General features: G+C 42.8%; 13 protein-coding genes and 1 non-coding gene across 19 annotated transcripts in view; 6 read left to right on the top strand and 8 right to left on the bottom strand.

The window, feature by feature from the left end:
* Positions 1–9,125, top strand: part of eif2ak1 (eukaryotic translation initiation factor 2-alpha kinase 1) — an 11,841-nt gene extending 2,716 nt beyond the window's left edge. For both annotated transcript variants that reach the window (XM_034569709.1, XM_034569710.1), the window contains exons 3-15: positions 658–794; positions 1,005–1,039; positions 1,146–1,245; positions 1,338–1,418; positions 1,507–1,600; positions 1,873–1,915; positions 2,010–2,352; positions 3,029–3,137; positions 3,691–3,797; positions 7,516–7,630; positions 7,737–7,816; positions 8,282–8,515; positions 8,815–9,125. In XM_034569709.1, the coding sequence (XP_034425600.1) occupies positions 658–794; positions 1,005–1,039; positions 1,146–1,245; positions 1,338–1,418; positions 1,507–1,600; positions 1,873–1,915; positions 2,010–2,352; positions 3,029–3,137; positions 3,691–3,797; positions 7,516–7,630; positions 7,737–7,816; positions 8,282–8,515; positions 8,815–8,940 (1,604 nt within the window). In that variant the 3' untranslated portion in view covers positions 8,941–9,125. The remainder of the gene's footprint in view (positions 1–657; positions 795–1,004; positions 1,040–1,145; positions 1,246–1,337; positions 1,419–1,506; positions 1,601–1,872; positions 1,916–2,009; positions 2,353–3,028; positions 3,138–3,690; positions 3,798–7,515; positions 7,631–7,736; positions 7,817–8,281; positions 8,516–8,814) is intronic.
* On the bottom strand, positions 3,827–7,495 carry LOC117752433 (ankyrin repeat domain-containing protein 61-like). 2 transcript variants are annotated; one of them, XM_034569711.1, is made up of 6 exons: positions 6,641–7,495; positions 6,161–6,246; positions 5,767–5,938; positions 5,123–5,323; positions 3,927–4,546; positions 3,827–3,895 (listed from the first exon to the last, which is right to left on the bottom strand). In XM_034569711.1, the coding sequence occupies exons 1-5, from the start codon at positions 6,740–6,742 to the stop codon at positions 3,947–3,949; spliced, it is 1,161 nt and encodes a 386-aa protein (XP_034425602.1). In that variant the 5' UTR covers positions 6,743–7,495; the 3' UTR covers positions 3,827–3,895; positions 3,927–3,946. The 2 variants fall into 2 exon arrangements, with proteins under 2 accessions (XP_034425602.1, XP_034425603.1); XM_034569712.1 differs by having other exon boundaries at positions 3,827–3,875; positions 3,946–4,546.
* Positions 9,126–9,697: 572 nt separating the features above from the next.
* On the top strand, positions 9,698–21,303 carry usp42 (ubiquitin specific peptidase 42). Its single transcript, XM_034569707.1, has 18 exons — positions 9,698–10,064; positions 11,867–12,116; positions 12,775–12,981; positions 13,144–13,254; positions 13,469–13,568; positions 14,146–14,213; positions 14,318–14,388; positions 14,517–14,599; positions 14,686–14,797; positions 14,911–15,051; positions 15,376–15,476; positions 15,720–15,885; positions 16,000–16,671; positions 16,773–16,855; positions 16,996–18,099; positions 18,421–18,734; positions 18,821–18,886; positions 19,739–21,303. Exons 2-17 carry the CDS (start codon positions 11,876–11,878, stop codon positions 18,856–18,858), a joined length of 3,612 nt encoding a protein of 1,203 aa, XP_034425598.1. The 5' UTR covers positions 9,698–10,064; positions 11,867–11,875; the 3' UTR covers positions 18,859–18,886; positions 19,739–21,303.
* Positions 21,304–21,515: 212 nt separating this feature from the next.
* LOC117752434 (cytohesin-3-like) lies at positions 21,516–53,458 on the bottom strand. The gene is made up of 13 exons (XM_034569713.1): positions 53,173–53,458; positions 40,204–40,286; positions 39,768–39,832; positions 38,705–38,771; positions 38,456–38,574; positions 36,145–36,225; positions 35,937–36,049; positions 33,467–33,615; positions 33,207–33,318; positions 28,826–28,902; positions 26,938–27,009; positions 26,494–26,648; positions 21,516–23,022 (listed from the first exon to the last, which is right to left on the bottom strand). The coding sequence occupies exons 1-13, from the start codon at positions 53,189–53,191 to the stop codon at positions 22,950–22,952; spliced, it is 1,185 nt and encodes a 394-aa protein (XP_034425604.1). The 5' UTR covers positions 53,192–53,458; the 3' UTR covers positions 21,516–22,949.
* A 9,130-nt stretch (positions 53,459–62,588) lies between these two features.
* LOC117752832 (ras-related C3 botulinum toxin substrate 1-like) lies at positions 62,589–69,594 on the top strand. The gene is made up of 6 exons (XM_034570501.1): positions 62,589–62,952; positions 64,760–64,831; positions 65,498–65,615; positions 66,137–66,199; positions 67,363–67,522; positions 68,103–69,594. Exons 1-6 carry the CDS (start codon positions 62,918–62,920, stop codon positions 68,231–68,233), a joined length of 579 nt encoding a protein of 192 aa, XP_034426392.1. The 5' UTR covers positions 62,589–62,917; the 3' UTR covers positions 68,234–69,594.
* A 217-nt stretch (positions 69,595–69,811) lies between these two features.
* On the bottom strand, positions 69,812–73,975 carry crym (crystallin, mu). The gene is made up of 8 exons (XM_034570500.1): positions 73,634–73,975; positions 73,407–73,557; positions 72,898–72,960; positions 72,115–72,216; positions 70,776–70,959; positions 70,512–70,633; positions 70,351–70,435; positions 69,812–70,248 (listed from the first exon to the last, which is right to left on the bottom strand). The coding sequence occupies exons 1-8, from the start codon at positions 73,798–73,800 to the stop codon at positions 70,175–70,177; spliced, it is 948 nt and encodes a 315-aa protein (XP_034426391.1). The 5' UTR covers positions 73,801–73,975; the 3' UTR covers positions 69,812–70,174.
* A 1,297-nt stretch (positions 73,976–75,272) lies between these two features.
* LOC117753115 (NHP2-like protein 1) lies at positions 75,273–77,131 on the bottom strand. The gene is made up of 3 exons (XM_034571004.1): positions 76,921–77,131; positions 76,624–76,744; positions 75,273–75,748 (listed from the first exon to the last, which is right to left on the bottom strand). Exons 1-3 carry the CDS (start codon positions 76,921–76,923, stop codon positions 75,486–75,488), a joined length of 387 nt encoding a protein of 128 aa, XP_034426895.1. The 5' UTR covers positions 76,924–77,131; the 3' UTR covers positions 75,273–75,485.
* Positions 77,132–77,607: 476 nt separating this feature from the next.
* Positions 77,608–83,259, top strand: LOC117752710 (cytochrome b-c1 complex subunit 2, mitochondrial). 2 transcript variants are annotated; one of them, XM_034570295.1, is made up of 14 exons: positions 77,608–77,736; positions 79,153–79,239; positions 79,677–79,826; positions 80,023–80,087; positions 80,175–80,231; positions 80,438–80,562; positions 80,970–81,067; positions 81,150–81,207; positions 81,292–81,387; positions 81,490–81,689; positions 81,963–82,043; positions 82,137–82,213; positions 82,437–82,590; positions 82,916–83,252. In XM_034570295.1, the coding sequence occupies exons 1-14, from the start codon at positions 77,704–77,706 to the stop codon at positions 82,997–82,999; spliced, it is 1,365 nt and encodes a 454-aa protein (XP_034426186.1). In that variant the 5' UTR covers positions 77,608–77,703; the 3' UTR covers positions 83,000–83,252. The 2 variants fall into 2 exon arrangements, with proteins under 2 accessions (XP_034426186.1, XP_034426185.1); XM_034570294.1 differs by lacking the exon at positions 79,153–79,239 and adding an exon at positions 79,275–79,376 and having other exon boundaries at positions 77,624–77,736; positions 82,916–83,259.
* A 797-nt stretch (positions 83,260–84,056) lies between these two features.
* On the top strand, positions 84,057–90,149 carry LOC117752712 (uncharacterized protein C16orf52 homolog B-like). The gene is made up of 3 exons (XM_034570297.1): positions 84,057–84,757; positions 88,850–89,062; positions 89,784–90,149. The coding sequence occupies exons 1-3, from the start codon at positions 84,652–84,654 to the stop codon at positions 89,966–89,968; spliced, it is 504 nt and encodes a 167-aa protein (XP_034426188.1). The 5' UTR covers positions 84,057–84,651; the 3' UTR covers positions 89,969–90,149.
* A 1,741-nt stretch (positions 90,150–91,890) lies between these two features.
* On the bottom strand, positions 91,891–98,956 carry tmem235b (transmembrane protein 235b). Its single transcript, XM_034570296.1, has 4 exons — positions 98,300–98,956; positions 98,125–98,205; positions 97,757–97,894; positions 91,891–92,845 (listed from the first exon to the last, which is right to left on the bottom strand). The coding sequence occupies exons 1-4, from the start codon at positions 98,475–98,477 to the stop codon at positions 92,616–92,618; spliced, it is 627 nt and encodes a 208-aa protein (XP_034426187.1). The 5' UTR covers positions 98,478–98,956; the 3' UTR covers positions 91,891–92,615.
* A 352-nt stretch (positions 98,957–99,308) lies between these two features.
* birc5a (baculoviral IAP repeat containing 5a) lies at positions 99,309–102,355 on the bottom strand. The gene is made up of 4 exons (XM_034570298.1): positions 102,127–102,355; positions 100,900–101,009; positions 99,948–100,065; positions 99,309–99,519 (listed from the first exon to the last, which is right to left on the bottom strand). The coding sequence occupies exons 1-4, from the start codon at positions 102,232–102,234 to the stop codon at positions 99,427–99,429; spliced, it is 429 nt and encodes a 142-aa protein (XP_034426189.1). The 5' UTR covers positions 102,235–102,355; the 3' UTR covers positions 99,309–99,426.
* A 442-nt stretch (positions 102,356–102,797) lies between these two features.
* On the top strand, positions 102,798–108,201 carry faap100 (FA core complex associated protein 100). The gene is made up of 8 exons (XM_034571246.1): positions 102,798–103,262; positions 103,709–103,827; positions 103,921–104,795; positions 105,165–105,321; positions 105,431–106,346; positions 106,448–106,570; positions 107,186–107,272; positions 107,565–108,201. Exons 1-8 carry the CDS (start codon positions 103,107–103,109, stop codon positions 107,694–107,696), a joined length of 2,565 nt encoding a protein of 854 aa, XP_034427137.1. The 5' UTR covers positions 102,798–103,106; the 3' UTR covers positions 107,697–108,201.
* A 1,216-nt stretch (positions 108,202–109,417) lies between these two features.
* trnai-uau lies at positions 109,418–109,511 on the bottom strand. Its single transcript has 2 exons — positions 109,474–109,511; positions 109,418–109,453 (listed from the first exon to the last, which is right to left on the bottom strand). It is a non-coding gene; the product is annotated as a tRNA-Ile (tRNA).
* Positions 109,512–111,024: 1,513 nt separating this feature from the next.
* Positions 111,025–136,825, bottom strand: fscn2b (fascin actin-bundling protein 2b, retinal). 3 transcript variants are annotated; one of them, XM_034571250.1, is made up of 7 exons: positions 136,450–136,822; positions 121,057–121,155; positions 120,250–120,976; positions 112,890–113,046; positions 112,346–112,467; positions 112,031–112,198; positions 111,025–111,925 (listed from the first exon to the last, which is right to left on the bottom strand). In XM_034571250.1, exons 2-7 carry the CDS (start codon positions 121,147–121,149, stop codon positions 111,720–111,722), a joined length of 1,473 nt encoding a protein of 490 aa, XP_034427141.1. In that variant the 5' UTR covers positions 121,150–121,155; positions 136,450–136,822; the 3' UTR covers positions 111,025–111,719. The 3 variants fall into 3 exon arrangements, with proteins under 3 accessions (XP_034427141.1, XP_034427139.1, XP_034427140.1); XM_034571248.1 differs by having other exon boundaries at positions 112,031–112,467; positions 136,450–136,825; XM_034571249.1 differs by lacking the exon at positions 136,450–136,822 and adding an exon at positions 121,467–123,040 and having other exon boundaries at positions 112,031–112,467.
* Between the last annotated feature and the right edge of the window lie 2,360 nt (positions 136,826–139,185).

Here is a 139,185-nt window from a genome sequence, read left to right as displayed (position 1 = left end):
CCATTCATTTTCTGAGTAGAGATTTTGATTATCAGCCATAATATTGTAACCATCCAGTGCAGACTTGCCACAAACTACGAGACTGTCAAATGATGCTCTATGCTCCTGAATAAGCCACAAATCTGTATGATATTAACTATGTGTTTTCAGAAAAATATGTTTTATTCATGATGTTGAGGAGTAGTACGACACTACCTACAATTCTCAAGTGTAGTAGCCATTGTTGGTGCTCGCTGTTACCATGGAAATGTTTACCACAACTGCAAAGACCTTGTTGGTGATCAGATCGTTCAGGGTTAAATTAACAAGGTTAAATTCAAGAAGAAGCACTGAAAGTCATTGGAAAGGGATCATTCGCAATGGTTAATGGAATGCGTTGTTCCTTCACACTAACAATAATTATATACACGGCCTTGTACCTTTACCTGCTTTTCTGTTTTCCAATATATTTTTTGCACCAAATCAAATGTTTTATTGTTATGATCCATCTCTGAATGGCCTCAGCTGGTAGGCCTTATAGGGATTTTCTAAAACGTCAATCTAGAAAATGAATGGGAGTTTTTCGCCCGCAACCAAAGTGTGCTCTTAAAGTGGGCCGTCACTGTTGCGCTCCATTGCAAATTCATTCACAAAAAAATTCTGTCGTCCCTCTGACAGTCATTGGCCAGCATTTAGCAGCCTTGAAACTCCTCTCACCTCTGGCCATAAGTGATGAGTTCAGCACGATCAGACTGCAGCACAACCGGGCCTTCACTGAGCTGCTCAACGCTGCCACCTCCTCAATGTACCCGCAGGTAACCGGACATGTCTCAAACAGCTGCCAGTATGTTTTGATCTAAAGTGAGGGTTTTAAAGCACTGATCAAAGCAGCAAACTCGGCTCACAGTTTAATAAGCTGATAGTCCTTTTCTAATGAAATTAATATATTGCATATTTTACTCTGTCGTGCTCTGCTCTGTGTTTGTTTTCCAATGTGAACATAGTGTGTTTCCTCTTTTTTACAGGGTCTTGGCACAAACACGTATAATCTTCCTGTAAGGTAAGGTGCACTTGGTGTCATTCGAATGTTGAGTTGCCTCCAACAACTGTTTTTAGTTTGTTTTTAGTTAAGTGTTATGTAAGATGTTTTGTTTGCCCTCCCGCAGACTTAAGGAGGGACTTTTTCAAGCACAGACGTCGCGGTATCTCAGTGAGTTCGAACAACTCTTTAGGCTTGGGAAAGGATCATATGGAAACGTTTTTAAGGTATTTACTTTGTTCTAATCCACACGGTTCCTCCGGTCCATCTCCCCTATAAGACATGAGTTCACACTCATGTTATCTTGATGATCTTGCAGGTTATGAACAAACTTGATGGACAATTTTATGCTGTGAAGAAAATTCTCATCAAAAAAGTCTCAAAAGATGACTGTATGAAGGTGGGTGGTCAGTATTTCATCAGCAGCAGCAGAGATGTAACACACCCATTATAACAAATTTAAATGTTTGTTTTCGTCTTGACTGTAGGTCCTCAGGGAGGTCAAAGTTTTGTCCAGCTTGCAGCATGTAAATGTTGTGGGCTATCACACTGCATGGATGGAACATGTTCAGCTTGCACCACGTGAGTATTTAAGTGCTGCCCTGCAACGTGTGTTTGTGGCTGACGTTTAACGACATACTGGTGAATGATAAGACTGTATCATCGATTAGACCAGTGGTTCTTAACCTCGAGTCGCCACCCATCAGTATGATCAGGCTGGTGCACACAACCCCCCAAAATGATCTTGTGACTGCCCCAGAAATTCTCTCATATCATATATATATATATCTCACAACCCCCAGGTTGAGAATCAGTGCACCAGTCAAACTTTGTGTGAACTGTCTTTGTTACAGAGTCTCTCCTGCCTGAACTGGATTCACCTGAACAAGAGGACAAGTAAGATCAGTGTAAACATTATCACCAACAAATCTTATAAATCTTGCTGATGACTTTTTAATTGTGCTCAATAACTTGAAACTCTTTTTTGCAGTTCTGATGAAAGCTTGTCTATAGTTTTTCGAAGCCTCACTCAAGCATCAACAGATGCAGCTGCCTGTGACCGAGTGTCACCGAGTGAGACCCCGTCTGTCAAAGCTCTAGTTCCAGCCCAAGAGAAGGGCCAGGTGGTGTGTCCCCAGACGATGCACCGCATCCCGGAGAACTACGTCCCCTGTGTGTTTCTGGGGCAAAAAGGTCCCATAAAGAGCTCCAAATGTCCAGCCATGGGTTGGGACAGCTCCGAACTGTTAGAGGAGGAGTCTGGTAGGATCGAGCTGAACGACAAGTCCTGCATCGACGAACAGTGGACTAACGGATTCCCAACTTCTACAGAGGTAGGAGCTTGTCACTCAGGCATTAGACCAATTACATGAGAGATAAACATATTTTTTACAACACATATGTTTCTTTAGCCGTTTTCAGACATGAACTCTGGAGAATAGCCACACAATGGGGTCTGGACATTATGTATTAATTCCACTGAGGATAACACATTATTGTTTACAGCACACCGACACCAGCGTTGGCCCGTTTCACCAAAAGCTCTCGCATCTCGTCATCTGTATGGGAACTGTTTTCTCTACAAACTTAAGTTATCGGCCTTATTATGTCATGATTTGGCTCTTAAATTAAACTGAACAGGATATCTTTTATTACAATCGATTCTTCATTTTTGCCATGGACTTTTGTGACGTGTATGGCTTCCATTTGTATTCAATCTGTTGCATGTTAGAAACCTCATCAACGTGCCCGCTCACTCGCTGTGAATCCTCCGGTTACTCTCCTGCTGTGTTCTCACATGGTCTCATTCGGAGTTCTTACTCGAAGTCTGGCAGGAGCAACAGACTTGGACATTTGCGTTTTCATAAACAGCCCCTTCAGAAAATTTAAGGAGATTGTCCAGAGTTCAGTGCATGTCTGAAAGCAGTTTTTAAAATACAGAGCAAGTGATAAAGTGAAATATACACCTAAAAGGGTAAGTTCTCTGTTACAGTTCCTCTTTATCTGCAGGTGCAGTTCCACCTGATGCTCTACATCCAGATGCAGCTTTGTGAGCGCTCATTGAAGGACTGGATCTCTGAGAGAAATGAAAAGCCCAAAGGAGAACAAACCTCCAAATGTAAGTGTATAAGACATTATGCATTACACTGTAATATATTGTTCCAATACAGATTTTATTTATTTAAAAGCACACAATTAAATATTGCTTAGCGAAAAGCAGTAATACGCAGTCGTAAAATGGGGGAACCGGCCCCTATTGGAGCAAATCTCAATAGTTTAACTCAATTGATCACTTCTGATTCAACGGCTCTCCTGTCTATATTCCCAAAGAACACACGTGCAAAAACTATCCATTAACATGTCATCAATATGAAATCAAATAATGATAGTGGTCAAGCAAATGCTTTGACTAGCAGCTGGTAAAATCCGCACTGTAATAAGCTGGTTAAACCTTTTGTAGATTTGTCTTCGAGAAAAGGTTTATAAAATGCACAAGAAAAAATCCTCACGGTATATTAACAAATGGCTCCATTAATGACATTTCTTCCTATGAGAGAAGTAACAGGCAAATATGAATTAGACATGAGTCCTGCTGGAGTAGTGACCTCAGTCGTTCTGTGAAGGTCTCACTTGTTTAATGTCCTTGTTTTGACCCATGGCTTCTATGACAGGTCCGTATGGATGTGTGGATACTGAGCAAACCCTCAGCCTGTTGAGGAACATACTTGAAGGGGTGGAGTATATTCACTCCAGAGGAATCATGCACAGAGACCTGAAGGTGAGATGCTTTCATGGTTTTCATTGACAGGCATCTGTTCATATGTGTTGTTATTAGATTTAAATTGTCTTTCTAGCTTAATGCATCGTTTGCAGTCACCTGTAAGTCGCAGTGACACACAGCTGTCAAGTTTGAGTGATATCAATCTGTTATTTAACGAGTCCGTCATCAGTCACAAAGGAGATGTCCTGTACGTTCTCCCAGGAGTTGAAGACAAAGTCACACAGCCTCTTGGGCAGCATTTTTGTCAGTTCCCCTTTCTTGCCTTGTACATGTTTTAAATAAATATAACTCTTACAAATATCCTGAAGCCTTCTTGGTTGCTGAATGAGTTTCAGTAGCTGTTCTCTCTGCTTGTAGAAACACGGTAATGTCAAGGTTGAGGGAAGGAGACCGTTTTGGTTGTAGACGGTGAGCGGGGATGTCAGGTTGACTAGTTTCCCCAGCAGGGAGCTGTTGTTTACGTTGGTCCTGTGGTTCAGGAACAGAAACAGACAGTTCTCCCCAGCTCGGCTCAGCTTGTGGATGTCTGCTCCGTACCTGAGCAGCAGGTCCACCAGCTCCTCGTTGCCCATGCAGCACGCCTCCTGTAAAGGTGTAAGTCCGGCCTTGTTCTCCGCGTCGGTCTTGGCCCCGTGCTCCAGCAGCTCGGAAATGCAGTTGATGTCGTCATCCAGGGTTTTAGCGCTCTTTATGGCCGTTGCCACAGCAGCTAGGTGTAAAGCTGTGTTTCCTGTGTGCTTCACCCCCTTGAAAACAGTCAAGAATTTACATTACTTTTAATTAAGCTGTAGAATCTTTTAGCATGTGTTTTAGCAAGAGATTTTTATCTTTTTTATCTTGTGTGGAATACATCACTACTTTTTTCATTCTTAAACATTAACATAACAAGATTAACATCTGATTCAGATGTGTTTAACAATTTAATCTTTATTTCTCTGTGGCAAGTTGCAGTCATTGAAACATAAAATAAAGCTCAATAAACACTTAAAAACAAAACAAAATAATCCAGTGTATTTAATAAATTGATGAGTATTCAGATATTAAATTAAGTAAATGTATAAAATATTTTAATAAGTTAAAATATTATTCTTTTTTGTTAGTTGACCTCAGAAGAAAATTGCTTAGTTGAAATCAGCCGACTATTAGACTGTATGTTGCCTGCAACAAGCCCATTACTGAATTTGGTTTATTATCTTTAATCTTTCAATATTTTCCTTTCACAATAAAAGACAAACACTATCATCGTGTTTGTCTTTTGTGTTTTATTGTGAAAATATAAGCAAATGACAACTGCCAAAAACAAACAAAGGAACGACACACACCCTGTTGATATCTGCTCCCTGTCTGACCAAGTTAACAAGGATGTCCTTATGAAGGATCCCTGCGGCCATATGCAAGGGCGTCATCCCGCTGCTGTTCACGGCATCGACCTCAGCACCATAACTGGTGAGAGTTTGGACTGCAGACAGAGCAGCGTAGCGTACTGATAGGTGGAGAGCCGTCTCCTGACTCTCCCTCTCTACCTAAGGAGGAAGCACAAGAAAACCACCCCTTAGCCATCATGTTTCGAGGAACTGCAATCTTTTAGAAGGTTTTTCATAATACATGTTTAAATATATTTACACTTTAACACTTAGTCAGCACTGTAAATTACTTTTTGAACAATTGAATTTAACCCTGTCCATGTTGGGCAAGGAATGTCGCTGACAGGAGATTAAAGCTAGGATTGGTAATCCTGGTAAAGCTAGCAAGAGCAGGTTCCACTTTATGTAGGTTACGGTGTATGTCTCCTTGGCTGAAGACTCCTGTCATGCGCAGTGAGAGCAGTGGCAGGGTGCGTGCAGGCAGACTGGTCAGTTAGTGACTGACGGGTACATCGACCAATCCCAACTTTAATCACAACTTTATTGATTAATGGTTATCAGCACATGAAAAAGATTTCAACAGATAAGAAAAAACTGGTCACCTCTGCATTGACGTTCACACCATGCTCACAGAGGAGCTGTAGACAGGCCTCTGCCTTTCTGTGCGCGCCGATCACAGCATTCTGGAAGTTGGAATCGGGTTTTGTCCAAGGAGTCGAGGTACGCGGCCAACTGGTTATCACCCGGTGAACTGTGGTTCGACCGAGCTGGTCCCTGTGACGGAGGCTGAGACAGTGAAACTGATGCAGAGGAAAATGGTCGATCTACTGTAGTAGATAAAAGCAGCCAGTGACTTATTTCATCAACTCTAGCTGAGTTACTTTATTATCCTACTAAACAATAGGCTTACACAATGAATAAACCACCTGATCCAACACTGAGATATTGATGGGTGTATCCGGGTGTGTGTGTGTGTTTGTGTGTTTGTGTCCACACCTCATGCCAGGGTCTGCTCCTAATGACAGCAGGTTCTGCATGCTCTTTACTCTTCTGTAAGAGGCAGCCAGATGAAGGGGGAGGCCCTGGGGCAAGACAAGTCAAGACAAAGTGAAAAAACTGGAAAACAAAGATATGTTGTAGTGTAACGCCACAAGAGCAACTCCCTTTTATACTGTTTCCTTTTACTGTCAGAATCTGATCCCATTGTAGCATCGACATTTGAGGGTAATTAAATGATAACCCTTATCCCTAACCACACCAAGGCAATTTCCTGTATGTGTAAATATACTTGGCAATAAAAAGAATTTTGATTCTGATATGCATGCTCGTTCGTACAAGATTTCGTGATATTTTGATATATAACTTGCTGCGTTTTGGTCTATGTGAGAAGGTTTTCTGTGAAGGGAAGTTTAAACATATTTCAAAACTTTATCTGAGTCAGTAATTTAAAAACAAAGTCTGCGTTTTTGCATTTACCTTCCAGAAAATGTTCCCAGGTTCACCGACTTGTACCTGGATGGGAAGGTTGGTCCCGTGCTTTTTTGACATATCCTCAATACGTCCCACATCTTCATCCATAATAGCCGTATAGAATTAATTGTTGTGAAACTTAATCATGTTACTGCTCGTGTCTTCATGGTCCCTCTGCTCCTCCAGCAAGACATCGCAGCTTCCCTGCTGTCTGTGCTTAGTCTTTCAGGAGGGGAGTGGTTAACAGAATCGGGTTATTCTAGTTTGTGGTTGCAGGCGTTAATTTCTCGAAAGGAAGGTTGATTCAATTTGCAGTTGCTACTACTTCCCTTTTCTGTGTGTAAATTTTTTCACCAGCTACTTCCGTTTCCTCAGTTCGGTGTTTTTCACTGCGTCTGATTTAATCAACTCTGGTCTGAGAGTTACGTGTCTAACTTAGATGGACGGCCTTCCTGTCAAGGGGGCCAATTACAGGGACTAGTTAAATACTCCAAAGGGTGTCACCTGTGGAGTATTAAACAGTTTTTTCCTTTGTTTGTGGCACTTCAATAGTTTTATTTTAGTAAAGCAGGGGAATTATTACTATGTAAATGCTCACAGTGCATTCTAATCAATCATTTTGCAGTGCAGAATATAAAGTGTGTTTTTCCAGAATCACTTCTCATTTTTTGCTGAGTATCTACATCACAGTGTTGTACCATCTATCTTCCCATTAGAGCCATAGAGGGAGAAATATAAATTTTCTAGATAAGTAATATTGTATTCATATTGTTAATGTCTGCCCCCTCAATATTTGCATGAAACCGTGGGATCACACATGCAAAAACCTTAGACATTGCATCTTAACATCTTTATTTATAATTTTTTTCTCTTTCCCACAGCCGAGGAACATTTTCCTCCATGCTCAGGACTGCCATGTTCGGATTGGGGACTTTGGTTTGGCCTGTGGCAGAATAATAGCAGATGGACACAAAAGCACCGCGTCTCCCCTCAGTGGTAACAATGTTCCTATTACCTTGTTACATTTTCATGGCGTGGTACCTCATACAACCAGTAGATGATGCTGTGTGCTTATAAGTCATCTGAGTGGTGTAATTTGCAGGTTCTTCGCACACTGGTGGTGTTGGTACAGTTGTCTATGCTGCACCAGAACAATTGAATGGATCCCATTATGATTCAAAGGTAAACAGTAATAGTATAATCTGTCTGTGCAATATCAACGATTCATGTGCAATCCATTAACTGTACATATTCTCAAACTGCATATCATTTTCACTGTCTTTACACTGTATATACTAATTTAATTACATTCATATTTTTCTACATTTCTTTTTTTTTTTTTTTATATTCCTCACGCTAAAGTATTGCATGTTACTTATTACTTCCTGATGTCTTTTTGACTCTTGCTGCTGTAATACTGAAAATGTCCCCATTGTGGGACTAATAAAGGAGTTATCCTATCTTCTTATAACAGCTTAACTATGAATAATTCAGACTTTATTTTTCATGTAAAACAGGTTTCATCATTGTTTTATACTCAAAGCATTTTGAACTTTATCATTTAGTCGTTACACCTTCATCATTTTCAGGACTTAATTGAAATTCTTAACAGTCTAAACTTAATTTGTATCGTTGTGGGTCTTCCAGTCAGACATGTACAGTATTGGAGTGCTGGCTCTCGAGCTATTCCAGCCCTTTGGGACGGAGATGGAAAGGGTCCGGACCCTTGGGGACCTGAAAGAGGGGAAAATCCCAGACTCCTTCTGCCAGAGATGGCCCGTCCTGACGAAATACATCATGAAGCTAACGAGTAAAGAGCCTAGTGTTCGTCCCACGGCCAGCCAGCTTCTACAGAGCCAACTCTTCTGCACCAAAGACATGGTACAGAGCCTTTTAGCTTTAAAAATTAACTACCCCTGAATTTTTATGCAGTAAAAAAAATTCTGAATAAATTATTTTGGCATTACTTATATAAAATCTACAAAGATTTAATAGATTTATGGAAACAAGTATAAATAACATTGAATTGTTACTTATCTTTATGTAGCAATTATTTACTGTATCTATTCATGTGTGGTAAAGTGCAGTTTGTTTGATTGTTGGCTCCAGGAAGACTTGATCACACTTGAATCTGCACTGAAAGTTCCTGACCATATCACGAATAATCCTTTATCCTTCAGGTGATCCATGGTTTGCAGAGGAGGGTTGAAGAGCAGGATGAGGAGATCATGAAGCTGAGGAGACAGATCAGTGAGCTTCAGATCTCACAGGTCACAGCCAGTTTGTCAGAGTCGGACAACACCTGAACATTAACAAGAAATATCCAGACTGACAGAACTTGATTCATGTAACCACTGTGCTATGAGTATGTGTGTTGATGTGCGTGTGTGTGTGTCTGTCTGGTACACCTGGATGCAAGGAGGCAATTATTTATCTTCATTCAGCTGTTCAATAAAAAAACTATTTATGCTACGTCTGTTGGGATCTCGAAGAAGCATCATATGATTATTTTATTCATCATGATGTTGCTTGGATATGAGCACATTTATTTCTATGCATGTTTTCTTTTATTTGATGGTGCATTCCCTGTGCCAGTAACCTCTAAATCACCCCTACTTTCATACTTTACAAGAGGAAATGTTATGGGCACCCAGTAATCTTTCTTTTTCTCAGCAGAGATACATGATCTGTGCTTTCAGGACAATCGGGTTGTCTGGTTTTAGCAAGGAAATTATCTGAGGCCACCTGCTATAATATAACGCACATATTGTGGCAAAGACACTGGAAGTAGGGCAGAAAATATCTGACAAAACAATAATAATGATCTGTTATTGTTTAGAATGACATTCAGAGTAGCACAGGAGTAGAACTTGACATTTTCTTGTAAATGTAAATGTTTTTCTTTAATATTTAATTTCAGAATATTCAGTGTATTTTCTCTGTAACATTTCTGATGTAGAATAACGATAGGAGTGAACTAACAGGATTTTAATGGTTGGAATAGTAGGTTAGATATTTCTTTTATTCCCCTAAAGCCAAGGCACTAAGCCTGTTGTTGCGGGAAATGTCCTAAAACTGGTATAAAATGTGGTCGGTTGTTCAAATAATGCAAAGATGAATGATACTGCTGCAGCAATGTGTTCATCGGGATGTTTCTGGACAGACTCTGTATCGTGGCTTCATATACAGAGTAGGATTGTGGGCTGAACATCATGTACAACTGTCGGAGGTGTGTACATGCGACGGATCTTCCCGAAACACGTTCCTCGCCGAGAAATCACCGAAGCAGCCAATCACACGCCTTGTTTCATCCCGTGTGCCCGGATGTACCCGTGGGGCAATAAGCTACGTCATTGTTCACCGCCGGACACCCGCTGGAAATGAGGAATGGATTTACAGGCGCTATTAACGTGTTCGTAACAGATTCCAGGTGAGTGTGTTGTTGCGTTCACGACCTGGGGGCAGTTCCACCGTGCAGCCGGAACATTTGGTCGCGCCTGAGCCGCACAGATTAGCTGTAGTAGCCGTACACCGGTCCCTCTGTCATGTCGGAGAGAGCAGCGCAGTGGGCGCACACAGCCGCCGGTACCGAGCCCCTCCTTTCTTAGCTAAGCTACACGTCCCGTTACCCGGGCCTCCGACGTCCGAACCGCAGCCACTTCGAATGGGAAGGCGGAACTGCGCGCTCGGACGCGTAGAGAAAATGGCTGTGTCGCTCTCCGCCATGTCAGAGAGCGTCCATCGTGTAGCAGCGGCAGCTAGCGGCGTTAGCATCAATAGTACCACACGAGTGCCGCCACCGCACGTAACGTTAGCTTCTGCGTTACGTGTCGCCGTTTCCATGGCGTCGGCGGCTCGCTCGCCCGCAGTCGTTCCGTTCCTGTCTTCGACGAGAGCTACGGGCTTGTGGGCAGAGCTGCGTCTCCCTCACCGGGTTTAATGGAGCTTTAGCGCGTGTTTTATTGAAGTTTCGCGGTGCTGCGTGCTACAGGCCTAGCAGCCGTCTGTTAGCCAATGTGAGCCAGGCTGCAGGTGTCGTGCCAAAAAGTGATCGTCTGCCAGAAACTGATCGCCGTCCACGGGAGCGCGCGCACAGTGTGTTAAAGTTGTATCGCCCCGTTTACATGCGAGTGTAAACGGGGCGATACAACCCCCGTGATACGGGGGTTGATAACGTTTGCTTCTCCAGCTCCCACGTTGACGTTGGTCGTTTTATTTTTAGCCATAGCCGCTAGCTCCTATCAGTTAATTGCTAATAGTTAAACGGCTAAGGTTAAAGATGCAGTGTGTAAAATGTAGTGACATCTAGTGGTGTGTTGCATGTTGCAGCTGAATACCCCCCCACCCTGCCCTCCAAAACATGATAGAGAACCTGTGGTAGACTTCAGTTGTCATACAAACTCAAAAGGTGTTTAGTTTGTCCAGTCTGGGCTACTGTAAAGAACATAGCAGCCTCCAGAAGTAAGTATAAAGTATTTGAATATAAACGGCCCATTCCATGGTAAAGAAAACACACATTTGTATAATTTAGATGATTACACACTAGTGATAACATCTCTAGGATTACTTTATATTCAATTTCTACAATACATCCTTTTCACCTAAATCTTACACATTGGATCTTTAACGTGTGCTGCTGTTAACGTTTATAACAACAGTTTAATACTTCAATGTTGTTGAAACAGGAACTCTACTGACCTCCAAATGCATCATAAAGACCGGGGGTGTTGGTCTCTATGACGCTTCGCCGAGTTTGTTGTGCTACTTGACTTTGTCGCCACCACTTTGTCGCATTGTTTACTTATCTTTGTACCTTGTATGCAAAATGCTTCCAAACAGCACTTTAGCTTTTTTCATTTTTGACTAAAACTGGTCGCGATGGCTGTTCAGCAGCAGCAGTTGCCATGTTAAGTTAGTTTTATGTTGGCGACACTTGCTCAGTGTGGTGACGTCAACCAGAGTTCATGTGTTCAGCTGCTAGTGAGGGGAGGGTTTGTGTGTCTGCCTGTCTGCAGCGGTGCTGTGTGAAGTTTTGAGTCAACTGGAGGAGGACGTTGGTAACGGTACTGTTGCAAATTAGTATCTACTCCGATACTCATTTTTAGTATTGATTAGTATCTGAGTATCGTTTTTTTTTTGACAACCCTAGTTAAATAGATTGTGTTCCCTTAAATACATCCCATTAAGAACAAGATCTTTAAGTTGTACACTTCTGTTTTTCTCTTCATACAGCAATGAACAATGACCATAGTTGACAGATCTTCAGAAAAGTCTGACCACGAGTCAGTCGGGTGTAACCGATCTCCCTTCACCAGTGGAGACGCGGGGATGGACGGCAGCTGTTCCAGCAGCTGGGCGGTGGGTCCCACCATGCCGAGTGACTCTCCTCGGCTGAAGGCTCCAGGAGGCTGCCTGGGCCCGACACCTGGAGCTGCCGTCTACAACAGTACTCTCTCATCTGTGGACCGGCCCAAGGAGCAAGGTAGGAGCAAGCCACAGTTAAGCTTGTACTTGAGACCAATGTCAAGATTTTGCCACTCGTATTAGAAATGATTCTTCACACTTTTGTTAGGTCAGATGCGAAAGGTAAAAAAAAAATGACATCAGAAATGTCTGAAGGTAATTCATTTGTTTTTACACAAAATACCACGTTGCTGATTTCTATTTTCCTTTGCTGAATTGGCTGTGATGTTTTAAGTGACATACTCCTACAGGACGGTTGAGAATTATTATCTGGAAATAATTGCTCTGCTTTGGTCAACTTTCTGTTGGCTCCTGTTTCTGTATGGAGTGTGGCACAACTTGTTTTGTGGGTGTTGTGCTGCTGGTTCCACTCTACCTTCATTTATCCAGTTATGTAACAAAGCCAGTTTGGAATCTGGAGCATGATCAATCATTTGAGCTCGTGACACAATTGTTGTTTTGATATAAAGAGCAGTAATCTGACTTGTTCAGGGGAAATTGCAAACTCTTTATCTTCTATTTTCTCCCTCAGCTTGTTTTACAGTGTTAGACATTCATAAGAATCACATTTTAGAATTTATTAGAATATCAGCAATGACTATAAGGTGTCAGATTGTCCTCGATCTGGTAAATACATTAAATCTGATATAAGAAATGATGTCCCTCTGTTTGTCCAGTGATCAGCAATGGTGACGGCATTGAGTTGCCGCAGAAGGTCCTCTTCCCTCCAGACCGCCTCATCCTGAAGTGGACCCAGGTTCACCGTATCGGTGCCGGCCTGCAGAACATGGGGAACACATGCTTCCTCAACTCAGCGCTGCAGTGTCTCACCTACACGCCTCCATTTGCTAACTACTTGCTGACACGCGAGCACTCTAAAACATGTGAGCTAGTGTTCATTGTTTCATGGTGGGTCTTTGCACCCATTTTTTCGTGTATTTGTACGGTGATACAATACATATAAGTTTAGCACCGTCTATGAGCTGTTTTCTAGTCTGAATAATGTCTTACTTATCAGTGTTTTTGTGAATCTTTCCCTGCACCAGGTCACGAGCCGGGGTTCTGTATGATGTGTACCATGCAAAACCACATCATTCAGGTCTTTGCCAACTCTGGGAATGTCATCAAGCCCATTGGTGTGCTCAATGAGCTCAAAAGTAAGTATTTGTAAAGCTAGAATGCTGAAGTTGTGCCCTTATACAAAACATTTACCTAAAATGAATGACAGGAGGCGCTGTGCTGCTGTTTACCTTTTCATTTTGGAGGGAAACTATCTAGTGGGAGTATAAATTGAGTTATCTTCTGTCAAAATCATTGTTGGTATTTACCAAGCTTACATATCCTCCTCCATTGTGTTTTTTCCCCTCACAGGGATAGCAAAGCACTTCCGCTATGGAAGCCAAGAGGATGCCCATGAATTCCTGCGGTACACAGTGGATGCTATGCAAAAGTCCTGCTTACCTGGAACCAAGTAAGTTTGAGCCGAAGCTGTTTCATATATGAAAGGGATGAGACGCAATCATGTTTACTTTCAAAGGTTGTCCCAATATTTTCATATTTTTCTTATTAGATTTACAGTTCATGATCTTAAGTCAGGCACTTGACATTAGAAGGAAGTTTTTAATCTAGAAATTTAGTCAATCCACTGAACATTTTAGAGTCCATCCAGGATAAATCCTGCATAAAAACTCAATACAGATTATCCAAAGTATTCCTTTTTACTGCTGAAATATAGGAAATCAGTGCTGCGCAATGTTGCCATGTAGGTTTTGTACACATATGAAGCCTCCATGCATTTTTAACTTAAAGTCAAGAGCAGGGTATGTTTAATAGATACACTGCTGGCCATTGTGGTTTTCAGGAGACTCTTAAATAATCATTTTAACCATGGCAAGTATCAAGTCAGTTCTCATTTGGTACTAGCAGCTGGCCGGTTGTCTCTGTTTCAGTATAGTACAAACATTGGTTTGTTTTGTGATTAATAAGACAGACGGAGAATTATGTCTCTACCTTCGTGATATAATATCTAATATTTATTTCTGTGACAGATTGGACAGGCAGACACAGGCAACCTCTTTCATCCATCAAGTATTTGGCGGGTACCTAAGGTCCAGAGGTAAGACATTAGTCTTAATTTTATTTTCTTGATTCATTTCTTCTTATTTCATGTTTTTGTTTCTTCTCTGACTAATTTCCCTGTCTTGTCTTTTTATTTTCCAGTGAAATGTTTAAACTGCAAAGCAGTCTCAGATACATTTGACCCCTTTCTAGATATCACTCTGGAAATTAAGGTAATTCCTCAAAATTCTCAAGTCACTTGTGAGTCTGATTTACAGCAAATGTGTGACAAAATGTAAATTCAGATTTGGTCTATTATAATAGTTCCAGACTCTCAAAATAGATTTGTCTCTCCACGCAGACGGCTTCAAGCGTCTCAAAGGCTCTGGAGCAGTTTGTTAAGCCGGAGCAGCTGGATGGAGAAAACGCCTACAAATGCACCAAGTGAGTTGTCAGATGATAAAAAAGTGTTTTTATTTATTTATTTATGTCAGTTTGTCGCCTAACCACTCAACATTTGTCCCCCTAAGGTGCAAAAAAATGGTCACAGCCTCGAAGAGATTTAGCATCCACCGCAACGCCACCGTGCTCACCCTCTCACTCAAACGCTTTGCAAACTTCAGTGGAGGCAAAATTACAAAGGTACCCGATCACAAATTCAGAGTCACGCTACAGTCATAGTGTGGCTCCACTACGCAGTAAAGGGAAAATCTGATTAGTGGTTTGAAATTAATCGGTTGCTCTGTGTCCAATAGGATGTAAAATATCCAGAGTACCTGGACCTGCGGTCGTTCATGTCTCAGACTCAAGGAGAGTCCCAACTCTACGGCCTGTACGCTGTGCTGGTCCACTCTGGATTCAGCTGTCACGCTGGACACTACTTCTGCTATATTAAGGTACTGGCAATGCTACAGATCAATGTTCTACTCTATCAGGACACTGCTGTTGCCAAGTGTACCTGCACACGTTTATCTCCTCAACACTTCATCAACAACTCACTGTAGCAGAGATAAATGCAGAGTTCCCACAAAATCTTGAACAGACTGAACTGAGAAAAGAGTATGTTCTATTGTAATATGTCTTAAAACACATTTGTATATGGTGATATTTGTACTCAGATTTCTCAACTTTAAAAATCATTTTCAGAGACTGAGTAAACATTTGGATAACAAGGATGAATCTGTTGTCAAATCTGCTGACACTTCTGTTGTGTCTCACAGGCGAGCAATGGTCAGTGGTATCAGATGAACGACTCCTCTGTGTCCGTCAGCGACATCAGGACTGTTCTCAACCAGCAGGCCTATGTCCTTTTCTACATAAAGTGAGTAAACCACAATAGTCTGTAATTTATTTGGTCGTAAATTAACTAACTTAACAAGAAATGTAATCAAAAAAATGTTTAACTGAGGAGTAACTAAAGTAACATTTTGACAATCAAGTTCTCTACTGATTGCCATTCTAGTTATTTATCCATTTTGATGAGAAGATGGTCTGAACAAAATTATGAAAAAAAATGAACCTTGGTCACGTAGATGCTAATGTGCCTTCCTTTTGGTATCATCAGGTCCAGTGATGGGAAAAAAACAGCGGACTACAGTCACATGAACCACAACCCTGGAATCCCTGGTCAGTCGTCACCACGTCCGGTGGTGATACCACGCATCAACACCACCGTCCATCAAAACAACATTGGCTTTATAGGTCCCCAGCTGCCCCCACACATGACCAAGGTACTGCAGACGTGCTAATGTCGAACTACTTGTGATTTATCATGTTTCAGTTTCTAGTTGGTGTTCTACCTTGACAACAAATATTTCCTTGTGTACCTCATGTTTCCTTCTCAGAGCACTCTCTACGTCAATGGGAATGGATCGCTGAGGGACTATCCCACAAGCTCCAAGCCCAGCACCAGCAGTAGTGCTGTAGGAAAACCTAACCACGGACTGGCCTCTTCCTCCTCCTCCATCTCCCACTCAATCAGCCGGCCCACAATGATCCCAGACCATGACAAACGTCAGAAGCTTTCATTTTTCATTGGACAAAGCAAGCAGAACCGCCCATCCTCCTCCTCCTCCTCATCCTCTTGCAGCCAGCCTTCCTCTGCCAGCGGCTCCTCCTCCAGCTCTCTATCCTCCTCACAGTCTACCTCAGACGTCCACTCAGACGTTCGGTTCATTCCACGTCAGCTTCACCACGTTAACGGCATGTCTTGCAGTAACGGCGATCACCACACTGGAGGTAATGGAGCATCATTCCTGGTGCCGTACGGCCAAGAGTCTTCTGAGGAATCAGACCAGGAGAACTGTGGCGCTCTGGAGAATGGCTGCTTAGCTAAGTCTCACCTCAACGGTAACAACAGAACAGGAGGCGTCTTTGAGAAATCTCCTCAAGCCACAAACAGAGAGTCAGAAGTGCACCATAATGGTAACGGATTATTGTATGGCGTCTCTAAATCAGGCCAAAATGGACACCATTATGGACAACACAAAATGAATGGACACTACACCTCTGACAAGGTAAAATGCTTTGTGTTATTTCTATCGCTTTATGACATGTTCATTATTTGTGTTGATCAGTTTTTTTGAATAAAAAAATGATCTATTTTTATGCCCTTCAGATCTGTGGCAGTGATCATGGATCTTTGTCCTCGGGGGCTACCATTGCTGCTAATGGTGTAGATGGTGACCATAGTCCAACAAGGTAATGTAACATTCTAACCATGAGCAAGACAAGTTTTATTTATTTATTTTATTTAGTGAATTATTAAGTTATAATTGTAATTATCTTAAAGGTTTGGTTTATAGCATTTCTAATCTGCTTGTCTGTTTTGTTTTTCCCAGCAAAGAGGCGTATAATTCAGCCTCGTCATCACAGACCTGTTCTTCTCGGAGCATCCATCCTGCTGCCAGTGAAAGCCAGCACCTCTCCCCTCCTCACAAAAGGGCTAAAAGTGTGTCTGAACCCCTGCCTCAGCATACAGCACCCTCCACTGTTAGCATTCCACCTTCAGCTACTGCTACAAAGACCCATTCTGTTGCATCTGGAGAATCTGCTTCCTCCTCAGCACATCATGGCAACCCCGCGGCCTTATCCTCCCCGGCAGACCGCTCCGAGAGCACCACTGGGGCATCTGCTGCTCCACAGAAGGTTAGCGTAAGTGGGGATGAATCCAAGAATCTACCACAGAAAAACGGGCCGTCAGCAGGGATGGAAGGAAGAACAGACGCCAAGGAGCAGCAACAGTCCAAGCCCAGTTCTAGTGGCAGCGATGGACAATATTCCAGAGACAGAGACAGGCTGCACTCTGACTGGAGCAGAGAGAGACACTACAGGGACCGGAGTGAAGAGCGGGAGAGTGACGGTGATCGGCATCGGCACAGACGGGACCACCGAGAACACCGCCACAATCATCGCTTGCACAGTGATCATTTGTCTCCTCATGATCGACATTACAGAGACTGGGACTCTGAGCGTCGCTATGAGCGGACTGTCCACCACCCCAAGGAGCGCAATCGCGACAGGTCCTCTCACCATTACCACCGTCATCGATCCAGAGAGGATTGGGACTGTGAGCGGAGGGGGAACGGTCACTCCCACCGCGAGGAGTCTCGCAGTCGCTCGAGGTGGCAGCAGGAGAGTCGAGAATCCCGGGTAACGAAGGAAAAGAGCAACGGCAGGGAGAGGAACTCTTACCCTTCAAAAGAGGAGACTTCCTTTCCTGCCACAGTGTCAGAAACATCGGCAAAGTACAAAGGCTCGCCGCCTCTGCCTCCTCTCTCCATGTCGAGATCAGCTCCAAACACAGACGATCAAAATCACAAGAGGACTGCTGATAATCTGAGCAAGGAGAGAGACGAAAGCCCTGAGGCCCGTCACTCTAAAAAACACAAAAAGAGCAAGAAGAAAAAGAAGTCAAAGGACAAAGACAGACACAGAGAGAGCGGGTGAGTGATACTATTGATCCATTTTTACAAGGAGAAAAATGCTGACCATTCTGTGTTCAGCTTCTCAAATGTAAAGTTTGCTGCTTTTCTTTATCATATAACTGTGAACTTTACATTTTTGAGTTTTGGCCTTTTTGTCAAGAGAACAAGACATTTGAAGATGTCGCCTCAGACTCTGTTGTTGCAATGGCACTTTTTTCTTGATATTTTGTGTTTCACATGGTTAATCAATAATAAAAGTAACTGAGCCCTCCAGACAAAGCCTTATATCTCAGTTAATTGTGGATTAAGACTAATCATGTGTTTTCCATCTTACCCTAGAAGCTCTGACGTGGATTCAGACAGAATTGCTGAAATAAAAAAGAAGAAGAAGAAAAACAGGCGGCAGCGGGATGGCGAGGCCAAGCAGCAGAGCCCAGGCGCCGCACAGAGACACAAGAACAGAAGCAGCGAGGAACGGGAAAGCTGCAAGCGGAGTTACTATGACACCAAGGACGCTACACACAACTATGGTTTTTTACCAGAAAAACGCCGGCGCATAGACTACGCTGATCCTCGCATTGACCATCTACCCCCCCCTCAGCCCATTTCAGCCACCAATGGTTCAACTCACCGCCATCTCAATGGACACACAGGTATTACAGGTGCTTTCACATACAAACCATACTATAGCTGAATTAAATGCTGTGTGTCAGTTTAAAGCATTCATTCTGTTTTCTAGGAAACGGTTACAGTCGAACCAATGGCAACTCCCACTGATTCTCCAGTGGCCTGAAACACTGACTCTGTGAGTGGGCGTCCTTTTTACTGATCATCACTGTTTGCTGTAGTAGTGTCAATGCTAATAAACTGTATCCCTTCTCGATACCGATACCAATACCTGGACTTTTTGTATTGGCTGATAAAGAGAACCGATCTGATACCATTGCATTTCAAAAAAATATATGTATTTTGATTGATTGATTGCTATCATTGTTGTATGGCCTGGCTCAGGTTAAAAACTGTATATACATATATATAAATACATACTGAGACTGAAAATGACCAACTACATAAAAAGAAGTTCTATGGGGTCATTCTTTAACAGTCGTATCTGAAAAGAACACAAATAAATAAATCTCTAAATACACAACGATGAACTCAACAATTTGTTGCGAGGCTCTTTGTTCGCTTGAATGCTGTTTTAAAAAGTTGAATTCCCTTCGTCTGGGTGAACTCCTCGTGCTCTTACATGTGATGGTTCTTCAAATACCTAATGACACAAGTGCAATCCCTCCAGACTGAGGTCTTGAAGTGGAAGTTTTAGCTGTGGGACTATCCTGTGTGAAATGTTGCCAAATTGCTGACATAGCTAGCTCTGGCTAACGCTACACTACAGGAAATCACTTCTCCGCCGCCCTAAAAACAGTACTTGCCAGTGGCAGTCCAGCCACTGTGTTGGGAAAAGAAAATTGCAGTTTTATCTGGCTGAAACTAAAATACTTAAAAGACATGGTATTGGATCGGTTCATAGATTCAAGTCCCGGCACTCTTTCCAGTATTGGAGGCGTTTCTGATGCTGGTAGCGCAGTATCTCTACATGTTTTTGCTCATAGTTCTGCCTACCAATTTTGACATGGTCTCTTCTTTTTCATTTCAGGCGCATCAACACCATTTTAACAGCAGAGGAATGACATCAACGACCTTTTGACATGGTGCTTCTTCTTCGTTGGGAATAAATTGTATTTTTACCAAAAGTTAAGTGTTTTAAAATATTCCGAAAATCTTTTTTTAAGGCATTAATTATTTGCCGTAATTCTCTTTAACTATGGGTAAAAAAAATAACGCTCACCTTGTTGAACATGTATGATGAAAAATATTAATATATACTCGTATGAACACAAACAAAGCCTGGAGCTTAAAACATCTCAACTGCTGCTCAGTGGAACTCAGGACTCGAAAAACTTGTTAAACATCCCATTACGGATTATCCACCCGCTTCGAATAAGAATGAAACAAAAGGGAAGTGGCCTAAGAGTCAAACTGTCAAGGCATCAGTTTGACTGAAAGTTCAAGATGTCACTATATCTACAGAGCTTCTGAGTTTTTACATCCATCCCACTGGGAGCGGACGAACTGCAGGAGGGAGATTTTCACGAACGAGGCGGCCGAGCGCAGTGGTGGGAACAAGGCTTCGCTGACTGATGCCTCCACTTTAACCCTGGACAGACTTGAGGACATTTCCCTGCTTACGTTTTTCTCCTTTTTTTATTTTCCCGTTTCCATTTTTGCTCTGAAGCCTAAGATTCACTCTGTAATTTTTAAACTTTTTTCACAAGATGAGGAGTTTTGTCTCGCCTACATCACAACTCTCTCACTCGCTCTTTTTTTAAATGTTCAGAAAGAAAGCATCAAACATTTATCATCGCTGTGGACCATTTGTGTTTGCTTTTTAATGAAAACTACAGTTTGTGTCTTCTCGCGTCATAAAAGAATACTGTGAATTTAATTTTGAACTGTACTATCAGTTATTTTATATGTACAAAAAGATCCTGTATCAGGATTAGCAGTAGATGTTTTGTTGTTTTGCTTTTGTTTTTAGAACACTTGTTAATTTTGACCATGTTCTTTGGAGTATGGATTGATTTCTCTTTTTTATTTTTCGTTTTGTTATGTTGTGTTTTTCAACTTTAGACAGACGTTGGAAAAACTGCTGTTATACCTTTTTAGTTTTAGCATGTCAGAATTTATACATTGTATAAGGTAAAAGCCTTAAAATACATTTGTTTATGTCTGTAATTTGTTCTTGGTCTTTGACATTTACAAGCTGCATTGAAATGAATGATAAATCTTTAGTGAGGAGAGTTGCCAGGGTTTTTTTAGAAAGCTCTTGTATCACACAGAAGAGACTGATTGTATTCAGCCTCTTGAAGGGCAAACGGTTGAATCACGATGTATCAGCGAGGACTGAAAGTGATGGCGCTCTTTATTCAGGTGTTGTTAAACACCCACCTTTCTAGCTGTTCGAGGAGCAAAGACCTTGCTCGGGTGTAAAATACCAAAGAGTCGAGCTCTTCTCACTGAATTCACACGGACACTGTTCACTGATCAGCATGTGTTTTTTAATTCAAAGTCTTCACATGAGCGGTTTACCCAAGATCAAAACCGGAAACCTGCACCTAAACAATGTGGGTCGGTTTGATGGACCTTGGGATTCCAGTCAGCATTCACATGATTTAAGTCCACGTTCTGCACGTTTTGTTTTTTTAACTTACCATGTCCTGTGAGTATGTTTTTTTTCTTCTATCTTAATTCAAGAGCGTGATCTTAGAAAGCAGGACTTATTGATTTCATGTTCAGAATTTGTAATGCTCTCTGTCAAAACCATGCGCTCACAATCAAAACGCTCCCTGCTTGGATGTTATGGTGCTACAAGTCTAATTCTAGTCCACTTCCCTAACCAATAGAATGCCAGGTGTAGTTACTATGAGTGAAGTTGTCCCGCCCTTCATTGAGAAGGAGTCCAGCAGATCTCTGGTCAACATAAAGCGGCAAAATCAAGGATGTCAAGTTCTTTTTATGTTTTCAATACAGTTACTAGCAACTATAAAAACAAAAAAGGCGACCCACCACAGCTGGCAATCTGTTAGTTGGGACAGACTAGAAATCCGAACCATTTCTCCTGCGCACAGGAACGAGAGCTAAAGCTGGAAGGCTGGGAATGTTTTGAGTGCGAGTGCAGGGTTTCGAGTGAGCGCATTACAAAATCTGAGAAATAAGCCCCGCTCACAAACTGAAAGAACACTCTTGAACAAAGATAAGGGGGAAAAAAACACCATTAGGTCTCTGTAATGTGAGTTTTTCTCTCATGAATCATCACATTATCTGATCTTCAGTAAAAACACCGTGTGAGGAGACTTCACTGCTCCGCACAAGGTGCCACTTCCACTACTATAAACTGTTGAACTAAAAGGTGAACGGGTACAGGCTATGGCTGTTATGACTGACATGCTACATAAATACAACAAAGAAAGAATAAAAACCAGTATGTACATTATATATTATACATGCATAATGTAATGAGTCTGGGGCTGCCTCTTTTGTTAAAAACAATAAGCAAATAAATACAAAAGAAATGAACACAGAGATGCATCTTCAATATGTAACGGTACAGAACTAATATATATGATGCAACAGTGGCCACTTGAAAGGGTCGTTCCTCTAAGTGTGTGTGTGGTACTATTTCCCCTGAATCGTTTACGTCTTCGTTTTCAAAGAGGGAATAAGGTGGCACACGCTAAATTACAGAAGAATATGAGCCTGGATTTCATTTTCTTGGTTAAATCAGTAAGTTTGCATATACAGATACACAACAATCAGACCAGCTGATTTAAAAACTCGAGGCTTTCCGTAGTTAACGGAAAACATTGGCGTCGGCAACTGCTGATGCACGAGACAATTAAAGAATCAAAAGTTGGCGTCTGGGGGTGACCAACCTCACCAGGTGGAGAGAGACCGGAGGGATTCAGGTTTTACATCCTGCCCGTGCGTTTGTTGTGCAGTAGATGTAATTCCCCACATGTCCAGCAGAGGGCAGCAGTGCCACAGACACATTACGCACAAAATGTCCTATGATTCCAGTCGTGGCTGCTCCGCCTCTAAACTGTGGTCCTCAATGAACATCCAGCTCGGTGAAGATCCTGCAGGTCCTTATTCTCCATCTACACCTTCGCCTCTGATCTGATGTGCAGACGATCCTCCGGCTCCCAGACAAGCTTGACCCGAAAACTCCCACCTGTGTCTCCTGGGGCCGTGCTGGTCACAGAGAGGGCAGTGATGAAGACGAGGAGGATGTGGAGCGCGGGCGGACATCACTTCTTATTCGCTATCCTCTTCTTCCTGGTGGCCAGCATGTCGTAGAAAGGATCCCTGCTGATGCTCGCTCTGTGGGGAGAGGAGAGGAAGGAGCACGTCACTGAACTGTCCACCACATCAGACCTGCACACATTCCTGAGTCTTGCACTGATTTGAAAAATTACCCATCAAAAATGCTGAAATCTATTATAGAGCCTAAAGAAAACCTCAAACACGATCAGTGTGTGATGTTTAGAGCTTGCTGGGACTAATTCTTGATTCGATTTAGTAAATCCTAGGTGTACAACTCTGACCTTAATCCATCTCGTCTCCATCAGTCAATGCACCTTACAACACACCACTTCCTGTGCCTGCACTGTATTCTGTCAGGCTTTATAAAGAAAGAAAAACCCATCTGCCATGTGATCAACACCAAAGGCTGACGTTTGCAGTGATTTCACCCCCGGAAACCTGTTCTTCACTCACTCCTCTCGCTGTGCTATAAATATCAAAACATCTTGCTATTTATGTTATCCACACAAAAAGAAAAGGAAAGAATGCAGCAACGCATCCAAAGCTTGATTGATTATTTCAAACTGTGAGGGTACGATGAGTGTGATGGGTCCCTATTGATTCATTGGATAAGGTTTCTTTTATGTTACTATGACAATTCATGTTAGTTTTCACTGTATATTTTATGGGGACATCAAACACATCCGTGTGCTTGCAACTAAACTTAACGACATAATGTGACAATTGTGAAGCTGAAAATTGCGGAGTCATCTTAGCTGCTGTCAAACAACAAATCAGCAGGTTCAGGTGCATTCTTCCTTTAATGTCGTGATTCATTATACTTTTCCATGTTTGTTTTGGTAAAAAGGAAACAAGAATTCAAGAATAAAATAATAATATTCCGACATTGTTCTCATTATATTATATGCATGCAGTTGCAATATTATAAGAATATAGTCATAGTGTTAAAGTTGTAGAATGAAAAAGATCATAATTTTAGGCTACGATTGATTTACAGAGGATCAGCCTGTCGCCTTCATTAAAATGAGAAATGAGGAGCATCACAAATAACGCTATACGTAATCATTTGGCTCATGAGGACCACATTACCATTAGTGTCAGGACTTTGACAAGATTGTGCAAGAAGCTGAGTTTATAATGAAGAAAGAACCACACACATTAGGAGGTCTTGCCTCTTCTGTGGAGGAGGAATTGTTTTCTAGTGGTTGACTGCAGAGTTATCGTTGTTCTATATTTAAAGAGGTCTCATAGTTTCTCAAGAAACCACGAGAAAGAGTTGAACGACTTTATAATGATAATATTACACCTTTTTCAAGAAATCCCAGATTTTATTTACTTCATTATGTCCCTAATACTCATGATTTATTATATTATATTGCGCAACATTAGCATCCACTTTGTTTTGTGTGTCTGGCCACCAAACAAATATAAGGTTCTGTCCTGAGAAAAGTATCAGTTAGCATACAGGGGGTTTGTCTGAACTTTATGGCTTCATAAAAACACCAAAACAATGAGCTGAAAGACACTAAAACAGTTTTTAGTTTTCTTATACACAGTCAGTTTAAGAAATGATTATTATTATCATGAGGTTGTGACTGTAGCTGCTTTGTGTGTTGTCAGTGCCACACACTAGAGAGCGGAACAGCGCTGAGTAACCCAGAGGTTTCCCGGCAGCAGAACAGTGAACACACTGAGATGACCAGTCCTGTGTGTTGTTACCACAAGAGCAGTTTCCACCCAAGCAGATGAGTCAGGTGTGGATACAATGTGTGTGTGTGTGTGTGTGTGAATCTGCTGACTGCAGGACAGTCTGTCGCCGCAGCAGCTGAGTCAAACGTGTGGTTGAGGCAGCGCTGAGTTAAATCTGTGATCTTTATCATTCCAGCAACAAGAGGAAAAGCCTCAACCTCCCAGTGTTCAACTGGACTGAAACACTAGGGCCCTGCTCCGACCTGGTATCAAAATCCGTCCTGAGCGATCCGATCACAAGTGGACAGCACCAAGTACGTGTGTTCACACCAAAATGTGTCCTGAATGGATTTCACTGCCCTGTTCTATATGCAAATAAACACGTGTCATTTCTGTCCTCGACCACCAAATTATGATGTTTTTACCCAGTTTGAGTTTACAGATGTGTCTGATGTCACCGTGTTTGTGTCTGTGTGTGTGTGTGTCAGGACAAGAGAGAGCGGTAGAGAGAGAGAGAGGAGTAGGGTCCCTGTCACACATACATGACTATCAGTCTTCTCCCTCCCACTTCCAATCTGTCCAAGCGAGGAAGGGAATTAAGCTTTAGCTTCCTGTCCTTTCTGTGGCCGAACAAATCGCTGTGTGGAGTCAGACTTTGGGGTACTTTGACCGTGAAGAAAGATTTGACCAATTCGAGGGAAGTTTCAGTCATTATGTGGTGATCAGTGTTGATATTGTGGCAGTGGTCACCGACAAATCACCGTACGGACACAGAGAAGGGTAAAAACACGCTTGGTTAATTTGTGAAACTGCTGCAGGTCAGAGACGTCAGCTGAGTCCTTCACATCCCAGACCACCTCCGAATGTGGTTTTTGTGTTGGACCAGTTGGCTTCATGCTGACCCCTCGTGATGGGATCACTCAGGACGGGTGTCAGAATCAGGTCTGAACCGGGTCTAAGAGACAGCACTGTGGGCTCACACGTGTGCTTGTACACTAAAAGCACTCGGACGCCCGAGTGTGAAACCCGTCACACACACGATGTGTCACGAGAAGGACAGCCGACTGGAAATCTACCACACGAGAACCGCGAGCACCTCTCTCCTCTTTCGCCAGGCCGCCAAGATTACAGTAACTCTGCTGAAAAACCCATCACTTTCATTTAATGGATACACATCTGTCAATGCTAAGTGGTTTTTTTTCAATATCATTAGAGCAGGGGAGGACTGTGTAATACGATTTTTTCGCTCAGATATTGATCATATTTGCCAGTGGAGCTGCAGCCGAGTGGATGATAACCACTGAGCTGATCAATTACCCACTGGGTCCAATTTACCGCTGCACCTCCACTCTCCTGGTTAATCAGACGGCGTTCGGATCTGACGAATCGGGTGTAGGGTCTGCCAAAACACACTGAGAGCGCAGGGAGGCACAGCAGCGCCTGAGACGGTGTGTGTGTGTGTGTGTGTGTGTGTGTGTGTGTGTGTGTGTGTGTGTGTGTGTGTGCGCATGTGTGTGTTTTTCTTTGCTAAGCGCTAATCAAAGGGAAGTGAGCTTATCCAGCAGAGCAGAACTCACCTCGGAGTGTTATCTGTGTGCAAGTGTGAGAAACAGTCGCGTTTAGTCACCAGTGTGTGTGTGTGTGTGTGTGTGTGTGTGTGTGTGTGTGTGTGTGTGTGTGTGTGTGTGTGTGTGTGTTTAAGCTCACAGCTCTATGTGTTTGCGTGCTGCGTTCACACAGTCAAGGTCAGACATGAGAACGTCCCACATGGGAGCGGCCCAGTGTTGGCTAAGTGCCGTCTCAGTGTAAATGGATCCACACTAACGCGCCGCCTCTTACTTGATGGATTTGATCCACTCCTCCTTCTCCTCCGGCGTGGGGGCCGATATCCTGTACACCACGTGGTTGCCCTCGACGACCCGCCCGTCCGCCTCCGTCTTGCAGGCCTTGATCACCTGACCTTTGTGGTTTGGGTTGTAGAGCTCAAAGCAGTTCTGGGAGGAGATCATGAGAAATATGTGTGATGAAAGAAAAAGAACATCTCAGAGAAGATATAGGTTGTAACAAGGAGGTTTTGTTTTCATCTGTGTTTGTGTTTGTTAGTCTGTTAGTTAGCTGGAAAGTTACCATGAAGTCTAGATTTTTCAGCATTTTCATTGATTTGTGGGTCTTGAATTATAAAACCAAAGACATGTTCAGGAGGCTGATATTCACGATTGTGCACAACTTGGTGCAGAAGAAAAAGAAAATCCTGATCTAGTGAATTTAAAAGTTGCTCCTTACAGGCTTCCTCGGCTCGTCCACCTCTCTGATACTGAGGTTCTCCAGAGGAATAATCCCACGAGGCTCTTTATCCTGGAAACACATACAAAGACAGAATTGAGTCACTCACTCAGAACATAGATGTCTCTTAATCAACCATCTAACATGAAGACCAGGACCGATCGGACCTGAGATCTGATTGCTCGGTCCCGCTCACGTCACGTCCTCCTCTCGTGTCTACTTTCATCAAACCAACTTGAAAGCAGACACTTGCTCTCATCTTCTCTCCATCTCCAATGTCTTGAATGGCGTCCCGAGGCTGAGGACCGAGGAGAGGACTGCTTCTTGTGTTCTCTGGCTAGTGGCTGCTAGCTGCAGTTATTATTTATGTGTGATTATTATTTCTGCCCACGTAGTTGTTATATATGGATTGACGTAATTTCATTTGTGCTTTTGTTCAGTGTGTTCACTGTGCGTCCCTGACTATCGGGGGGTTTTCTTGGGTGCATTCACACCTGCACATTCATGTGGTCAAACTCTATCCGACTGCAATCCGATCACCCAAACCCCATTCTAATGCTGTAAAAGGGTAATTGTGAAAGATCCTCCTACACACACTCTTATCTACATGGGGCTGGTGGAGCACGACTGTTCAAAGCTATTTCATCAGCTACACATTGAAAACAAGAGTTCACAGACAAGCCAAGAGAAACTTTTTAGACGCTATGTGTAGCACCTTTAATTGTTTAAGTGTTTTAACTATTATCTTTACATTATATTGAGCCTGACAGCATCAAAGTTTTAAAAAGTCAAGGTGGCGATTAAAGCACATTCAAGGTTTTTATTCATCCTGGTCACGTAAGGGACAGCACCCGAGGGAGACGTAACCCTACACTCGCCATCCTCCAGCGACTGCTATTGTGCTTGTGGGTCCAGATGTGAAGTGTGTGTGTGTGGGTGTGTGTGTGTGTTTGGGGAGAGACCTTGAGGAACAGCCCTGTGTCCCGCTTGTCATCCTCCTACTAATGAGGGGGCACAGCAGGGGGAGGAAATGCTTGTGGACAACCCCTCACAGCTGGCCGTGTGCGTGCCATTTGAGTGTGTGCACCACCACAGCGTGTATGTGTGCGTGCTGACGGATTGGCGTGTGTGTGTGTGTTGGGGGAGGGTGTGCGTTCTCAGCATTAGGGATGCTGCTGGGTTCCTGGGGTGAAGCGTGGGGGTGATCCTCACAGCGGGTTGGGGGAGGCACTTGGTTTGCAGCGTAGCGGGGGGGCCAGATGTGTGCCGTAGACACTGCAGATGTTTCCCATGATGCCTCATGTTAATTGCTGAAGGGAGTTTTATTTAAGTCAAAGGGGCAACATCTGTTAAAGAGCAGAGCTGAAAGGCAAAGACCTTTGTCTGTCGCTCTCTCTGTGTGTGTGTGTGTGTGTGTGTGTGTGTGTGTGTGTGTGTGTGTGTGTGTGTGTGTGTGTGTGTGTGTGTGAGACAATAATTACAACTGTAGGATTTATTTTTTATGTCTCCTTTACTTATCGTCGTTTTGCACATTATCTATCTATACAAAATGTATTTACACTTTATATGTTTCACACACTCAGCTAAAAACTATCAGTATTGTAAATATTTTAACATTTGAAATTATAATTTTAATATAATATAATAATATAATATAACTTATTTGTACATTTTGGCTTTTATGGTTTCAACAAAAGATAAGATGTTTCTAGCCTTGGTGTTAAACTAAGCTTAATATTTGGCTGCAGCTTCATATTGAGCATAAGTGTTGAGTGTTATCAATCTCCTCATCTAACTCAAGAAGAGAAAACTAAGAAGAAGAATTGAATTATTAAATTATGAACAATCTATGGTTCCGAGACACACAAACACAGATCGGCCTACTCACTGTTGTGTATTCAAAGTAGTAGAGGCAGTTGTCAGTCAGAATGAACCACCTCCTCTTCCACGTCTTCACACGGCCGCCTGCGGACAGAAACACACCGCGCTTGATTTCAAACCGAAGAGGTGTCAGTGTTTGTGCATGTGCAGGCTAACCTGCAGGAGACCACGTGCCACATCTGCTTCTGATCACCATCCGTCTGCTTTAGTAGGCTCAGGCAGAGGTTGGATACTCCCTCCGCTAACCTCTCCCCGTCCCCAGAGCTCGAGCGCAAGGAGGGAGGGTGGGTGTGTTGGGAGGGGGGGGGGCTAGTGAAAACAGTTGAACCCTGTGTTACCTTCCAGGAGGAGGGCCGGACATGTGCACGCCACGTACAGAGTGTGTGAGCACTAAGGCAGGAGTGCATTCAACTGGGGTGGCCAGCGAGAGGGACAGATTTTATGAGCCTGGTTTGAGAAAAGTGTCTACCGATGCTTGTATGTAATGAAGAATAGCTCTTACACAGGGAGTTAAAATCACTCCCTGTCTGAACCGATTATTCTACAGTTAAATATCTGAGAGATTTTCATTACAAGAGACAAAAAAGTCTCCATCTGCCTCACTCATCAGACAAAAGTGGATTATTGGGATTAGTGGATTTTCTCCTTATTACACCATCGGTGATGCAATTAACCTATGTAATCAAAACAGCATAATGCTGCTGATGTACAGTCTGTGTCATGGGCAGCATAATAACACGTTTGCTGACTTTACAGAAGGCGCAGAGAGCAGCCGTTACTGATGTAATCAATATGTAATGTTCACCTGACCCAGATTTTGATTCTATACTTCTACCGAGGGTCAACTCCAGCATTTACAGTATATTATTCATGAGAGATGTTTAACTTAAGGTGCAGCCACAGCATTTCCACCCGCTGAACTAAAGTGAGCAAGTAAAACCTAGTTTCCTCTTGTTTGGTAAGTACGGTATGTACGTCTTATTCTTCTACAGTCAGTCATAAAGTGGCCTGGAGAGCTCTTAATCCCCTTTTGCCAAATTTCAATTTTAATCCTGATATTTATTATGGATTTTTACCAAATGAAGTTCCATGTTTGTTGTTCTAATGCAGATTGATCCTTCATTTGGTTGTTATGTAGGGAGGGAAAATAAATGTGAGAAGGTTCAAAACTATGCACAAGTGTGAGGGAATATTTGTTTATCTTTAACAAGGAGGTTGTGTTTTCACTCCTGTCCATTGGTCCGTTTGTTTTTTTTGTGTCTCAGCAGGATTACGCAAAAACTACAGAACAGATTTGCTTGGAAATTGGTGGACGGACATGGGCCATAAAAGAAGCTGTGAAATTTTTGACGACTTTCCAGGGAATAATTCCTGGATCTTGATGAAAACAAATCTGGCATTTTTAGGGAACTGATATCTTTGAGTGTGTGAAATTTGGTGCAGCTGGAATTTAAGAAGACTGTTGCTCTTGGTTGAGGTGTAATCTCTGCCAAGGCCTGGGAGACATAACAGCCACAATATGTTACACTGACTGGCCATGTTATTAATATAAATGCTGTTTAGATGGTACATTTTGATTTGGTATCTATATCTGTCAAGGCTCTATGTCTTTGTGACCCCCCTCCACAAATGTAGGCTCTCTAAGATACATTCCAAAAGCATCTAAGTGATTGGATTTTATTATCATGCTGGATGATGATGGGTTCAGGCATAGCGGCAGGCTCAATCTCGGTGAAGGTGTTATGTGAGCTTCACAGCCTCAGCAGTGCAGCTGTATGGAGCTAAAATTAACATGGAATTCACTTATGGGGAAAAAAAAAACTGACTCTAGAAGGATCTGGAAAGTGCAGTTAGTGGAACCGAGAGCAAAATAGAAAGAGAGAAGGGCTCAGTGAAGCAGCAGTGGGAGGTATGGAGGCTCGTAAGTCAGGGACAGAGGGACACAAATGGAAAAGGGGCCAAGGTCTCTTTTGTTTCACTGCATGACCGGTAACGCAGCGGCTCGTACGCATTCCCACGGCGCAGATTCAAGCGGACCAAAGCTCGAGCATGACTGCATGTTCTGGCAAATACAGGAGCTGTATGTCGCACAGGGCGGTCTCGAATGGTACGAAGCATGACCTGGCCTGTTCAGCTGACCGATGGGAACTTTCAGAGAATCTACAAGGAGGGTGAAGTCACTTTGGTCAGAGCAATCCTTGTTACTACTACATGTAGAAAACTATTTAATAATTTTAGGGTTGTCATGTAGATGGTAAAAAGAACAGCATATTGGGAAATATGTTTTTTTTGTTGTTTTCTTGTTAGCTGAAAGGGTAGATTCAGTACCGTTCTCAGGTAACATTGTGGCTGAGCTTAGCATAGCAAAATGACTTGATATGAGGGAAGCAGCAAAGTATGAATTTATAAACTTTATAGGCACTAATGGTAGCTTTTGCATTTTCCCTGTGCATAGACTCTATATAAAGATGGACGACATTACTGCTCCCCAAAAGTGTCAGACTATTCCTTTAAAGAAGCCTAAGTTTAAACTTAATATGGAAGTGAACTTGAAAGCACCTGTAAAGTAGATGAAAGATGAACCATGACGGAGCTCTCCATCACGCACTTCAGAATTTGTGCAAATGTTTGTTTCCAAATAAGTGGCCTAATTAAATTAGAACCTAGAATTGTTCCAAAGGGTAAAAAGCAAGTGGCAGAGAGGTTTGATGAGTTGCATCATTATCTTTTATGCCGAGGCTTCTTCTTGTGATAAATTGGCGTTCTGCCTGAATACCGACTGAGACGAGCCCTGAGCGTCACCCAGCCTCCTCCAGAGCCAAAAGAGGAATGCAGCCCGTCCTCATGCAGAATGAGAGAGAACGCTGACCTTCAACTCACCTCGCTTTTCAATAAAATAACCCATCACTTCATATTGCAGTAACTTATTTAACCAGTAACAGCTCTGATACAACTTAGATGAGGCGGCCAGCATGTTCAGGAGCCTGGTGTGCTACAGGGTTAATGGCAGCCAAGGCCAGTTTGAGATGAACCAGGTGGACAGAGGAGGAAGGAGTGTACCTACCTCCTGATACAGAGATTTAAGAAGGAACAGCCGCAACAGAACAGAGCGAAAGAACAAAACACAGAGTTGAAAGGGCGAAAGGTTAGAGAGGGAGTGAGGTGCAAAAGGAAAAAATAACAGAATAAGACAGCGAGCACAAAAAATCACCACGAGAGAGGCGGAGAGAGAGAGATGGTGAAATCATGAAGAGGAGCAAGACAATAGAGAGGCAATATGAGAGGAAAGAAAGAGGAGTCTCATTGCAGTTGGGACACAGATCTGGTGCCATCATGGAGGTGGACGGTTTCCGAGCAAACATGGGTCGACGTGCGTAGAAATCACGAGCTGATACAAGTTCGTGGCACAGTGAATGGAATTATCGCATGATAGGAGCGAGCACAGTTGAATGACTTGTTGGCTCGCTAATCAGCCGGCAGTTGTCTGAGTTTGTAGCACGTTCACACAGGGAAAATGAACACAACGTGCCAGGATGTGTCTCTAGCTGAGTGAAGTGTTTTTAAGAAAAGAAACCTAAAACCCGTTAAACACCAACATTACGAGTTGCCCTTCAATTCTTTTTTTCTCTAGTGTCGCTTTCAATGTAATGAACATGACAGGAAGTGGTTAGTAAACCCTAGAAAGCAGTGTGGGTTTCCTTCAAGCTCTTTAAACTCAATGCCAACTGAGTATGTTGTGATGTTCGAACATCTCTTGAACGGAGATGGATGGACAGATTTAATTGGTTGTAATGAAAAGGAACTCATTGAAATACATTTTTTTTGTTTCTACAGTAATGCTATTATCAGGTGGCTTGGCTCAGCCTTAGAGATAGGGTGAGGAATTCAGACATTCGGAGGGAGGCTTGGAGTTGCTGCTCTTCCACGTTCGAAAAGGGAGAGCTGTCTACCCAGCAGGAGGTAGACCCAGAACCCGTGGGAGGAACTACATATCCCATCTGGCCAGGTAACACCTCGGGGTTGCCCAGGGAGAAGTGGAAAGCGTGGCTCGGGAGAGGGATGTCTGCAGTACCCTACTTGGCTGGCTCTGCTGTAACTAAAGCACATTTAAATGCTAAATATTAAGTTCTTATGGGTGACGTTAGCATCAGCTCATGATTTCTGTCAGCATATATCAATACCTGTTAGTAATAATGTAGGATACTGGGTCAAAGCTATTTCTTGTTGCCCAATCCACCTCCAACATGGCCACCTTCAAGCTCATCATTAACAAGTCACATACACAACAACCCACAGGGAAATGAAGCATGTACCAATCAAAGTGATGTTATCCCGACTCAAATCAACACAATCAAGGTTCCTTTGACAGCTCTGAATTTTTTACGTACCGAGCTTTAGGAGCCAGCCTTCTCTGTCAGGGTTGAAGAATGTGTGCGTCAGATCGTTCCCATCATCCTCTGGGATTTTGAAGGGCTCGTTTTTGATGCTGTCGTAAAGGTTCTGCGGACAGGGGGGGGGCAACATTAATCAAATGGGGGTACAGTGAAGGAAAAGCCTCATTCGTATGGAGTTGGTATAACAGAGCGGTCACAGAGATCAGTCACCACACACACACACACACACACACTCATTACAGGCAAATCCTCACCCTGAGAAGCTCTTCTGGCAGATCTCCTCCTTCATTAATGCCTCTGTTCATGGAGATAAAGCGCTCCACAGGGGGCTTGTCTCTGACGTTGGGGTTATGTAGGCTGGTGTTCAGCATGATGATCGCAAACGACAACACGTAGCAGGTATCTGAGAGCAGCAGGAGGAGAAATAAATGGGTTAAAGTGTATCTCAATATATCTGTAGATGTATATTATACGTGTGTGTCTACCAAAACCGGTGGCCACATTGTTACACACAGGATGCCGAGTACAGGGAATAACAGTAACAATGAAAAAGGCTGAAATAGACACCAATATAAAAATAGGACAGATCACAGTGACATACATAATTACCAAGGAGGTTATGTTTTCGTCTGCGTTCTGTTTGTTTGTTAGCAGGATTAAAAGAGGAACCCATAACATTTTGGTGCCGATCCAGGAATTATTTTCACTTTCTTTAACATCCTTTGATCAGGGCCCTTTTTCAACATTTCCTTTCATTTCTCTGAGTATATTTCTTGAATCGTGATGATAGAAAAACCAGGCATATTTAGGGGACTCGTATTTATGAGTGGGTGCGATTTGGGGCAAATAAAAATCACAAAATTAATCAGTGAAATTAAATGTGGTTTCATGAGGGGGATGCACTCTACTCAAGAGCCATTCGAGTTAGTTACTGTATCCTTTGATAATAATACCATATTCTTACATGATTTTTTTTGCACATGAAAATATAGAGGATAAGATAACTCCAGACTATTTTCTTATCAGGTTTTATTTGAGCATTTACTGTCTATTCGGCGTGAGATTAGAATTTATTTTGCATTTTGAGTCCAGATTGGGCCACAAATTTGTGTCAGCACTGTCCAACAGAAAACTAAACCAGCCCGACTCAGGCAGGCATTCGTTTTTTTGTGCCTGAACCCGACCCAAGGCCAGTGAGGGAAAAATCAAGAAAGCTCAGCTATCGTGACCAAACCTGACCCAAACTCTAATATCATTTCAAAATTGAGTGTGTGTGTGTGTGTGCCCGTGTGTGCGTGTGTGTGAGGGGTGGGGGTGCAGCGCTGCAGTCTCTCTACTGTGTGTTAATGTTCAGACTCACACGGGCCAGTGACTGCCTGTAAATGAATCATTCATTCCACTCTGTCTGTCTCCTCACACTGACACACTTTGGGCCTGACTGTCCTGCGCTGCTTATTGTGTGCCGGCTCACACACACTCTTTATTAAAAAAAAGAAAGAAAGAATGCGTGTACCACGGGCCAAGAGGTGGTGGTATCTGTTAGAGGGATGCCTGTGTATTCCAAAGTTTAATGATCATGATGAAACGCGGAGCGGAAACTGAGCTTTCATGACCTTTGTAATTAAAGATCCTAAAAGGCTTTCAAAGTTGGATGTATTAAATCTAATATTCCTATAATAAGTATAAATAACAGTTATTTCATAGCATCTGAATTTGCTCAACCCCTTACTACTCAGGTGGAGCCTCCACAGAAACACACACACACCCTCCAGAATCCCGTGCACACAATAGCTCGGTCCGAACCTCTTGAATTATTCACTGTCTGTTGTATGCGCAGGCTTTGTTTAACACGAGACGCGGATCACTTAGCCAGGTTGAGTCCTCCTGAATTATGGATGTCCCTTGTTTGTTGGTGCTTGTTTACTCTGGACTCGTGCACTGAACTGGAAATTGTAATCTGGTTAATCCTCATTGAACCTTAGTTACAGTAACTCTTATGGTTTAATGATTGAAACGCATTAAAAAACAGGCCATCACTCAGTGGGTCCTTTTATAGACCCTCAGGCCGTATTTCTGCTGGTATATTAGGCCGGAGTGGTTTTCGGCGCACTGACACACATTGCTCATGTGAATATAGACGACAGCTCGGGCCCAGATCCCAATCAGGAATATGTACCAATAACCAATAATAATTCTCATCAAACGTGGAGCAGTACAAAGTAGCGGACTCACTGTATAGTGGAAAATATAGTTAATAGTAAGTGATTTTGGATTATTGACATTAGTTAAAGGTCATAGGAACATGGTAGAAATAGCTCAAATATATAAATAGCTATAATATCTATAAATAAGGGATAGAAAAGTTTAAATAGTTTGGTAAAATAATGAATTATGCTGATGAATTATGGAAAAATGCACAAATTGGTTAAAAAAGCTTTAAAAAAGTAAAGAGTAAGGGGTTAATGGTTGATATTAGCAGGTTCTGCCAATCTAAGAGATAGAGCTTATGCAAATGTTATCAGCCTGACGTCAACATTGACTTTTCTATTGAAAACAACCTATGGAATTTTATATAAATGATAAAACATCCAGTTCCAACTCAATTCATTTGTTGCACTAGGAGTGGTGCTGATGTAGGAGTTCCTGTCTGACAGGCGTCTGATGATATGTCTGCTATAACAAGGTTTACATGAAGCATTAACAACGGCTTGCTGTGTGTCTGACCTGTTGACTGGAAGACCCCGGGGTTGCACTGACAGTACCGTGAGGCAAACGCCTCCATCATTCGGTCGATCTTCTGGGCTTCGCCTGGCAAACGGAAACTCCATAGAAACTGCCTACAAACAACAAGGAGAAGAGGAGGGGAAGGTGTCAGGGCTTCACATGGTGTCACTGCTGTAAATGTTTTATTTGGGTTAGTCCCTCCACTGACCGTAGAGCTTGGACCAGGTTGAGGTCTGCAAACTCGTGCAGCTCCACAAAGGCCTGCAGCACCTTGAGGTTGAAGTCATCTCTGGTGGAGAAAAAGAAAGAGTGAGGAAATAATATTTACTTTATTGTTTTTCTGTTTAAAGAATTTCCAAGAAAAATGAAACTATTCAGGATCCCCCGAACACAACGTGAACCCAGAAGAAAAACATATTTCCCCCATGAAAGCATTTCTCAACCTGAATTCTTTTTTTTTTGTCCAGCATTCCTGTCATGTTTCTGGCCTTATTCATGCCTTATGCTGAGCGGGTCTGGAAGCAATTTAAACAGCTGGCCAGTGCTGGATGTTTCTCCACACCGACTGTGTGTGTCTGATGGAAAAAACAACTTAAAACAAAACCAGGTTCTTTTTTCCTCCGAGGTTTGTTTAGGTATCAGAGGGGTTTTAGGCGGAAGAATCAACAGCCTCTCTCGGGCTGCGGAAACTGCTTCTCTGATCATGTTTGTGTTACGTCAAGCTCCGTGATCCTGTATCTTCTTTGTATTGTGTATTGTTCAAATTAAAGCAGGACTTCTCAGGCTTAGGGTTTTATGTTTTCTGTGGAAACGCTGAGGAGAGTACAGAGAATGCTGGCTTACAAGGGGACAACAGCAAACTTGCATTGCAATAACATCTCGTGTTATTTGGAGGATGACTTTGGGTTTTTGTTTATGACTGAACCTAATGAAACACATTATTTCCTATGAGGATTATACAAGTTATTAAAATTGGCCTGCCATTTGTAAAGGTGAAATACAATATGCATTTAAATATATATATATATATATATACTGTATATACTGTATATATAGGTGTCTGTGATAACAGTGAGTGTGAGCATGTGACAAACAAGGGTGAATTACACAGGAACAATAAAAAGGGATGCAACCTTCATCAACACACCCATCTATCTGTCCATCTATCCATCTATCCATCTATCTGTTCATCTATCCATCCATCCATCCATCCATCCATCATCTATCTATTTATCTATCTATCGATCGATGGATCTATCCATCTAACCATCCACCCACCCATCCCACTCTCTCTCTCTCTCTCTCTCTCTCTCTCTCTCTCTCTCTCTCTCTCTCTCTCTCTATCCATCTATCCATCTATCCATCTTCCTTGAAGTCACTTCCACTGTCTGAGCCTCCCTCCCATGAGTAGCTGCCTTGTACCCCGCACCTCCACGATCTCCACCACCCGCTCCCCCTCTCTGTGTAACAATAGGTTCCTGCTCCTTGTAGAATCTTAATTAGTGATAATTACTGAGTGTAAATTACCGAGCCTGTGTTTAGTGTGATTTCCACTGGATTGGTTCCCTCTTAATGATCTTCAATGAATAAAGCCCATTGCCAACAAGAGGACTCCCCAGAGTCGTCCCCTCCCCAACCTTCATTTAATCTTCATTCAGCGTACATGTGTGCCTCATTGTTTCAGCCCCTGGAACTAAGTTAATACAGACTGGAGCAGATGGTATTTCCAGCGTGGACTAAAAGGCCAAAGAAAGACAGAGTGGACTTTCTATTCTTTTAAAATGATGTACAGCCGCTTTAAAAAGATCAACACCGTGAAGTCGACATCAATCAAGATTATTTTTATTAGACCATACTGGATATGAATAAAGACGTAATGTGAGATTTATTCTATTTTATTTTTTAGATTTACATTTTATTTTATTTTATATTATACATTTATTCAATTTTATTATTTTAGGGATGAAACGGAAAACAGTTTCATGGTACACCGTTCTCCATTAACTATCATTAAGTCCATGTTTGATTACAGCTCTTTGAAAACCTCATGGTAAATACTGTTAGCAGCTTCACTCTTTTCATTTCGTCCATATTTGTGCAAGTCTTCTGAAAGCTAACGGTTACAGACTTCTTTGTATTCATGTCAGTTCTTGGGCTCATTGATTGATTCAGTGTGTATTCTTCCTCATATCGTGTGTTTAACTACTCTCACCTTCATCTCAACAGTCTTTTGGCTATAAGAGACATTCACTGTGGTGCGGCTGCAGGACGGTCGGGCCAGAGATCTGAGGAGCGGCTTGGACCTTTTATTACCAGTTAGAAGTTCACGTGGGTGAACTATGACAAGACACACGCACGTCCTCAAAGATTCATGTTGAGGGGTGGGAGGGTGCAATCAATGTTCTCCCTTATTAATCAATTAATCCAGCCCATAATTCCTCTCTCTAATCACAGAGGGGGGGTGTAAATCAGAAGAGAGGAGGGCTTCCTGCCACAGCCTGACTGATGATCTGTCTTACCGTTCGCCTAAGTAGTCTCCAATCATCGTCTTGTTGAGGCCCTCGCCTTTGTAGAGGAACTGGGAGACTTCTTCGGGAGTGTGCTGCAGAAGGTCGTTCTCCAGCAGGAACTGGATTCCCTGGAGAGGAAGAGGACAAAAGATTCATTTAATTCTGAGGCTACAGAGACACTGGAGGCTGTGATGATTTGTAATGAAAATATGAGGCCGGTACAGGACTGTCAAATAAAATAAAAGCGCAGAAACATACTTTCTTTGGGTCCATGTTGAATTTCTTCCGACCCATGGCGATCTGTTTGTTTCTCTGGGTTGTTTTACTGCGACACAAAAAATGCAAATGCAGAGATTTTATTTTTACATTATATAACATTCGGAGCCCCAAACACAACAATTCCATTTTATTTATAATAATAACTGAGGAGATTATTTCCTGCTTGCGTGCTCGTGCTTGAATCTAAGACGATAAAAAACATGTGCACACAGAGACAAACTGAAGAAAACGCTGCGTGTACAGTTTTAATATCTGTAATGCAGATGGGTGATAAAGTGACAGATGAGATGACAAAGCAGGAATGGCCTTAGGAGACCTAGGGAGCACTCGCTTTATTGATTTACATTGACACATGTTGGATATTGACTGTCATTGTTGGTTAAATAGCTTTCACCTTTTGAGTGGGTGTGTGTGTGTGTGTGTGTGTGTGTGTGTGTGTGTGTGTGTGTGTGTGTGTGTGTGTGTGTGTGTGTGTGGTAACTGACACTGAGGTTAAATGACTGTCTGACAGTGGACACATTTTGACAACCGCCCAAGATACCATGACCAAACTTTGCAGGTGTTGAGATGTAGCCGGGGGTCACAGGTTAATTTAACACATACACACATCCAGCAAGGTCTGGTTGATAGTATTCTTCAACCTTCTTCCCATGTTTATCTACTTAATTCATATCGAACCTGCAGTATGTAATTTACAACAGAGAGCACCATGGTGATCTAACTGTCTTTGACAACTAAGAAAACACTGAGTCGACTATGAGCCATAATTCTGCAGGGTGAAAACCAATATGTGTGTTATTTAGGGCTCAGGAGGCCAAAGACTCTCTTACATATGGTTAATTATTTTTAAAAGATGGAAATACGTTTTCATTTCCTGTTTAATTATAGTGACCCACAACATGTTTATTGCTGCTTAAGAGTAGAGGACTGTGAAACAGCATTCAGACTGTGCACAAAATCTAAAGTAATATTTGATAAATGCTTTAAAACATCATCTACACAAACTACATCCATGCAATAATCCTTGACTTCAGTGACTTACCTCTCTCCGACACACGTCAGCTGCTCGATCTCCGTCATGACCTCTGCGATCTCGAACTTCAACCTCTGCGGGAAAAGAGTGAAACAGTCCTTTCTTTAGGTCAAAGCGGGATAAAGGTCAGAGAAGCTTCATGGCGTGAGACAACACTTTATATGTGCACTGTGGAGAAGTCATCCCTTTTATTGGAGCAAATTGAGTGTGCAAAGATAAACTGTGGGTCAATTTGCATTATGCTCAGCATGCAAATAGACCTAACCTTCTGCAGAAACAATTTGAATTTAAAGTTTAAATGAGTAAAAACAGATAAATTATAAATGTCTTCACATGAAATTGATCGATAAAAGACGTACAGTGCACCACTAATGATCGGAAGCTTTCTGAGATAGGGCTTCTAATGTTTCCTGGATATAAACTATATGCTCATATGTCCACGCACCTCAATATCATCGAGCAGCTCCTTCTTCCTGCGTCGGATGTTTGACAGCTCATCCCTCTCCTCCAGGGACAGGTCCTCGGGAACTGTAACACACGATGGGGAAAACACAGCAGACCTTAAGTCTCATTTGCACGCAGCTCCTTCCGTCAGGGCTCTTTGCGTCATGCACGACAAAACAAAATGGAACGTGACAGAAAAAGGTAAAGATCCCAGTGCGAGTAATAGGATTGCTAAAGATGAAACAAAACCGAAGCGAGCCCTGAATTCAATCTGGTGCCGACGAGTTCTTTAGGAGTTCACAGCAGAGATTGAAGATTCATCCTCCCACATACAGTGAAGTGACGGGAGTATTAGACAGTTTTCACCTTGTTCTGCTTCACTAACACATATCAGGAGCCTGCGTGTTAATTAACCAGGGGGGAGATGAGGGGGGGTGTTTATTATTCCAATTAAAAGGGTTTTCACTCTTTCTCTCCTCCTCTATCTGGCTCACATGTGGAATTCTACTAATAAGAGCAAGTTTTCTTTAATTACATGTACTTTAACACGACCTAGAATCCTGATGCCAGAGAGGTTTTTTACACATCCTGGCAAACGTCTGCAAGCAGGGAGGACGACTCGCTCTCGGCTGGGTTCTCCCAACCATCTTTCTCTCTCCGTCTTTCTGTCTCAATCTTGTTTTTTAATCTTTATTCCCCTCTCGCCCCACACACGCGCTTTATCTCCAAGTCGTCTCCATCTTTCTGACGCGCAGAGAGCCTGGGCAATCTCGCGTCATTAAGCCAGCTTAGAGGCAGAAAGCGTGTATCTCTGCAAGTAGAGATATAAAAAACATCACTTGTTATTTCGCCTCGCAGGCGGGAATCTGCGCCAATTAAAGTAAAAGAAGGTCACTGGGCTCAAGAGGAAGCATTCATCCCACTTTCAATTTGACAGCTTGTAGAAAGAGTTGCGTTCAGGGGGCGCCAACTGTTGTTGTAGATGGTTTTCAAATTAACAATGAGACAAAAAGGCACTTCCTGACCTAGTTATGTAATTCTGGAGCGCTGTGATGAGGGGCAGGTAAATGGTGGAAGAAAACAGCACAGGGGTTCCGTTTGTGGGCAATGTTTTTAATAGACAACAGAGGGGGGTGCAAAGTATGAAAATAAAGACGTTAATTAGTGTTGCTAACCTCTGGCTAAATAGTGCTGTGAATGTGGCGCTAAAGACAATTAGTGCTCCTATAATGTTCCCATGTTGTTTTACAATACCTCAAAACTTTTACCCGAGGAATGTTCTCAGCAATTTTTGGCCTACATTCAAATGTAATTGAATAAAAATAGGAGCTTGTGTTCGTCCATCTGTTGTGCAGGATATCAGGGCTAACCTCGTAACCTGCTGGGATTTAAGGGTCAAAACTTAATCCATTCCTTTGACATTCTGGGAAATTCTTGTATTTGCATTTTTGAAAAGAGTTTGATGAGAATGTTGATACCACATACCTTTAATATTATAGGCTACAGTCAGCCGTGATTTTAGCTTAGCATAAAGAGTAACAATGGGGAGGCAGCTAGTCTGTCAGCACCTCTAAAGGTCACTGATTAACATGTTCATTTGCTGTTGTTATCCTAAAATAAGCTAAGCTACCTAGCTACTGGCTGTACCGTAGACTGTATACAAAGATGGATGACATGACAGCTCTGAAAACTGAAGCCAAGTCATCTTGATCTCCACCTGGTGGCTAGCTGAAGAAGGGATGATAAACCCTGCCTCCTCCATGTTAGTGGTTTGACATGGACCAAACCAAATAGTCACAGTGCTCGTTAAATAAATTGTATTAATGTTTAAAGAAAATAGTATAAAAAATATTCTTCGGATACTGACTGAATATCTGAGCTGTTCCTTGGACCAAACAAACAATTTGAAAAAAACAACGTCTGTTTTGTGGTAAAAGGTTATAGGCATTTTTTTTTCATCATTTCCTAGACTGGCCAGTTGATCAATAATCAAAACATTATTACAAAATATAATATTGAAAATAATAATCATTAGAGAGACCCATTATACTTTGCCAAGAGGAAGATAATGTGCACAGAGCAGACAGCTTCATGTTTTCTGTTTGCCTGAGGCCATGCATTAGCTAATGGAGATATACACTGAAAGCAACAATGCAGTGCATGATTACAATCTTCATTCATTACTAATCTAATGAGACAGAGAGGATGCCCCCTTTAATAAAAGCCCACCGCCATTAACAACAAAACATTGCTATTATCCTCTAATCCAGTTCTCTGTTTCTGGGTCTACTGCAATATAGAGTATATTTCAAATTACATATTTGGAAGTAGACAGGACTTTGACATCTCTGTTCCAGTAGATAATCTTGTTTAGTGATGGGGGTCCTCTACAGAGGTGGTCCACCAATTACATTATTAACACACCCCCCCTCTGACCTGCTTTGACTGACTCAGGAAATGAGTTTAGTGTCTTTAACAGGCACAGAGGGAATCGTGGGGCTGGAGCTGGGCACTATGTGAAGATTGGCTCAAACCAAACACAGCCACGCTTGATTGGAAATCTACAAAAATCAATTATGGTGTGAGTCATTTCTAGAAGACCAAGGGTTGGCTCGTCCAATAGTGGGGCAGCTGTAGGTGGTGAGCCGATAAATTTGTGTGAGAGCTAAATGGGCAGAAAACTGGACTGGATACACATTTTAACCTCTGTGACTTCTAATATGAGAGCTCAGAAACCCCGTGTATAGAGTGGTGGGTTGACAGAGTCCAAAGGGTTTAAACTCCAACATGTGCGCTACAGAAAAAAAGAAGCTCCAGTAATGCCCCCCCCCCAAAAAACAAAATCCCTCAAAATCTACTTTTAGGAGTAAATCCTCTGCCGCTCTTCACACCCAAAACTAACAACTGTCCCTGACCACCCACTCAAACCAGAGGCTTTAACGCCACTTAAACTAATGCAGGGGCGCTTTTGGCACCATCACCAGTCTGCATGAGTTTCATAACTTGTACCATGTTTATTTTGGGAGCGAACAATAGGAGCCACGTCATAAGAGAGAGAAAAAAATATTTTTCCAGGCCTTGAGAGCTGATTCGAGGACTTTCATACGACCAGTGTTCACAGCAGTTGTGCAGCAAAAGCAGCGAGGTACTCATGGAGCTCAGAGTGAAAATCCCACGCTCACTTAACACTGGCTCCGGTCCTAGTTTTCACCGACTCGTGTGTGTGTGTGTGTGAGAGAGGATTTGTGCAGATCCACTGGATTTAAACTTGCGACTTTACCCGCTATGATGTCGTTTAAAGTGGATGAGCTTTAAAAAAACCGATAACCCTGTTACCCCGCTTGGCCATGCAGCACAATGGAACACATGCGAGGAAGCAGGAAGGCAAAGGGAAACTTCCTCTGGATCCAGACTCTAATGTGAAGCCAGCAACCCCCAATCCCTCTTAGCTGTAGACGAAGATACGCTCTGCATTACGGCCGGGGTCAAACAGACAGACAGACATACATGTGTGGATAGAACCGCACACGAGCGCGTACACACCGAGGCCAGCTGGCACTAATCCCACAGAGTCACCCTCCCCACCGCTCTTTAAGCCCGATACGAGGCGGATGTATAACAGCATATACACAGATGTTACCTCCAACTAGTCGCTGCCTGACTTTAACCTACTTTGCCTCAGTGGTAAAATAATGTGACAGTATCAGCAGATAGTCTGGTGAAGCTGTTTACACAGGCACAGAGCGGGAACGACGAGATGTCGGCACAAAGGCCAATGTGAAGAGGAAGAGGTTGTGCACACAGGAGTCAACATGCATGTGAGAAAAGCTTCTATGGGACAATAAGCGTCAAGTGACACGGCTGAGACCTTTTCATCAAATCCATCCTATTCTAGAATTCGTGTTAATGTCCAATTGACCAAATCAATTATGCTAAATATCTAATATCGCTCTTGTTATTTTTTTCTTCAAACTGCAGCTGAAAATATGCAATTGCAGCTGCAACAACGATTATTGTAATGAGTATAAATTATCCCTTTAATTAATTTATTTGCTGTCAGGTCCATGAAATGTCCATAAAGAAATTCTTCTTTGACCAATTTAGTTTAAGATTGCATATAATGCAGAATTTGCAATTTTGCTTGAAAAATTATACTAGATTCACAATAGCAGTTGCCGGTTTCATGCTGTTCCATTCAGACTGTATGAATGTCTAAAAATCTGTTTGGTGCGCCGCGCCACAGCCTGTTCAGTAATAATTCAGGAACAACAATCCTGCCCTTTGCGTGAGAAGGCCCATTCGGGGAGCTAATATCGCTTTGAATTTTTAACTACCTCTAGGATCACGAGGAGAAATCTGGGGCTTGGGGAGCTGAAGAGCCCTCACACTGATTGCTCTGGTTAATCTGCAGTTTTGGGGAGGGACCTCCTGCTGAGTGAGTGCATTTGCGCGAGTGTGCGGTTGCATAGGAGGTGGTCTGCGTAGCATGTCCTCCTTATACGACACATCTGCTCGGCATCAGCGCTATGTCAATATTTGATTCGACGAACACGGCGTGTAGGATCTGAGGGGCTTCATCTGCCATATGCTGGTGGCCAAAGTAACTATAATCTGATGATTTGATCGGCCTGAGAATGAGCTGGATGGATGCTGTTTCTTCTGGCATCCGGGCAGGATGAGGGGCTTTCACGGGCTGAGTGCAGCCCAAGTAGCTCAATGTTCACTCATCGCAACAGATCTCAGATGATTGTCCAGGTTTTAGACACAATTTCCAGGGAAGCTGTGAAAACCTCCAGTTTCATGTTACTTCTATTGTCTCACGGTGCTAGAAATATCCAAGAAATTAGCAAAAGGAGGCAGAATACTGGTGTAATAGTCTTTTACTTCCCTTTAATGTCTCTGGAATGATGGACAACATGAAAAGCTTCACTTTTCATGTTGTCCATCATTCAAAAGTGAAGCCCATAAACCTAACTCCTCCGTGTTAGTTGATGGAACATGGACTAAACTAAACTGATGTATGTTGAAGGCAAATTAAATAAATATTAAAATGTTATTCAATTCTATCAAAACAGGCAGAAATGTCATGATTGACAGCCGAGTCTGCTCAGATATTGGCTCCACATGACAACACAAACACAGGACGTCAACACCTGTATCCGGTAATATTTTAGCTTCTTGTAAAACCTTACAGGCTCTGTCTAGCTCGGAACCATCAGCAGATAAGGGTGGAAGACATGGAAGTGGAAAATACATTTTGAAAGGACGGTGGGATTATTTCCTGACAGACACCTCTGCTGCTTCCTGCGGGTGTCAGGTGATTGACAGGAAGCTGAATGAAAGCGATGGTTTCTCTGATACGAACACAGTCACCTCCATAATTGTGATAGATATCTGGCTTGGGAGCAATTTCAAAATCTGTATTAGGTGCTTGTTATTCTATGCACAACAATGAAGAAGAGCAAATAAGTTCTGATATCTGTGTACATGCTGACAATGTGCAGATACCAGCGGAAATATGGAAAATCTGAGGGGGTCAAACTGGACGACTGGCACAAGCTTGAAACTGTTCAGTGAGCCGCTGTGTGTCGGCCTCCGGCCTGCTTGTCCAGGATGTTCCTGTAATGGTTGTGCGCCTGCCTGCAAAAACACTGACTTTGGCGGAGCACCGTGATCCCATTCACAACCAGAGCAGAGCAACCTTTGATCAGAACATCTACAGAAACCACCCACAACGTTCATGTGATTGCTCCCTCTTCGTACTGGCTCCCTGTTCGCGACAGTACCTCAAAGAGGGATCATGTTAAATCTCAATCTGTCCCATGTCCTACTGGTTGAAAACACTTTCCATTAAGAGCAGCTCTGTCCTCGCACAAGTCTATTAGGAACAGAAGAGAAAATATACACTTCGTCCTGAAAATAAAAACGCAGGAAATGAAATGACAGAGCGCCAGGACATTTTATTAAGGTGAGAATGAGCTGGGCGGTGGCGTGATTCTTCAGCACCAGGAAGCCAAGAAACACACGTCTACTCTGAAGCCTCTTTCAACCAACCCCCCCCTCCCCAATTCTGTCTGTATGGTCAGCTGGAGCCTGTTTTCTCTGAGCTCTCCCTCCACTGAAATTAGGTGTGGATTACTCGAACACAGTACATCTCCGCTGGCCTAAATGTCAGTCTGTGTTCCTCCCTGTCTCCCGCTCATTTAATTTGCTGAGCCTTTTGTCTCCCATCTGCTCTCCGTCTCGCGCTTAAAGGCCTTTCCCCTCTCGACAGCTCCAAGCAATAACTCCAGGCAAAGCGTACCTCTATTCACAACAGAGGAGATGTTGTCTTTCTCCCAGAGAGCTACAATTTCTCGTTTTCCACTTACGCACAGACACACACTGCCATGGAGATGGGAACACGTCGGGAAGCCTCCGCAGTCTCTCTCTTAATCAGGTCCATATGTAGTCCCAACACTTAAATAGCCCAGTTTGTTACCGGCTCAGACGCTGTACATCATGCGCCAGCAGTGTCTGTGTTTGTGTATTTGTCATGCTGAATGTGGTATAATGTTCTGTATATATAATCTTCTAATGTTGCGCCACCAAACCCATAATCTTGGCAGTCAAATTGAATTTCTGTTCTTTCCAAATCATCCCTTAAGCCTTTAAACAACACAGCCAGTCTGCCGGGTCAACCAATGAGATTGTAAAGAGTACATTTTAGCACATTTTTGGGAATCTGTGTCGACACACACAGAAGAGACAAATTTTGCCTAAACCGTTGCTTGCTTTGCTTTCAGGCTACTGAGATGCTGTAGGGCATTTAGAAGAGGTAAATCCAACCAGCTGTTTTTATACCAGAGGGGGAATTCTTTCTCCCGCTGGCTGGATAAAACATGTACATAGCACATGTTTTGCAGATGCAAGCAACGGTTTTTAAAAAAAGATTTAGATACAGTCATTTTTTATTTTTAAAACAATAGTCAGGGCAATGCAGCTAAACACTAACTACTGCTACCAGCTGATGCCATATAGAAACAGTGTGGCACATAATACAACACAACACAACATAACATAACACAACATAAGATAACAAAACATAACAAAGCACAACATATCACAACAAAACATAACATGACACAACACAACACAACACAACACAACACAACACAACACCACATCCCATCACGTCACATAAAAGGTGGTGTTAGAAGCTATATTTATTTTAAACCTTGGACTGTGCACCCTGCAGGTCTCCAGCATATCCCAGGGCCAACATACAGAGACAACCATTCACACTCGAATTCACACTCACAGTGGATTTCAAGTCACCAATCAACCTAAGCCCAGTCTGCATGTCTTTGGACTGTGGGAGGAAGCCGGAGTCCCCAGAGAAAACCCAAACAGACACAGTGAGAACAAGCAACACGGGATTCAACCCCTGCCCAAAACTCAAATATATTTAGTTCAGTGACATAAATAAATAATAAACCAGAATATATTTACAAAGTGACTCTTAGCAATTTTTTTCTTGTCAATTACTCGCACACTTAATCAATCATCAGAGTAGTTGCTGATGAATTCTCTGCTGATCAACTAATAGACTAATCATTTCGGCTCTAATATGTTTAACTCTACACTTGAAGCACATCTCCAGGGTGACATTAGACAGATGAAGCATGCGGATGCAGAGAGAAACAGCTGCCTGAGCTCTGCTTCATAGCTGTCCAGCCTTTCAGCACCAGCCACTTACTTACATAGCAGCTCCGGCTCGCCCCCAAAGTGACTATCTGATGTCCTCCCACACACTCCACTACAGCCACAACAAAGACTGTACCTTAATCACACCAACTTCCCCCTCTTAACAACTAATCCCCCTCAGAACTACAGTCCTGGCCGCCAGTGAAACGACGCCCACGGTACCGTGTGTTGATTCAGGCTACCAGAGGCTGGGTTTCATGTCTGCTGCGGTGAATGTGATAAACACTAACTGCATAAAGTCAGACGTTCATTAAGTTAGAGGATTTTTTATTTTTTTTACATGCACAAACATTTCTCTCTAATGTCGTTTTCATACATGAACTCCGGAGAATGTCTGCAGAATTGGGTCCGGACTTTCTCCATAGTCTGCCTTTCACACATGAACAGTGCAGCAGGAGATTCTCTGCTCAGAAGGGTTCAGGTGAGGGTGGTGCAGAAGGCAGAGGCAGGACGTAATTTATTAATTGTCATCAACACGCCCACTCGCTTGCAGCGAATCCTGCAGAGGATCTCCTGCTGGGGGCTCATTCAGACATTCCCCCGGAGGTCTAACTAGGTCGCTGGCTGGAGAAACTCCGCAGAAAGTCTGGAGCGTCTCACGTGGACATTTGCGATCTCACATACGGCCCCTCCAGAGAATGTCTGAAGATTATCCAGAGTTCAGTGCATGTCTGAAAGCAGCTTAAGGGAGATATTTCATTGCAAAAGAAAACCAATCAGACGGCCAACGTGTGTGAATTCATCATCCAGCGCCAATAAAAAGCCCACGCAGTCAAAACATCAGTGCTGCAGTCAGATACTAATTGTTATTTTAGCGCACACGCTCAAACTCAGGCTAAAGAGAATAGAAGAATTAAAGGAAAGGCCTTTCCCACTCGACTTTTCCCACGGCCCAGCGGAGAGAAGAGTGCTGATGGACACGTAGAGGGGTTATCACGACACTTACACAGGAAACGTGGTCAAGGAAACCTCACAGGACACCAAAACCAAACACTTCTGTACATTTTTTTGGCGTCCGTACCTGGGAACACAACACACGTTTTGTCGGGGAGGGGTCTCATTCATGACAGACGCCTCCATTCAGGCTGTAAAGGTGCAGGGACATTTCAGAAGGTGAATTAAGTTCATTCCAGCGTTTTAATACCCCGAACACTCAAAACAGCCATTTACTCCAGCCAGTTAATCCCTTGACGGAAGCATCGTAAAAAGCAGCGAAATCCAAGAATGCCAAGTGTTTAAATTCATGGCCTCCCTCCAGCCGTTCAGTGAACCGCCTCGCAGCCAGTTTCTGCCCCTGTGTACTTTCCACTGCTCGTTCCAGCTATACAATGACGCTAAAAATAGACACATGAGTAATAAAAAACACTTAGCATTTTCAGGCCTGTTGCTGATTTTCATCCATTTTGAGGCCAGGCCCTGTCTGCGCTGTGGCATGTAAGCTGAGCACAGGAGCGCCAACTCTGATTAGTGAGCGCAGTAAACTTGTACTAATGAATTCCATGCTACAGAGATGAGTCCCAGCAATAACACACAGTGGCTCAGTTTATATGTTTCATTGAGAGATGTAGCAAGTGAATAAGGATCCTACAGCATGTGTGAAAGTTCATGGTTTCTCCAAGTTTAATTTAAGAGTTTGAAGATCATAAGAAATGAAATGTAAGACCAACATCAAGTATGACAGATATGAAGGAATATCACAGTCCCAGAATTACTTATGGTTCCTAATATTTGAAAATACTAAACCCTGGAAACACAATGTTATCTCTCAAACTACAGGCAGAGACAGAAGGTGTCAACAATCTTTCCCACAGCCAAGCAGAGTGTATTTAAAAAAATTGTGAAGGTTTGAGGACTAATCAGTTCCACGTTGGTCATGTTTGTAGTTTTATTATAAGTTAATATCTATATCGTTGAGAAAGAACTACAACTATACAAACTATGCATGCAGCAAACATTTACCTGATTAAGACCTATACTAAAATATCTTTAAACCGACAATATTTTCATGAATTTATACTTCTTAAGGTCTAGAATTCAGATTATTACCCTTTTCAGACCCCTTGGAAACCCTGAAGGTTAAAATGTCCATGTTCCACCATTATTCCACTGATGATGTCCCGCTCGGAGAAAACAGCTTTTGGACCTGATACAGCTCATTATCACATCAATGTACTGTTTCAGTTTCATGAGAGATGGCTTGTGGGAGCATTAGCTGTTCATATACCATTTCTTAATCCGACAGTATCATGGCATCTGTTGGCTCCTCCGTTGTTCTCAGATTGGCTCACTGGCGCAGAACAAATTATAGCCCCCCATTTTTGAACATATGTTGCACGCATACTGTACATGCAGGCGTGCGAACACGGCCCCTAATGTACATGCATGACGATAATGTGCACATTTGTTGCCGTGCACAAAAAAGCAAAGCTCAGCCTATGACCTACAAACACTGTGAGCTGAGAGGTGCCCAGAAATGGCTTTGACATATATTTCATTCATAGTGCCTGGGTTGTGTTAGCAGCACATCGGGGTGTGCATGTGAGCAATGTTAAGTGATCTGTGCGTGTGTGTGTGTGAACGAGGGCTCTCCATGAGTTTAACATTTATGGTAAGTTATTTTAATGATTCGCACACTGCACAGTGCTGCACACACTTTATCTGAGTGAGTGTCGTATGTTTGATCACCAGACACTGTTCCTCTGCATGTGCTCTCTGACATCCCGTCACAGGATTCAGTGTATCTCTCCGTCTGGCCTCATCTGTGAGAAGTGCACTTCCAGCACATGCAGTCATTTCATTTGAGAAGGGGACAGCAAGTCACAAATTAACAAAGAGGATAAAGGTCCAATCCAGAATAATATTACTCTCAACAAGACTCTGTAACAACTCTTAGATCATGACGACATACTGAAACCATCCATCCATTATCTATACCGCTTATCCTTTGAGGGTTGTGATGGGAGCTGGAGCCAATCCCAGCTGACATTAGGCGAGAGGTGGGGTTCACCCTGGACAGGTCGCCATACAGAGACAAACAACCATTCACGCCTAAAGTCAATTTAGTCTCCACTCAACCGAATCTTCCCCATTGTGCATGTCTTTGGACTGGGGGGGAAGCTGGAGAACCACGAAAACATGCAAACTCTACACACAGAAAGACCCCGGGCCTAACTGGGATCCAAACTGGGAACCTTTTTGCTGTGAGGCACCACCGTGCAGCCCACCATACTGTAATCCCTGCAACAGACACAAAGAAATGCGATACTGTTTCTGCAAAGTTGACATTTGTACCAGAGTAAAGAGCACCAAAGTGTCCAAAACGTGACTTTTTGTATCCAAAACGATGTATTTTCCCCAAAATAAATTGTTAATTGATTTTAATGTAACTTGCATTACCGTAGACAACAGTAGAACATTAAAACAATACCTCCTTAAGGAAAAGACTCTTTTGTAAGTCATAACCCCTGGACACACGAATATAAACTATGAGTGGTCCAGGGTCCTTCTCACATGAACAAATATCCACTCTCACATATATTCACACCATGTATCGTGGAAAAAAAAGAAGAAGTGCGAACAAGGGTCTGTCCTGGGTCTGCTAATCTCTAACAGTTAAACTGACAAACTGTTATCAGACTATATGGCCTTTTGTTTACACTACACTGCCTTCGAGGCCTTCAGCCCCACAGGGCGGTTTTGGATTATCTGCTCAGAAGCATCCTGTGTGTGTGTGTGTGTGTGTGTGTGTGTGTGTGTGTGTGTGTGTGTGTGTGTGTGTGTGTGTGTGTGTGTGTGTGTGTGTGTGTGTGTGTGTGTGTGTGTGTGTGTGTGTGTGTGTGTGTGTGTGTGTGTGTGTGTGTGTGCTTCATCCACTGTTGCTGTCATATCGTGAAGCTGCAGCCACCGTGTGTGAGCAGTAATCCAGGTGAAACATGCAGCTGCACAGACTCAGATCATTCAGCTTTATCACAGAATCACACTGTCGGGACTGTGGCATCAAATATTCAGTTTAAAACATTCAGTCTGTACAGAACATCACTATAGCTTGTTTATGGCATTAATAGAAAATAACAATAACCTTATCCTACTGAACCTCCATCACTAGAAAGTACATATTTAAAGATTGTATATGCAATTAAAAACAAAGATATAAAAATAATAACGATAATAATAATACTTTTAAATATAAAGTACAAAGTGCTGCACAGCAAGAAAACAAATAGTTAAACAAATAGAGGGAATCCCATAAATAATAATGGTAATAATCTCAATAGGGATAAAAGACCAACGATAGCCTGGCACCTCAAGTAAATTCAAGGATATTCCTTTTGTAAGAGTACGTAATAATTGTATTTTTATACATTTCACCTGCGTATATTGCACTGTACAATAGATGTCAATAGATGGAGAATTAATTGGCAATAACTTTTGTTATGCTTCTTCATTTTAGTCACACAAGAACTGCTGCTTTTTTTAGTCATATGACAGGATATCTTTGAGTCTGGATAGACAGAATACTGAGAAGTTAAAATAAGCATTTTTCATAAAATGTCATGTACACATTTTTTTTTTAGATTATTTAAGATAATAATCTGCAAACAAATCCATAATGGAAATAAATTCCAGCCATATCTCCTCCTTTTACTAAAAAATCGCATTACTTTGAGAACTAAACATAATTTATAGCGACTCAACCTCTTGTGGTTTACGGGGACATTTTAGGGACATGTTTCGGTAAAAGGATGTCTACGGCTGGTAGGTCTGTCTGCTCAGCCCGCCAGTCACATATCTTATCATTTCCCACCAGTTCACAGGCTTCAAACCGAGCAACCAGATAGCGAGAGCAACTTCAAAGCCTCACAGCAAGACATCAAACACATGGAAAAGGTGATTGCGTGAAGAAAAGAGCATTTTATTCATCATGTCTCCAGCGTTTCTTCACATGTTTCCCTGCAGGAGCGGACAGAGCCCCTCTCACCTGGGAGCAAACACACTGACCTGCAGCCTTTTCGGGGTGAAATGCTCCTTTATTAACAGGTGTTACAACCAAGTCTGCTGTGTTTTCCTCGGTAGGTCAACACCTTGGACGTGATATACCTCCATCTGCTCCCATCCCTGTGTCACACTCATCCATCCACACCATCCCTCCATCCACTGCACACACGCGGGCTGAACGAGGGAGAACGTGGGGAATAGATCAAAAAGAAGGATAAATCAGCCTCACCGTGGTTCTCCTCATCCATGTTTGTTGTAGCAGCGGCTATCCTGGAGAAGGTGGTGTGGTTTTCTTCAGGAGACAGTCGCAGCCGGTGTTGTGCTGACAGACGGGTGGGTGACGCGGAGCGGTGTCAGCGGCGGAATGAATAGAAAAGCGCCATAGAAAATAGAGACGAAGAGGAAGTGCCAGTGTGTCTCTGGATCGAAGGGAGGGCGATGGAGAATTCAGAGGCGTGAGACAGCGGCGGGTCTTCTCCTCCTCTGCTCCATCCTCAGCTACTCCGTCTGCATTCACACTGCAAACCGCGGTGACGTCACGAAGCCACGCCCCCCCCCCCCCCCCCCCCCCATACACACACACACACACACACACACATTCTCCCTGATTTCAGAGGACACGTGTATTGACATTAACTATATAACCACAACATGTCTAACTCATAGGTTGTATAGAAATGGACTCCCCAAAAAGGGAAGCCAAACTGTCTCGATCGCCACCTGGTGGCTGGCTCTAGTACAGGTCATAATTCTCCTCCATGTTGGCAGATGTGACAAATTAAAAATACCAATATAAACATCAAGTAATTTTTCTCATAGATGATTCTGTCATTTTAAATACTACTTTTTGCGGTCATTTTGGCTTTGATTTGTTATTTGCCCTAAATGCAAAAAAAAAAAACGGGGTAAAACGTCATCAATCAATCAATCAATCAAATTTTATTTGTATAGCCCATATTCTCAACAATTCATGATTGACAGCTGAGACTGACCCACACTCGATTGGACCTTGCTATCGTGGATCCAACCCTAAATGAAGACTCAAAATGCAAATCCAATCGAAGATGTTTGTACATTTTGGCTTCATTTCTGGATAGTGGGAGGAAGTGGAGACGCATCGTCCATCTTTATGTACAGTCTTTGGGCGAACCCTAACCTTAGCCCAACCACACGTTACCGTGTACGTTTGTTTTTTCTATATTTATGACTTAGATGACGATCAGTTCAACAATTGATGCAGAAAACGAAGTTATTCCAAAGGGTTTCTACAATCTCTGCGTTATTGGTGCTTTTCTGTCTCTGACCTCATACATCTGACCCACACTTGTCATTGGTGATGTTATCTTGATTACAGCTTCCAAAAGCTCAGGACCAGCATGTATACTTCCTGCCTGTCCCTGTTTATGTGAGCTCATGTATTACTAAGGGTTTTCCAGGGAAGATCCCAGCCACGCCAGGAGTGATGCACTGACTGGTGGAATATGAAGGCCGGACCCAGCATGCAGTCAGAAGTTCAGGAAGGGAGTTGTGCTGAGGACTCTTTGTGCAGCAAAAGACCCGGGGGACAATGGAGGAAAGTTACAGGAAAGGAAGTGATGTGATCGGCCCACCCTCCTCCACCCTCACAGTGTTATGAAATCTGATCTGATATGTCAAGGGGCAAAAAATTGCTTTTGGTCACCCATTGACCCCCACACTTCCCACACACTGCGAATTGTGTATTTATCCTTTCGGCTCCAAGTTACCATTAACTACACAGAGCAGGTTGCAGTCCCATCATTAAGTTTGCTGATGACACGACCGTCATAGGCCTGATCACCGGCGACGATGAGAAGGCCTACAGAGAGGAGGTCAGAGCCCTGACATCTTGGTGCCAGGACAACAACCTCCATCTCAACGTCAGCAAAACAAAGGAGCTGATCGTGGACTACAGGAAGAGACAAGGAGTAGAACATGCCCCCCTCTCCATCAACGGGACTACGGTGGAGCGAGTCAGCAGCTTCAGGTTCCTCGGGGTCCACATCAGTGATGACCTGACCTGGACCAACCACACAGACTCCATCAGGAAGACGGCCAGACAGCGGCTCTTCTTCCTCCGCAGGCTGCGGAGGCTCAACATGGATGCCAGGATTCTCTGCAACTTCTACAGGTGCACCATAGAGAGTATCCTGACTGGCTGCATCACCGCCTGGTACGGCAGCTGCACCGCCCTCAACCGTAAGGCTTTACAGAGGGTGGTGAGGTCTGCCCAGCACATCACCAGGACGGAGCTACCATCCATGGAGGACCTCTACACCCAGCGGTGTAGGAAGAAGGCCAACCGGATCATTAAAGATCCCTTTCACCCCAGCCATAAACTGTTCTGCCTGCTGCCGTCTGGCCGACGGTACCGCAGCATCCGGGCCCGCACCACCAGACTCAGAGACAGTTTCATCCCCCAGGCCATAAGACTTTTAAACTCCTCCAATCTGTCATAACTCTGCACCTTAGCATATTTGCACATTGCATATTTGCACTATTGCACACACTTGCACTATTGTTTTTCTTTTTCTTTAGGTGTATATATATATTTAGATATGTATATTTTATTTTAAATTTTAAATTTTGATTGAGCATTGTTATAAGAGAGCCTGTGACCCAAGCATTTCATTGCAAGCGACTGCTTAATGTTATCGTTGTGCATATGACAATAAACTCTTGAATCTTGAATCTTTACAAGTTTAATTTTGTAACTACAAACCAGAGTAGCTCAATAGAAAATAATAAAGATGCTGAAAGGATTTTTATATATGTTATCATCAGGGCTTGTTTTTTGTGTAAATCAGGAGGATTACACAAAAACTACTGGACGGATTAGCTATGTGAAAGGATGTAGAATTTGTCAGGAAAGAAACCGTTATGTTTTGGTGCAGATCTAGATCAGGGGGCAGATCCAGGAACTTTAACATTTTCATTGATTTCTCAGGTAATAATTCATGAATCTTGAGGAATAAAATCAGCCATGTTTAGGGGACTGGTATTTATTTTGCAGATTTAGTGAATTTAAATGTAGTTTCATGAGGGAGTTGTTGGGCCCTGGCAGAGGGATGCATTCTTGTAGGTCTTCTTTTGTGGTGCAATTGTGGCGATGGGAGTCTGGGCCCCTGTCTTCAGTAGACCCCTTCGCCCATTTGGTTATCCCACCCTGAATGTGGGTGGATACAAAATTGGAAGCGGTTTTATTTCGTATAAAAGTCTGCATGCTTTAAAAATAGACTTTTGTTAGAAAATGATGACTTTTCTTTGCTCAAATGGAGATGAATTCATTGTATCAATTTGGTTTGTTGCTCTCCTCTGTGTGTGAGCTCAATACTTCTCTATTGAGGTTTTTAAGAAAAGCTTAACCTCTGCTACAACAGCAACATGATCTGCTCTTGTTTATCTTACTGACTGGAGACAGCATCCCTACTAATTGGCCATAGAGCATTAAATCACACTTTTTTCATATATTCTCATTATACATTTTAATTCCTACTTATTATATGGGATGTTACAAAATATACTATCAAACCAGACTCATTGTTCTTGTGAATTACACAGTGGGATTCAGAAAATGTCGGATTTTCCTATTCATCATGAAAAACTCTGCCTGTTATGCAACAAGTGTGGAGACAATAGGGTGTAAACACAGGACGTGTGTGCATTGTCTCAAACAGCAGGAATTACTTCAGCGTTCCTGGAAAAAGTGGAGCACAAAAACGCATTTCCAATCCATGCAACAATGCTAATGATATAATAGCCCTACATGTACACGCATGTTCAGTTCCACTCAGAGGGGAAAGGATGAAATGGCCAAATCTCATATGGTTGCCATGGTTTAATTACCTCAAAATGAGTTTCAGTCTCATCATCTGATCACATGTCACGTTAGGGATCCAAACGCTGCTCTCTCCGGGGACATAAATACTGAAAGAGCCTTTTCTGCATGATTCTCCCTTAGTCTGCAACTCCCAACGGATAGCAACATACTGTCAAAACAACTTTTCCACTCTTTCCTATAAATAGAACATTCATGGTTTCACTTGTTTTTCCCCTCTCAGGCTCCAGGCATAAACATATACTGACTCCACGGCGTTTGGTAGTTACAATTAATTTGCAGCATGTTCCCATAAATTCCTGTTCGCACTCCCTCAGAGGCCCACCTGCAGCGAGGACCCGAACATAGTTGATTTCATCCAGTATGACGTGAAACTTGGGGCGTTTATTGAGCACATCGGCAACCCTCTTCTTCTCTAATTTCTCGGCCTGCGCCTCTTCTCAGCATGTGCACAAAAAAGGAAAAGGGGTTTGCATATAGGAAGGAAAAGGCTGTCGGTTTTGGGAATAAACGTTCAGATGTCCGGACCAGAACAGGAAGAGGCTCCACTTCCAGTTAAAGTGCATGGAACCAAAAGGGTGGAGTCAAGCTCTCATCATCATACAAGTCAAGTATTTCCCTCTAATCAATAAAACACTTGAGTTCATTTATCTGTTGCTAGCAATGTGCACTGTGTTTACTAGGATTAAGGACATTTGGAAATGAAGCATTTATCCAATAAAAGAAGGGCAGAAAATATCTTCTGGCTCAAAGTTAAGATATCTCATCTCAAATTGCCTCTGGATTTAAATGGAAAAAGTTTAGAAAAAGTATGGGTCAGCCTCTCTGATTCATTTTTGAACCATAGACACGTTTTTCATCAGGCGCTATCTTTGCCAGCTCTGAAATTAAATTACATCTTACTTTACAAGCCAGCAGAAAATACTGCATGAAGGCGCTTGATGTTCGCTGTTAGCGGGTTTCTGCGAGGCAGCACGTGTCAACCACATCACAGCGTCTCATACACAAGTCCAGGGAGTGGATGGATGAACAGACCTCAAGCTCTTGTGTTTATATGCCACAGTCTGATTACAGTTGGGCGCACACACACACACACACACACTCTGAACTGTAGGATGATACATCAGTCTGCTGTTACGTCATGTCAAGAAAAATCCAGTGCATAATCAAGTTAAGATGTTATTTCACACAACTACTTTTCTCAGCGGCATTCTGCCATACTGCATCACTGTTTGGAAGCATTTAACAAAAAGAAAAAGAACATTATAGAGTGTGTTGAACTATCTTGTTCTTTAGTATCTTTGACGCCCTGTTGAAGTTGCAAAATGTAGACAATAATCTGCCATGGTGAGATGTTTTTGTCAGTAGCCTCTATAGTCGGCAAACTTTATCTTCACATGACTAAAGCTGTTTTCAGACATGAACTCCAGAAAATGAGCAGAAAATTGGGTGTGGACATTTTCTAAAATTTGCCTTTCTCATGTGAAGAACACAGTCATCAAAATAACCAGTGGAATCTGACAGAACGAATCCTGCTCCTCATAGAGCTCCATGCTCTGGCAGATAAACACACTCCCGGAATCCATCACAAATTCACACCCACTCTTCTCTAACTTTTTTGTTTTTCAGCATGTCGCCTCCTCAATGCCCAAACAAACCCAAGGTTTCATGCCCTGAACTTTTGTTGCACTCATCAAGGAAATGACCCTGTGCTGCATGGAACCGGATTCATCCGCAGCGCAACACTGGGCTACATTCGTGCGGCAGCCACATTGTGAGCAAATAAGCTGCTTCATGACCCATACTGTTATAATGAGGTACATGTTGAGCCATTCAGCATCAGAGATTTTTATTTAATTGATTCTGATTTATTTTGATCGAGACTCGATGATTATTCAATGCTACTGTCCTGTGGATGTTTGTCAAAATGGTGAAACATTGGTTCCTTGAGCATGAGAGCCTAAACAATACAATAACACATATTTATTTATTACAGTTTTTTATTAGCTGTTCATAACAGACGGACAAACAGCTTAATTTATACACACAATACAAACAAGTGGAATAAGGAGGACGGGGGTGTTACACTATCAAATTACTGTATGTCTGTGTCTCTATTTGACACATAAGCCGACCATAGGAACACATGCATGCGAGTGATGTTACCTCAACAGCAGCCACACTTCATTTATCACTTTACCTGTATCAGAGTGTTCTGGTGATGAGTGGTTACTGCAAATTTCATTTTGTGTTTGAACCTGAGAAATCCTGAATCCTGTGAAACCCAAGTGCGATAGTCTCACACACATTCCTGCTGATGCAAACACGCAAGAAAGTGACACACTTCCTTTCTCACAACGGTGCGGAGAGGAGGAGAGAAACTGGAGAAAGAGCAACACACACACAGAGTGAGGAGAAAAATGTGTGGGAACATCTTTCCAACTTTGAGCAACGTGCTGGGACCTTTGCTGATGTTCCGAGAGCAGCAGCATGTGACTCACCGCTCTGAAACTGACTGAATCTGATGGCAACAGTGACTCATAGCTGATTGTTTCAGGAAACAAAATTGCTTTGTGAATAGATGAGGCCGGATGTGATCACGCAAGCAGAAGTCCCTTTTTATCTCATGACTAAAGCTCCGCATATGTTGCATGTCACTGTTTGTTGCAGTGCGAGGAATTCTTCAAAAGAGCAGTTTTTATATCTGCTGCCGACGTCACATAAACACAGTTGCCTGAAACCAACCTGGAGTAAACTGTGCATCCTCCTGTCACGGCTTAACATGCAGTGGAAATCAGAGGTTTCGGGGAAGGGGGGGCATCTGGAGGCAGTTCATGGCTTCGAATAAAGGATAAAAGTAATTTACTTCTTTTGCTGAGACATTTTCAGGTGGAGTTTGGTTTTGCTGTACAGCCGCCGTACATGCAGATTATATGTGGGTTTAGCATCAGACTCCCCTCTCTTCAGCAAGAACACTGTGTGCAATACACTCTCTGTTTACAGTACATTACAATACACCACATCTGTATATGTGCAGTGTAATCCAACATGTGCATAGATTCTCACATCTGTTTACATCTAATGTATCTACTTATTCAATATGTGCATTTTCTGTTTACACTATGCATACAAATAACCACTTTTTTAAAACTTCAGGTAGTTTCTATACCTACATAGCATTCTGAATACTATTTGTGAGCTGTATTCAATGTAATTGTGTTGTATTGTTGTATTGTTGTATAACTTTTCTTGGTCTGAATGTGAAAGTGAAGTTGGAATCTTGGAATGAAAGCTTTTTGTGCAATTATGAGTATATACGTATAATATGTTAAGACCTACATGGGAGGTGAATGTTTTCTTTATACCAGCTGCACATTTGCAATGCCCCGATCCGTCCGTGCTGCTTATGTGCAGATAAACTCCAGAAATACATCCCATCCGCACTGAATGATTCATAGCAACACCAGTTATCTACATGATCTTATTACTGAAGTATATAGGCTTACATTGGTCGTGTGGAAAGCAGAGATAGCAGCAGCAGCGGCAGCAGAAGCCTCAGCTGTGTTCCGCCATCTGCTTCTCTGTGCTCAGTTCAGCTACATTGATGACATCCAGGGGAAATACCTATTCTCATCTTCCAGCTTTCACTCTATGTTGCTCTCTCCCCATTCAGTTATACAGCGGACATCCTGTGGACTCTATTGTGAGTGATAACATTACAGAGCACATTCAGGGCATTTGAGCGCTGATTGCCTGCAGTCTGTCAATCCGACTCCAACGCAAATGAGAAAGCCTCGTGACAGGGGTCATTAAATCCCTGTGATTATTTAGAGGACTAATGGTGGCACATAATGATCCGAGGAAATGTCTGAACTGCGGTTTGATGGAAGATGCATACGGACTCAGGGCGAGAGGGCGGCTATAGAGGAGAGACACTGCACAACAAGGCCAAGCCAACAAACACTCTCTTAAAGAAGTTCTGGCCTCTTAAAACAAACAGCAGGGGAAACAATTACAAGAGGAACTAGTCACAATTGGATGTTTGGTTGTATTTATAGCATTTAAAAAAGCCAAAACAGCTATGCTCCTCATTCTGCAATATGTTGTATACGCCTCGTTCCTCTTTAATGTCTTTACCCAGTTTGACGTCCCGAGGTCCTGCAGTGACTCCACTGTGTTTTACAGCCTCCCTGATGTGGCGACGAAAGGCCTGTTTATCCCTCATTAATCTCTCTGCCCTGCTTTTACCCCCCACTTAATGGTGACGTTTATCCAGTTAATGTGTTGTTTGCTGGAAAAATCCCCCAATAACATAATCCAGAGTCAAGGTTGTGTGCGCGTGCGTATGTGCGTGTGTGTGTGTGTGTGTGTGTGTGTGTGTGTGTGTGTGTGTGTGTGTGTGTGTGTGTGTGTGTGTGTGAGAGAGAGAGAGAGGATGCTGGACTGAGTGGTTGCCATGGAGCCAATGATTAATTGATGGAGGAATAAAACCATTACAGAGATGATGGCTGGAGACTAAAAGGCAGCGATATGAAGACAGGGAGGTTTCTAATCTTTTCATAACACTGTACTATACTGCTCTCTAGTGGACACAAGGAAACTGAGGCGTGAAGAAGCCAAACCGTTATTACAAGTAATTAAAGAGTTCAGATCCTCCACTTTTCAGAATTTTACAAAAACAAATCAACAGAATAGCTCTTTTCACAGCCATGTACAATTTTATTGGATTATTGATAGAAACACATTTGATACTGCATTTGTGGGGCTGCAGCACTTCGATCAAGTGCAACATTAAAATTCAACTTACACACCTATGCATTATCATTACTTATTTATTACAAAATAGATTATAACTTACAAGGTTTTAGTCTAATGTATTTTTATAAGTATAGAAGTATAGGCATATGTTAGGCATATATTAAGTCTAATTATTCATTGAAGTAAGATGAGAATTTTTTGAGTTCTTATGCTTGATATGATAATTTTTGTTATTTACTAAATTTTAATTGTTGTATTCCATGTTTTTTCTTACATCACTAAATTAACCAGTGTGGCGCTACTTCACGATCAGTGTTCTTATTTTAACCAGTAGATGATGGGTTCTGTGTGGATAATAACCAGTAGATGATGGGCTCTGTGTGGATAATAACCAGTAGGTTAGGGGTTCTGTGTTGATAATAACCAGTAGATGATGGGCTCTGTGTGGATAATAACCAGTAGATGATGTGCTCTGTGTGGATAATAACCAGTAGATGATGGGTTCTGTGTTGTTACCGGTAGATGATGGGATCTGTGTGGATAATAACCAGTAGATGATGGGTTCTGTGTGGATAATAACCAGTAGATGATGGGCTCTGTGTGGATAATAACCAGTAGGTTAGGGGTTCTGTGTTGATAATAACCAGTAGATGATGGGCTCTGTGTGGATAATAACCAGTGGATGATGGGTTCTGTGTGGATAATAACCAGTAGATGATGGGCTCTGTGTGGATAATAACCAGTAGATGATGGGCTCTGTGTGGATAATAACCAGTAGATGATGGGATCTGTGTGGATAATAACCAGTAGATGATGGGATCTGTGTGGATAATAACCAGTAGATGATGGGTTCTGTGTGGATAATAACCAGTGGATGAGTGGTTCTGTGTGGATAATAACCAGTGGATGATGGGCTCTGTGTGGATAATAACCAGTAGATGATGGGCTCTGTGTGGATAATAACCAGTGGATGAGTGGTTCTGTGCTGTTGCCGGTAGATGGCGGGTTTTGACGCTCCTCTCTGACCGGATGTGACTCTCAGGGATCTCGGGAGCTGCAGCTTCTCTAACTGAGGGCGTTTTTTCTCTCCCTCAATCTTGACCATCTTGTCTCCAAACTAGTTGTTTTGTCTTGCCCCGGGTGTTTCCCTGCCTGGTTCACTGCCCCGGTGCTTCGGAGGCTCCTGTTGCCGAGGAGAAGACGACTCAAACCGGATTACCTCCGCAAAAGACGAACATATTTGAACTTTCCGGTCGCGGTCCCGTTATTCCTCTCGCTCTGTACTTTCCAGGCCACACGGGGCTGACGGCCTTATCTGTTAGCACGCTAAGCTAACCGAGGAGCACACCGAGCCGGTCCGATGCAGGCCATTAAGTGTGTGGTGGTGGGGGACGGGTGAGTTCAACTGGCATTTTATTCAATCCTCACTTTGATCATCGATGCTGTTAGAAAATGTCCCGGGTTTGTTCGGCCCGGTCGGCGACGGGCTGTTGGACCCGGCTCCCAACAGTTGGCCGTGGATAACAAGCCAACATGGGCGACAGCTGCTGTTGTGTCCCCGCTCTCCAGTTCAGCTGGGTCAGACAGATTGATCCACACGCCCCGGTTCGGTGTGACTGGAGGGAGCTCAGCGTGTCCTGGATTTAACAAGAGATAAATATGTGTGTGTGTGGGTGTTGTTTGCACCGATCATCTGTTTTTAGCCTCGGATCAAACAGCAGAACTCAGTAACTTTGATATTGAATTCACAAACTATAACATATCTAAATAATCCTGTGTCTACTATATAAGTTATTTATTTTATTACAAACTGGAATAACGACAATCAAACGCACCATTACTTATAATGCGTCAAACGTGTAAAAGCTTTGTTTGAATTATTATTAGTTAATCTGGTTTATGATAAAATAGTTTTCTGACAAGGTGTAGTGCAAAATCTAACGATTAAAAGCAGCTTACTTTCGTTTTATTTTGAAATACACTGAAGAATGGAATGCTTATCTGAAAGATTTTTTATAGAAAAGATTTTTTATTGTAGATTCAAAGTACTTTACTTTATTACTTTATTTGAAAGGGGCATTAAATATGCCAGAGTTGGCTAATTTTCATCTGTAGTCCCTGGACAGGCAATACAAGTGCATATGTTATGAATAAGAGCATTGAAACTATAGAAACACAAGTAGAGCCAACCTCACATAGAAGCAAGAGGAAGAGCTCTTAAAATGCACAAAAGGAACAATACGACAACAATAAACAAATAGCAAGACAACACAATATCAATATATATATATATATATGTGTACATTGACAAGAGAGCAGCTGCCAACCTGAGCATAATCATGTAAGACAACAGATAACAAAAAGACAAAAAACATTATAGTATTCACAGTTTTGATTTATGATAAGCCATGCTCTTAGTGTGGAGGTCAGGGCTTCTCAAAGGGGGGTCCGGGGTCCTTGAGGGGGGTCCCCGGCAAAAAAAAAGGACTCATTTATTTTCACAGTGATTTCATTTATAACTAACACACTGATCCAATGTATGAATATTTTGGTGCTAAATTCCGTACCGTTCCTGTAATAAAACATCTAAAAGCAATAATCTGGTCAAATGGGGGGTCCATGTTCTATCTGTGTCAGTTCAGGGGTTGATGACGAGCAAAAGTATGAGAACCACAGCATTAGATGGTTCTCATTAATGGATGAAATTTAATCTTTTATGTATACAAATAAATATCTGAATCATAAATGATCAGATTTATTAAAAAACAGAATGTATTTCACCTCTACAATGTATTTTGTCATATATCCATATAGTTGATATATACTGTATATATAGTCCAAGATGTTATTGATCAGTCATGTTTAAAAAAAAAAAAAAAGCTTTTAAAATATTAACACTAACTTCCTGAAGGGTTAAATATTTAAAAGGAGGTAATAGGCTGCACACACACTCTTGAAATAAAGGATACACCCACAATAAAGATAAAGGTTTATTTCCATTTCCTTGTTCCTTGTCATTAACCATTGATCCTCCTAATCAGAGGAGATGCGTTAAACTTGCATCACAGGATAAATATCACTTTATTGCTGTTTTAGTGTCACTCAAGAGTTTACTTTAACAATTAAAACTAACAGAATAAGTGTAACTGGAACAGCAATCTTCTATCATTGTATTTTCTTACTCCTGTCTTTCTCCTCCCAGGGCTGTGGGTAAAACATGCCTGCTCATCAGCTACACTACCAATGCCTTCCCTGGAGAGTACATCCCCACCGTGTAAGTAACACACAGACGCACCTCTCATGAACATCTGTGGCGTAGAGATGGAAATGTAGCGACGTTCAGGTGACGGAGCCCGTCCACCAGACAGGAAGCAGCATCTCTTCGCTGTATTATACACAAAGATTTAATGTGTCATAAGCCGTTTTCAGACATGGATTCGCCCGTGGCAATTTGGTCCAGACGTTTTTTCGGATTATGTCTTTCGCATATGAAGAAAGCAGCAGGAGATTGTCCAAGTCCGACGTGTTTACATCAACAGGAAAATGTGCGGAACATATAAGCGAGGGGTGGTGTCTGGGTAGAGCATGCAAGACGCACGACTTAATGTTGTTTACAGCACATTGACACCAGCATCGGCCTTTATCACCAAGTCTTTCCAACTTGACATCTTAGGCGCCGTATTCTACGTGTGTGGCAACTCTTTTTCCATCCTGACTTTTTTTATTCTTCCAGTTATGCGTCCGTTGTGCGTTAGAAACATCATCAACACGCCCACTCACTCACTATGAATTTTCCAGACATTGTCCTGCTGTATTGGGATTGGCAGGAAAAGTTCCCGAAAACGTCTGGAGCAACTGAATCGGACATTTGCAGTCTACACAAGTTGTTTTTCCTTCTTCTTTTTTTTTACAAACCTAATATTCGCCTTTCTTCCATTAGCTTCGACAACTACTCTGCCAATGTGATGGTTGATGGGAAACCAGTCAACCTGGGCCTGTGGGATACAGCAGGACAGGAGGACTACGACAGACTCAGGCCACTCTCCTACCCACAGACAGTATGTGTACACTTTTTGCATTTGCACACACACACACACACTCGTAGCAACAACTGCCTGCCTCTGTCTGCTGGCCTGCACAGACCAGTATCAGCCGGACAATGTTGGCCTGAATGCTGTTTTCACGTTGATTTGGAGTTATTCACTGGCCTGGATTACTTAGGGCAGAGTCTGTGCACGCAGCAGAGACGAGCCTTGTATCCACAGTACCTATACACTGCCTGAAGGACGGCTGAAGGAAGTGAAAGGGAGCTCTTGTTTGGCCTCTTTGTCCTTTGACCAACAAACTGGTCTTTGTGCCAGAGACTTGCAGGGAGCTGAAAGTGGGAGTCAGCTTGTATTTTACCAACAAGACCAGTCCAGAGCTACATTTGTGAATCGTTTTGATTTAATTTATAACTTTTATTTCTAATCGTTATTTAAGATCAAATGTTTAGAACAGAAACATCAAGCTTTTACTTTAATATTAAAAGTATGTCTCTTTTAATGTAACGACTAATGGTGTCATATTTCTTCCTCAGGACGTGTTTCTGATTTGCTTCTCTCTCGTCAGTCCAGCTTCCTTTGAAAACGTCCGTGCCAAGGTGAGAACAGCCTGATCTTTCAAAGTGTTGCCTTTGCCAGTGAGGATCATTTGAATGCCTCTGTCCCCAAATCCCAAATACTCATGATCTGTTTTCCATAAAGTTTCATGGTCTGATCAGCTTGGGCGGAGAAAGAACTGACTCACAGATCCAGATGTGGCATTTTGGCCACTCGCCAGGATTTCAAACAATTTTTCCATTTTTCAGACATAGCTCTGAAAGTAAAAGATAGAAAAACTAGATGTGCACTTTAAGGGATTCAAAATGAACTCAAAATGTGGACTAAACATTTTAAATGTTCTCTTTGATGTAAACTTACAGCCATAAAAAAACGAGACAAGTTTATAACCAGCCCAGTTGTTGTGATGATGCAACAAAATAAATAAAAGTTAAACGCAATGGGTCACGAACAAAAGACAGAGTTTTGTGACGTTGTGAATAAGCATGGCAACGTGGAAGTTGTATTCTTGATCACCATTGTTGTCACTGCAGACAGTTGGTCCCTATTAGGCTTCTTTCAGTGTTAACTGTTTAGAGGTTTTTTTACAGGGATCTTTATCATCCACAGAGGTCTCCTCCTGATTATTATATCAGGTAAAAATACAGACTAAAATTATTTTCATATCATTCATTTAATTTTAAAATGTCCACCTTAAAATTCAGTGTTTCTGTGAAGCTGTTTGGCCAACACTGGTGGCTGTAAGTTGAGCTGCTGCTATCATTTGCTCAGCTTTCTTCTCTGATAACTTAAGTTCCAGACGTCTCATGGCTAAAATCCTTCATCTGGTTCAAATATATAGTAAAAATTGCAAAACAGCTTACCTAATTAACATATTGTTGTATTTAATAGAGGTTTAGTCGTCTTTTGGACATTTGAATGTTAAGAGTTTGCAGATTATGTCCGTTTTAAATTGAAACAGACAATCTTAGGTGTTCTGTGGGTCAAGTAACGGGAGTAAACGTCATACATCGTAACAATGACACTGAGAACTGTTCAGTGTTGGTGGAAGTTTGAGTCTCCGAGTTCCTCAAAGGTCAAATCATGTCGAGTTTGGATGACAACCAGGAAACTGAGGGGAAAAATCTGTTCTTGTAGCAACACACCCACATTCCACCCAGTCCATCTGCATCCTGCAGCCTCTGACTCTGTCCCCCTCCTGCAGTGGTACCCCGAGGTGAGACACCACTGCCCCAACACACCCATCATCCTGGTGGGCACCAAGCTGGACCTGAGAGACGACAAGGACACGATCGAAAAGCTCAAGGAGAAGAAACTGGCGCCCATCATCTACCCTCAGGGCCTGGCCATGGCTAAAGAAATAAGTCAGTTCAAGCACAGCACGTTCACTAATCCAATTTTTAAATCAGAGTGCATACTGTTAATATTTCAAACTGATGGAGTCCTTTTTGCTACATACTGGCAACAGGAAATATGCCTCATTTCACCATCATTCCATTTACATGAAATATTCATGGTCTGGTCTGCAAGTTACACACAGCCATGAAATGCATGTTTGGTGAATGGTGTCTAATGACACATAGTGGAGACAGGAGTTGATACACAATGTGTAATTCATCACGTCCACCGCCACACACACAAGCATGAAATGACATCTTACTCATTCATGCAGCGTCCGATGGTAGTGACAGCACACAGTGTCGTTGACATTGTGAGTTAAGGCGTTTTTCAGCTTTCTCCTTGATTTCTCAGGGAATAGTTAATGGATCATCTTGATCATCTTAAAAATACGGATGTAGTCAATTTAAATGTAGTTTTTTTTTTTATTTGTGATTTTGTTTTTGTTATAGCATTTATATATGGAATACTTTTGAACTCCAGTGTAAAGAAATCCATCTAATTGCTGAATTGTTGATTTTTGTTTCGCTCCCCTTTGGCCACCAGGTTCAGTGAAGTATCTGGAGTGCTCAGCTTTGACACAGCGCGGCCTTAAGACGGTGTTTGACGAAGCCATCAGGGCGGTGCTGTGCCCCCCACCCGTCAAGAAGAGGAGGAGGAAGTGCAAAATCTTGTAAAGGAGACACAAAGGTGGAGCAGAAAATATGGTTTCAGTCAGAACTCGCCTACTCAGAGGGAAGACGATGATATCGGGGTTCACCCCAAATATCTGTTCAATCCCTGTGTCCTTGCGTTTGGAGAAGCTCTGGTAGATCAGACTTCCATCTGAAAGAACGTCACAGATTTAAGAAGCGCTGGTGGTTCTCAGTCAGGTCTGACCGGTGGTTTCTTAAATCTGTGTTGCCCTTTCAGATAGACAGGAATTAAGTAATTTTGCTATAGGCCTTGGGGGGAATGTGAGGGTGGGGGGATTTGATTTGGGATCTGGGATTGATTAACGAGTTAGAAGGAGGATTGTAGAAGAAACACATTGTGAAGAAACACTACTTGAACGTGAATTTATCATGAAATGACCGTAGATTTAACTCTAGTTCAGAAGGAGGTCCTGCACTGCGCTCTATCCCTTACACGAGAGATTTCTGCTGCCTTAATGAAATTATAACTTTTCAGAAACAGTTTTTTAGAAGCTCAAATTTCTCCTTTTTTTAAGTGTCAGCTGATTGAAGGACCGTTTTGTTTACACGAGTCATCCGATGAGACTGAGGTGCTGCCAAAACCCAGTCAGTGGTCATCACTGTAGTCACTCCATAAACACTAAAATGTAATTTTTTTCTTCCTTTACTTTTATTTTAAACTGCATTTAATGTCATTTATGAAGAAATGTTTTAACCCTGATATTATTAAATTGACTCATAGCGCCGTCGTCGTAGCAGCTGCTAAGAGAAGTATTAATTAAAACACAAGAGTTATTAGTTATTTTGTTTTGTTCCTAAAAGCTTTCTAGATGAATACATTGCTCTCTTCTCACTACGTGTTAAATGAAGACAGTGTTTTTTGACTTGTTTTGATCATGTGAAGGTGCACTGCCGCCACAGTTGTTGTGCTGGCTCATTGTCTATTTATATGTTACGGTTATCATTTCACATTTTCACAATTTGCTCTAAAACCGCTTTGAACATTCAGGCTTTTAATGAAGTAAAAGACACTCACATTGTTTGCATAATGGTGTGCAACCATGCTCTTGTGACCCCATCTATCACTGTTTTATGAGCCAGCGTATCAGCACTCGAGGGTTGTTACTCCTTTTACTGTCTTTGTTGTTCAATGCGACCTTCAGCAGATGACTTTTATTATGAAATGAGCATGGATCAAACTGTATAGGGGCCCTGTTCAACCACCTTAAATCTGGACTCATGGTATTAGTGTTTCAACGGCACGTAGGGAGTGCACACTCAGATTTCTTGCTAAATGTGGTTTAATTTTCATATAGTAACTTGCTGATTTTTTTTTTTAAAGCAAATAAATTCTTTGAAAATGCTCTGTTGTGTTTTATATCTTTTGTCCAAACACAGAAAAGTACAGGGAAGTAAGATTTAAGAGTGCAACAAATTTTATTTAGCACATAAAATATTAGAAAATTGTGACATTCAATGCTAAATAGCAAATGTTGACACATTTCGTAGACTGTATATAAAGATTGGACAACACGACTGCTACCATAAGTGAAGCCAACTCATCTTGATCGCCCCCTTGTACCTGGCTGCAGGAGAGGGCATTAACCCCTGCCTCCTCCATGTTAGCAGATGGTGCATGCACAAACAAAAAAGTCAAAGTATATGTGAATACTTTGACTTTCTTAAACGGAGTTTCTGTCATTTTAGGTAGTTCTAATAACATATGTATATTCAAGTGTTACTTTTTTGTTATTTGATGCTATAGAAAAACATTAACATGCTTAGGAAATTATGAGTTTTCTGTTAATTGACAATATGATCTATCGACTTGTTACCGCAGCTTTAAATATACAGTTCTATGTTGATGATCAGTTAGGTTATACAGCAGGACTTCAGCTTGTGTGACGCAGGGGTAAAACCCAGAGACTGCAAAGCAAGGTTACTTCATGGTTGGCTGTGTTTGGCTTTCCATTGGTCAAACACTAGCTTGGCAGACACTGCATCCTCAACTCCCATTCCTGTTATAAAAAACAACCAATTCAGTCACACAGAATATCATGAAAACATTTAAAACCTGTCCTGACACCGGAAAATACTTTCCACATGATGGCAGAGCTTACCGAGGGATTTGAACACAGTTGTCTTCTCTCTGTGAGCGGGTTTAGTCCCATTAATAACGTCTCCAAGCTCTGCAAACATCTCCGCCTGAAAACCACACAATCCACAATCAGATTCTGCAAAGGGAACCAATAACACACACATCAGTCAATAAGTGACTGACCCCAGAGAGAATGACGTCACCGGACTCGGCCATCGCTCCCTCTCTGCTGTCAGCGTACACCACGGCCTCCTTCATCAACACGTCGTCCAGCTCCCGCCAGTCCGGCCTACAGGCTCCAACTGCTGCTCAGCAACAGGAGAGAAACAGTTTATGTACAGAATTTTTTTTAAAACACCTAAACACTGAGTTTGGGTCATTTTTATTGGTGCTAATCTCACATATTTCCTCTTTATTTCTGTTAATGTGTTTATTCTTTCTTCCCACCTGCCACGTGGGCTCCTGGTTTGACCCACTGACCAAACAGTACCGGCTCAGTAGATCTGGTTACTGTCACTATGGCGTCCGCTCCCCTCACCGCCTCCTCTGCTGAGACACAAAGCGTCACAGGACCCCGGACCGAGTCCCTGAACCTCTCAGCTCTCTCTTTCGTGTGGCTCCACACACGAACCTGGGGGTGAAGAACCAGGGTGAGTGAAACAGTTTACAACGAGAAAACAAACAAACAATATATCAACCAATCACAGACCTCATTTCAACAGTACTGACCCAGAAAGTCAAAATGTAGGACATCATTGTGGACGTGATAAGCCTGCACACACTGGGCAGCACTGGAGAGGATGTAAAATCAGATTTCAGTGCTCAGGCTGGTTTTGAATCTTTCACTTTGCTCAAATTTAAACTTGGAAATTAATCATAGACTGTATATAAACAATGATGTCGACTCCAGGTCCGAGTGAAGCACATGAGGAACTGCTTGACACCTGTATTCTCACAAATGACCAGCAGAAGGCGACTCTCCTGGTCGATCCTACCTCTCACTTGATTTATGTCAGTAAACATTTTCCCGAAGGAGTTTATGGTCTCGATCAATAGGTTCAAGTTTCCTTCAATACAGCATGATGCTCATTTAGTAAATTGTGGTCCCATTTAGAATCAAATAAATGATAAATCATAGAATCCGATGGGGCATGGATACAGTGTGATTGACAGCTAGTACTGCCAAATGGGTTAAGGTTCATTCTGGTTTTTAAAAAATCAACGTGGCACTTGCTGAGATACAATAACTCAAGGCTTCTCAGTGTCACTTCACTAACCAATGTGTTACGTCACGGTGGAATGTCACTTAAAATGTACGCTGCCGCTTTACCTTTCCACTGTAGTGGTGTGTAAACAAATTTGTTAAATGTTCAGTTACCTAAAGCAAGAGCGGTGTCAGTCCAACAAGAAATCAAATCAACATCCCAAAATGCTGAGCTACAGACTACCTTAAATATAATTTTAAAAAGTTGGCAGAGCGGCTTAAGGTTTGTTTGTGTCTCTGTCAATATCTAACTGGTTACAGAGGAACAGGTTTTACATTTTACATTACAAATCTGTCTATTAAGTCCCTCTGGTCTCAGCTTTCATGAATAATGAGCTTAATAACAAGATACATAGTACACTCTTATAATGTGGTATGTTTTTGTATGTTGTCAGGAAAATACCTTGTTGTAGCATGAAACACATTTTGCTATAACAATAAACAGGTAACTCGACACTGTTTTTTTTTTTCTTTTCTTTTCTTACGTGGCAGCATCACACCTTTGTACTTTTCTAACAGTACCTCTTTAAAGGAGAACATTTCAGTGAAGACATTGTAATGACTCAGGGCCTGGATGCCGGTCCCCAAGATGGCCAGCACCTCGGCCTCTGGACGCATCAGCAGCTGCACAAGGAAAACACACAATGACAAATCCAAGAGAGTCAAAGTTAGAAGAATAGAGCAACAATAGAACACAGGCAGCCACTGAGAACTGAAGCTTTGAAAAGGGAAGGGACTTAAACAGCTTAACCTTTGTATCTGTTTCCTTTCTTATATTGTAACCTGAACAAGGTGTGTCATAACCAGCAGGCAACTTGTTTGCTTGCACGCTTGTTGAAACATGTGAAAGCGATATCTACTGAGTTTATACTGAATTCTGCCTGCATGTCTACTGAAGACGTTAAAATCTTTATGGACAGCCACTGACAGAAGTAGGATTTCTGACCGTGACAGACGGTCTGTGTGTTTGCGTAGCAGAGAGAAGGAGAGTGAGGCAAAGAGCGCATTCCTCTCAAATTTTTGTTAGCAGCTCTAATTATAGGATACTCACCGACACACACACATTTTCTATCTGCACACGAAGCACTCTCTCATAGGGGATGTCAGTATTGGCAGGTTATTAAAGGGGATGGCTTTTGGATGATTTTGGTTTACAAATTACCTACTGGTCATCACAATAATGGCTTAAATTTATCATTTTTTTAAAAATTATTCAGAAGCAATGATGCTAACCCCCCCAGCCCCGAGGAATCTGGGCTGAACCGGATGCCTTACAGTTCAAACTGTTGCCCTCTGACACTTTACCTTGGCAGAGATTGCAGAGACTGCAGCTGTCCTCATGCTTGTGATGACCTCTCCATCAATGACCTGCAGGTTGTAGAAATGTTATAGAAAAATGTTTTATTACCTCCCCCAAGAAGGTTTTGTTCTTTAGCTAGCAAGATTACGCAAAAAAAAAATACTCAAACAATTTTCATGAAACATGTTGGGTGGATGTGGTATGAGCCAGAAATGAGCCCATTAAATTGTAGTGTGGGTCTTGATCAGGGGGCAGAGTCAGGCTTCTCTTTCTCTTTAACATTGCAAGATAGGGTGTTTCTCAACATTTTTCTTGAATTCTCCGACAATGATTCGTCAATCTTGATGAAAGAAATCAGGCATGTTTAAGGGACAGATATTGTTGTGTGTGTGTGTGACAATCTAGTGAATGTAATTGTGGTAAGTGGAAAGTTGGGCCTTGGCCGAGGTTTGCACTCAGCTCTAGTTTTCATCTTTTTGTCCGAGTCACTCATGCATGGGCCAGTTTTACTCACAGCTTTGACATTCCCATACTCTGGATCCAGCAGCACCACTGTGGCCTGAGTGGCTGGCAGAGTGGAACCAGCCTCCCTGTTGTAGAAACACACAAACTTTGTGCTCAGGACTCCAACTTTCTCCATGTAGGTCGGCATCAGCCCCAGGAACCTGTGCAGGTGAATAAGTGTTAGCAGCAACCGCAGCGTGTTAACGATTCACTTTCAGTGAAGACGAGCAGACGTACCCGCGGTGTTTCTGCAGGGCCACTGTGGTGCGAACCGGCTGGATCACCTCAGCGCTGTCCCGCCTGGAGAACTGACCCAGAGCCTCCTCCAGGCGCGGCACCAGGGCGCTGTAAGTCAGCAACTCTCTGACTTCGTCTTCCCAAATGACAACAGGTGGGTCGGACATGGCTGAATGTTGCCTCCGCGATTCAAATGAGTTCAAGCCAAGTCCGAAGTTCACTGGAAATCGGATCTCACCTCAACGCTCCTTGCGCAAAAAACAGGCAGAACCAAGTTATGTGCGCAAAGAGCAAACGTAACTGTTTGACAACTTCAGAACATGCGGATGTCTCCGTGGTCAGTGTGTGTGCGAGTTTGTGTCGGTGTGTGTGTGTGTGTGTGTGTGTGTGTGTGAGAGAGAGAAGGGGGGATGTTCAAGAGCTGCCGTAGCACTATGGTAAGAATGGAGATGTGGAACCGGGAGGGCAGGCTTTAGAAGTAGTAACGCCGGGTTCACACCGGTCTCGAAAGCGCCGCGCCGAACCAGGGGGTTAGGGTCCGCCTCCTTTCCGCCCCCATGTTACTCAATTGGGCTGTTCACATGGGCTCGCGCTCTGCGTCTGTTCTATTTTTTCTATCGCGCCAGAAAACCCACTGAAAATGACATATTACATATGATATAAATGATCAAATATGCATCCCATACTTTGGATTTCCCTGCTGTTCTCCTGGAGCTTCAATTTCCCCGATTTCCCCCCCCCCCCCACATGATGACATTTCCCCATCTGCCCATCCACTACAAGCACACAGAGAGAGATAGAAACAAGCATAACTAAGTATATTATGAGAAAATAGTCATAGCATTATGAGAATAAAGTCATAATCTGTTTATTTCCTAAAAAGTGTTACTTTCCTGGTAATACCGACTATCTTAACATTAAACTACAACTTTATTCTTTTAATAGTTTGACTTTTTATTAATTTACCACTTATGGTATAGCATGATTTTTTTCATTTCGATATGGCCCTAATAGTTTGTTGTATTAAAGTGATCAAAGTCCCACAAAAAGATTAGGCAGTATGCAATAAAGTCTACATAAAATACATTTTGTTGCAAAAATTATTCTTTTCATTGCCAAGATAATTTTACATGTAATTAAGCATTTGTACACTGGTAACCTTCACTAAAGGATCTGAGTACTTCTTCAACACGGATGTAGGTCAATCCCTATTTCTACCACTGGTGCAGCATCACATTTAACAATATTTCCTCAAATCCCTTTTAGTAACTAGTTATTTACAGGAAGACCTTATGTTACTGCTCCAGTTCTTTTCATGTTATGTATAATGAAGTAAATATTGGATTCTAAATAGACAGAAAAAGTGAGGCTGTATGTTGGTAGCAAACACTTCTACACCCAACTGTCTCTGACCACAATTCAAACAGACAACAGTGAATCTGATTTTGTTGCCAGAAGAACATGGCCCCAAACCCTGCAGGGGAAATGCCTTCCTGTTGTATTTGGCTGCAACAAAAATTCATCACTTGTAATGTTAATCATAATTGATTTAGGACACCTCTGATACAGTTAACAGGTTTACAACACAGCATGCGCAAAAATGAATATAACATGAAAAACTACATGGACAAGTCACCAGGTTTAAGTACAAAAAAAAGAGGCTTTTATTAAGAACCAAGCAATGTCAATGCAAACTGATAAACAGAAGTGAATGCATTGTCCTAAAAATCAAAATTACACCATTATCTCTTCTCCATGCATAACGACTGTTTTAAATCAAACAGAACACAGGACTTTTTTCAAACTGGAATTAATTCTCCTCTTCTTTCAGGAGACGACAGTGCGACAGAACTCAAACCAGCAGTCTCTCAATAGCCGTCTGAACAGACTGAATCTGGGGCTTGAGCTGAGATCCCTCCTTTATGGTGACCGAGGTAGCAATGACGGGGCGCGACACCCCACAGGCCCGGCCCAGGGCCTGCTTGGAGCGGACGAATACGTACGGGACGTTCTTGTCCTCGCAGAGCAGTGGCAGGTGGAGGATGATCTCCAGTGGTTCAGCGTCAGCAGCCATCACGATGAACTCGGAGATGCCTCTGTTCAGGGTTTTGGTGGCTGGAAGAGGAGAGGAGGAGGACGTTTTTAGCATCAACATTTCTGCAACTAGGACTAATTTCAAATCGCCTTCATTGACAGTTCTCCATTGAGTTTAGAAGCGATTCTCCAAACAACCCCAGATTCTGGGTTATTTTCTGGCTGAACACATAAACCACAACTAGACCAATATGGATTTTTGCAGATACCAATATTGCGGAGTAAAACATTGCTGATACGGATATATCAGCCGTTATCATACATCAAATTGGCTATGATTTCAAAGACTCCAAAATGGAAATTTATAAACTTCCTAAAATCTAGTTCTATGTATATATTTGCTGACATTTATTATCTTATTATTTATAGTTATTTATATGTGAAATAAACATAAATCCACATACTTTCTGCATTGTTCTGTACGGTTTTCATTTCAGCAAACAAACAGTGATATCGTTAAGTCTGTGAAAGGCTCATATCAGGCCACTGCAGTGGATCTGACCACAACCATGAAAATCACTGGGATATCATCGATAACAATGTAGTATGCTGATGCCGTGCACTGTATTGCTTTAGTACAATGTAGATCACCAACATATACAGTTGAAGACTTTCTGTATTTGGATTTTTATACAGATAAATCAATTTTCATTCATAAAACTGGTTCTTTGTCCAGAAACCTTGACTTCTGACAGAACTGTTATAAAAGAGATGGTTCTCCATTCAATCACTAATTGATAAATGACTAGTTGCAGATTTACAATGGCGAGTTGAAGACCCTCAGCGAGGTTGTGTCTGTTGTAGCTGTGGTAAACATGTGGGGCCACCACGTTTCACCGATGATCATATAACGAGCTTCTGATTGATTCTGACTGGATGTGGTTCTGGCTGCTCACCCTCGTTGGCTCCCTTCCTCAGCTGCTTGTAGTTGGAGGCTTGCTGCACCAGGTCCAGGATGGTCTTGGTCAGCGTGGCGTCGGCCAGCGGGTAGGCCTTCGGGTTCACTTGAGCTTCAGTCTGCCGATGATAAACACAACAACACAACCACATTACCCACAAGGAAACGCTTAATAAAGTGAACTAACATGTAGTTTTTAAGTTTCAGCTCAGTTCGCCGTGCAGCCTGGTCACTTTGGCGTGCTAACAGTTAGCTGGTGAGCTAGCACGGGGCTTCATTCAGAGCTAACACTCACCATGGTGAAGTGGTTTTCTGCTGTTCCGGCCCTCTCGGCGAAATGCTTCACGGAGGACTTGTTGTTTCACCCGCTGATGAAGAGGAGACGAGACGAAAGCTTCGATTCGTTGATAACAGCTTGCTGCGTTGAGGAAAAGTTTCAGCGCGGAGTTCACATGCAGGAGTCACTACGTTTACTGCACGTGTGAGGTGATGCACATGCGCACTGGGGAGCACAACAGGAAACCACAGGAAGTACTACTGCGACAATAAAACACATCATTATTATTATTACTATGTTATTAGTAGTAGTAGTAGTAGTATTGTATCAGAATAATAATTCGAATAATATATGCATATATTTAAACATACATTTTACTATAATACAATACTTACATATGATTTTATACACTCTGCTTTTATTTTGGTAAATTTTTAAATAAGATTTTCTTCAGTAACTTATTCAACTTTTCCCTTGAATTTCCTACCTGTCTATATTAGTATTATATATTAGTCACATCGATTAGTGTCAGTTTCGGGAGTTTAAATTCCTGGGGTCAAATTTACCTCTCGGATTAAGGATGTTAGTAACTTTGAAGTTAAAATCCGTGTATTGTGTAGTGAGGTCTTATTATAAACACATGGGTTACGTCGGGTCTTTTCACCTCCGCGCCAGCAGAGGGCGCGTTCTCGCTGGCTCCGCGGTACTTTGGGGAGCGAGGGTCGCGCTGTGCATTGTGGGTAGGGCACTTTGAAGTTCGGCCATATTGCTTCATCGTCCTGAGTGAAGGAGAGAGGGGAGATGAAGGGGATTCGGGGAATAAGTCAGCTCTCGGTAAGGACCCATCAAACCGACATGTTGTAGTATTGAAGTATCGGATCAGTTGTAAACAGAAGCAGTCGTTAGTTTATCTGTGTGTGTGTGTGTGAGAGAGACGGTGTGAAAACACGGGGTCGTGTCAGGACGAGCTGCGGTGAGGAGCAGAGGAGGAAGCGGTCAGATGAAGCCGGTTGTGTTAAACCAGAACTATAACGCTTCACCATCAGAAGTCCTGTCAAAATACTCGTATGTTTAATTAAAAACATTTGAATCAAACCAGGATCTTCACAACTTCTAGCTCAGGCCACACAACAGTTAGCTTCCTGTTTGGGTAGACTTAGCATCATCCAGTCCACAGCTTACACAACTCACCTCAAATTTCTGTTTTCAGGCTATTAGCAGTCTATTCACGTTAATATTACACACTTGCATTTTCTTTAACCAAGAGAAACGTTGTGCTTTGTGTTGGAACTAAGACAACTTCATGTAGGTAATACATTTATATAATATCATCTTATAAACCAGAGATCTGCAGTTTTAATGTTTTATTTATTTATTTAACTTAAAAATGTAGATCACGTAATATTGTCACCCCTTTTCTTGTAAAGACAGATAGGATGTCAAATGTCATGTAGCTAGAAGACAACAAGCTCCACTCTAGTTAGTAGCTCCCATGAAGCTTTTGATCATTTCTATTTAGTCATGACCTTCATCAGCAGATGGAGTTTATCCTGTTGTCTTGGGATAAACTTGGGATATACTGTAGAAGTTTAAATTTCCATTTTTCCCCACAAAGCACTTAAAAAGAACTGTTCACGCTGAAAATATTCCATCAGCTTATGAAACCCATATGATATAACTGAAATCTACAGGACAGCTATTAATCCTTGGGAGAGGTTTGTTTTGTCAGCTATTCGAAATGTGTTCAGGACCACGTACAAGAACATGGACTTCTGTAGTATCTTGAGCAAAATGAATATTGTGTTTTATTTTGTAAGCATCACAGTTCTTCCTTCCTTTCCAGAAATGCTAAAGCCATTGAATGCACTTGTGGAGATGTCAGGGAATAAGCAAAATAGTCGCTGAGAGGCTGAAGAAAGGCCTTGAGTTACTTTGTCTGACGCGTTAACAAAACGATTTGCTGAGATCTAGAAGAGGTCATATTGATAATTTTGGCTCAACTTATTTTAAACGTGCAGGAAACATTCACAGTGATCATAGTGATTCATAATATCAAAAAGCAATAACAAATAACACCAGATGATAACAAATCTAATATAACTGCCAACATTGAATCCATGGCCACATTCATGGCTCCTACTGCATCATTTCTTAATCTTCCATCCTTCTCACACTGCTTTTACATCTGACAACTAGCCGGCAACACATAAGTTCTAATGTTCCACCTTCCAATGTTCTCTGTTTTTCCAGACGAGGCTTTATGCGGCCCAGGCTGCCCGTAAGGTGGAGGCCACCGGGGCTGCCGAACGCGTAAAGTTTCATCCGCAGGACGTGCAGGTCAGTGGTGGTTGACTTTTCATTTTCCTCCACAGAGACGGTTCCATGTGGCTGCCAGAACAGGCCAGTCCCTTGTCCAGCCCCTGGCAGGGCTAAAGCTCTCTCCTGGGGTTGCTCACTCCTACCAGGATGTCCATGTATGTTGGGGAGTGATGGGGACAGGTGTGGGGTTAAGGCGGTGTGGTGCTGGGTCTGACAACGAAGATACGAGTTGTTTATAGAAAAAAACATTTTGGTTTTTCTTCTAATGTGGTACAGAGGCAAAAATAATAGAAAACTAATGTCTCATGGTGAAAAAGTTGATTTCCCTTCTCGCCTGAATAATGCAGAAGACGTGAAGCTGTTGTGTCTGTGCAAAGGACCTCCCATTGTGTTGTGCATTTGTAAAAGGCAAACTGCGGGTCATGTCTGAAAAGGTCATGCCTCCATCTGTCCAGGTCACCAAACTGCCCAGTGGACTGGTGATCGCCTCACTTGAGAACTATTCCCCTGCTTCCAAGATCGGAGTGGCTGTCAAGGCCGGCTGTCGTTATGAGACCCCTGAAAACAGTGGGGTCACCCACGTCCTCCGACTGGCCTCCAACCTGGTATGATTCATCTACAAAGCCTCTTGTCCTCTGTCTTTATAATATATCATTAGCTATTATGCATCTCTGACACTGCACAAGCTCTAATATACAAACCCTAGTACATATTCCGTATATTATGTGTAAATCTTTAGAACAAAATAAACATAATAAATACTGGGTTCTGTCTCATCGTAGCATTGACATACTTTTTCAGACAACCAAAGGAGCTTCAGCTTTCAAGATATGCCGTGGAGTTGAGGCAGTGGGAGGCAGCCTGAGGTCAGTAATCAAGAAAGAAAGAGGTCACAGCAAACCACTGTACACGAGTCTCTGCATTTCTATCTAAATGTTTTTACTTCTCCGCAGTGTGACTTCATCCAGAGAGAACATGATGTACACTGTCGACTGCTTGAGAGATGACATGTAAGTATTTGAATAATTACAATTATGTGATCATATGGCATTCACACCAGTTATAAATCAACAAGCAGCTGAGGTCAGTAGCTGGAGTCTTGACTGCTAGTTTCCTACTGTGAGCACAAATGTAAAGTTTCTGTGGAGTCATATCAATAACAGTTGTTTGTTTTGCCCTCCGTCTCTCTCTCCTTCTTTTTATTATTTGTCTGCAGTGACACTGTGATGGAGTACCTGATCAATGTGACCACAGCCCCAGAGTTCCGGCCTTGGGAGGTGTCTGACCTCACACCCAGAGTGAAGATGGACAAAGCTGAAGCTGCACACAGCACTCAAATGGGTAGAGGCTTTATTTCCCCTGCAATGTGCACACAGTTTAATTTTATAATTTAATCCCAGTCAGAAAATGCTTTCTTAAAAGGCAAGAGGTTTTACTGCCACAATTAAAGCTCCAATCCTTAACTTCCTCCTCACTGTAAACTAGAGCAGACATGATTGAGCATCCAGCATCTAGTTTATTGAAGTTTTTTAAATCTAATTATTGGAGAAAAAATTAATTATTATTTTTGTAGTTATTTTCCACAAAAATTTACTCAAGTGATGAAAATAGCTGATATTAGCTTCAGTCAGTGTCTCTGGAGTCTCTATCATACAGACTTATTTAATAGTTTATCACTTGAGATGATCTCTTAGCTTCAACATCATGAATATTGCAGTTAACGATGACGCCTCTTTCTTTTTTTCTAGCTGTGATTGAAGCTCTCCATGAAGCCGCCTACAAGAACGCCCTGTCTAACTCTCTGTACTGCCCAGACCACATGGTCGGCCACATCAAGTCTGAGCATGTGAGTACTTCTCCAGTGTTTATTCTGTTAAGACTGTTTTAAAATGCATTCCCATTTTTCTAATGTTTGCATTTTCCTCCAGCTGCACCAGTTTGTCCAGAACAATTTCACGAGTGCAAGGATGGCCCTTGTGGGACTTGGTAAGGGACCATCTTAATGGATGTGGATATTAAAGTGCTCTGTGTTGAAGACCATTAGGTTTATGGTGTTCACCTCTCCTCCAGGTGTTGACCATGCTGTGCTGAAGCAAGTCGGAGAGCAATTCCTCAACATCCGCAGCGGAGCAGGCACCACAGGAGCCACGGCTCAGTATCGTGGAGGTGAGCTGGACCTGTCTCATAAAAAAGTTAAAAAACTTCCGAGCAAAGAAAGTAAGAGATTCTATATTCCTCCCTGTCTTTTCTCCTCCTGTCTCTCTCCAGGTGAGACCCGTCTGGCCAGCCTCGCCAGTTTGGTGCACTCAGCGGTGGTGAGCCAGTCGGCAGCGGCAGGCACCGGTGAGGCTGTGGCCTTCAGTGTGCTGCAGCATTTACTGGGAGCTGGTCCACATGTCAAGAGGGGGTCCAACGCTACCAGCAAACTGATCCAAGGGGTTGCCAAGGCAACTGCTGACCCCTTTGATGTAAGTGGTTTGTCAGCTCCTCATGGAAACTTGTAAATGACTACAGGGCTTTCCCTGGCTTAACATGGCACCCTGGCAGTACCTATACAGGAGTGTGTGTGCATGTTACCATGTTAACCATATTTGCAACAGTGCCTGTAATATCCATTTAACACCAAAAGTAGCGAGGTTTTTTTAAAACACAGGTAAACCTTCTAAAACCTGTTTTTCTTTTACCCGTGGACAAGTGGCTAAAAACTCCCCCCCCCCCACATTTTCTCTTTTTTTGAACAGGTCAATGCTTTTAATGCAAGCTACTCCGACTCTGGTCTGTTTGGGGTCTACACCATTTCCCAGTTTGCAGATGCTGGTGATGTGAGTATCCCACAGTCACGACAGGAGTTTACCACCACAACCTAATCTTAATACAAAGTAGTGAAATACTGTATCTTGACTTGACCTCTGCAGGTGATCAAGGCGGCTGTTGCCGAGGTGAAGAATGTCGCTGATGGTGGAGTCACAGCTGCCGACCTCACTCGGGCCAAGTAAGACACAAAGATAGATGATCAAGACATTGTGAACAAAGATGATGTTTTTATTTCTGTTGACAGTAAACACCACTGAAATGGGGTCGTTTTCATATCCATGTCTAACATTGAGCATAAATGAGCCTCATTTGCTGTTGTTTTTTTCTCTATATTAAATATTGTCCTTGCTGAGTTTGAACTGTTGTGGCTGATGTTGGAACTGTCTTTGTTTGCCCCTCAGGGCTCAGCTGAAGGGGCAGTACCTGATGTCTCTGGAGACTTCAGAGGGTTTCCTGGAGGCCCTGTGCACTCAGTCTCTGACTGAGGGATCCTACGTCCCCCCCGAGGAAATCATCAAGAACATCGACAACGTCTCCTTGACTGATGTCTCCAATGTAAGACGTTTGGTCGATGTTATGATTAAGTCGTAATTTATTACCGACTTCGATAAATCAGTCAGTAATCCTATGATGGGTTAAAAGTTTCTTTTAATGTAATAGAAGATGCACTTCGACTATTCATAAAAAAAAATGTGTACATGTTTTCTTAAATTTGCAGGCACTTGCGCATTGCATGTTAACCAGGACCAGCTCAGCTTTCTTTGTACTGAGGCTCAAATTTGACTGAATGAATCAGTAGATAAATGTGAAACATGACATTGACAATGAAATTGTTGTCTGTCTCTCTAATGGTGTTATATTTTCTGTGTTTCATTTCAAGGCTGCCAGCAAATTTGTGTCTGGAAAGAAGACCATGGCGTCCAGCGGCAACCTCGTAAACACACCCTTCGTGGACGAGATCTAAAGCTGTCACCTCGTACTTCATCCATCTATAACGGCAAAGCAAATTATGGTCCCCTCCACATTCTGACAGGAAGTCTTCTCCACACTTTGCATTGCTGTTGTACTGAGCGCTATAATGCCATAACAGCACTGGCTCTTCATTGGTGTTGTCACAGTATATAGTCGATGCTGCTCTGGCGCATCACAATGTTGTGCTCCACTCATCTGTCCACATTTACTGTACAGCTGATGTAAATTAATAAAGAAATTATATCAACCATACACAGTGTTATGAATTGTATTGTTTTTTTTGGTGTCTTGATGCTAGAAAATGTTTGACTTTTTCGCTTGGTTATTTTCAATCTTGGAGCCCATCGGCTATCGTCTATTGATAAATTAGCCTCTGGGGGCGAGGACTAGTATTTTGGGGCTTTCGGTGTAGATGGACATCGAGGCTGAGACTAAGATAAATTATAAAGCTGATAGCCGATGCATTTCGGTCAATGTGCTCGGCTCTCCATCAGTGGACAATTCTAATCTGCTCAAATGTGATTTGTCAAACTTTAGACAGAAACCAGAAGACTTCCCGCCCCAACATGTCATCTCTCCTCGACAGTTCACCTTCAGAATCTGTCATTTACAACCTTGGAAATAAGCGGCTGATAAATTGTGTCAATCAAAGGTCCACTTACTTGCTGGCTCTGGAGCGTTCAACCAAATTTAAGTACGAACGAGCAATCAAGGCAATATTAAGGAGAAGTCCAAGAAATGCTTTGAAGTCGTGGACCAATTTTAAAATCATCATCTCCGTCACCACTAATGTTTTTCAACTCGGGTGGCGAGAGCATCGTGATGTGGCTGAAAGCTCCAGAACAAACATGTAAGTGGACAGTTGAGTGTAGAAGAAGCTCACAGAAAAGAAAGCTATCAATTTGAAGGTTTTTAATGAATGAGCGTGAGGAGGTAAATGCACAATCTGAGCTTTTCCCTGCAGCTCATTGAAACGATTGCATAATTTATGGAGATGCCAGAGGTGGCAGGAGTTGCGGATCTTCTCGCGAGAGTTGGCTGCTACAGACGTGAGCTCAGTGGATGTGAGTTTGCAGTGAGAGGACAGCATCGTCTGTGGATCACAGACTCTTGAGTTTTTCAGGTTTAAAGGAGCAAACCGACGGAAACTCAGATGATGGATGACGGGATTATAATCTCAGGTTGAGTTGAAGTGTGGACATGGCTGCTGGTTTCGGTCTGTGTGCGTGCAGCGGACCCGGGGCTCGATCTCTGCAGAAAATAAGTAGCGTGCATGCGTGAAGCAAAATCTCTCATGTGGAGATTTGAGCAGAATTTAAAGTTGAGGTGTTTTTTGGGGATTTATCACGGGGATGCTGTGGAGGACCCGGCGGGGATAGGTGATCCTCAAACCCGGGCAGCGGTCCTCACCCTCCGGGCTGGAGAAGGGAGTCTCCCCGCACGGGCTCAAGCGAGATGCGAGCACTAGTAGTGGACCGACCCCCTCATCATCATCATTATCATCGTCATCATCATCATCATCATCATCATCGTCACCGGGATGAGGAGACCTGTGCCGGGGCTGTAGGTCACTGACGTGTCCATGTCCCCAGGAGGTGGGACCGAGGCGCACGAACACTGTGACCCGCACCTGAGCGCACCGACATGGATAAACTCACCGTGATCTCCGGGTGCCTCTTCCTCGCTGCGGACATCTTCGCCATCGCCAGCATCGTCAACCCGGACTGGATCAACACCGGAGAATCAGCTGGTAGGTGCTGGTTGTTGCTGATTGGTCCACACTCCTGCACTGACCTCTGACCTCTTCATCCAGAGATAGGAGGAGGAGGAGGTCAGAGCTAAACATAACATCTGTCATAGGATCTAAACCAATATTGTTATGTTAACCTGGATGTTTTTCCATTTGATAAAGTTTCAAAAGTTGTATAAAGCCAGTGTGTGAAAACCCCTGATCACACACAGTAGTTCTGAGGCCGATCAGACACATCAGTCATCATAGAGTTACTGTCAACCTGTTTAGTTTGTGACCCTTTAGAAATGAATCCCTGTCATCACAGGTTATGTGTGCTCAGAGGTTATGAGCAGTGATTCCTCTTAATTCTCTAGTGAGGGTGAATGTATTGAGTATTTAAGAAGAAGAATTCAGAAATGAGAGAAAGGTAAGAAAACACACACACACACACACGTATTATAATTCAGCTTCAGAAAACACAAAGCAAATTCTCCCCACGATTGGTCGAGTGCATGTATCGACATGACCTCGCTACCTTGGCTCCATCCCTTGATCGCTAAAGACTCTATCTCCAAATATGCAAGATGGTGATGTTCATATCCTGGATATTTTGGCTTCCGTTCTGGATAGTGGGAGGATGTGGAGACGTGCCCTCCATCTTTATAAACCGTCTATCATTTGTCCAAAGAAGCAACTTCAAACATCTAGTTCTCCCCCAACCCACACGAGACAGACTTTAGTGTGTAAAATAGGATGTTTAATGTTTAATTTGTGAACTTTAAGTTTCACGGTTTGATTTTGAGTTATTGATATTTAACGATATTAATATTTACATTTTCAAAACAGGAGCTGTTCAGGAGCTTTAAATACATTTAAATGATTGTTTCCGAATATGTAATAATCCTAATTTACTGAGGATTTATAATTATCATTATAGTAGGAAGCCACATTTCACTGATTGTACAGTTGGTCAGTCAACGTCTGGATTATTGCAATAGAGAAATATTCAGATGCAAAGTCCAAAGCTAAACATTGACTAAAACTGATGCAACAGACAAACAGCACCAGTACAGTACATGTACAGATACTGTAGATGCTCTTGTTAGCCTCCATCTGTACGCTACAGTGGAGAAAAGCATGTAGCAGGATTACAGGATTTAATTTGTTGTAAAAAAGCTGTTTTTAGTTATCACGCAGCGACTCTTTTCTGTTTTTCCTCTATCATCACATTCCAGGAATGGACTGAAGTTCAGAACTCTCCCCCTGAGCCGCCGTTCCTCATGTTAAACAATGGTGTGACATGACTGTACTTAATGCACTAAAGGAACCTTTGTTCCTGTTTAATTAGCCGAGTGGTAATTACCTAATGGCAGGAAGTGTTGTCGGGGAATGAAGACGTGTGACTTTTAATGAGGACCCCTGGGAGTGAACTGTTTTCCACCTGGAGAATTCAGACTCTGCAGGCACAGTCATGACGTATTTTATTTTGCCTGCGAGCGCTCGGTGTTTACGCAGGACGATTTTCTCTCAATCTGTGCCTCTGCACGGAGCCGGAATCAGTTGCTAAATCTGTATAGTTTGCTCTCTAAGTTTTTAAAACTCATACAAGAGGAGGAAAAAATATCAACTTATAACATGACCGTGGCAAAGTTCACTCCGAGTGAGCTTCTGTAGACGTTTTTAAGATCCTTCAGGATCACCCCATTGGTGAGAGTTGGTTACAGCTGCTGTTCAAACACACAGGTAACTTTGTTTGACTGTGCTGCTCTTTCATTCCACACAAGGTCAGTATGTGTGCACTGTGTGTGTTAGTGTGTGTGAGTGGGAAACTGAGCACCAGTGTGGACATACAGTGTCTATTTGTGTGTGTGTGTGGTCAAGTGGCTGACTTAAACCTGTGTTTGGTGAACTCCTCTAAAAGCTCACACATGTTCCTCTCAACACAAAACTTTAACTTTACCTCTGCTCCACAAGTTAGAGGAGTGACTGGCAGCTATGGGAGCTAACAGTGTGCTAAATCCTTTTATGCTGTAACCATCAATATCTTTACATTTACCCATGACCAGTTATTTGAGTTTACACGAATGCAGCCACCTCTTCCAAGCTTGTGTGTTTTCTCCTTTTGAACAGATGCAGCTTTCGGCACATTCTTGACATTTGCTGTTCTTGAAATGCAAAATGAAAAGAACTCCCCTTACCCATTCTTTTTCTTACGCCTGGTCCTCATCTATAACAAAATCTCTCAAACAAAATCCTGTGTATGCTGTGTCCATAATCTGTACAGTTCAGCAGTAAAACCTAAAGTAATACCTGAAGTAATACTTGAAGTACGTATAACTAGTTGTTGTGGCTTCTGTAAAATGAAGCCGTGTGGAGAGTGTCTCACAAAAAAGTAAAATAAAGGAATCCAGGCCCAGTTTTTTATCTATTAAAATGCAATATACTGATAATTTTTTCATTTTGATCCAATTCATTTCTTGATATTATTCTTATGCCGTCCCATTCATTGTTTCCTTCTTAAATCTGATGGTTAAACTACTTTCCATAATCACATGAAGCAAAAACACATTCTGTTTGTAGTCTGTAACTAGCTTTGGTTTGGTGTGGATCCCTGGATGAAGGGATGGGATCGCACTATTTACATTGTCCCCCACCCTGTGGTATGAAAGGATGTGTTGAGAGGGAGCAGGATATCCTGCGTGTAAGGGGAGTAGGTCAGCTTGCAGAAGGATGTGGTTTGGGCCTGTTGTTGTTTCCATTAGTCTGGTCCTGGTATCATCACCCGGCAGCACTATCCATGATCCATGGATCAGGAACTGAAGCATTTCCATGCCAACATCAAATATTTAGAGGAAGATTTTATTTTCGTGAGGGACACAAGGGGAGAGATATGCTCATAATGGTGGAGAATATTTTTCAGTTTATTATGATGAGAAATCTGTGGAATGAGCAGGAAATAAAACCTTAAAAAAGTTTAGTGTAAATCTTTGCAACCGTCCATAATTGTTCTCCTATGGCCTTTCACACATGAAATATTAAAGTCCTTAACATTTAAATGCAAATGTAGGACTATAATATAAAATATATTTCCTGTGGTTTTCCTGCATTACTTGTTAATTCTACAATTCAATAAATTAAACGGATAGACTTCCTCTTTCTTCTGTGTCTGCCTGCTGGGCACTGAGTGATTTCTGGGAAGAGGAGAAAAAGAAGGGAGACAGGACAAAAGAATAAATGAAGGAGTGGGAGGATTTGATTTCTCTCATTTGCTCGATGCCTGGTGGATTCCAGCACAGGGAGTCTGGATGGAGAGTCGAGCAGCTGCTGTTTCTATCGGGCTCCAAGTGTTTGTGTGTCTTTGGGAGCCCATCAGGTGACTTGCCTTGATGATGTGGGGTAATTGATCTCTTCAGGATCCTGAAGCTGTTTGATGTCATGTGTAAATCACTGGGGGGATGGTGGTGGTGGTGGTGGGGGGGTCCATTGGTGCTGCTGGCACTGCCCATCAGCCTGTTTCCATGCCAACGGTTCCTCGGCTCCTGGCCACTTTGGGGTACCAGAGAGGCTCCTGGGAGCAGTCAACACACGGACAAATTATGTCATAACATGCTGCTGTGAATTAGATTGAGTTTGTCATGTAAAGATCTATGTATGTTAAGCAGGAGGAAATGCACGATGAGATTTCTCTCACTTAGATTTGCTCTGCTTGTGCTCAAACTGCGCTTGCACTCAGGTATTTTGTTACTTGAATAGATTTCCTGCACTCCACCTAGCAGTCTTGTTGCTCAAAAACATCCAAGCGTGGAAGACCAAATTTGGGAGCAGACGTTCACACGCGCACAGAAGCAGCAAGGAGAAGAGCTGAAGCTGGAGTGCAGGAAATCAACATATCTGAGTGCAAGCGCACAGTTTGATCACAGTTTGCTGAGGCTATTTGTGTGCAAGTTCAGGGTTTGAACAAGAAATCAACATGTCCAGCACTTAAAATGAAAAACCATACTCTTGAATAAAGATTGGAAATAAACCCCCAACATATTTAGCTCCAATGGATCCAATAAGAAAGAGTTTTCTTTAACTTGAACTCTCCTCCTCTTGTCTTTCTTCATCCAGGCTCTCTGACCGTGGGTCTGGTCCGCCAATGCCAGACCATCCACGGTCGAGAACGGACCTGCATCCCTCCGCAGCTGCCCCCGGAGTGGATCACCACGCTCTTCCTCATCCTACTCGGCATCGTCTCCCTCACCGTCACCTGCGGCCTGCTGGTGATGTCACACTGGCGCCGCGAGGCCACCCGATACGCACGATGGATCGCCTTCACGGGGAGTAGGTGTTCCCTCTCACTTTTCATCCGCTTTCATTATAACCAGTAATGACAAGTGGGATTTTCAAATTGAATTGCACCCTCCACGTTCATGCAGTATCCATTCCACACTGTATGTCGACATCATTGATTTTCTCTCTTTTGTCAAACGATACTCAAAGATCCAGGATAAAATGAAAGTTGAGATCAGCCTTTTAAACATCAAAAGACGTTTTAACTGGTACCAAACCAAGGGTAGAAAATAACCTAGAGACAAAACCTTCCGTTACGGTTTATAAAATGACCGTGGAAGTAAAATGCATCTTAAGAATCTCTTGTGGTAGAAATAGGACTTAGCCTGACTCCACATTAATGCATTTCTTTTCTGTCTGCTAATTGCGTCAAAGTGACTGAGGAGCTCTAATTGATGGGCCGGCCTCTATTTTTAGGGTTAGATTAGACAAAATGAGTCTGTGTTCGAGAGAGCTGTGGCAGGAGTCTGGCTTCACACGGCTCTATATATAGAAGAGCAGCTAGTTCTCATGCACAGGCCGTCAATACTGAGGGCAGCCTTTTAGTTCCACACACATTTTAAAATCTGAATATTGAAAAAAGCTGTTTAGAGCCGTGGTTTCATCAGACAGACAAACCACTAACGTCACAGTCATGTCAGATCAACTTCAGCAGCCCTTCATTGACTCTGCCATTCTCTCTCTCTCTCTGCTGTTTTTCCCCCCATCACAGTGGTCCTGTTCTGTATGGCCGCTCTCATATTCCCCATTGGCTTCTACATGAACGAGGTTGGAGGTCAGCCCTACAAGCTGCCCAACAACACGGTGGTGGGCTCCTCCTACGTGCTCTTCGTTCTGTCCATATTCTTCACCATCGTGGGCCTGCTGTTTGCAGGGAAGGTGTGCTTACCTGGCTGACACAAGGCGCCCTCTTCCTCAGCTGGAAGTTACTTCCCCCGTGGCAGCGTGGGAAGTATCGTGCAAGTGCGTTTTTTGGATGATCTGTCACTGTGCTCGTTACTTGAGCCAAAATCGGTGCGATCAGAGAATGAGCAAGTGCAGAAATGTCCGTCGTCTTCACCCGTCCTGAACCGTGAAGCAGTGAACAGTAAGGAGCACAGAAAGAAAGATGATTAAAATGGATCAAAACATCAAGACATTAATGGGAAATATCCAGCATCAGAAGAATGAACGACAGCTGACAAATCTGCTTCTTTCTTCTCATCCCAACAACCGAAACGCACATTTTGAGATGAGATGAATAAATCAAACTGACACTGGCCACTGGGCCAAACATCAGCCAGTCCCCTCCAATATTATGATGGAGGTTATTCCCTGATCACAGCCACGTGGAACAATCTGTAATATGTATATATGAGAAAATGACATTTTCTAGGAACATTTATTTATTTGATGAACTGTTTGGTTCCATCTTTTTGTAAAGTAATCTTTTATAATGAGGCCTGATGTTTCTTTGAATGTGTGTGGTGGATCACCTTGCCTTAAAGAGCGTTCAACCTTAAAGTAACTGCAGTGCTGTTGAGTTGTAGTTGGAGGTTTTAGTATCATGGGACCTTCTATTGACAAACTAAAACCAAACTTACCAGAAAAATTGACACTTCACAAACACCAGTGTTTAAATGACCTAAAGTGACAGAAGCCATCTTTAAGAAAAATGTATTTCACGTGTATTTTGACTTTTTAGTTTGGTCCATGTCCCATCCACTAACATCGAGGAGGTCTTATACTGCAGCCAGCCAGCAGGTGGCAATCGAGATGCTTCACTTATTATTAGCCGTCATGTCGGCCATCTTTATTTACAGTCTATGGTCCAACTCCTTTTGAGCTAAACTAAAGCTTAGAATCAGAGTTGAGCAGCAGATGGACGTCTCCAGTCAGGTTTCTGCTCCAGCTTATTTTTAGTGATGTAGTGAATGTATTATTCATTTTATTGGAGTGTTTCCTGTTGTTTAAACACTGTTTGAAGAAATAACTGAATCTAAGACTCGTTTGTTTTATACAGTTGGGACCTTGGTGCCTACTTCATGTCCTAATAAATGAACTGGCTGCCAGGCTGGGTCATTTCCTAGAAGCACTGTGATGTTTTGAATGAGCATGGATGATCTCATCTCATCTCTTCTCATTAAACATGACTCACTTTACCACAGACTCAATTTCTCTGTTTTCTTTTACAATATATACATATATATATATATAATACTGTAATCATTGACTATTCAAGGAACTGAAGTTTTGTGAACCTCAATTGCTGCATTTGTATTTAAGACTCACACATATTCACAACAATAAACAGGAATAAAATATGTAAATAAAAAATGATTAGTGCTAAAAGGTACAAATAATAAACAACATCTAACTTTAAATGGAGAAATCTCTGTCAACATCTCATCTGATCGACTTCAAGCTTGGCGTGAGTGTTGCTGATGACCACAGCAAGCGAGTGTTTTCTTCAGCAAATCGACAGACAGAGATTACTCCATTTATTTTAAATTGTAAACTGCCGTGGCTGTTACCGTAGTAACAGGGGCTTCTGTTGATCTGGGACACAAACCTGCCTGGATGTCACTGATGACATCAACAAAGGTCACGCACCATGTTGACAAGCACGTCACCACTTTAGTGTAAAAACACATTTAACAATAAAAAATGTCATTCAGCCAACGAGGAGGATCAGCTTCACTTTTATCATACAAGGGTCATTTTCCTACAATGTCTGATGAAGTCAAACTTCTCAATAGGGCCATACAAACAAATGATAACTGAGGATCAGGCCCAATCACACATAATGTTGTAAGAACATGCTGGAAGCACAAAGTATATCTCATAAAACATAAACAAAACAAACAAGTAACTGGTTATCAGGAAAAAACACTACGATACAGAAAGAGACTGTTGTGCATCAAACCCAGAGAACTGAAGGAATATGTTAAAACAACGAGAAGTTGGAGAAAGACGTAATTTGCTGTATTGAAGCTTTTAAAGTTGTTGTCACATGGAATCAATACTCATTTCAAAAATAAAAAAACATGCTGCTAACATGGCACGATGATATGTACAACACATTTTAGGTTTAAGCTTCACACTGTAAACATTCAAAACAAATACACCTGACATCAAATCAATCTGCAGGAATACAGATACAGACAATGGGGAATACTGTGGAAATACAGATGTTTCTATATCTTAAACCTAACAGGAAATGATCTTAAATTGAGAGCTTGTATGTGTAGTTTGGCAAAGAATTTATTATAACAGTGTGGTTGTGGACAGATACAAGTTCCAACCACAAGAGGGAGCCACGGGCCAGATGGATGAAACTCACTTCACTTCTCCAGAAAGTGAGTTTACAGTCTGAAGCGGATTTAAGGATATTGACATTTATAACTCAGAACACTCCTTTTAACAAATTCTACTGATTTTAAATTCAGTCTTTGTATGTTGTCATAGCTGCGATACTTTCCAGCTATAGAACCACATGACAGCAACATACTCTGACAGCTCGGTACAGTTCAGTGCCCGTTCTGAATGTGTTGCTTCCCCTGGGTCAGGCCATGGAGGGACTGCTGTGCTGCACCTTGACCATCTGTGCAGCGACGAGCAGCAGAGCACCGGTGAGGAGCTCCAGGATGTAGGAGAGCCAGGCCATACCCAGAGACCAGCCGAAGGAGGTGTGAATGTAGGCCAGGCCCTCGGCTCCCACCTGCCGCTCTATCTCTGCCAGGGCCTCGTACGAGTAGACGATGTAGAGGCTGACGCCGCACAGGGTCAGCAGACCTGGAGAGAGAGCGACACAGCAGAGACGTCAAAGCAGAGCCGGATTTACAAACTCAGTGGGTTTATGAATTCTGGGACAAAGAACTTGTATATTTTGAAGGAGAACATGATTTTGGCTTAAAGCTGGGGTTGGTAATCCTGGAGAGGTTAGCAAGAGAAGGCTACACTTTGATAACTGATACATCCCACCCCCCCTCAAATAGGTTCACTGACCCACAACCTCTAGAAGCCTACTTCTCCGTGACTCACTCGCTGACCTCTGGTTTGTATGTGTCTCCAGCGGAGGCCATGTGCAGTGGCGAGGTGTGAGCAGGCACATCGGTTAGTGACAGACAGGTAACTGACCATTTATTTAATTTCATCGTTTATCACAGTCCTGCGAGGGCAACAGACACCACATTTCTTTCCCAGACAGGATTTCAAGTGTTTCAGAAACAAATGACCATAACCTAACTTTAAATCAAGACATAACAGAGGCTGGATTATTGACTCGTTGTCTTGTCACGTCAAGAAATGCTGCTGAAAGTCTTGAACAATTAAAACTGGTGTTTTTTATACAATAACAAGCTTAATCACAGTTGTTTCCTCAGAATGTAAAGAGTGACGCTTAGTGCGGAAAACCCACACAGACAGAAACAGAAACACTCTGGCTAAACTGGGATTCAAACCAGTGAGGTTAACCACTGCACCACATACATTAAATATCTTATGTTTTTTTAGGTATAAACACATTTTGAGGCAAGAAAACTGCCTGTTGGTCTCCCGCACTTACGAAGTGGAAATTCACACCACTCGGAGCTGTGCACTGAGAGCTCATCAATAAAACAGCAATAACAGGGAGCCATTAGCTTCCCCAAAATCTCATATTGTGAGACACAGGAAACACTGACGCATGTGTTGTCCCGTTATACACAACATCGCAGTCAGCAGAGACCACACTGACACACACAACCGCACAGTCCTCACAAGTTTCACAGTGTTGCCATTGGAAACCCTTTTAATTTTGATCTGCCCGCTATTGGTTTTTAAGGGGATGCAAGTGCAGTGCAGGGGCTACCCAGGGAGAGAGAAAATATTCATTTCATTACGATTACACCCAGAGGAGCTGTGAGTTCGGGGAATGATGAGGAAGCTGCGTCTGATGTCTCATTTTTATGCAGTTGACTGTGGAGAGCAGAGAAGCAGAGGAAGACGACCGAGGGAGGGGAAAATGGAAACGGCTCCATTATACTGAACGAAGTACTACTGAAGGAAATGTTGGTGTTTGTGATCTGGCCTTTTTGGGAAATTAGATGGTCTACACTGAAATGTGTTAGTCATTATTTGGATGGTAATATGATACAGAGTTTTTCATGGAACACAAAACCTTTCACGATCCACTGACTTTTCATTTAGCGCCATCATTGCCAAAGTGTCACATGGTCCATCTTGGACGTGGTAAACAGTGTATCTGTGAAGTGAAGTAAACATTCACTTTACTTGCTGAACTGCTGATACTTTGAACATGGTTTGATGGTTTGACACCACGTTGCTCGTGGATGTACTGCTACTAGTCATCTTCGGGTCTAACTGTTCTCAAACAAATCAGAATGCTTTTACTCTTTGATTATGATGTGTATATTATATTTCAATGTGTGATTATGTTGTGTATTATATATTTATTTCGTTTTTATCTGATTTCTGTCTTTTTTGTTATTGTTAAAAGTGCTATTACATTATATTATATACTTTTGTTGTTATACAGTCCAGTTTACTCTATTTTATCCTATTTTATTTTTATTCTATTGTTTTTTTAACCTGTATTTATTGTGAGCAGATTGACGTTACTAGAGCTGCTTGTGTCTCTGTAGACTCTTTCTTGTTTATGGACATTTTACACATGATTTCATTGCTTTCAATCAAATCTACTAATTCTACATTTACTACCATTACTACTTCAAAAACTACTACTTAAGCAAATAATACTTAAACTAACAGTTTTGACATCTTTCTCTTCTGGTGCTGTTACTGTAATTAGTCACATTTTTTTCTTTTAACTTCCAGGCACTAGAGTATAGATAAGAACAGCAATAATAATAATAATAATAATCCTAACAAAAATGCATGCTATCATTTATACAATACTAATGACTTCACATTATGTGTGTCTGTTCTCCTTTCAGAGGAAATCTCAGAAAGTGAGTTACACTGAAAATGAAGCGCTCAGCGGAACGACCCTGCAGGGAGCTCAGGCTAATTCACACTGGGCTGTTTAATGGTTGGAGCATTACAACGAATACAGAACAAAGAAATTAACAGAAAATTCATGTTGTCACTGTGATGTGTGTGTGTGTTTAGACTCATACACGTGTGTCTGTTTCTTCAAACATATAAGTGTTGTAATAAGGTCCGATCTCACCTTCAGTCTCACCCCCTGAATGTGGGCGTTAGCACATAATTACCTTCAGCAAGGTTTTGACTATAGTCTGCAAGATTGCGCAAAAACTACTGGATGGATTATTGCCGAACTTAGTGGAAGGATCTGGTATGGGTCAGGGAAAAGTGCATTAATTTTTGGTCGGGATCCAGGAATTTCTTTTGTAAGATAAGACGTTTTTCAACATTTGTATTGATTTCTCAGAGAATAATTCATGGATCTTAATGAAAAAAAATATTTAGGAGACCGATATCTACGAGTGTGTGCAACTGTGTGCAGATGCAAATAAAAATCTGGATCTAGTGAATTTAAATCTGGTTTGATAAAGGGACTGTTGGGCCTTGGAGGAGGTAAACACTCTATAAAGTGACATTTCCAGTTTGTGTTGAGGTTTATTCACATAATACATGACGGAGGATGCAGGTAATATAATTTTAGGGACTATAAAAGGCTGAACGACAAACAGGACAAAGGCGACAGCAAAAAGAAAGCAGGGCCTGTCCCGGATAGCCTAAAAGTTGGGCGGTCAACAAGTTCACAAGATGACTCCAATCTAATTCAAGCGATCATTAGATTCAACACTTTACCATGTGCTGCTTATTAAGGAGACGGTATAAAGGGTCTTTTTAGGTAAGTGTTCATCCGTCACAAAGCTCGTCTTTATGAAGGTCATAAGGTGGAGATCCAGAGGGAAGAGCTCGTCGCGTTAATCCACGGACCGATAACTTGATAACTGTAAATACCCAGGTTAACATAATGGTGCAGACGAAGTTAGGGGTAAAGTGATTTTCCCCAATGACCCAAATTGACATGATTTGTCGGATGGTCAGATCATTATCAAGTTGGATGTGTGGTAGTAGATTCATGATGGAAAACACACACCAGAAGAAAAGAAAACTCAAAAGTGAGTTTATTACGAATTGAATCCGACTGACGCTGACGGCTCTGCTTGTTCTGATTATGACAGTGAACTTGGGTCAGATAATCAGGTTGTAAATAACAAGACAGCAGCAATATCTGCACTGCTGTCTTCATCTTGTTAGTGCATCATTCTCCGTCAGCTCTGTTGAGTATGCGGTGTCTTAATGGATGCTGGTTGGCTCAGCTGTACGTCACCTCGGGGTAAACGTCTCAGCGTGATAAGTGCTGGGACGGGAACTCGTCCATTTTAGGAACGAAACATAGTGAGAAGTTTCATTATTTCTGTGTGAGGCGGTGGGAGGAAAACTTCCGTGTTTGTCGAGAATTAACAATTTTTAAAACTGCAGCCAAAAAGAACAACCGCAGAAACAAGCTTTTATTTGAAAATGCAGTATTACAGTCGTAGTTTTGCGCACATTTATTAGGGCTTTGATTTAATCATTTAGTTGTGGGGGCAGCTCCATTGTTACAATATAAAACTAGAATGTCACTCAGTACCGCCCACGCTTATGACACCACATTTAAATTCAGTAGATTCTGATATTTATTTAAGTCTGCACCAAATTTCCCACACGAATATCAGTCCCCTAAACAGGCCTGATTTCTTTCAGCAAAATCCATAAATTATCTGGACCAAAATGTAATGGGTTCGTTCCTGATCTATACCACATCCTTCCATCAAGTTTCATGGTAATCCATCAAGTGGTTTCTGTGTAATCCTGTTTAATAACAGACGCAAACATAATCTCCTCAGCGGAAGTAAATATCTTGTTATTGTTTAAAGACTCATGTTGTAAAAAAACAGCGATTCCATATAAATTGTAACTAAATATTAACAAAAGTATTTGTTAAATTTAAGAAATTGTGTCTAATATTACACAAAACAGATCATCTATTGCACTGGACATGATTTAATGTTGTTATGTTGCCATATGCTCATATTTCTGCACGACTTCTAAAAGACACACACAGTCGGTCCTTTGTCTGTTCAGTTGTTTTGTTGTTGTTGTTTTTTTAGAGGATTTAATAAGTGTCGTCTCCAAGTTTCCCATACAAACAATGTTAAATTACAGAAAGTATGAAATGAATACAGACGCCAGGCAGATGGAAGTTTTGGTCACAGTTGTTTCCATAGCAATACACACGCACACAAATATCTGCTTATTCAGATTTTAAAGCAGGGAGAGTCATTTTCTATGCACAGGCACCACTGACACTAGACTGTAGTTGCAATGTAAACCACAGAGATAGAACACACACTCCTGATGAATCCTCTTCAGTAGTTTTTACAGTTTTACAGCTGCAACATGACCTTTAAGTATTGCCAGTAGTAATAGGTACACAAGGTTGATCTTAGTGATCGGTTGAATGGAAGTATTTATCACCAAATAACCTCTGCAATGTTTCCCTTCTCACGCACATTAATGACCTCATAACCACCTTACTGACATCGCCTACAAGTCCACACACTGCAGGTGAAACAGAGGGGACTTTTGTAATATTTGTCTTCGGCTGAGGATGGATGGAATGTTGGGGATCACTCTACTGAGTGAAGGAATGAAAGCTGGACTTACTGCAGATGAAGAAGTAGGAAGCCGAGCTGGTGAGGAGCACAGGACTCCGAGCCAGGGAGCTGACCAGCGCGCAGATACCTCCAAACAGCAGGAGGACCAGGCTGAGGGTGAGCACAACCACTATAGCACTGTGCATGTCTGCGCGCAAACACACGCGCAAACACACGCGCAAACGCAAACACACACACACACACACACACACACACCTGTTGAGTTAAGTCTTGAAAATTAAATCATTAGGGGTTCATAGTATTACTATTACTATAAACTAGTACTGCTAGTATTGATATTTGGGAACTGTTGGGTTTCTCTATAACATTGAACAACTATACAAATGAAGCTGAATCAAAGCTGGAGCAGAGACTTACTCAGCATGAGCAGCTCAGTGTCAGAGTATCTGGAGTAGTCAGCTTTGAAAGAGTCCATAAGGTCTTCGTCCATCTTCCCACCTGGATGTTACAATTGAAATAAGTAATTTTGCAATTTCACTCCATCAATGACTGGGTTATTTTTAAATAAAGTTATGTAAAATTAGAGCCCAACCTTCGTTTATAGTCCACAGTCCATAGTGGAAGCTCACGTGCTCCAGGTCGCTCATGTTCATGGGGTTCATCCCTATAATGTACCAGTACTCTGTTCCGAGGGAAGTGGCCAGGAAAGCGTAGCTGAGGAGACCACAGATGCCTGCTACGACCACCAGAGAGCCAAAGGTTACCCTCATCCTGACCGGGCGCGTAACGGCGAAGGCGTCAACTGCAGCTGCGTCTTACTGATCCGCTCTTTACGCGCTCATCGCCGGATGTGGAGAAGCGCGCTGCGCCTGTGCCAAAAGCACCGCTGAGGTTATCCACACGCTTTGCTCTCCAGACAGAGGTGAGGATGTACAGAGTGGATGGATGGAGATCTACTCATTCTTAACTGAGTGGTTCACGGCACGGAGACGCACAGGGACGGGAACAGCCGCCGCTTCTGTCTGCGTGGGAGGGACTTGAATCCGAGGGAGACCCGCACGTTTACGCAGCAAATGGTGGGAGACTGATAAAGTGACACATGGGAACAATGTCAGATCGTACAGGAGCCAACTCCTCCCACCGGTCTGATGTGTTTCAGTCTTTATATGGACCTCTCATTGTGAGTGTTACTGTGTGTGGAGCTGCCACAATTTCATATTCGTTACAAATAATACACAAATATTTCATCTGAGAGCAAAATTCCTTCTTTAAAGAAATAATAATGTGATATTTATCATAAAACATTAACTGCAACACCTCTGCACTGCATGTCAGCTGGTTTCTGGACGTGTTTCGTTCATCTTTCTTTTCATGACAGAAGCCTTACACCAAGAATCCGCAAATATAGAATTTATGTCTTCCAAATTGCTTTCTGATTGTAGAAAAATTTGGAAAAGGAGACAATTGCTGGGCAGTTCAGTTTTGTTTCCTACAGAACAATAAATTGGTAATTAACTGATAATTGTCTTTAAATGTATCTTATTCTTATATCTTCCGCATTCACATAATACATATTTTAAGACACAAAATGTTACACGTCGGTAAATTAAAAGAGGTTTAATGAATAACAGACAATGAAAGAGACAGATATATCACAGAGACAAACACACGAAAGAAACACGGAAAGCAGTTCGGTGAGGAAAATCAGGAGCCAGTCCGTCACTCTTCTCCCATGGCCGTGTTGATGATATCTGATCTTCTCAGTTTGGCCGCCTCTTCAAACTTGGTGATGGCCTCGTTGCAGGATTTGTTCTGTGATTGGAGGAAAAGTAAAGAGTCAGAAATAACTAGAATGACACTCATTGAAAAATGTCCTAGAAAATTTGGGATCTGGCCCACGTCTCCAAAACTAAATGGATTCTTCTCTGACCCAAACCACATTCTTACAAGTTTTGTGGAAATCTGTCTGGTTGTTTTGTGCATTCTTGCTTACAAACAAACAAAACAACCAACAAACAAACGGACAGGGGTGAAAACATAACTTTGGCAGAGGAAAAGACAAGGTCTTGTTTTTCTGTTACTTGCTCTGTCTGTGCGATTAAGGCACTTGACATGTCCTCTAAACAAAAGATAAAAGAACAGAGTAGGAAAATATGTTAGCTATGTGACTTAAACAGTTGCTCAACATGTGTTATGCAAGTCAGTAATTTGAAAGTGGCGGAGCCCTCGGAAGAACTTACAATGATGAATTTGTGCCTCTCCTTCTGTAGTTTGAAGAATTCCTCCACAGTGAGCTCCTCTACTTTCTTCTTCAGGGTAATGAAGTGGCAGGAGGGTGAATGGGACTTGTGCTCCTTTCTGGAAACAAAACAGTGACGAGGGTGTAAACCTTTAGGAGGAAACAAATATTTACATTCATGGACCATGAGCCATGAATGTATATCTTACCATGTAAAACAGACATGAGAATGGCTGCACTGGAAACATAGATGTGTTAAACAATAAACACTTAGACAGAATGTTTCAGTAAACTTGGAGATGCCGACTGTGGTCCTAATGTAATCCAAAGAATTTGCTCACTATAGAGAAAAGACTATAATAGTACAAACTATTTTGTGACAATTTCACAGTAATTCAAACTGTGATGTTTCAATTACCATGACTTTAAACCTATTTACAGAGCTACAAATAGTTCAGATGGTTAATGTTGTATGAGCCACAAACAGATTCATGTAACACAGAAATGTGATTGAATCATGACAACATGTGGAACATTTCACTGGAACAGTGAAGACAAGTTAACTGTCACACAGCAAATAAAGAGGGAGGGGATATGTGCTTTACTACATTATATATAATATCATTAAACTGTTCTGTTGGGAGTAAACAGCTTCTACTCTCCATGAAACAATTCTGCCCCTGTCGAGTACTTCACTTTATTTGTTGAGTTTGTTTCTATCACTACAAAGCCCACACAGGAGGATTTTAGTCAGCCAGCCAAAGAGGAGATAATGAGAAAGAGATGACTTTTAAGTTAAATTCCGCTGCCTCAGAATGTGTTAATGTAAGTGGGTTTTTAAGCTGCTCAATAAAGATTAATTAGGAAAATTAGATAAACTGAAATTGATAGGAAATATGTGGTGTTATTTGCTTTTGTGACCCATGAGCCTGGTAATATGGTTACTATCTTACTCTGGATCATCCTCTGGCTCCCAGCCCTCCAGCTCTTTGAGGCAGAAGAAACACATGGCGATGTCTGGGCTGTTGTCTGAGGGGGTGTGAATGAAACCAGCTTTGGCCATCTGGAAAAACAAGTGATCAATTTTTAAAAACTGGCATTTTGTAACTGCTTGTTTCAAAGACACAAAATGAATCATCAACTTGATTGTTCTATAAATCTAACCACAATAAACAAACCAGCAATTATCTTGATAATCAACTGTTTCCCAAAACAAAATATCTTCTAGTTCCAGCTTTACACACATGCATAGTTGCTAGATAGTTATACATACATAGTTTTCCCTGTTTTATACCCTGTTACATTGAATATTTGTGTGTTTTGAGATGTCTCTGAAGATTTTAGATTCAGTTCTAGATCATTGTGAGGACATTTTCATTGTTTTATGACAGTTTAAAGACCATGATTGATGTCAGGTTAAAGACTAAGGACAACAACAGTTAGGTGAGCTTTCAAGATGTCTGTCTGTTGAATGAGGGTCACCGATCTGTTCTGCTCTATAACATGTTAAATTGAGCATCTGTGGGTTTAAGGATTGTTGGTCAGACAAAACAACAATGTGGAAAATAAAAGTAACACAGTCTATCAGGATGTGACTCTTAGACAGGATTAACACTTCACTGGATGAACAAATCACACTTTTTAAATGTCTAAGAGAAAGTACATTTAAAAGACTGTTACAATATTAGAGTTGAGGAAAACCTATGTAGGGCAGGACTGTGATAGAACTGTATGCCATCACCCACAAGCCTATTTTCCATTTTTTTTCACCATAACTTTTCATATTTACTTCACGTAGCTTTGTTTTGGCAGCAATAAAAACACGAAACCTCACACATCAGCATATATATTTAGCTTTTCAGGTATTTCTCTGCGTTTTACATAATGTCTGGCTACAGCACTTTCTTTCTTAGCTGACCTCAGACTACAGCAAACACTTCTATACGAGTAACAACACTTTAAATGTTACATTAAACACAACCTGCTAAACTTTATGCTAGGTTAGCCTTCATCCAACTTTAAGTGACTACTGTGTGAATTTGTTAAACGCAAGGTTAGCATCTGCTCTGGATAGCCCTGCCGTTGGAGCCGCTACATTTCAGGAGGAAATAGGTGTGTTTTCTAGCCTGAGAGCTGCTGTTGTTGTGTTAGCTAGCGTCGTTAGCCGCTCGCCCACTCACGTTCTCCGGGGTGCACATACAGTCCTCGTCGAAGGGCCAGCCCGCGAAACTTTTCAGTCTGTTCTCGTAGAAATACATCTTGGTCTCCTCTTCCGTGAGCGCGTCCATTTTGTTGGATTTGTGTATATTTACTCTTTCGCGAGTCCGAACCACCGACTGTCGCCGTTTTTCAAATTTCGCACAAGTCTTCGCTCCGACTGTTCTGATTGGAGGAAAAACCAGGATCGACTCATGGCTCTTCTTCGTGGGTGGGTGGACAACTCGGAAGAAGTGCGCCACCTAGTGTACTCCACCGGGCGCGCACTGCAAATGAAGAAAATGCATGCAAAAACGTAAACAATTAAGAAAACAACTTCATCAATTTGACGACTCATGCAAAAAAGTCACAACACATGCAAATACAGAAACGCGCTGCAAATTGCGAAAAATTACACCACAAATGTTTCCAGGGGATCCAAAAGAGAGATGAACCTGACTGTAGTCCAATGCGTTGTGAGGTTCCATCACTACTGACGAGGAGCAAACTTCAATAACTTCACATCACAAATTGATGAAGTTGTTTTCTTAATGTTTACGTGTTTTGTCTATTTGCATGTGTTTTCTTCATTTGCAGTGCGTTGAGGTCTCTCGGCCACCGTACAAGATACAAACAAACTACAACCACATATTTATTAGATGATACTTTACGGACGTCAGAGCATCTTCTCAATTATATTCCCCTGAGTGCAGGGATTTTACGTACCGAGCCAACATCCGCCGCCTAGGCTCATGGGTAATGTAGTTCTTTGCTGTTATTGGACCAAAACTTGACGCGCGGAACTTGGTAGGAACTTCCTCTGTAAACAACCGGCTCAGGATCATGAGTCCAGCTTTTAAATGAGCCTCCACTCATCCTGCTCACAGGAACAAACTGACTTCACAACACTACAAGCTGCTCTTCCTCCTCCTCCTCCTCCTCCTGCTCTTCTTCTTCTGTGGTTATGGACGGACGCTGTGCTGTTGACACATGGACACAGTTCGGCTGCACACACGCATCTTTCTCACCGAGGATCACGTTCGGTTTGGGGACAGATGTTTTCATCTGCACAGGCAGCGACGAAGTCTACGTCTTCAACACTCAAGAGAGAAAAGTCACTGTGAGTTAAATCTGTTTGTCAACTGCACACAGAGCCACTTTATCATAGTCACCATGTATTTATTTGATAAGCACAGTGCTCATTAGTCAATAGATAGAATACTGTAAATAAGTTAATGAGCTCATTCTCATCTCTTGGCTCTTTTACAACTTTCAAAATGTAAAATAAATGTTGCACTTTATTTCCTATTACAACTACTCACCATGACTGGCATTATTTTTCATAAAAATGTCCTTTGCACATGAGTGTACTCGAATTCTTATCAGTACAACGTAAACACATTATATTGTTCCATCTTATTGTGAAATTCATCTACATTTACATAACATTTATCTTCATACCATATTATATACTGTTGTGAATGCATATCCATATGTATGTATGTATGTATGTATGTATGTATGTATGCATACATTACTCTTGTCTGTGCTGTGGTTCTGTTGCAGGCTGTCCTCCAGTTCCCTGCTCCTGTGAGTGATCTGTCTGAGCGTCATGACAAACAGCTCCTCTATGTGTCCTGCAGCAGTGGAGTTTACTGTGTCAGCCCTCCACTTCTGCTGTCCAGGTATGTACCTCTCTAACTTTACTGCATTCGCAGTCGTTGTTCTCGTCGTTAAGTAGAACGCCCTGCATGTAATGTGACCTTTGACCTCTGCAGGGCTCAAACCTCCCCGGCTGATGCCTCCTCCCGTCCAGCTGACCTGAAGATCTCCTGTGAATACCTGGTTGTTGGCGAGGAAGGTGTGTCGTCGCTGCTCCTCGTCGGCTCTGTGCTCCTGATCCTCTCTCAGAAAGAAACGTCCTGGCTGCTGAGTCTGTACAAAACACCAACACAAGCACAGTCCAGCAGCTACGAGCTGCTCAGTTCCTTCAGTCTGCCACTGGTCTCAGCTGTTGCACATGGTGACACTGAGGGAGCAGGAATGAGAAGGAGGCCTGTGCTGTCTTGTGTCCACTCTGGCGACCCATCGTCCACCTTATCGGACAGTCATGTCCACCTCGAACCTGTCCTTTTCAAACTTCTCTTTGGGATTGATGCCGCCCTCGCCAAATCACCGGTTATCCTTTGCGGCCTTCCAGATGGACGCCTGTGTTTCCTCCCTCTGCGTCTCCCAGGATCACGGCTCCGAGTCCTGCATAGCCTCGAGCAGCCAGTCGTGTTTGTCGGAGCATCTGTTGTCAAGGAAACGGATCCAGGACACGCACAGTGTTTGGTGGCAATGGGGGAACAAGGGAGAGTGGTGCTGATGAAGGCTATTAAGGGAGGATCAGAGGGAGCGGGGAGCGCAGCTGGTTTTATTGAAGGGTGTGTACCGGGGCCTGTGGTGTGTGGCTCTGTGGATGAACACCATCTTTACTACAGCACTAGTTCAGACCTGTTGCTGCTGGATCTGTCAGAGGGATCATCTGGGAGAGAAGGACAGGAAAGGGATGAGGAGACATCCAGTAAGACAGCTGCCGCCCTCCACAGCCCCACCAGTTTGAATGTGTGTGGAGTCATGACCTTGGCTGCACCTGAACGCAACACGGCAGGTGAGTCAGGCCGAGCATAGAAGTGTTGATTTCTGAAAATGCACCTCCACAGTCTAAAAGTGGACTCACAGACAGCTGATAATTGAGACTTAAACACTGGATACGCACCTTTTGTGAAGTGAGATCTCGAGGGTCTGTGTCAGTTTTATGAAGCAGAAAATTGTTCACAGAGGCTTGTGTGAATTAATAAAACTAGTAGAGTGCATATCTCTACCAAGGCAAAGTACCCAGAACTCTCAGCCCCAGGAATCTTTTGTCCAGGAACTAAAAGGTTCCTTGAGCCCATTGTTGTCTGTGTTTCCATCCACGGCAAATTAGTCCTCTGTGTTGGACCTGTGACTAACTTTGGAAATGTGTCTCACGCACCAGGTGGAGTTCAGCTGCTGGGGCTGTCTGTCAGAGGACAGCTCCAGAGGATTCTCCTACCTGAGGGGCGAGAGGACGTAGGGGTGTCCAGTCAGACTTCCTCTCACGGGGGCCGCAGCGTCAGGGATCTCCTGTCTGCAATCGGGGGTGTGTGTGAAAGGTGACATGTAACATGATTAATTTTATGATATAACTATGAAATGAATCACTCCTCAGATGTCTTATAGTTTTCTCTTGACATCTATGTGGTTTTCCTTGGTTTCCTTAAGAGTTTCAGCGCTGAAAACTGACATCAAATCCAAAAACCAAATTCTGCGGCACCTGAATCAGGTGCTCAACGTCAGCTTCCTGCTGACAGCCAGGACAAAGGGTGACGGACATCCACCCATGCAGGAGAAGCAAATTAGATGCCGCGCCATGACCAGATGGAGCAGGTTGCTACAGAAGGACTCCCTGAACCTGACATGTGTCCTGGATAATTCCAGTCCTTATGTTTTGGAGCAGGGCTGGACACTGAGCGTCACTGTGTTTCCTGTGTCCTACTCACCCAGCGCAGGAGGGGAAAGCTCCTCCACAAACTTTGCATTCCCATTTCACGATCTCCATCCAGGACAAACATTAGAAGTGTCGCTACCCCTCGCAGCTGCAGGCGACACATGCTTCCCTTTGAGGTTAACCTGCTCGCTCATCTTCTCTCTCTCGAGTCTCCTGGCAGAGGAGGAGATGATGCACCTCCCCGACCTGCAGAGCGGTTGTATCAGTTTGCCCTTGGACACACTGACGGTAGATTGGCTGCACGCTCTGCAGGTGAGCCGTCCCACGACCCATCCCATCTACAAAAACACCACATTTCAATCCAGCAACAACACAACAGATACCGTCCAAGCTTTTCTAAACTCACACCGGACTCGGTGTATCGGACGAGGTGGAGGAGGAGGAGGAGAGAGTGCAGCGAAGGCTGAGCAGTACTCAGCGAGGATTCGGGTGTCGTCAGAGCTTCTTGGGGACGCACTGGTGGAAACTTCAGATCCTCAAAATCTGTGCATTGCTCTTCTGGACTGGCTGTTGTCTGAAGGTCCAGGAGGAGGGAGGACGGGACAACAAGGAGACAAGTCGTCACTGAGCAGCTCTGTTGTCCAAGCTCGAGGTCCAAATGGAGACACGGTCAAACTGAGTGCTAAAGAGGTAAAGTTTATCTGATTGATAAAGGTTTACCCTGTGTATATATGTACTGTGCATGTGTTTAAAACAGACAAGTGTTGCATGGTGGCTCCTTTGTTCTGCAGGTGAACGTAGGGGAGGAGAGCTCGGGGAAGGAGGAGTCCCTGAGCACGATAGAAGTTCAGGTAGACAGCTCATCTATTGCAGCAGTGTGTGGACTGCACCATGCTGTGTTGCACCGGATTCAGGTACACACACAAACACACACACATTGAGAATGGACAAATCTGTATGGTCAGACTGGAGGAAAAACATAATCTGAGAAAGCCAGAGTACCTGGAAAAAACCCAGGCAGACACTTGGAGAACATGCAAACTCAGAGAAAGACCCCGATCAAACTGGGATTCAAACCAAGAACCCTCTTGCTGTGAGGATATAATGCCACCCACTGCACCACCGTTTTCTGGATAATCTTGATTCCATAACAAACATGGACCACACAGCTTGCATTAGTTGGTGCTCTGCTGTGATCTGAACTGAAAGCAGGGAAATAAAAATCAAAGAGTTGGGTTCAAGCTGAGAGATGAACCCCCTGCAGCTTTTTGTGTGCTCTACAGAAAAAACTGTATAAAATACTTGTTAATGCAGTAGAGCTCGTTTTATTCCACCACCTTTTGTTGCAAAAGACATTTTATTTTGGCTATTTAAAAGCTCTTTGTCGTTCGGTCAGACAACGCAATTTTTTAATGATTCTAGCTGTAACATTTAACTAGGCTTAACTAGAATCCTGTTTTATGTCCTTGCTCGCAGGGTTTTATTTGAAATCTCTTCCCTTTCATCTTCTGCTTTGTTCCTGAACACAGGCTCTGCTGCAGAGAGCTCCTGAGAGCGCTGCTTCCACAAAGAGGGTCCAGAGCTCAGGTTTGAGACGGGCACTTCAGCGGACCGAGGTACGACCTACATGTTCCTCATTTTGTTCACAATGGGCTGCGACTAACGGTTTATTCTCAACACCTTACGATCTGTCCTTTTTAATAAGCAGTTACATTCATTAACAGAACAGTTAGCCCATAAACCGAATGGAGAAGCAAATGCATTGTAACATGTTTTTAAACCCATTCAGCTCAAGACTTTTATCAGAGCACATTGATGCACCAGTTTTTTGTCAATGAATATTACTGTTCTTAAATCTAACTTATCTTGGTGATCTTTTCTTTTTTGTCCCCCTCCTCTTCCTCTCAGCGCCTGTTACCACAGATCCAGCAAAGTCGAATCTCAGGGGTGTTTGGCGACGGCACGTCCACGGGGCAGATGACCCGATCTCTTCTCGCCATTTACCAAGAACTCAGAGAAAACCCTCTCCTTATAATATAACATGTTTGTTTTAACTGATACTACACAGTGTTTTGTTATCGGTCTTTGTAACAGATTGAGAAATAATGTCCATATTAATTGCTACAGCGAATATACCTTTGTATGACTAAAATGGCTGAAATTCATCTCTATCTTCATGCAACTCATTATTTTTCATAATTAATTTGCTGTGGTGCAGGTGCTGCAGCTTTAATACTCACATTACCCACGTTACCATGTGTTGTTTACTCTGTGCTCGATTTTATATTACAAACCAAGGCATTCGGCACAAAATGACTTGAGGAGCTCAGGTGGAGTAAAATAACATCCAATTACATGCAATCATATGTCGCACAGCTGAGTGAGGGACCTCCGGTTTCCAGTCCCTCATGTGCCAGACGTGTAGTGACAAGGGACCTGATGTCTGGCACAGTGGTTGTTATTGAACGCACCCCTGTAGACAAGTGGCTACATCTACAGACGACTGGCAGATCGAAGGGTTTATGATCATAAAACATAAAAAAGCAAGTAAGCAGCGTAGTGCATACTCCAAAATAATATGTCAACTTTTATTATATCAAACTAACTGACATGCAACAGTCTCGTTATATTTGTGGGATTTGCTGACAGACAAATTGTCAGTAATTCAAGCAGCTGTGGAAACAAAATCTGTCAGAACTTTCAAACAGTTTTCCGCACAGCATCTAATACATTTGATTAAAATTAGATGACAGAGAAATTGCAAGACCATACCAGAGAGAGAGAGATCTAATACGGTGGTTCTCAAATGGTGGGTCGTGACACAGGGCCACTTTGAGTGGGTCGCAGATGCGTGTGTGTGAAAGGAAAGCAGGTGACCAGTTGTTAACATGGGAAAACAAAAATACTGCAGCGACTGGTGATGTGGGTTTTTTCATAATAATGACAGAAAAGGACAAAAACCTCTGTGTGTCACATGGAACAAAGTGCTGGCACATGAAAGCATGAAGCATCCAAACCACACGTTTCAAGGGTTAAAGTTACATGCTACTAAAAGCATTGTGTATTACTTCACAATGTTCTGGTTCAAAAAGTGTGAGTCCTTTGGATTAACTAATTAAGAACCACTGATCTAAAATTTGAAGGTGAACTCAAAGTCACATGTTATCCAGTAAGGATATTTGACACACTGACCTGTGATCAGTTTCTATGAGTTGTTATAGACTACAGATTTATTATAGATTCATGGGTGATATGTGTTGTGGCCTCACCTGCTGCATTTTACTGTCTAATAAGTACACACTGAACTGTTACACAACTGGAGCTCAAGAGAATTTATTACATCCTGCTCAAGGTGTTAAAGTCTAATGAAAGAAAACTGTGCACTCCCATTGTTCGAGCTGCTGATTAACACCACAATCCCAGCAGGCTTTGGAGCTAATGTACTGTTTTGTATCTGCGACTCATTTGAGACTTCTAAGGTACGTGAAAATCAAGATGTCTTCCAATAGACTTCAGCATATGTGCAGGAGTCATAAAAAGTGATTCAAATGTTCCACACTGATTACGTTAGTTAGCAATTAGTGTAATATGATAATAGAAAGTTTAAAGAAATTAAATTGAGTTCACTTTCTTGAAAAGCGCAGATCAAATAAGATGCGTCATGGAGGCAGAGGTCATCGTCTGATGATTCAGGTTTATAATGTCTCAGGAACTGAGTATATTAGTTATCACAGTCTTTTTTCTCATCCCCCATGTAAAACTGCTCCAGGTGAGGGTCGAACTCACAACCTCGGCATCACTCTGCAGGACACTGTCTTATAAGTACCGCGCGCTGACCGATTGCGCCACTGGAGCCTGCTAATGTCCTGTTTTCCTTTTATTTAAGACCGAACAGAAGATATGAGCAGTAATTTAAATATTGCTGGAGAATGAGGCTCATGACTTTGATGAAATGAGATTTTCTCTCAGGTTAAATTGGAATGCAGCCACACTGGAAGGCTGAGGTCACAAAAAGCATTTGTAAAGACGAGAAGAAGCATCAAGTAAAGAGTTGCGTAGGATGATTTGGCATCTAACACTAAACTTAAAGCTGTGAATCAGAATGGAACCAAAAAAAATACAACTTGCAGGAGTTAAAAGTGCAGCTCTGTGCCAACTCAGTGCACTCAGCTCAACCAGATGTATGGTGAGGTTTCCACAGAGTTCTGCAAGTGCACGTGTTTCAGTTTGGTGCAACATCATCATGGTGGCTGTGATTGTCATATTTCTTTCACTAAGCTCAAACAACCATGAGATGCAATCCTGGTATTTTATCTAAAACTATTTCCTGTTCCCAGTTGTAGGAATCAATGGTTATTGGATCATCAAGTGTCAGTGAGGACAAGTTTTCATGAAGAGATCATGAAGACTTATTCTACAATCAGAAGCAGAAGAAGGGAGGAAGGAGAGCCATTGGTTGTCTGACAAAATAACCACATCGCTGTTTTTCATGAAGGAAGTGGAGAAGCACGGCTGTGATAGAAGATTTCAGCAAGAGAACAAGAAACTAACACAGAAGAAAGTGGCCGACAAAGTTTGAATGACAGGTTATGGTGCTAACATGCACGTGACTGATGAGCTGTTCAACCAGAGTAATTTAATTTCTTCTCAGTCTATTATTTAAATGTCTCATGGAGGCAGCAAAGAGGTGAAGGGAACAAGTGTTTGACAAGGGTTAGGGTTAGAAAAATGGAAGAAAAGAACTCAAATTTGTTTTATTGTGGATTATGTACATGTGACTTTTGATTTATCCCTTCTATTTTGGCAATGCCTCGTATTTATGTGGGGACCAAAGGGGCAGTGGTGGAGGAAATACTCTAATGCTTCACTCAAGTAAATGTACAAAGAATTGGGAATTTTCTAAACTAAATTACTGTAAGTACTTGCCATTAGATTTACTGAAAGTATTCAAAAGTACACATACTTGCCAAATGTAGCCTACTCCCTAATGCAACAGTCTACTCTATCATAATGAGTCTCAGCAGAGGCCTCTTCAGAATCCATTACGAGAGGGGGGGGGGGGGTCTAATGTAATCTGCTTGCTCGGATTGGATCAATGGACCAGTTCCCCTCTCGTTATTGATTAAAAAAATGTTTTTAAACATTTGAACATGTGATGCAATGCATTGTAAAAATGTATTGTAGTAGAAAGGTATGTAGTGGAGTAAAAGATCTAATCTACTAAAGTACAGATACACAAAATATGTATTTATTTAGGGTAAAAAGTAAATGTACTTTATTAGATCCTAACACCTTCAGTTCTTGTTAAGATTTACGGTTGTGTTGTTTTCCTGTAATCAAAGAAAAGGAGCATTTCAAACCCAACATACTCAGTCATACAAGTTTATTTCTTTATCTCCATGTTCATAATAGACAGAGGAAATGTAGAACATGACAGAGGGACTAATAAAATTAAAAAAAATCCACCTACTTGCAGCCTGAAATGATAATAATACTACTGATAACATGTACAGTACATTAGTCTTGATTACAGTGTTGGTTTCTGTTACTAAAGGTGACAACTAAATCCTGTCTGCTGATAAACATCAGAGGCAGCTTGAAAAAGATGAGCTCACTCCCAGTGGTGACTGTGTCTGTCTCAGGTGTCTCCCTGAGTCACTGTACCTGTTAGACTAGACTGGAGGACTGACCCCTGCGGGAGACAAACCCTGAAAACATGGTTGTATGTCACACTGATGCTTATACGCTATACGTCCTTAATTCTTTTGTTTCAGACATTCATTTAATCTCTTTAATCTTGCAGCAAACGTTCACTGGGAAAGGGAATGACACAAAGACTCAAATGTTCAGTCGCAGCACTTTTTGTTTTGAGATCAAGCCCTTTCTCAAAACATGGATCCCTTAATCAAGACGCCTCTCGGCTCTTCTTTCTGCTGCGGCTTCTTTCCAACAGGAACAAGGAAAAGCATGGAATGAAACGCCAATAAGTTTAACTTCAGATGCTAAAGTGATGATTAATGGTGTCAGAGCTGGGCCTCAGGTTTGAGCCAGTGTTGGATCGTGTCAATACTCCCACAGCGCTGAGCTGCTCAGGCTGTGTCCGTCTCCCTTCAGCGTGCCTCCCTGGTCCCCACGCAGATATTTGCCATTCTTACATCGGATGGCGAGGCGGCCGTGCTCAAGGAGCTCCAGACTGAAGTCCTCAGGGGCCTCGCCGTCCGAGCACACCAGCCCGGCGCTGTTCACGTACCAGAACCGGCCGTCCACACCTGCAGGAGTAAAAACACACAGTCAGAGTCAGAGCATACATCTGATGCTGCTGATTTGAAACCTAATCAGAGATTCCCAGAAGTCTGTGGGGGTCGTGGCCTGACCTTTAATGTTGTACACCCCGTTACTGAACTGCAGGGTGAAAATGTCATAGACTGATCTGCTGGCGTCCAGAGCGTTGGAGTTCTTGTGGTGGCAGATGAAGCCGTTCTCTCCTCTCAGGATCAGCATGGGCCGGTTGATCAGTTTCAGAGTGAGCTGCTCGTCCTCACCTGACCACAGGTGACAGCAAAACAGTGAAAACACGTCAGAGGGAGCACGGGAACCATTCAAAGTAGAGGTGTAACCGTGGAGACGCACGCGTGAGTGGAGAGATGGGCTGATGAGAAAGCCAGAGGTCAAACCAAAAAGACTCCTACCTATTGAGTCACTGACAGCAAGGAGTTGGCCATTCTTCTTGATGCAGATGTATTTTCCATTGTTAGCTTTTAGTGCCACCTTGTGGTCAAGCCACTCCACTGCAAACATGGTGCTTGCTGACCTGCAGTTGTGCATCACAAGAGAAAAGATGAGACTCTCCTCGCCTTGAAGCTCCTGGAGATATTGTTATTACTTAAACATTTTGGTGCGGATCAGCATCAAGTGGCGGACACAGGATTTTTTTTGTCACTTTCTTTAACATTGTGAGATCCACATTTTCGTTGATTTCTCAGAGAATAAGTCGTGGATTTTGAAGAATGAAAAAAATCACACTTTTAGGGAAATAATAAATAATAAAAATCTGGATGTAGTGAAAGTGAATGTGGTTTTATAAGGGGACTTTTAGACCTTGTGGTGGCGGTATGCACTCTACTAAGTCAAACATTTGGACATACTGTAATGGAGCAGTTCCTAATCTCTCATATCACAATGGACGGTGTATTAATTTAACTGTGCACGACTAATGTAAGAGCTTCCACTCACACTTCAGTGGCAGAGCTCTGGATGCCTCCGTGGGCCACCAGGGCCCAGTAGTTCCCTTGGCTGGAGCGAAACGTGCACTTCCTGGTCTCCTTGTCAATCTCCATCTGAAACGTCTCCATGTCCGTCTCATCTTCCTGATTGGCTGCGAGGCTGACTCCTGGAGGGGCACAGTGAGCACGTCCGGTCATTAATACTTAAAGCGTGAAAACTCGAGGACTATTTAGTGTTCGGAGGAATCCATCAATCAGTCGCTGCTCACATAAGTACAAGCTACAGTAGTGCAACGTTTCAGTCGTATACACAGATACATGACAGTTGAGGTGGTATAGAACAAAGAACTGAAGGAATAATCAAAATGGGCAAAATAAATCTGGTTGTACTGGATAAAATGCAGCAGTTTTCAGACATGACCCATCTGGAGAATGTCTGAAGGATCTCTGGAATTCAGTACATGTCTGACAACAGCTCACATGTAACTTATAACCTCGAAAACCTTCAAAATTGTAGGTATTTAAATTGAATACACATAATAAACAAACCTTGAGTTCATGTATGACCCTGTCAATAACCGCAAGAAACTGATGAGGTTTCAGGGACTGATTCATACAAGAAGTAAGTTTAATATTACCCGCTGCACCTTCATATTCATGCATGTCGAACACATCCACAGAACTCTTTTATTACTCCCTGCATTCCCGACGGCAAAGCAACAACCCAAGGACAGCCACCCGCCTGCTAATCAGGTTGTATTGTTCTGTTTAACTTGGCCCAGCATGAAAGTGTAGTTTCGTCTTAAACTGTGCCCTTGGTCTAATTTGCCAAACAAACACTGCACTACACCTTCCTGGGGGGGGGGAAACATTTTTACTGAATGATTACGGATGGATTTATAGACAGAGTGTACAATAGGGTACAAATATAAAAACGATAAATACACGAAAATGTTTATTCTGTACCAGCTACGCAGATGTGACTGTCTGTCATGAAGCTTTAGTTACAATGAGACCACTTATCACCAAAACAAAAAAATCACACCCCTGCTGACAAACATTTGATAAAACCCCCACAGAAACCAATTATTTTAGCTTTCTCATTGCAAACACAGGAAACAGAACTGGTGTCAAACATGCGAGAAACACATGAGCAAACACGAATACATGCATTTTTGCAACACATGTAAGAAGCGTCGGCATTAAAACAGTCCATTGGAATATTTTCTCCCATCTCCACGTGTTGCTGCTGCTCGTCTCATCACTAACAGACAGATTGCAGAGGGATAAATCCTAAATTAGATGCCTCCCAGAATATCCCTATGACATTTTCTTAATCCTGTAACAACACTGATCTGAGTGGCCCTCACCCCTCCCATCTCTCCCTGCTCTCTTCCCTCTTACCTCCCCCCCTCCTTATCCCCGAGCGCCACCTCCCACCTCTGCCCCACCTCTGGCCCGGCCTATCTGCCCCCTTCACTGCGGGGCTCTGATATAATCAGCTTTTGAGTGCTACCCGTCCAATCCCCTCAATAAAAGAATAAAGGAAAAACAGGAAAGGACCAGAGGATTTTTATGGTCCACACTTAGCAGGATGTACGGATAATTACCAGCCCCTCTCGATCCCCAAGCAACGGCCATCGACATGAATAATCAAATACAGAGAGAACACATTTAAAATGCATCTGCATGACGTGACTATATTGTTTTATACATCTTAATTTAGTGTCATGTACAGAGTGATTCTTTTACTTTCCCTTTTTCTGCCTTCAAGAATGTTAAATTATTTTAGTGTGAAGCCTCAGTAATTGTCAAAGGGTAATTCAAAATTTTAATTCAAAACTGTGCTGCTAACATGCTAACTAGAGCACATATGAACAAATTTCTAACACTGATATTTGATCAACATTGAATCCAGCATTTTCTGGAGCCACACTCACTTCAGCGATGAGATAAACAAGTTACTTCCTTTTTAAAAGTACATTAAATGGCCAACAAATCCACAACAGTGTTTTAGAGGTTCGACTCACGGGCGTTCACTTAAAGCTCTGCTGAATTAATTTGAACCAGGATTCGATGGCTTAGATTTAACAAATGGACAAACGACAAAGTCAGACGAATCTATCAGCTGAATGAAAATATTAAAATCAAGTAATCTCCAGAAAAATAACATTTCAAATTTTAGTGTTGCATATTTTTAACTATAATAATACTAATCATAATGATAACTTATTTGTATAGCACGTATCTAAACAACGTTACAAATTTCTTCACAAAATCCATGGCAAAAAAAGAATGAACTGAAATAAAAGGTTCTCACTTCAGTTCAATTTTAATCGCCAAATCAACATAACATAATCATCACATCTGCATAACCTAACACAGATGCAGATTCATGTCCCAGTCTGGAAGCCCTGCATCACAGTATTTTCACGATTTTTTAATGGTATTTTGCTTGACTGTAGATATACAGACAAGAGGAGGGAGAAAGGGGAGGACGTGTGACAAAGATGTCATGGTTACCCAGCTAGGTGGGATGCTTTAATCACATCTTATTCACACCCAATAAAATACGTATCACAGGGTCTTACAACCGGTTAAATCATCATTGATCTTAAATGCATCTGAGGCATAAATTTCTGCCCCTCCTCTCTGCACCGACGCCTGGGCCGCCCATCACTCTTGTTCTCTCTCATCCCAACCCAATGTCATGCTTTGTCTACCTATTCTATGTGTCCATTTCACACTAATTCAACCTAGAAATGATCCTAAGACAGGGCTCAGCTGGGACCCCGCAGCCGCCCTCTGATGGATGGGAGAAGAGGAGATGGAGGAGGGAGAGAGGGATGAAGGAAGAGAAAGAAAAAGCAGAAAGAGATTAGACACAGTGAAATCCAAGCCAGCAATCTGAGGATATTAATAGCTGTGTTGATGACCATCTTTGACACACCAGTTGGCCATGCATACGGAATAAGATGTTGTCATCGTGGCCACGGTCACTGATAAACTATGCGGCGCAGCACAGAGGTACACTGATACTGTGGCTTCACTGGTGCCACTTTTTGGATCGGACCCCGGATCCTGCTCCACTTTCTGTTGTTGTCCTATACCTGCAAGTGGAGCAGGCCTGGCTAATCCATCAGCGATAGATGGCTCTGACATCTATTATTAACAGTAAACCGATGCTTCTGTCCCCCTCTTCCTTATTTTAATGCTCCTCCCGATTCCTCCTCCTTCACTGCTGCACTTTCTGTTGTTTTTCCAATTCAGTCCCTTCATTCTTTTCACCGATATGTTCCCGGTTTGTGTGTATATGTGTTTGTATGTAAATGGGTGTGTGTGCATGTGTAATGGAAAGTATGTGACTTTGGACTATCATCTCTTCTTCACTTGTAGGGCAGAGGGGACCACTTACACCCAAAGAACACAGGGAGGTGATGAGAGATGTGATGACAGGTCTACATAATACTGACTGACACACACACACACACACACACACACACACACACACACACACACACACACACGCAGGTGATGATTTGTGTGTGGCATTAGGGAGGATGAGGAGCCTCCTCATACAGCCACTACTATTGTCCCAAAGCCCTTTTAATGTCCTTCTCTACTTGCATCCTCCCTTCTCTGCTTTCCTTTCTCCCTTTCTTCAACTCAAACCCAGAGGCCGAAGTGAATAATGTATATTTACACAATTAGTGAACAATTCCGAGGCACTGGCATTCAAGAATTTTTTTTCCGTTGAACCCCTCCAACACTACAATTCAAGTCTTTACCTTCTATAGATTTTTGTTCAATGTGTTCACACCACAAGCAGCATAAACCAGGCTAGGTCAGCTGATGTCATGCATTTAACAAGCTTCTCCAAATCGGTAAGAAAACAGGTCCGTCCGTGTCATTGAGGTGAATACAGGTGTTGAATGTACTGAGTAAATCTCAGTCATTTTTCTTGCTTTATCTGAAAAGTATCCCCTACAAAACCAAATCTAATGTTGCAGCTCGATGTGATCGTTATGCATTGATAAATGTTGCTAAACACGGCGTATCGACTCTCCTGTGTTTCCTCGATTTTCAGCAGGACATCATGGGCACAGACCGGGGCTGGGGTTAGCGGGTTAGATTAGTGGGTTAGAAGCTATGCCCCAGGTGAGAGGCAGCTTGGGTTTCTGAAAGCAGACTCCCCCCCCCCCTGCCTTCCAGGAACGGGGGCCAACTTCATCAATAATTCAACAAACCTCACTTTGCGCTCGCCGCAGCAGGACGGTGCGGTTGTGTGTGGGCGACTGTGTCGGGGAAAGCTTTTGTTTGTGCAGAGTGAGTGTAGGAAGAGCCGAGGAAGAAGCATGTTACTTGTGAATACACACGTATACATCATGGTTCCCTTCATGTGTGTTTTACGCTCCGCCATATCTCTCCCCCTCTTCAACCAATCAGTTTACAGTGCTCCCAGTGGTTTGGTTTCCTGAAGCTCCCACTGCTAACCAGGAACAAAGAGCGGTTAGAGATTCAGTTACAGCACCCAGGGCTGAGGAAACTCGACCCTGCAGACAAGAATCTGCAGCCTGCGGATGGGTGCTGTGGCCAAGTATCCTGACAAGCGCTGTTGGTGTCGGCTAATCCACCCAGTTTCAAATCAGACCGGCGGACCCTCTGCACCATCACCAATCGAAACTCTTGGCAAGTACTTCTAGTGTTGAATGCAACGTGACACTGATGATTGCAATTCCTCTATTTTTCAAACTGATCAAAGAAACTCTGGCTTGTTTTTAAAAAAAAGAGGCAAGCCCATGTGGAGCAGGTGTTATCCATCAGTATAGTATGTATTGTGATGTCATGCTCGCATGCTGATCAAATAACACACCCCAATGGCCCCCGTCACAAGGCCCGAAGAGTAAATACATAATACAATATCAACAGCGTATTACTGTACAGCATATGGGTTACAAGCAGCTGTTTCAGTGAGCCCAGGGGACAAGAGCGTAAAGTGTGAACAACATTACGCCCCAAAAAGCCTGGAAGTCGCTACATCTGAGAGGCGATGAGAGGGGGTTTTCACAAAAGATCACAGTTTGAATATTTGATAAAAGAAAGAGAAGAACATGCAAGACTCTCTTTATTCTTTCTAATATATTTGCTTCATTTTTGGGACTTTGGGTTTCCACCATTTCAGGAAAGACACATTAAACATTTATGTTTAGCATCATTTTTTAACATTCTAGAGATGAAACTGTGTAAAACAGTGAACGCAATTATCACAGATGTCAATGTTATCGCTGTTGATGTTAAAAATGTACTGATACACAACCTGAAGTAATTTCACAAAGTATTATATTTAATTCATATATTTAGTATTGGTAAAAATACTAATATAGCCAATGGTGCAACATTAAAATTAAAGGAAGAAAGCCTAAATTTGTTAAGAGGCTTTTTGTTTTCCCACAAAGCAGTTTTAAATGAACACTTAAATATATAAATCAAATAAGCAAAGTTGTGCATATTCTTGGTATATTACCATCAATTCAAAACATCTTGATAATGTTGAATGCTCCTTGTTTCATTTCAGCTCAGTGTGAGCATCTCGACTGCGTTTTACATCATTAACAGTCAAGTTTCTCTTGGAGGAGGAACGGAGGAGACAGGCAGAACTCACTATGTCAAGTGCAGACGTCCACCTACAACGTCTGAGAGTCAGGACAAGATATAAGCGCTAGGTTTTTGGTGACAGTGGATGTGAGCAGTTTTTCGTCATGGCCAGAGCACTAGCAGCTCTCCTGCTGTCCCTGCCTGCTGATCCATGGTTTTACCACACAAAACAAATCCATGTTGCTTGCTGCCCTGTGTCTTGAAGAATTAAAAATTTTGGACAGTATTGACCAAATCACCACAACAGCCAAAGTAATTAAAGATTAAAATGCTACAATTTTAAGGGAATAAGGGAATTTTACCGTGCTATACCGTGATACCAGTAATCGTTATATACCTTCATTGTTCCTGAAAAACTCATTGCAAATTGTTTAAAAAATCTATAACTGTAGTTATTGTTCAACATGGTTGCACAATAAATCTGTCATTCAACCAAACCATCCATTGTGTCCTGACAGCGGACGAGCCCAAATCAGTTGCAGCCCTCACACAAATCGTCTCAGGTCTCCCACATGAGAATGATACTCTCCCATATCAACCTCATCTATCTTGTTTTCCTGGAGAGATGCAACTATCCAATGTGATGTCAGCACTTGTTGAGGTGCAGAATACATTACCCATAATTACAATGCATCCCTTATCACATGTCAATCATTAGACAGTGGCCTATTCTCTTAAGCATGCATATTCAGCGTATCCACTTGTTAATGTACTTCCTGTGAATTGTGAGCTCAGTTTTCTGGGGACGTATCAGTGCACGGTATGTATATAGGCTAATAGTAGTAACTGTAGTAGTTGCAGTATTTACTGCTTCATTATGTATGTGTGTAGGTCAGTGTGTGTCAGCTAAAGGCTCATGTGACCACCCTCAGTAGCACCTGAGGACAAACTTTGGCCATTTAATCAGACTTTTGAGATGCTGTGTAAAGCTTTAGTGAATCAAGGAAGCTGCCAGAGTTACAGGTTGTGCATGCATGCAAGGATTCTGGGAAAAAAATCTGATTTGTGACAATATGGCTCTGTTCAGACCTGGTATTAGCATCCATCCTGAGAGATATCGGTGGAGAGAGTTAAGTTTGAATTTGTGTTCACGGCGACCAAATGATGTTGTATTACCTAGTTTTAACTTACAAATGTGTCAGATGACCGTGTGTGTGTCTGTGTGTATGTATGTGTGTGTATGTGTATGTGTCTGTGTGTGTGTGTGTGTGTGTGTGTGTGTGTGTGTGTGTGTGTGTGTGTGTGTGTGTGTGTGTGTGTGTGTGTGTGTTCGCGGGACTGAGCGAGCGAGAGAGAGAAAGACAGGACGGGCTGGATGAATGAATTCAATGAAGAAAGATTTTTACCAACAAAAATGTATCGGCCAATATATGATGATCAATATTGTAAATTGTGGCGGTGGCTACAAATAAATCAACGTTTGGACTCTGAAGCGTAAAAATATATATAAAATTTTGAAGGTCACAGGATGTCAGTTGAGGAAGTGGCCCTCCATAAGTCCTAAGGATGCATTTGCTTTGCCACAGTGAATACAATGCAGCCACATGTGTCCCAGACCACCTCCGAATGTGGGTTGAGTGATCGGATGTCTGGATGCATTTAGTTACATTCAGGCCTGTACTTAGCACTGACCACTTGAGATTGGATCACTCAGGATGGATGTTAAAACCAGGTCTGAATGGGGTCTATATGTTGATGTGTCTGTGTTTGCCTACCTTGTCTTAGGGAGACATATCGCCCGTTGGCTGCCATCAGAACCACCTGTGGGTGGCTCTCCTCCAGGTCAAACAGTTCATCTTTGCCCGGCTTGGAGCAGCGTCCAGACCTCAGGGTGCCCGTAGGCCCCATAGGAGACAAATACTTCCCCTCGCAGTCTTTAAAGGCCAGCTTCCCACACTTCAGCTCTAGCGTGTACGCAGTGGCCCTTCCACTCTGTGTCAGGAGCTTTCCATCATTGCTGAGGAAGCGGCTGTCGCAGGTCTTTAGGCAGTACTTCCCATCCAGGTAGACGAGGGTGAGGAGTGCTGCCACGCCCCAGGGAATGTTCATATCCACGGCAATCTCCCCATCGTCTGCGGAGAGGTGGGCGTAACGCTTGCGGGCCACAGACAGCAGGTTGGCCTGCGGATGTAGAGCCAGGTGCACTGCCCACAGCTCAGCATCTGTGATTATCTGCGCAAAGCAGGACAGGTAGTCCCGAGAGCCGCCGAAGAAGCGCAGGTGCTGCTCAGACTGCAGGGCCCAGCGACCATCAGACTGAGCCACGATGAGGAAACGGCAGTCTGAGTTGTGCCCGTCTGCCTCGCAGGTGACCTTGCCATCCTTGTCGGAGGCCAGGTAGCGGCCCAGGTGGCTGCGCAAGAAGACTACCTGGGTGTCCTGGGAGTCCTGCTCAAGAGTCCATATCTGCTTCTTCTTCAGGCTGGGGGCCGATGCATTCACCTGAGAAAGAAAGATGGGTGTCGCTCTGCAATCTGTTTTCAACAAATATGTCAGTTTCATATTGGATGGCATGTGAGTACCTTGAAGCCAAAGCTCTCAGCAGTAAGGTAGCGAGAGTCGTGGTTGATCAGACCAAACTGCAACTTCAAGGGGCGGTTCCCATTAGCAGGCATCTTCACCTGTGGAGCAGGACAGTGACAGGGGACACGGGATGAGAAGTTTGGGATGGGGGAGAAAATGAGGAAGAGGGGTACCTAGACCTGAAATTGCAGAAGAATGGTGTATACGCAAAAAAAAGGTAGATTGAGGGTTTCCTCAAAGGTGTGGAATAAGGTGACGTCATGGAGAATGATGAAATGTAAACGTCTTAAAGACAGGAAATCAATTCATTAAGGTACAGTGTAAAAATCACTCCCGTAACCATAAATTCCTTCCCTGGCCTGAGGCTTTATTATACATTTTTCCAGCCACAGCCTCCTAATGTACTTACTGTGGTTTTGTGGCTTTCCCCCTCTGCAGTTTCTGTGGCTCTAATTCCAGCTCCCAGACTTAAGAGGCTTCTTTCAACATGCGCACTGTTGTAATTCTTCCTCTCTCGTCTCCCTCTCTTGGCGGCTCTCGTGTTCTGTTGATCGCTGCTCCCCCGATCACCTCCACGACTACCTCTCTTCTTCTTAATCAGGTCGGAAGCAGGAACCTTGATCTCTCTTCAGTCGTCCAGTGTCAGGCTCTCTTGTACCGTAGATTAATTTTGTTTTCGACTGCTTATCTCCACTTCTGCAGTGGACGCTCTCTCTCTGTCTCTCTCCGGTTGAACAGTGCCCTCTTGTCCGGGCCTCACGCCTGCTCTTGCTTGACTTGTTATTCACCCTGAAGGCTCAATCACTTGGTCCCCCCCCAAGACTAGACTTCTCCAGGGTTTTGTTTGCCACCTCTCCTTGGATCACAGCGAACACTCGGACCATCTGCTTCAACTTCCCAAGTCCAGGTTCCTCGTTCATCAGACAAAGGTTTGATCAGTGGAGAAGAACATCCTCGGCTGTCCTGCAAATTTTATGGTAGCGCCTTGAAGGACTCCTTCACCCTTTTCCCTCAACACAAGCCGTCCATCACAACTGAACTCAGCAACAAAGAGTGCTCGCCTCTGTAATCTTAAGCCTCTGCCTGTCGCTTTTTCCTCCCATCCTCTCCTTCTTTCTCAGTGCTTTTCTCTAACCTGCCATGTATATAATCCTACCCTTTTCTGCCTCTGCGCTTTATTCTGAGCTGTGCACTTCACCTCTTTCTGTGACACATAAAGACAGGTAAGTAGAAACAATGCACACACACACACACACACACACACACACACACACACACAGCGCTGGGTAACCAGAGCGCTCCCCATGCCTTTGGGGTAGTTGCCTGAGTGCAGCTCCGCTTACGTGCCTATGCTGGGGATTTAGTTACACACCTTCTCTGATTGCAAGCTCTCGGGGTCAATACTAATGGGAAATGTGTCTGAGAGGCTGAGGTGCTCGGACTTCACATCTGAATTTTAAGACAAGCAAATGGACAGGAGATGGCAGCTGTTGTAAAGGCAACAGTAACAAGCTAATCAACATATGGGGGTTTGAATGAATGTGTGTGGGCCGTAAGTGGGCCGGTGTGTGTGTGTGTGTGTGTGTGTGTGTGTGTGTATGAGTAATAAACCTTGCCAATCAGCCTATTATAAGTCTTCTTTGCAGAGTAAACAGACGTGTCTGTTCCTGAACCCATCTAATCCTCAACCCAATCATCCCAACCTGGCTAATCTACCGGCACCACCCCTCCCTACACACACACACACACACACACACACACACACACACACACACACACACACACACACACACACACACACACACTCACACAACCTCCCCCCTTCTGCTTGTCAATGATCATAAACATACACATAGACTCACTGACCCACGGCAACATACATGTCACCGCACACACACAAACACACACACAAAGGTCAGTTGAGGGTCTCACCATTCAAAGATTTACTCCTTCTGACCCAGACTTGAACTGCTTGGGTTTTACGTAAAATGTGATAAACAATGCGTGTCACACACAATTTTACACAGACGCACATGCACACACACACACACACACACACACACACACACACACACACACACACACACACACACACACACACACACACACACACACACACACTGAAGGACATGGACAGCGGTGTAATTGTTCCCTGGGCCTCTTGCAGTGATGCTAACACAGACATCCCACATGACTTTGAATGGCCTCACATCAGCCTCTGTTTCTAGTTTGAAACTATTTTCCTTTAGATTGTATCTTGTCTAAAAGTGTTTTTTTTCCCAATCAATAAAATTATATAAAGTGATCAATGGTTTGGCTAAAGAAAACAAGTTTCATATATACATGTATCTAAAATGATCTTACATAGCTTATAATATTTAATATTATTAATAAGTTGGAGTATTGTAGCAGGAGTAATTGAAACAATCACCTACCACAACAACACTGAGATTAGACAGTAACCAAACCTATAGGCTGGTGTTATTTTTGTCACAATCATTTTTAATAAATACAAGTAAATCTCATTTCGCCTAACAAATGCAGAAGCTAGTTGGTGTCACTTGTCCCTTTTTTTCATAGATGATGCTTTTCATTACACTGACATTGAAAACTAATATATATAGAGAGAGGGAGCTAATGAGCATAAATACATTTTAAGGTCCAGCTCAGGTCCCGACAGTCTGGTACGAAACCTGCAAACTCATCTCGGTGATCTCAGTGTTTCGACTGTCTGTCAACATGCTCCAGTCGACTGACTCGACAGCAGCCATTCAAACTAAAGGACAACTGAATGGCAACAAGAAGTTTACAGTGTCACACCCACTTCATCAAACCTTTCGGGACAAAAGCAATTTTAAAATCCCCTCTAGTGTCCTCGTACACATGCTTAATGATGTGGAGGAAATCACTTCTCTATAAACAGTCACTCTGCTTCTCTACTCGAACAAAACATCCGATCTACTGATGGTTAGAGGTGCTGCAACATGCACGTGTGTGTGTGTGTATACGTGTGTATACGTGTGTTCAAATGCTTGTGCGATTCAGAGTTCTTAACATTCCTTATCTTTAAATGAACAGCAAGCATTGGAACGTTTGCATGCACTCCCGATCTCTCTCTATCTCTCTCTCTGTAGCTTAAATTCAGCCACACATTTCCACTCGTACATGTGTGCATACTTACACAAATACACACACAATCAAACACACTGCAGAGACTGGGAGATATGAGGGGCGAGGAGGCGGCAGACAGACACAAATCAAAAAGAGTCATATACTGTTATTGTTATCAGTGCTATTATTTTCATTAGTACCACTATTATCACTATTACTGTACTTCCTCCTCAAATGTATCCTATCCCACGCATCATTAGCTCGCTCTCTGTGGCCCCCGGGGGCCGCGTCATCGTCTGCTGATGTGCCAGCATTCCTGCTGCCGTCGGCACAGTGACGCCTGTCGATAGCCAACCAGATGTTTTGTTAGTTTTTCTTTTTTTCCCCTCTCCTCTCCTTTTTTTTCACCCCCACCCCTTATTCTGGGACCGTGGCTGTGCCAGGTTCACCGTGGCAACCGTGGGATGGTGCTTTAGAAGCCATTACAGCGGTCCTCTGATGACACTCAAATAGCTATCATTACACCTCCTCCAAGGAGACACAGAGGGAAGAGGGGGAGGAGGGAGGCATGGGAAGGGAGAGATGAGGCAAGGATGGAGGGATGGATGGGAGGAGGTAAGGTTGCGAGATAGAAGGAGAGGAGCAGGTGAAAGGAGAGGGAAACGGCGGAGAGGTGAATGGTGGGAGACAGGTGAAGGATGCAGGGAGATGGATCAGTAATTGACACTGGAGACAGGGATGGGAAACCAGGTTAAAGATACAGAACATGCATGGAAGAAGGGATGAGGGAGAGGGGGAGCGACAGACAGAGAGAGAGAGAGAGAATGGGGAATTCAAAATGACCGTTTCTGAGTTAACAGCCTCGAGCCTTTTTCTACCCTATTAAGTTCTATTCTACCATTACTGGGGACTGCAGGGTGCTGCCTCGTACCCCACAGTGCCCTCCCCCGACTCCTATAGACACCCCCTCCCGCACACACACTCTCACACACACACACACACACACACACGCACACACACACACACACACACACACATACAGTCTCTCTTCCCCATTACTTCCTCCAGTCATCCTCTTCCCCCCTTTTCTTACCATCTAGTGTTTCTCCCTCTCTCTCTCTCTCTCTCTCTCTCTCTCTCTCTCTCTCTCTCTCTTGTCTTGTGTTTAATTCAAGAGGTTGTGAACTAAATGAAAGAGAGATCAGTTGGATCAATCTCTGAGTCCACTGCTTGTCCCTGTTATTGCTCTTTTAAAATCATGTCAGAAACAAGCTCTAAGGTTTTTTTTGCTGCTGTGTTGCTTTATTCACTTCTCTGTCTGTTTCTGTCGCTGAAAAATTATGAATCTGTCTGAGCGAACATCAACTTTTATCAGAACCCAAATTTGTCCTTATGACTGATGGGAATCTGGGTTATATTTTAGCCTGTTATTCAATCAAACTTGATTAACCAAGGAAAACAAACATTTCCAGACTGCCGTGTAATATTTGAGGCCTGTTCAAGGAAGACAAACATATTAATTCACTGTCTTCCCTATTCATAGATGTCTATAATAACAATACACAACTTTTGCAATAAAATAAAAAGAAGAAGACATTCAATTTTGGTGAATTTAAATGGTTTCATAAGTGGACTATTGGGCCTGAGTGCCATTCTAGTTCTTATTGAGACAATTGCAGCCTCACACACATACACACACAAACCACTACTTCTCAGTTTGCGCTGCTATCCTTATTAGGACTTTGTGTTGACTTCCATTCATCAAGTCATCCATTGTGGACAGCCTAACCAAATCCTTATCCCTAACTGTAACCATGATCAATTCATGACTAACCCAAACCTTAACCTAACCACAGACACACACTTGTCTCTCTATAGTTGTGAGGACATAATGCATTCCCTAGCTCCTTATCTAACCTTAACCATCACAACTAAATGCCTAGCCCTAAACCTGATTCTAACCATAAGTCTTAGCCCTAACAGCCCTTTGAGTTCGTGAGGACCAGCCAAAAGGTGCTCACAATGATGATATTGACCCTCATAACTGTAGATAGACACATGCACACACACCCCTCGCACACTGGCACGTGTAGTCCCCAAAGCCACCGCTGAGGGGCGGTGTCAGCCCGCTGCTCCGGCTGCTCTATGGGACCTTTGCCTGTGTATTTTCCGGAGGTTAAAAAAAGCAGAAGATTGATGCTCGCTGTGTCACTGTTGGTGCCTGTGTGACTGCATAGCGTAGGAGGGAAGGACTCTTTGGTGCTATTTAAAATGGCTGCTTTTTTAATGTGCCTTTTGCTTTCAGGGGAGGGGGGGTCGGGGCTGGCTTTGCAGAAACTGAAAGGCGTCAACAACACGTAAAGCGTTATCAACTATAAAACATGGGCGCAATTAAGCAGGAGAGGGGCGGGGGCAGGGAGCGCGTCCCCCCCCCGCTTTCCATCCTCCCAGTCGCTGCTGCCACGGAACAGAAGCGGAGGCTGCTGGATGTGTGAATGTGGCTTAAAGCTCCACCGTTAACTGTGCATCCATCATGTGCTTTTAATCTCTCCGGGTTTTCTTGCATGCTGATTTGATTATGATCAGACACACACACACACACATTTAAAAGGCTGCAGCGCTGCTCGCCCCACGTGCTCCGGTACAGTGCAGCAGTATATTAGCCCTCGTCTCTCTCTCCTTTAACTTAGTCTGAGACGAGGCTTTGAAACGGTCACGATTAACTGATGTATCGCGTTTCTAAAAACAAACCGCCTCTGAATCATTCATTAATTCACATTTTGCTATTACAGTGTGTGTGTGTGTGGTAGGAAAGAGTTAACAGCGGCGGACTGATCGTGATGACTGAGCTGGGAGGGGGTGGGGGGGCAACTCTGTGAAAAGCAGCGAGCCAATCGGCGCCGAGATTAACACCCTGCGCGTGCGCGATTGGTCCAGAGGGCCGATGGTTGTCGCGCGGGGCTCCACACCCACGTGGGGCCACGGAGGCTCGTTCGCGCTGTCACTGGTGGAGGCGAAACACCCAAGGCCCGCCCACCGAGAGTCTCGCCGTGTTATTGGTCAAGCCGGCCCGTGTAAGCCCCGCCCCCCCGTGTTTTTGTTCCGTCCGCGAGGAAAGGAAACGTCCCTCTCGCGAGCTCCGTGGGCTCGCGCCGGCAGCGGCTCCGCGTCTGAGAGGAGGCGCGCGAGCTCCGGGGTGACATGTCGCAGGGATCCTCTCCTGCAAACACGGGGAAGACAAAACACTCCGCCGTCACTGCGCGTGATATTTAATTCATCTCCTCGCTCGTTCTTATCGTCAGGCTCCTGGAGACGTCCGCTTTCTGTCTGTTGCTACAAGTACACACACACGTAAATATGTACACACGCACACACACACGTACAATATATCTATAATCTGTCTCTGTCCATTCATCCGTCTGTCCATCTATCCATCCACCTAATATCCGTCTTTCCATCTATCCATGGATCCGTGCATCTGTCTGTCTGGCAGGGGAGCTTCATCAAATCTATCTATCTATCTATCTATCTATCTATCTATCTATCTATCTATCTATCTATCCATCTATCCATCTATCTATCTATCCATCTATCTATCGATCCATCTATCTATCTATCTATCTATCTATCTATCTATCGATCGATCCATCTAACTATCTATCCATCTATCCCTCTATCTATCTATCTATCTATCTATCTATCTATCTATCGATCTATCGATCCATCTATCTATCTGTCTATCTATCTATCCATCTATCCATCTATCTATCTGTCTATCTATCTATCCATCTATCCATCTATCTATCTATCTATAAATCTATCTATCTATCTATCTATCTAAGTGAATAAATGCCTTTGCATATGGAGCTTATTAGACCATTGCTCAATTGCTGAATGACTATCTGATAACCCAGTAATGACTGCGTATGGCATCCACACATTTAGTGAAATATAGGGGAATTAAACTCTAAGTTGGAGTGTTTGTTTCTCTCCCCGTTAAAAAATATATATCAATCAGCAGGATTTTCAACCACACTGTGCACGGTTGGATTTTTTTTTTTTTTTGTGTGGTCCACGACTTTTATCTATTTATTTATTTGACCAAACAATTGCCCTTTATCAGCTATAGGACATTTATTCCAGTTGCAGCTCTCCAAACCTTAGAGTCTGCTGAGTTTTTTGATGATTTTATTCCTCTGCACAATTTGATATATGTTGCTCAACAAACTTTTTGTTCTCGTAGTACATTTTTTACCTTTTCCCCTCGACACCCTAAATTCAAAAGTCCGTCTTGGAGTTCATCGTGTTCTATTGTGTGCAATCAGCATATTTAAAGAAAGGTACGGCGAGTTTGTAAGAAGTGAGTTTGTTTGCACTGAGGAGTTTAAAAGGTTAGTGCTTTGTCAACACCCTGAAGGAGTTGTGCTGGGGGTTTATCAATGCTAACAAAACATATGGCACAGTTCAAATAGTGACGTATTCAGTTCGTATTGGAAACTTTAGGAATTCAGCTTTGAAAATGGACAGAATATTCTTGAATAGTTAAAAAAGTCTCCATGGAAAAATAGACCAAATGCTATTGAGGCTCATTTGTCGTCCATTCAGAGATAAAATGAGACATCGATCAGAAAACCTTTAAAGTTATGTTTCTGGCCAACTGATGAATATGCTTACAACTTTCTTTGTCACGCTCTTTACTGACTGCTTAGAAAGCATCTGACTCTTCAAATTGCAGCTTGTTGCTAACTTTGTTTACAACTTTGTGTACAATTTAGGGTTTTTTGGTGGTCAGTGAAACCAAAGAGTGATAAGAGGTCAAATCAGAGAGTTGGGAGTTACGTTTCCATGATTTTCCCAGCATTTTGAGTGACCTATTTGGCAATACACAGTATTAAGTCCACCAATGTCTTAACCCGTCTGTCAGCACTGAACGGCTTTCCATGAGACTTTGTGGAAGGATGGCACACGGGGAAATTTGTGGATCTGGAACTTTCATTCTTCCGCAACGGAGATTAGGATTTCACGATCTGCGGCTCAGCTATGAGGCGTGGTAGAATTTAAGGGGCCTGTCGGGCCTTGGCAGATGTATGTGCTCTTTATTCTGCCTTTCTAGTTTTAATTCTAGACCATATGAACTGATGCCGGTTTGACGATCAACAGCAATTGGAGAGGTTGATGAAACACCAGGTATTTCTGTTTTTTGCACAGCAGCCCTCCAGATTGTTTGAATCATGATGCACTTTTCTTACTGCATCCTGAGCCCGAGTTACACTGTGTGCTGGACAATAAAAAGGCAACTATTCAAAGTTGCGTCTCCCCCGTGCAGCTTGGGATTCTCTTTGGGCCTCACAGACCCTGCAACAGTGACTCCAGAACATCCCTCCATCCCTTACCCCTCCTCCGCTGAGATTGAATCTCCTGTCCATTCAGTTAACCTCAGAATCAAGATCACTCAGCTTCTCTCTTTTTTTTTTGCCTCATCCCTTGCCGGAGCCGTGCTGTGGATTTAGTTTGCTTCTGATCCGGCAGCAGCAGGCGCGGCGGCCCTCGCTGTGTGACGGCTGCAGGAGGGGAGCTGGGCCAGCGGGGAAGGGGGGAAGCCCCCCGCGTGTGCTCGCCAATTGTTGTCGTGGCGATGGTGGCCATAGTGGTGGTTGCCAGGGAGATGGCGGTTGCTTGTCTGACCCGTCCCTCTCGTGCTGTCACCAGCGTTATTGATGCACGCCGCTGCTTGGCATTGTGGGAGTGCAGGAGGGAGGGCGGAGAGGACAACGGTTAATGAGTTCAGGAGGAACAGGGACTCTCCCTGCTCTCTCCCTCTCCTTTTCTCTGTCACTCTCTCTCCCTCCGTTTCCTCATCACCTCTCTCTCACTCTCACTCCCTCCCCCTCTCCTGTGCTCACTCACCCCCTCTCTCTCCCCTTCATTTCTCATGGGTGTCTGTCTTGTGCGAGTGTGCATTAAGAATGTGGGTCTCTCATGATCCATCATGGCAAAATGCACTTTCCCTCTCCTTCACACACACACACACACACACACACACACACACACACACACACACACACACACACACACACACCTAAACGGCTTACAGACGGTGCACTCACAAAAACATGTTCTCCCACACCTTTACTCGAACAGCGTAACTGACTCATTCGCAACCACTCCTTACCCCCTCATTTATACACACACTCTCTCTCACACACACACACAGATCCTGCCCTGCTGTTATGCCTGAAGCTAGGAGAGCAAGCAAGATTAATAATGACCCCTGACTCCCCACAGACAGACCCAAATATACACAGTTTGGAGAGAGAGAGAGAGAGAGAGCGAGAGCGAGGGAGAAAGAGCGAAGGTAAGGAGAATGAGGGGAAGAACAAGGTGAGTCAAATGCTGACTAAAAATACACAGTTTAGAGACAAAGAGCGAGAGAAAATGTAAACAGTTTAGAAAGAGATGGACACGAGAAAAGTAAGAGTGGAGGAAGAAGTAGAAGCCAAACATTTAAAAGGAGTAAGGCCATGTTGTTGACCCCTAGAAATTAGGCTTTTCACAAATCACCTCCAGGATGGATTAATCCAAAAAGATGGCTTTGGCCTCTAAGTAACTTATATTAAAGGAGTACTTCAATGATTTAGTATTTGCCCTTTTTTTACCCAGATTTTTTGTGGCTCTATAACGTCAGGCTACTTCTTTCTTTGTTGCTGATAGACACACGTCTGTAAGTCATTAGCCATGTAGGGTCCCTGTCAGGCAGACATGAGCTGCTTTCAGACACTCACTGAGCTGCGGACATTTATCAGAAATTTTCCGGAAGGGGCGATATGTTTGAACGTAAAATATCAGAATCAGTTGCAACGGACATTTTCTGGATCTTTTCCTGCCAGCCCCCTGGTCAAATGTCAGAGTGAGCCCATGTGACAATACAGCAGGAAAATGGCCGGAAAGGTCCCAGCGAGCGAGATGGCACGTTGATGACGTTTCCAAATTGTGACGAAAGCAAAACCAAGAGGAGACCGACACGTGGAAGACGCTGATGAAGATGTCAACTTAGAAAGACAAAGACGTTTGAGAGCTTTTGGTGACACGGGCCGACGCTGGTGTCGATGCTTGGATTTTTTCTGGACGTTTTCCGGAGTTCATGCCTGAGAACGGCTGCACACAGAGAGGGGCTGTTTTAAGTATTTAAAGGAATGATCAATGCCCGAATCTTTTTTAGAGCACATAGATTCAGGAAGTGTCATTAATCTATTTGTGTGTTGGTATTGTCAGACAACTTCCTAAAACTCACACATAAACAGTGTTTCCCACATAAGATTAGTGCAAACACAGCGTGAGAATTCGCTTTGACAGTGTGTTACTAACTCTCACTTGCTCATGCTACAGTGCTCTCACAGTTCCCACAACTGTTTCTCTCTGTCGGTCAGGCACACACACACAAACGCATACACGCACAAACACAAATGTGGGCTTTAATGCATGGACAAAAAAAATTACAGATAACAGCAGCAAATACACAAAAAAGGGATACAAACACACACACACACACACAGAAGCAGCAGCATGGATTAATACATGTGGCTCAACTATTTCATTTATTACTGTCGGAGGCCTTTTGTGATCAGGGCATTTTTCAGGTTGCTAACCATTATTCCCTCTAGGCCCCAAGCTCCTCAAAGGACTGCGTGTGTATGATTGTGTGTGTGTGCGCGCGTGTGCATCTCGTTTTTAGACGTACCCAGCCTTATGGTTATGGTCTAACCAAAAAGTCTGATTTTTTTTTCTTTCTATTCTTCAGGGGATTCACGTTGCCATTTCTGACTGTACTTAATGCTCCCTCTCCATTTGTCAACACCAGCCTAAGCAGCTCCAAGCCTGTTTGGTTTGCAATGAAAGCCTTTCTTTTTTTGCACCTCTATCATGCCTTGAAATATTGCTGAGTGTACGGTATCCATCAATATAACAAAAGTATCCGAGACAGGGGAGAGCGAGGCAAGGGAAAGACGAGGCGAGAGAGACCCACAAGTGAACAGTAACACATCTCTTGTCTCCGTCCTGATGTTCATCGTCCCCCCCCCAGTGTATTAAAATGTGTTTACACAGTCCTCGGAACAACTACAGCACAAATTACATGCACATAGAAATATAAACTCAGACCAGATGGCTTTGCTCCTGCTCTGAATAATGGCTGGTGTTTGGTTCGGTTTTCACGGGCCTGACTCTGCCACTGCCTCAAGAATAAATTAATTCAACGGTTTATTCTTGGTTTGGTTTGTTTTCCGAGGAACCTTTGTTTTCTGGCCAGTGGGTTAATGCGGGACACTGACACAGTAATTAATTGAAATCACTCTGGGGGTCGACCATGTAAAAGACAGGAAGCTGTGTGCACATCATCCGCGGCCCGCCCGCCTGCCAGCCCTGCATCATCGCACTCCACACGGCCAGAATTAAAATCAGTGATTGGATTACAGTTACCGAAGAACCGGATGTGTGAATGAACCTGAAGTCAATCAATCCATCAATCAAATATTATTTGTATAGCCCATGCTCACAAATCACAATTTGTCTCTTAGGGCTTAACAAGGTGCGACATCCTCTGTTCTTAACCCTCAACAAGAGTAAGGAAAAATACCAAAAAATACCTATTAACAGGGGGAAAAACATAGAAACCTCAGAGAGAGCCTCGTGTGAGGAATCCCTCTCCCTGGACGGACAGAAGTGCAATAGAGAAAAAATGTATCTAAAGGCTTTTTTATACAGAGTATACAGAAAAGGAAAGCCCTCTGTCTGTACTATGCATGCGTTCATTTCGTCCGAATTCGTGGACGTCTTCTGAAAGTTTACGGACACAGGTAAAACCGACGAAATGGAACAGTACCACCGGAAATCGTGTGGGGGCAGTGTAGCCAATAGTTCAAGCAAGACGACGCTAAGATACGAGGAAGAGATTTCACTTTTTGAGGAGAGACTTTGTGATTTCATAAGTAGGACCATCGCTGCTTTTGCCTCGATCTTCACAGGTACATTATCACAATTAACTCCTCCACCATTGCCAGGATTGTTATTGTCGGAAACTCTTGATTCTATGCTACCCTCTAGTGGGTGCGTTTCTTAACAGCCATGCATGGAAGTATGCGGGCAGATATTGTTAAATTATATAAAGGCAAAACATAGATAAGTCTTTATTCCTTTTTTTATTTTAATTTTAAAAATAAGTTATCATAAACTAAAAAATGAGTTGATTGTTGGTTGGTGGTTTTTAGTCCAAACTACTTGTGCAACACATACGACAGCAACAAAATTTTTTCATGCATCGATTTTAATGGATGAAAGGGCCAAGAGTTGAAGTGGTTTCAGGTCAAAGCTCAGCCACAGAGATAGACAAACATCGACTGTAACAGGAAAACTGCTAAACAGGAAATACAGTGTCAAAATTGACCACAGATTTTAATCAACCCCTCAACCCGCCTGTGTCACAGCGTCACAAAGCTGGTATTCAGGCCTGCCATTCACAAACAGCCTATTACCAAGGCCGGCACACAAAGATGCAGTCAGAGCACGGGCCACAAAAAACCTGGAGCCACGAGCGACGGACAGGAGTAAGATGATCTAATCAACTGTCTTCACGTTTCTCTCATAGGTGACATGGGAGCACATGGAGCCCAATGGTTTCTTTGTATGTTTTTTTAACAGCCAAAGAATGTGAGGCCATTTTAGTGCCATCATTTCTCCATATTGAAAGATGATGATGTCGGCATGGGTATGGCTAAAGAAATGGAAAGTGAAGAAGTTCATTTGTGTTGCGTCTCAGAGAATCGGAGGCTTTGTTGATACAAAAATGTCCGAACTTATAACACACACTGTCTGGATTAGATGAGAATTATACAAAATGAGGATCCAGTGGAGACAGTTGGAGAGTAGAGTTACTTAGCTGCTGTCATCTTGCTGCTGCTATCATACCAAACCAGTTAAAGGAGTTTTAGACCATAAAATTACATCGGACAATTAAAAGTGAAATGTTCATGTCTCTGATTAACATCTTTCAATCAAAAGCCCCTCACTCTTCTTTGGTGTTAAAAGTGTAATTAAATTTGTGTTTATCTTGTTATCTATCTAAATTGAGTTCCATTCCTTTCCTTCAGTCTAACAGGCATTAACATTTGATTTTTTATTTTTACTACAAATTAATTCAAAATATAGAAAAATAATGCCAGGTCAGTTAATTTCAATGTGGTGTTAAACATTGCACATGTGAGAAGACATTAAAAAGGATCCTGTGTGAGCTTCAAAGTACATAGAATTTCATTGAGAAGAAGTATGGGTGCCTGTTAGCTCACACTGTCCTATCAATAAAGATGAAATGCCCAAAAATGATCTTGGGGAAAAAAAGAACAGTAATATTGTAGCAGTAGAGATTACTAGATTTAGATGAATTACTAGATTACATGAAATTACCAGGAAGAGACAGTGTCATGTCTTTCTGTCCACACAATAACAATTTAGAATATTTGTTTTTGTTGTTCTCCCGATAGGGATTTTTAACGTGTAAAAGTTAGTGGAACGTGACAATGCAGACTGGTCAAACTCATCAATAGTTAATTTATCTATTTTTAAATTTAAAATATGTGGCTCGCACATCACAGCAGCATATTCAAGTCCTGGCTCGTGATCGACCTTCTGTCTGGGCATGTATGTTAGCTGTGGGTAAGAAGGCATCCAGGGGATATCATCTGCATGAGTGTAATGACTTGCATATCTTTCACAGCTAAGTATTTACTTGCCTAAAGCGATAAAATGATAATTGCTTAATGGTTTTTCATAAAGGTGGAATGTTTTTAAAACCTCACATTCGTTTCAGGCATTTACTCGTGAAAACGTTTCTGTTTTCTATTCGATTTATACTATCAGCGAGGTGGCCAAAATGGCTTTTCCCAGCTGCGGGCTAAATCTGGAGCCCTGGGTTGCCAGACTTGTGTCTGCAGGTGATGGATGTCACGACAGAGTTGGCTCAGGTTCACTTGATGAATCTGGACCAAAGTGCCACTAACTGCGACTGATTTTCAGTCCAAATCAGCCAAAGTCCCTGACCCCAAATCTGGCAGCAACATGAGCCACAGCCAGGTCACATTTGGTTTCCCAGCCCTGGCACTCTGTGATAAATCATCCTAGTCTAGGCTAGAGCTGATAATCTGACTGAAGGGCCATTTTGTTTAATTCTGTACCACCAATGTCCCTTTGAGCTGACGTGAAGGCTGAGATCAGTAATGGCTTTCAAACTGTTTTAAATGATGTCACCAGAGTTGACTTTCAACAACTTGTTCAGTTTTGTCGATCTCATCCATGCTTTCAGCCATTTTTACCTCCACCAAGGAAGTTATGTTTCCACCCCTGTCTGTCTGTTGTTTGGTTGGTTTGTATAGCTGCTTTCAGACCTAAACTGTACTCCGGATAATCTCTGGACATTCTCCGGAGGGGCTGCATGTGACACGCAAATGTCTGAGTGAGAGGCTCTGGACTTTCCCCAGATTTCCTCTGGCCAGTCCACAAGTGAAAAACTCCAGATAATGTCTGAATGAGCTCATGTATGAACTCAGCAGGAGATCCTCTGCAGGATTCACCACAAGCAAGTGGGCGTGTTGATGACATTTCTAAGACGCGACAGATGCAAAAGTGAAAAAAAGGAATGAATACTAAAATCTCTGGATGAGAAAATGATGCCAGACACGTAGAAGACACAGACGAAGATGGCTTTACATGGCGGAGGTGGCCGTTGTGACCTATAGTGTAACCAGCCACTAGGGGGCGATCAAGACACTTGGGCTTCAATTTTAGGGAGCAGTCATGCCGGCCATCTTTTTATTAAGTCTGGTTTTTATGAAAATTACCATTTGTATGACCTATAAGGACAAAGAAGCCTTTCTTTGTCCTTATACAGGGTTTAAGGGCTCTTCAGTTCAGTTTCTTTGCTTCTCCCTTTTCTCTGTGTGTGTGTTCGTGTGTTTTAATAATTATGTGTTCAACTGGTCACGGAAAACTTTTTCGTGAGATTTGGGTGCAGCAAATAAACACACACAAACAATGTGTGCGAATGAGTCATATTTTGTATAATTTATTTATCAATGCTTTGATGTAGTGACTGATGGGAGGTGTACAGGTCTGTTCCTTTGGTACGAACAAATAGACAAGCACGCACGCACACACACACACACACACACAGAACAGGATTAGGATGTCATCATGTATCTAACTGCTTAAACAAATAACATTATTTTATCATTTACCTGCAAGTGTCATCATCCGCCTTGTGTACATGTTGAGTAGCTCCAGTTAATGACATAGGCAGACATGTTGAACAACGTTTCGGTGCATGTAAACATTGTACGCCGCAGCAGCCCGCTCCCTCCCTCCTTCTCTTCCTCCATGCTTTTATCTCTCCTCTCATCTCCTGCCCTCTAAATCTGCTCATCCATCGCTCCCTGCCTCTTCTGTCTCCACTCGCCACTATCTTTTCATCTGTCCCTCCTCCCTGGGCATTCAAATCCTCTCCTCTCCCTCTTCCTCTTCTCTGTCTTTATTATAATTTTTCCTCTCTCTCTCTCTCTCTCTCTCTCCTTCTTCCTTCTCCTTTTCTCGAACACCTCCAGTGGCATTATTTATTTCTCCCCGCAACTCCCATCTGTCTGACGGTCCGCCTGCCTCGCCAGCCATTCATCCGCCATCGATCTGATGCTGATGTGGTGCAATGGGGGAAGTAAATAAACAGAGCCTAAAACTAGGATTCCTAAAAGATCTTGTCTTTGCATGAATGATGGTAATTCATCACCACCTTGTCACTGCGTACCTGTTTCTCTGTAGGAGACGATTTATATCTAATTGTAATAGTGAGTCAGGTGGGAGGAGGGTTAGTGGGAGAGAGGGAATTATTAAATGTCACCAGTGGTGTGATGCCACCTGGGGCTGAGATGCCATCTTTGTCTTGGGCTTACTGTTTGCTGCCGGTCAGATGGATGCTTCTGCTTTATTGGCAGGTATTCTCATTTCTTCGTTGCCTTATGGCAAGAAGAAAAAGTGGATAAAGAAGCGAAGGACAGTGAAAGAGAGAAGGAAAGATTCTTCTTGGGCTCATGGAAAGGACCTGTCCCGTTTTGGGGTGCAAAGCGAGAGCGGTGGAGATAGATGTGATGAGTAATTGCAAACAATAGATGGTATAAATTAGAGGAAATATTCTCCAGATGTACATCTCATTGTTGAAATCCCCAACCAAGCCCAGGCTCCTGTTACCCGGCCCTCCACCTCCACCTCCACCACCCATTACCAATTAGCTTTAGGCCATAATGGATGTTGTTTGCCATGTTTCCCTGTCAGCAGATTGAATTAGCGCCTCGATGTGTGTGAATGTGTGTGTGTGTGTGTGTGTGGGTGTGTGTGTGTGTGTGTGTGTGTGTGTGTGTGTGTGTGTGTGTGTGTGTGTGTGTGTGTGTGTGCGTGAGCGATCATCTTATCGGCTCTTAGTACAGTAATGAAACACAGTTATAAATGGCTGCAATCCTGTTAACAAAACAGCACCTGAGCGCGGCTCGCTAGATAAATCAGAACTGGGCCGTCGCCACGCCGACCCAGCCGCTGTTGCTAAGGTGGGACACAATTGAATCATTTGCTCACTGTCTGATAAAGCATCTGTCTTTATAAACCAGATCACTGTTATAGAAAAAAAAAAAATGACTATATGTTATCACTGTGTTCTTCTCCTTCGCAGGGATCAGGGGACGTCTGCTTGAATCCCTGGTTTTGTAATCAAACTTGACAAATTAAAGTAGCAGCATATTGCTTTGTTTTGCAACATTTGGCACTTTGAACAAAGCCACTGCTTTGCTTCTGGTCTTTCTTCATCGCACCATGGTGATATGGGTTGTCATGCATGCACTCTCTCTTACACACACACACAAACACACACACATTCCTCTGTCTTTGTGCTGGGGGACTATTAAGACAGTGTCTAAGGCTGCGACATACTCCAGTGCTCACACACTTAATTGTGTTAATGTTTGAGTTCACATAATCTTTCAGGGCTGTCATTCTCTCCGATTATTCAGCCCTGTTTTCAATTACTGAACGCCTCAGCACTGTAGACCCAGAATGTATGATATACCTCCCCCTGTGTGTGTCTGTGTGTGTGTCTTCATGCCATTGTTTGAGCGTGTGAGCTAAACCAGCAAGCTAAAGATCGAGGATGAAGTAGCATGATTTATTTTCTTATTTTGCTATGTGTGCATGTGTGTGTGTCTTTGCATATCTGTACATTTGAGCCTGCAGATACATGTGAGTGTGTTTGCGCGCGTTCATGTATTTACACAAGCAGCTCAGGCTTTCAACGGCCAGTCAGTTGAAAAATTGAGCGGCTCCTCCTCAAAACTCATTTTGAAACATGTTTGCAATCGTTTTGGCTACAGTCACACACCACGCCACATCATCACTTATTGTGAATACGAGAAGTGTGAACCCTGTTAATGTTTCGTCACACACACACACACACACACACACACACACACACACACACACCCATGCACGCACTAGTTAGTGGAGCACAAGTCAAGTTTGCGGGAGTAAGAAAAATAAAAAACACATAGCACAGTCATTACGTGACGAACAGAGCCCACTCAACCAGATCAGATATGTGTGTGTGTGTGTGTCTGTGTGATGGAGACACAAAGAGACAATATGTGCAAGTTGTGTGTGTGTGTGTGTGTGTGAGTGCTCATGTCACTCATCACATAGTCCTGTTGCTGCAAGAATGTCCTCACCACGGTTAACTTACATGTGTGTATGACTCTGTACCCTACAGTGAGGATTACGATTGGATGTTCAAGGTTAATTCCTGTGTCCCGTGAAACTATACAAGCTGTATATCAGCTCACATGTAGCCTTGAATGCTGTTGAATACTGACGGTGTGCTCCGCATACCTGTAAACAACATGTTCCTGTTATTGTGCTCGGTAATTACTTAATTATGTGATAAA

The sequence above is a fragment of the Hippoglossus hippoglossus genome, chromosome 19 (genome assembly GCF_009819705.1).
Source record: "Hippoglossus hippoglossus isolate fHipHip1 chromosome 19, fHipHip1.pri, whole genome shotgun sequence".
In the NCBI taxonomy this organism is placed as follows: Eukaryota; Metazoa; Chordata; class Actinopteri; order Pleuronectiformes; family Pleuronectidae; genus Hippoglossus; species Hippoglossus hippoglossus.
The sequence above is the reverse complement of the archived record's forward strand: the minus strand, read 5'-3'. Positions and strand labels throughout refer to the sequence as shown.

Excerpts from the sequence above, each read along its gene's own strand:
- crym (XM_034570500.1), bottom strand. The coding sequence starts at position 73,800 with ATGTCCGACCCACCTGTTGTCATTTGGGAAGACGAAGTCAGAGAGTTG. Across the intron at positions 70,960-72,114 it reads AAATGTTCTCCTTTAAAGAG|GTTCGTGTGTGGAGCCACAC; the intron begins GTACTGTTAGAA and ends CTTCACCCCCAG. Across the intron at positions 70,436-70,511 it reads GTGACGTCATTCTCTCTGGG|GCGGAGATGTTTGCAGAGCT; the intron begins GTCAGTCACTTA and ends TGTGGTTTTCAG.
- fscn2b (XM_034571248.1), bottom strand. The coding sequence starts at position 121,149 with ATGCCTGCTAATGGGAACCGCCCCTTGAAGTTGCAGTTTGGTCTGATC. Across the intron at positions 120,977-121,056 it reads CTGAGAGCTTTGGCTTCAAG|GTGAATGCATCGGCCCCCAG; the intron begins GTACTCACATGC and ends TTTCTTTCTCAG. Across the intron at positions 113,047-120,249 it reads ATATGTCTCCCTAAGACAAG|GAGTCAGCCTCGCAGCCAAT; the intron begins GTAGGCAAACAC and ends GTGCCCCTCCAG.
- LOC117752712 (XM_034570297.1), top strand. The coding sequence starts at position 84,652 with ATGGATAAACTCACCGTGATCTCCGGGTGCCTCTTCCTCGCTGCGGAC. Across the intron at positions 84,758-88,849 it reads CAACACCGGAGAATCAGCTG|GCTCTCTGACCGTGGGTCTG; the intron begins GTAGGTGCTGGT and ends TTCTTCATCCAG. Across the intron at positions 89,063-89,783 it reads ATGGATCGCCTTCACGGGGA|TGGTCCTGTTCTGTATGGCC; the intron begins GTAGGTGTTCCC and ends CCCCCATCACAG.
- usp42 (XM_034569707.1), top strand. The coding sequence starts at position 11,876 with ATGACCATAGTTGACAGATCTTCAGAAAAGTCTGACCACGAGTCAGTC. Across the intron at positions 16,672-16,772 it reads GACACTACACCTCTGACAAG|ATCTGTGGCAGTGATCATGG; the intron begins GTAAAATGCTTT and ends TATGCCCTTCAG. Across the intron at positions 16,856-16,995 it reads GGTGACCATAGTCCAACAAG|CAAAGAGGCGTATAATTCAG; the intron begins GTAATGTAACAT and ends TGTTTTTCCCAG.
- LOC117753115 (XM_034571004.1), bottom strand. Across the intron at positions 75,749-76,623 it reads GAGGAAGGGAGCCAACGAGG|CCACCAAAACCCTGAACAGA; the intron begins GTGAGCAGCCAG and ends CTCCTCTTCCAG.
- LOC117752433 (XM_034569711.1), bottom strand. The coding sequence starts at position 6,742 with ATGGATGAAGATGTGGGACGTATTGAGGATATGTCAAAAAAGCACGGG. Across the intron at positions 6,247-6,640 it reads CTGGGAACATTTTCTGGAAG|GGCCTCCCCCTTCATCTGGC; the intron begins GTAAATGCAAAA and ends GTCTTGCCCCAG. Across the intron at positions 5,324-5,766 it reads GTGTGAACGTCAATGCAGAG|GTAGAGAGGGAGAGTCAGGA; the intron begins GTGACCAGTTTT and ends CTTCCTCCTTAG.
- LOC117752434 (XM_034569713.1), bottom strand. Across the intron at positions 39,833-40,203 it reads AGCTGCTCGATGATATTGAG|AGGTTGAAGTTCGAGATCGC; the intron begins GTGCGTGGACAT and ends CTTTTCCCGCAG. Across the intron at positions 27,010-28,825 it reads ACTACTTTGAATACACAACA|GATAAAGAGCCTCGTGGGAT; the intron begins GTGAGTAGGCCG and ends ATGTGTTTCCAG.
- LOC117752832 (XM_034570501.1), top strand. The coding sequence starts at position 62,918 with ATGCAGGCCATTAAGTGTGTGGTGGTGGGGGACGG. Across the intron at positions 62,953-64,759 it reads TGTGTGGTGGTGGGGGACGG|GGCTGTGGGTAAAACATGCC; the intron begins GTGAGTTCAACT and ends TTCTCCTCCCAG. Across the intron at positions 65,616-66,136 it reads CACTCTCCTACCCACAGACA|GACGTGTTTCTGATTTGCTT; the intron begins GTATGTGTACAC and ends TTTCTTCCTCAG.
- LOC117752710 (XM_034570294.1), top strand. The coding sequence starts at position 77,704 with ATGAAGGGGATTCGGGGAATAAGTCAGCTCTCG. Across the intron at positions 77,737-79,274 it reads GGGGAATAAGTCAGCTCTCG|AGACGGTTCCATGTGGCTGC; the intron begins GTAAGGACCCAT and ends TTTCCTCCACAG. Across the intron at positions 81,388-81,489 it reads CACGGCTCAGTATCGTGGAG|GTGAGACCCGTCTGGCCAGC; the intron begins GTGAGCTGGACC and ends GTCTCTCTCCAG.
- birc5a (XM_034570298.1), bottom strand. The coding sequence starts at position 102,234 with ATGGACGCGCTCACGGAAGAGGAGACCAAGATGTATTTCTACGAGAAC. Across the intron at positions 101,010-102,126 it reads GTATGTGCACCCCGGAGAAC|ATGGCCAAAGCTGGTTTCAT; the intron begins GTGAGTGGGCGA and ends TTGTTTTTCCAG. Across the intron at positions 99,520-99,947 it reads AGAGGCACAAATTCATCATT|AACAAATCCTGCAACGAGGC; the intron begins GTAAGTTCTTCC and ends CTCCAATCACAG.
- tmem235b (XM_034570296.1), bottom strand. The coding sequence starts at position 98,477 with ATGAGGGTAACCTTTGGCTCTCTGGTGGTCGTAGCAGGCATCTGTGGT. Across the intron at positions 97,895-98,124 it reads CACTGAGCTGCTCATGCTGA|ACATGCACAGTGCTATAGTG; the intron begins GTAAGTCTCTGC and ends GTTTGCGCGCAG. Across the intron at positions 92,846-97,756 it reads TTCCTACTTCTTCATCTGCA|GTCTGCTGACCCTGTGCGGC; the intron begins GTAAGTCCAGCT and ends CTCTCTCTCCAG.
- faap100 (XM_034571246.1), top strand. The coding sequence starts at position 103,107 with ATGGACGGACGCTGTGCTGTTGACACATGGACACAGTTCGGCTGCACA. Across the intron at positions 106,571-107,185 it reads CTGTGTTGCACCGGATTCAG|GCTCTGCTGCAGAGAGCTCC; the intron begins GTACACACACAA and ends TCCTGAACACAG. Across the intron at positions 107,273-107,564 it reads GGGCACTTCAGCGGACCGAG|CGCCTGTTACCACAGATCCA; the intron begins GTACGACCTACA and ends TCTTCCTCTCAG.